The sequence below is a fragment of the Trichosurus vulpecula genome, chromosome 7 (assembly GCF_011100635.1).
Source record: "Trichosurus vulpecula isolate mTriVul1 chromosome 7, mTriVul1.pri, whole genome shotgun sequence".
Classification (NCBI taxonomy): Eukaryota; Metazoa; Chordata; class Mammalia; order Diprotodontia; family Phalangeridae; genus Trichosurus; species Trichosurus vulpecula.
Genome location: NC_050579.1, coordinates 102,264,722 through 102,408,900, shown reverse-complemented (window position 1 = coordinate 102,408,900; position 144,179 = coordinate 102,264,722). Strand labels below are relative to the sequence as shown.

Here is a 144,179-nt window from a genome sequence, read left to right as displayed (position 1 = left end):
ATCATGGGGCTTGGCTAGTCCAAAATTTTACCAACGAGAAATTTGAGGCTAAGAAAGACTAGGTGTCTTACACAATTTTACACAACCAGTACTGCTTTAAAGTTTTTGCAGGATATAGGTAGAGAAAGTAAGCTACCTGAATATTGTAATTTGAGGGGTGCTAGATCCTCCTCACAGTGACCACTCCTTCTCTTGGGGTACGATAATTTTCTTACGAATGCTGACCTAGGGCTCCATTGGTAACAAGAGCATATTTATTCCCCAAAATGGCCTCTTTCTTACAGCTAGGCTCATTTCCTAACTGCCCATTAGATAGAACATGCTTGTTTGTTATCACTGCATCTGTCTTTCTTTGCTCATTTTTGCCCTCATTCTCAAGTCTCTACTCCTTCAGAATTCAGTCCTACTTCCTCTTTGTCAGACCATATCCATAGCTCCCTTTAAAAGTCAGCATATTCTTTAATCAAAGACTGTAGCCATCAGTCTTTAAGGGCAGTCTGGATGCATTTGAATTTTAACTGAGTTATTTGCATTTTAAGTAGACTTTTTAATTCCTAGGAGGAACAACTTTCTGACTAGATAACATACTGGCAGAATTTTATCTACCTGATTTTATCCATCTCCCTCCATCCCCACCTGAGGAACCAGGTCCTGAGGGAAAGGCATACCAGAAAAGAAATAAGAGAGAAAGGAGAAAGTCAGGAGAATGTGGTCCTATGCTAGGATTCTATGATGTTAGAATTATGTGTGAAGACACTTGGGCTTAAGAGAAGAATGATTGCTGAGAGAATAGGAGGAAAGAATAAATTATAATCCTAGCCTCTTTAACTAACCTTTCTGAGGCTCATACAGTTGCATATATATTTTAGAACAAGAAGATAGCTGAAAATAATGCAAGTTATTATTATTAAACCATCTGGTATATATACATATTTCGAATCTACTTAAATGCGCATATGACCTCCAGGATGAGATAAAAACTTCTCTGTTTAGTTTTTAATGCCCTACACAAGCTGGACCCAAATTATCTTTCCAATTTTACTACCCTATATTCTGTGATACAGGGAAATTGGGCATATGTTATCCCACATGTGTAGAATGTACTCTTCACCTCCACTTAATAAAGTCCTTCTTTTCCTTTAATATGCAGCTCAAGTATCACATTCTGTATGAACCATTTCCTGATCCCTCCAACTCCTAGTGCCAGTTCCTTCCCTCCCAAACTACTCTGTTTGGATTTGTGTTTATTCACTGTATGTTTATGATATAGATACATACCTACATATTTTACATATTTAGTATTTAGTATATATAATACATATGATAGATAGTATATTTATTGAATGATATTATCTATGATACATTATATATAAAACATGAAATACCTTGTTTTTATTGGTTTATTTACTACATATTTATCATATATATGTATATGTATAGTATAAATATACGAGAGAGAGAGAGAAAGAGCTTGTTTTCTCCTTCTTTAGAATGTGAACTGTTTGCAAGTAAGGATTGTTTCATTCTATTTACTTCTATCTTCAGTACCTAATATAATGCCTGACACAGTGCTGGCACTTAAAAAAATGCTTGATTTATTGATTTCCTTGAAAACTTATACATAAATTAAAGCTAGTAAAGTAATATCTTTTAGATTATTTATTATCATTTTTCTATAGGTGTACATTTATTCATAATGTAGTTTATGTATAGTCTGTAAAAGTTCTACTTGGATGCTCCATTGAGATGTGGTGGTGACATACTGCCAAACATCATGTAAGGTCTGATAGGGCCAACAATGTTGGCTATCACCAGGGCAGTCCTGGCCATGGATTGTTGATCTATATCACTAAAGGACAAAAATAGGTATGAATTAAGAAGCTCATTGTTGGGAAGTTTACCAAAATATGACAGTTTCTTCAACTACAGAAATTCTTTTTTTTAATTTATTTTTTTTATTTAGTTTTCAGCATTGATTTTCACAAGAGTTTGAATTACAAATTTTCTCCCCATTTCTACCATCTCCCCACTCCAAGATGGCGTATATTCTGCTTGCCCTGTTCCCCAGTCAGCCTTCCCTTCTGTCACCCCACTCCCCTCCCACCCACCCTCCCTAAGAAGTCAAGGAATTCAACGTAGGCCACATGAGTATCATTATGTATAACCCTTCCACAATACTCATGTTGTGAAAGACTAACTATATTTTGCTCCTTCCTAACCAATCCCACTTTATCGAATTTTATCCCTTGGCCCTGTCCCCTTTTGAAAGTGTTTGTTTTTGATTACCTCCACCCGCATCTGCCTTGCCTTCTATCATCCCCCCCCCCCTTTTTTATCTTCCTCCTCCTTTTTTTCCTGTGGGGTAAGATACCCAAATGAGTATGTATGGTATTCCCTCTTCAGGTCAAATTTGATGAGAGCAAGATTCACTCATTCCCCCTCACCTGCCTTCTCTTCTCTTCCTAGAGAACTGCTTTTTCTTGCCACTTTTATACGAGATAATTTACCCCATTCTATCTCTCCCTATCTCCCTCTCTCAATATATTTCTCTCCCATCCCTTAATTTGATTTTATTTCTTTTAGATATCTTCCCTTCATCTATCTTCAACTCACCCTGTGCCCACTCTCTCTCTCTCTCTTTCTCTCTCTCTCTCTCTCTCTCTATATATATATATATATGTGTATATATATATATATATACACACACACATATATAAATACACATATATATACACACATGCATATATACATACATACACACTCACATATACATATATATACATAAAGATACACACACACACACACACACATATATATATATACATATATATATATATATATATATATACATATTACCTTCATCTACCCTAATACTGAGGTCTCATGAATCATACACATCATCTTTCCATGTAGGAACATAAACAAAACAGTAAAACTTTAGTAAGTCCCTTGCAATTTCTTTTTCTTGTTCTTTTTTTTGATTACCTTTTCATGCTTCTCTTGGTTCTTGTGTTTGAAAGTCAAATTTTCTATTCAGCTCTCATCTTTTCACTGAGAAAGCTTGAAAGTCCTCTATTGTATTAAAAATCCACATTTTGCCTTGGAGCATGATACTCAGTTTTGCTGGGTAGGTGATTCTTGGTTTTAATCCTTGCTCCATTGACCTCCGGAATATCGTATTCCAAGCTGTTCGATCTCTTAACGTAGAAGCTGCCGGATCTTGGGTTATTCTGATTGTGTTTTCACAATACTCGAATTGTTTCTTTCTGGCTGTTTGCAGTATTTTCTCCTTGATCTGGGAGCTCTGAAATTTGGTGACAATATTTCTAGGAGATTTCTTTTTGGGATCTATTTGAGGAGGCGATTGATGGATTCTTTCAATTTCTATTTTGCCCTGTGGCTCTAGGATATCAGGGCAGTTCTCTTTGATAATTTCTTGTAAGATGATATCTAGGCTCTTTTTTTGATCATGGCTTTCAGGAAGTCTAATAATTTTTAAATTATCTCTCCTGGATCTATTTTCCAGGTCAGTGGTTTTTCCAAGGAGATATTTCACATTGTCTTCCATTTTTTTCATTCCTTTGGTTCTGTTTTATAATATCTTGATTTCTCATAAAGTCAGTAGCTTCCACTTGCTCCAATCTAATTTTTAAAGTTGTATTTTCTTCAGTGGTATTTTGGACCTCCTTTTCCATTTGACTAATTCTGCCTTTCAAGGCATCCTTCTCCTCATTGGCTTTTTGGAGCTGTTTTACCATTTGAGTTAGTCTATTTTTTAAAGTGTTGTTTTCTTCAGTATATTTTTCAGTATTTTTTTGGGTCTCCTTTAGCAAGTCATTGACTTGTTTTTCATGGTTTTCTTGCATCCTTCTCATTTCTTATCCAAATTTTTCCTCTACTTCTCTAACTTGCTTTTCCAGATCCTTGTTGAGCTCTTCTATGGCCTGAGACCAGTTCACGTTTTTCTTGGAGGCTTTTGTTGTAGACTCTTTGACTTTGTTGACTTCTTCTGGCTGTATGTTTTGGTCTTCTTTGTCACCAAGGAAAGATTTCAGAGTCTGAGACTGAATCTGGTTGCATCTTTGCTGCCTGTCCATATTCCCAGCCAACTAACTTGACCCTTGATTTTTTCAACAGGGTATGACTGCTTGTAGAGTTAAGAGAACTATGTTCCAAGCCTGGGGGGATGTGCCAGCTCTCCCACACCAGCACTCCTCCTTCCCCAAGAGCCCCCAACCTGGACTGGACTTAGATCTTCAGCAGGCTCTTCACTCCTGCTCTGATCCGTCACTTATTTCCTCCCACCAGGTGGGCCTGAGGCCAGAAGCAACTGCAGCTGTACTTCTGTAGCTGCCCCACCTCTGCTGCCCCTGGGGTGGTAGCCAAACCACAAACTCCTTCCACTCCCGCAGCTTTTCCCACTAACCTTCTCTGTTGTCTTTGGTGTTTGTGGGTTGAGAAGTCTGGTAACTGCTGCAGCTCACTGATTCAGGGCTCCTGGTCTGGTTGCTCCACGCTGCCCATACTGGGCTCTGCTTCACTCCGCTCCCAGCTCTGTGTGGGATAGACCTCACCCAGAGATCATCCAGGCTGTGCTGGGCTGGAGCCCTGCTTCCCTCTGCTATTTTCTGGGTTCTGCAGTTCTAGAATTGGTTCAGAGCCATTTTTTATAGGTTTTTGGAGGGGCTTGGCAGGGAGCTCACGCTAGTCCCTGCTTTCCAGCTGTCATCTTCTGGGCATCTCATTGTAAGAAGGAAATGGACCAACTGGAGAATATCCAGAGAAGGTAGCCCAGGACAACGATGGGACTGGAAGCTACATCATCAAACCAGGGTTCTTCACCTGATGTCCATAGGTCCCTTGGGGGAATGTGCCAGGTGAGATTTGAACTCAGTTCTTCTTGACTTCAGGTCCAGCGCTCTTTCCCACTGCCACCTGGCTGTCTCATTTTAGACTCTCTGTGGCTGTATCCTTGGCATGCAGTTTGAAGAATCCACCTGTTCCCCCTTTTGGACTACTGGAACATTGCCTGTTGACAGATCTTTCTTCAAAGATCACAGATAACAATTCAATAATCATACTTATGAGTTCATTCAGCACCTTGAACTTGACTTCACTGTCCAGGCCAAATAACTCAAACTCATTGAGGTCAGCTGGGTGCTCTCTTATGACCTCTTATTTATCTCGTACTGTAATTTCATCTTCGTTGTTGATAAAAATACAGAGAGAGAAGCACAAACACCTGAGTTTTCAAAGCCAGGGGCAGGGGGGGCTCCTTAACAGCTACCCAGAGTCTTATCTGGCCAAATCACACAAACAGTCTTCCAATGAGTGAGCCCCCCAACTATAGAAATTCTTAATGAAATCATACACACTCCAAACTGATAAAACTGAACATTTTGTATCCTAAACCTGTAAATTGGCAAAAATGACAAAAAATTGCAATAGTCAATGTTGGAGGATATTTCATTAATGTACTGTTAATGCAATGGGGGTACTGTTAATGTAGTGTTAACACAATTTGAAAATCTTTCCCATACATTAATGGGCCCATGTGACCTGTTTAAGTCACATGGAAGTCTAAGTCACGTGAGTTTGAGTCACATGAAGCCTGTGGTGGGAGGAGCTTGCTGAATGGGTAGAACAGGAAGGGGTGGAGCAGGAAGGGTGGAACAGAACTGAGAGGAAGTTGGTCTGAGCTGGGAAGGAGAGGGCAGGTAAGAGAGGGAGTGATGTTGCTTGAGAATGTTCATTTGTGGGAAGGCCCTAACAAAGGGAAGGCTTTCAGATGGCGGTATCCCATGCATTGACAGTGTGTATAGATTTCTTTGTTGCTATGAAGGATTTGGCTTTCTGGTGTTGGCATTTGGCTTTCTGGTGTTTGAATAAATGTTTTGGTTCTGCTTTCAATGAATAGAGTCTGTTATATTTTACAATCCAGAACTACACTAGCATATTCACAGCTGCCTTAGGTGTGGTGAGTATCACATTGGCACTACAGAGGGTTAGGCACACTAATATATTTTTGGTAGAGCTGTGAAATGGTATGACCATTTTGGGAAGCTATTTGGAATTAGGCAAAAATAATGACTAAAATGTTCATATCCTTTAAACCAGAGATTACAATGCTGTTCTTACAGTCCAAGGAAGTCATTAATAAGAAGAAAGCACCCACATGCTCCAAAATATTTGTAGCAGCATTTCTTGTGAAAGTTAATAACCAAAAACAAACTAAATGCCCATCAACTGGGAAATAGCTAAGCAAATAGTGGTATTTTTTTCCCATACAAGCTAATGAACCCCTTGAAACCTCCATAGACCCCTAAGTGGTGTCCCCAGCTTGAGAAGCCAAGAAATCTGATTTAAAGGGAGGGAATGAAGTAGCTCAATAGACATACATAAAATTATATATATATATATATTTCTTTTGTATAAATACATATGTATGTATACATATGCATATAAATATATATGAAATACATTTACTTAAATTTTTATAAGAACTGCTATATTTTTTTGTAAAAAACAAATCTTGTAAAAAGAACCTTTATACACACACACACACACACACATACATATCTACTCTGTGTGTGGGTGGGTGTGTTTTCTTTTTTTTATCCCTTTGGGATACAGACATGGAGATGTGGTAGCGCTATTGCTGATTCAAATGCTATGGACAATTTTATATCCTTTGGGGCATTGTTCCAAATTGCTCACAAGAATGTTTGGATCAGTTCACAAATTGACCAACAGTGCATTAATGTCCCAGTTTTCCCATGTCCCCTCCAAAATTTGCCATTCTTCTTTTCTGTCATATTAGCCAATCTGATAATTGTGAGGTGATACCTCAGAGTTGTTATAATTTGTATTACTATGATCAATAGTGATTTAGAGCTTTTTTATATGATTCTAGATAGCTTTGATTTCTTTGTCTGAAAACTATATTTATATCCTTTAACCATTTATCAGTTGGGAAATCACGTATATACTTACAAATTTAATTTTTTCCCATTTCCTGTTTTCCTTCCACTTCTAATTCATTTGTTTTATCTCCGCAAAAACTTTTTTAGCATAATCAAAACTAATTATTTTACATTCTGTAATGATCTCTATCTCTTAGTTGATCATAACTTCTTCCCTTATCCACAGATTTGACAAGTAGACCATTCCATGCTCCCCTGATTTGCTTACGGTATCACCTTTTATGTCTAAATTGTGCACCCATTTTATTTTGGTATTATCTTGGTATATGTTGTTAGAAATTGGTCTATACCTAGTTTCTGCCAAGCCACTTTCCAGTTTCCCCAGTAGACTTTGTCTAATAGTGAGTTCTTGTCCCAAAAGCTTGGATGTTTGAGTTTATTAAACACAAGATTACTATGGTCATTTACTACACTGTATTGTATACCTAATCTATTTCACTGATCACCACTCTATTTCTTAGCCAGTGCCAGATTGTATTTATTATTACCACTTTGTAATACAGTTTGAGATCTGGTATAGTTAAACCATATTCCTTCATCTTTTTTTACCAGTTCACTTGATACTATTGACCTTTTGTTTCTCCATATGAATTCTATTTTTTCTATAAAATGTTTTTGGTAGTTTGGTTGCTATGCCACTGATTAAATAAATTAATTTTGGTGGAATCATTATTTTTTCTGTGTTGGTTTAGCCTACCCATAAGCAATTGATATTTTTTCAGTTGTTCAGATCTGACATCATTGTGTGCAAAGTGTTTCGTAATTGTGTTTATAATATTCCTGGGTTTGTCATAGAAGGTAGAATTCCAAGTGTTTTATATTGTCTACAGTTATTTCAAATGGAATTTTCTTTTCTATCTCTTGCTGCTGGACTTTGTTGGTAATATATAAATATGCTGATGACTTATGTAGGTTTATTTTATATCCTGCAACTTTGCTAGTTGTTAATTATTTCAAGTAGTTTTTTAATTGATCCTTTAAGCTTCTGGAAGTATATCATCTATCAGTTTCAAAGAGTGATGGTTTTGTTTTTTCATTGCCTAATCAAATGTCTTCAATTTCATTTTCTTGGTCATAAATTCCAGCTGGAAATTTTTGTTTTTTCTCAGGCTCTATTAGTGTAAATTCCATGCATGTATTCTTGCTTCCCATTCAAAACCTACCTAACATGTAGATGTATCATTCAACCTGGATGCAATTCTCAAAATGATAAAGTACTCAAGTTGCTACCAAAAACTTTGCTCCCATTTGCACATATCTAGCCTAGTTGAATGTTAATCCAGATTTTGTAGAGACTTTAAAAGAATCACTGGTATACTGTGAATTTCAGGTATGGTTGCAGGTAGGACCAAATTTTGGGGATAGGAAGGTCTCGTAAAAATTGAGACTCACATCACTACAATGGCTGCCTATGCTATCAGCCTTCAGGTTACTAGAATAAAATAGGTCACTTCTCTGTTTTTAGATATTATGATGGCTTGGATTTGATGAATAATTGCGTTCTCTCTATCTCTTCAAAATGCCACTTCATTTTCTTCCCCACATATGTTTGACACTTAGTTTACTGAGTACTTAAGTTCAAGGCCTGAAATGAGATAAGTGGCTTCTGTCCATTTTAGAAACTATGCGCACACACACCTTCCTGTGAGTTCCCATTTCTCATCAAGCTGTCCCTTGCCTCCTCTCTAATCCATTCATCACCACACACTCCAGGCACAAGAATGTCTTCTATCATATTAAACAATGTGGAAAATAGGATTCTGGGCACTATCCCAATTGGATACATGAAATAAAACTATGGCAACCTGTAGCTAACTGAAGCTGAAACTGAAAAGTCTGTCTTTAGGCCAGAATAGCTTTACAACTTTTGTAGACTACTTGTTTTTATTTTTTCATGTATTTATATTTATTTGTTTTTTTATAATAGCTAGCATAGATGGTAAAAATGTTAAAAATAAATGCCCATTATTCAGGTGTCTTTAATACAGACAACTTCTTTGTTTCTTTGAAGATGCTATCAAAATGAAAAAAAAAATTATAATGCTTTGCATCTTTTATATTGCCTGTCCAAGAAAACACAATTATTATAACTTTATACACATACACACACACACACACACACACACACACACAAACACACACACACATGAGATTTGAAATAGTGATATTCCCCAAGATGCCTGGTTTGCAAAACTCACAATACAAAAAGTGAAAATAAAGTTCGAAATGTTAGAAAAATTGAATCATCTGGTGAAGTACATTCACTTAGAAGAATGTCTGTCATTTAAGTAGGTTCCTTATTCTTAATCCTATGAAAAGAATAGTATTAAGCTACAGGATATAAATTATTCTTCACATTGTCATCCTGTTATTCTTTAGACATGCCATTTTAGGCATGACACTTTGATTTGTCCCTTTCATGGCACTGCCAAATAAAATCTTCCCCTTCTTTTATCCTGACCAAAAGAAAAACCTCCCTGCAGGTCCCTTACATTAGAAAACATGTGCTCTGTCATGATGAGATTTTTCCTCACTTCATATTCTCTGCCCTTCCTCCTAGAGAGTCTTATAGGAAAGATCAGGATTGAACAACTTTGATGATATTTTATCTCATCCCAAGAAGATATAGATTCTTCTGGATTCACTTATAACTTGTTTATCCGTTGGATAGAACTTTTTTTTTAGAAGAGGAGAATGGGTACGGAAGGATGGAAAATCTACATTATAACACCCCAGAGGGAGAAAACCACTTAGTAGACAGAGAGAGAGAGCCTTGGAATTATAAATTCATGGGTCCACGTTATGCCTCTGACACACACTGAGTCTGTGACCATAAACAAGTGATTTAATTTCTGTGTCTCAGACAACTCTAAGAGAAGAGGTTACAACACAGGAATTGTTGATCTCTATTAGAGAGAGTTTCATATCTAGAATTTCCCACACTTCTGAAATCATAGGTGTGGATTGAAAAACAAGCAGTTCTGTGGGAGGAGGGGAGAGGGCAGGTGAGGGGGGAATGAGTGAACCTTGCTCTCATAAGATTTGGCCTGAGGGGGAATACCATACATACTCAGTTGGGTATCTTACGCCACAGGAAAGAAGAGGGAAGAAGATAAAAAAAATAAAAGGGGGGGATGATGGAGGGGAGGGCAGATGGGGGTGGAGGTAATCAAAACAAACACTTTGGAAAGGGGACAGGGTCAAGGGAGAAAATTCAATAAAGCGGGATGGGATGGGAAGGAACAAAATGTAGTTAGTCTTTCACAACATGAGTATTGTGGAAGGGTTATACATAATGATACACGTGTGGCTTAGGTTGAATTGCTTGACTTCTTAGGGAGGGTGGGTGGGAAGGGAAGAGGGAAGAGAATTTGGAACTCAAAGTTTTAAAAACAGATGTTCAAAAACAACAAAAAAAAATTTTTGCATGCAACTAAAAAATAAGATACACAGGCAATGGGGCGTAGAAATTTATCTTGCCCTACAAGAAAGGAAGGGAAAAGGGGATGAGAGGGGAGGGGAGTGATAGAGGGGAGGGCTGACTGGGGAACAGGGCAAGCAGAATATATGCCATCTTGGAGTGGGGGGGGGGGGTAGAAATGGGGAGAAAATTTGTAATTCAAACTGTTGTGAAAATCAATGCTGAAAACCAAATATGTTAAATAAATAAATTTAAATTAAATTAAAAAAAAACCCTGAGCCCTTATGATGTGGAAGGTATTCACCAGTCAATTACTAACCCAATTGTTTTCTTATAAACTCTATCTGTTGTCTATCTATACTACTCAAACTGCTTTACCTATGAGCTGTACACACAATCTCAGCAAGGAGTGGCTTTTGACTCTGGATCTAAGAGTTATTCAGATGGTGGAAATGCAAAAAATGGAGCCTCAAGATTCAAAATTATTTTAAAAAAAAGAAAGGAACAGACCAAACCAGTGGAGAAGGATATCTTAAATGCACATGCTACTTTGCAAAGCACTTTTGTATGCATTATGTTTATTTGAAACAGCAAAAACCCTATGGGCAGCAGGGTAGAATAGTGGGTAGAGAGTGTCCTTGAATCAAAAAAACTTGTATTCAAGTCCCACAGCTGACAAACTAGCTGTCTGATTGCAGAAGGAGTCACTTAATCTCTCAGTGCTTGAGGTAACTGTTTAAGACCATGAGTTGCAAAATAGGTGGCCATCTGCAGAGGTTAGAGGAAGTTTTTCAAAAGACATTTTCTATGCTAATGAAAACAGGTCTTGGGAAGAGAATTTGGAACTCAAAGTTTTAAAATCAGATGTTCAAAAACAAAAAAGGTTTTTGTATGCAACTAAAAAATAAGATACACAGGCAATGGGGCGTAGAAATTTATCCTGCCCTACAAGAAAGGAAGGGAAAAGGGGATGAAAGGGGAGGGGGGGTGATAGAGGGGAGGGCTGACTGGGGAACAGGGCAACCAGAATATAAGCCATCTTGGAGTGGGGGGGAGGGTAGAAATGGGGAGAAAATTTGTAATTCAAAATGTTGTGAAAATCAATGCTGAAAACCAAATATGTTAAATAAATAAATTGCATTAAAAAAAAAACAAATAAAAAAAAAACAACTTTTGATCTAGGCAGGGAAAGTATTATTTTGTTAATCTGTGTCTTAAGAGAAAATCCCCATTCTGGGAATTCTTCATTTTGATGACCTCATAGATCTTGCTCCCTTTCTATAAATTCAGCTAACAAACTATTCCCTGGCTCAGAGAGGTGAAGGAATCTACATACAGATGGTCACATAGCTAGGGAGTGGCAGAGACAATGTCTGACCTAAGGTCTTCTGACTTTGAGTCTGGTATATTTTCTTGTAAGGAGAACAGCCTAATTGAAAGACATATTTGTAGATACTCACTTGATTGTTAATTAATGCACTGCCTACAGCAAAACTGATTAAGAAAGATAGAAAGATACATATCCTAGAAAGAAACTCTTATCCTTGGAGAATGATCATTTCCAATCATATTGTATTCCAAATCCCAAAGAGGGTTACTGAAATCAGAAAGTGGAACTCATCTCATCCCTAAATGTCAATTCCACTGCTTTATATGGGGGCAAAATCCAACTTAAATAAATTATGATGCTTTGTTTAAATCAAAGAGAATAAGATGATATCAATAAAATTGTGGTATGCCACTCTGTAAGACTTTCAATAAGTCTCAGAGAGTTCATAATGACCTTTTCATTAAGTCCTGTTCTTTCAATATACCAAAAATAATTAAAAGTCTTAGGATATATGGGCCATTCAATCGCCTGTTTTTGAAACATCTGATTAATGTTTTTTCTAGCTCAATGCATTGTACAGGGCTATGAAATCCATCATGTCAGGAACATGACAATCTGAACCTTATATTAGAATAGGTTATGAGTACATGGTCTAGTTATTTGTTTTACATTAATAGAGCTAGAGACACCAAAGCAAGGTCATTGAAGAACTCAGCTTCAGTGAATAAAACATTGTGTTCCACAGCTAAGAGAAATTAGTTCAAAAGAAACTGTCTAATTTATTAGAAATGATTTTCCCCATTAAAAGGAAAGATTTTGAGAAAATATCATTTGGACTTATAGGACTGCATAATATAAAGACTGTTGTGTTGTCTAATATAAAGGTTGTTTAAAAAGAATAATTATTTAAATATTTCAAAAGACATGATATTCCATTGGTTTGTGAATCTCTTTTTTCTGTTTTATTTTCTTTTTGTTCTTAATAAAAATAAAATCAGTATTTCCATATGTGTTATAGAACAGAGAAGATCATACATGAAACTTATTTTTGCTTTTAGGTATATAATAAATTCAACATACAACTTCCAAAGCTGTCTTATTTTGTGATTCCTTCTGTCCTTCTCATTTCTATTGTCTTCTCATTTTTCCTTTTAGAACCCCACCACTTACCTCCCCCCTCCCTTTTTCCCTCCCAATTTGCAAAAAGAAAACTCAGTCATTTTTAGCAAATATGTTCAATCAATCGAACCAAATTCCCATGTTGGTTATGTCCATAAATGTATGTTCCGTTTTGCCTCATGAGTCCATTGCCCCTCTGTCCTCCAGCATAGCATACTATGGGCAGCAGGCTTTTCTATTAGTCTTTCAGAATTGTGGTTGGTCATAGTATTGCTTGGAGTTCTTGATTCTTTCGAAGTTGGTTTTCTTTAAAATGTGGTTACATAAATTTCCTTCCTGATTTCCTTATTTCTCCCTATATCAGTTCATACAGATATTATCAGCATTATCTGAACCTGTCCCTTTTAGCATTTCTCACACTATAATACTATTCCATTACATCTAGACATTATAATTTGTTTATCCATTTCCTAACTGATGTGCACTTTATTAGTTTCCAGTTATTTTTTTCCAATTCAAAAAGAGCTCTTATAAATATTTTTATAGAGAAGAGTCCCTTTTCACTTTCTTTACTCCCTTTGGGATATAGGCTTAGAAGTGGTTTGGGTGCATTAAAAAGTATATGCAATTGATTGACTGGGGGTGTATTTATAAATTGCTTTCTAAAACAATGTAACCAATTCATTGATCCAACAGTAGTTCACTGTACCTCAATTTCCCCACACCCCCACCAAAATTTTCACTTTTTGTCATCTCTGTCACTATGATGGGTATGAGAAGTGGAAACTCAGTGGTTATTTAATTTGTATTTCTTTAACTTTTTAAGAATGTTAAGTAGTTTTACATGGTTATTGCTGTCTTGAATTTCTTCCCTTTAAAACTGCCTGTTCATATCCTTTGATCCTTTTTCGATTAGAGAATGGATCTTGATCTTATACACTTGAAGCAGTACTGTATGTAGAGTGTCCCAAAAGTCTTAGTGCAGTTATAAACTTTAATATTTTAAGACTTCACTAAGAACTTTGGAACATTTTATATTTTTTGAAATGTGACCTTTATCCAAGAAACCTGCTGCAAGGATGTTTTTCCCCAATTCTTTATTTTCCTTATACTTTTAACTGCATTAGTTTCATTTGTGCAAAAACTTTTTCTTTTGCTTTAAATAATATTTTATTTTTCCCACATTTACGTATCAGGAAAATTTTTAGCATTCAGTTTTACAAGATTGAGTTCCAAATTTTTCTCTCTCTCTCCCTCCCTACCCTCTGTCCTCTCCCTTCTTCTGAAAATGGTAGGCAGTTTGATATAGTTTTTATATATGCTATCATGTAAAACATATTTGTATATTCATCACAGTTGTGGAAGAAGAAACAGATCAAAAGGAAAAAAAATGCAAGAAAGAATAAAGTAAGTGAATAAAATATGCTTCAATCTGCATCCAGAGTCCATCAGTTCTTTATCTGGATATGGATAGCATTTTTCTTCATGTATCCTTCGTACTTTTCTTGGATTTTTGCTGAGAAAAGTGCTGCTGAGAAAAGCTGAGTCATTCATAGTTGATCATCGCATGATGTTACTGATACTACACAGTGTTTTCCTGGTTCTGCTCATTTCACTTTGCATCAGTTTGTACAAATCTTTCCAGGTTTTTTGAAATCTGCCTGTTCATCATTTCTTATTGCCCAATAATATTCCATTACACTCATATACCACAGCTTGCTCAGCCATTCCCCAATTGATGGGCATCCCTTCAGTTTCCAATATTTTGACACCAGGAAAAGGGCTGCTATAAATATCTTTGCACATATAGGTCCTTTTCTCATTTTTATGATCTCTTTGAGATACAGACCTGGTAGTGGTATTGCCAGATCAAAAGGTATACACAGTTTGGTTGCCCTTTGGGTATAGTTCCAAATTGCTCTCCAGAATGGTTAGATCAGTTCTCCACTCCACCAACAGTTCATTCCGTGTCCCAATTTTCCCACATCCTCTCGAACATTTTTCATTTTCCTTTTTTATCATATTAACCAATCTGATGGCTGTGAGGGGTATTTCAGAATTGTTTTAATTTGCATTTCTCTAAGCAAAAGTGATCTCAGTGTCTCAGCCAAGATGGTAGCTGGAAAGCAGGGACTAGCATGAGCTCCCCACCGAGGCCCTCCAAAAACCTATAAAAAATGGCTCTGAACCAATTCTAGAACTGCAGAATCCACAAAACAGCAGAGAGCAGGGCTCCAGCCCAAGACAGCCTGGATGGTCTCTGGGTGAGGTCTATCCCACACAGAGCTGGGAGCAGAGCAGAGCGGAGTGGAGCAGAGCCCAGCATGAGCGGCGCGGACCAACCAGAGCAGGAGCCTGGCGGAGTGTGTCCTAGCGCCCTGAATTAGTGAGCTGCAGCAGTTACCAGACTTCTTAAGCCACAAACAACAAAGACAACAGAGAAGGTTGGTGGGAAAAGCTGTGGGAGTGGAAGGAGTTCCCAATGTGGCTACCGCCCCGGGGGCAGCTACAGAAGTACAGCTGCAGTTGTTTCCGGCCCCAGGCCCACCTGGTGGGAGGAATTAAGTGGCAGATCAGAGCAGGAGTGAAGAGCCTGCTGTATATCTAAGTCCAGTCTGGGTTGGGGGTTCTAGGGGAAGGAGGAGTGCTGGTGTGGCAGAGCTGGCGCATCCCCCCAAGCTTGGAACATAGTTCTCTAAACTCTACAAGCAGTCATCCCTCACTGAAAAACTCAAGGGTCAGGTTAGTTGGCTGGGAATATGGCCAGGCAGTGAAAACACACCCAGATTCAGTCTCAGACTTTGGATTCTTTCTTTGGTCACAAAGAATACCAAAACATACAGACAGAAGAAGTTAACAAAGTCAAAGAGCCTACAACAAAAGCCTCCAAGAAAAACATGAACTGGTCCCAGGCCATGGAAGAGCTCAAAAAGGATTTTGAGAAGCAGGTTAGAGAAGTAGAGAAAAAATTGGGAAGAGAAATGAGAAGGATGCAAGAAAACCATGAAAAACAAGTCAATGACTTTTCTAAAGGGGACCCAAAAGATATTGAAAAATAGACTGAAGAAAACATCACCTTAGAAAATAGACAAACTCAAATGGTAAAAGAGCTCCAAAAAGCCAAGGAGGAGAAGAATGCCTTGAAAGGCAGAATTAGCCAAATGGAAAAGGAGGTCCAAAAGACCACTGAAGAAAATACTACCTTAAAAATTAGATTGGAGCAAGTAGAAGCTAGTAACTTTATGAGAAATCAAGATATTATAAAACAGAACCAAAGGAATGAAAAAATGGAAGACAATGTCAAAATATCTCATTGGAAAAACCACTGACCTGGGAAATAGATCCAGGAGAGATAATTTAAAAATTATTGCAATACCTGAAAGCCATGATCAAAAAAAGAGCCTAGACATCATCTTTCAAGAAATTATCAAGGAGAATTGCCCTGATATTCTAGAGCCACAGGGCAAAATAGAAATTGAAAGAATCCATCGATCGCCTCCTCAAATAGATCCCAAAAAGGGGGCACACTCAGGGAAGGAGTGTTGAGACTCTGGGCAAGCCATAACTGCTCCCCAGCTTTGTAACCCAGACAGGGGCGGAGCCAAGATGGCGGCTGGTAAGCACGGACTAGAGTGAGCTCCGTACCCGAGTCCCTCCAAAAACCTATAAAAATGGCTCTGAACCAATTCTAGAACGGCAGAACCCACAGAACAGCAGAGGGAAGCAGGGCTCCAGCCCAGGACAGCCTGGATGGTCTCTGGGTGAGGTCTATTCCACACGGAGCTGGGACCTGGGAACGGGGTGGAGCAGAGCCCAGCCTGAGCGGCGTGGACCATCCAGAACAGAAGCCGGGCGGAGGGGGCCCTAGCGCCCTGAATATGTGAGCTGCGGCAGTTACCAGACCCCTCGACCCACAAACACCAAAGACTGCGGAGAAGGTTAGTGGGAAAAGCTGCGGGAGTGGAAGGAGTTCGCGGTTCGGCTTCCAGCCCCGGGGGCAGCGGAGGGGGGGCAGCTACAGCTGTTGTTACTTCCGGCTCCAGGCCCACCTGGTGGGAGGAATTAAGAGGCGGATCAGAGCAGGAGTGCAACAGCCTGCTGAAGATCTAAGCCCAGTCTGGACTGGGGGTCCTTGGGGAAGGAGGAGTGCGGCTCTCACAGAGCTGGCACCTCCCCCCCAAACATAGAACATAGAACTCGTTAGTCTACAAGCAGTCATACCCCACTGAAAAACTCAAGGGTCAAGTCAGTTGGGTGAGAATATGGCCAGGCAGCGAAAACGCGCCCAGATTCAGTCTCAGACTTTGGATTCTTTCTTTGGTGACAAAGAAGACCAAAACATACAGCCTAAAGAAGACAACAAAGTCATAGAGCCTACAACCAAAGCCTCCAAGAAAAACATGAACTGGCCCCAGGCCACAGAAGAACTCAAAAAGGATTTGGAAAAGCAAGTTAGAGAAGTAGAGGAAAAATTGGGAAGAGAAATGAGAAGGATGCGAGAAAACCATGAAAAACAAGTCAATGACTTGCTAAAGGAGACCCAAAAAAATACTGAAAAATACACTGAAGAAAACAACACCTTAAAAAATAGACTAACTCAAATGGCAAAAGAGCTCCAAAAAGCCAATGAGGAGAAGAATGCCTTGAAAGGCAGAATTAGCCAAATGGAAAAGGAGGTCCAAAAGAGCACTGAAGAAAATACTACTTTAAAAATTAGATTGGAGCAAGTGGAAACTAGTGACTTTATGAGAAATCAGGATATTATAAAACAGAACCAGAGGAATGAAAAAATGGAAGACAATGTGAAATATCTCCTTGGAAAAACCACTGACCTGGAAAATAGATCCAGGAGAGATAATTTAAAAATTATTGGACTACCTGAAAGCCATGATCAAAAAAAGAGCCTAGATACCATCTTTCAGGAAATTATCAAGGAGAACTGCCCTGATATTCTAGAGCCACAGGGCAAAATAGAAATTGAAAGAATCCATCGATCGCCTCCGCAAATAGATCCCAAAAAGAAATCTCCTAGGAATATTGTTGCCAAATTCCAGAGCTCCCAGATCAAGGAGAAAATACTGCAAGCAGCCAGAAAGAAACAATTTGAGTATTGTGGAAACCCAATCAGAATAACCCAAGATCTGGCAGCTTCTACATTAAGAGATCGAAGGACTTGGAATGTGATATTCTGGAGGTCAATGGAGCTAGGATTAAAACCTAGAATCACCTACTCAGCAAAACTGAGTATCATGTTCCAAGGCAAAATATGGATTTTCAATAAAATAGAGGACTTTCAAGCTTTCTCAGTGAAAAGACCAGAACTGAATAGAAAATTTGACTTTCAAACACAAGAATCAAGAGAAGCATGACAAGGTAATCAAGAAACGGAAATTGCAAGGGACTTACTAAAGTTGAACTGTTTTGTTTATATTCCTACATGGAAAGATGATGAGTATGATTCATGAGACCTCAGTATTAGGGTAGTTGAAGGGAATATGCATATATATATATATAAGTGAATGTGTATGTATGTATATATCTATGTGTATATGTATGTGTATGTATGTGTATATATATATGTGTTTATGTATATGTATATATATATATATATATGTATATATGTATATATATATGTAAAAGAGAGAGAGCAGACACAGGGTGAGTTGAGGATGAAGGGAAGATAGCTAAAAGAAATAAAATGAAATTAAGGGATGAGAGAGTAACATACTGAGAGAGGGAGATAGGGAGAGATAGAATGGGGTGGATTATCTCGCATAAAGGTGACAAGAGGAAGCAGTTCTATGGGAGGAGGGGAGAGGGCAGGTGAGGGGGGAATGAGTGAACCTTGCTCTCATAAGATTTGGCCTGAGGGGGAATACCATACATACTCAGTTGGGTATCTTACCCCACAGGAAAGAAGAGGGAGGAAGATAAAAAAATAAAATAAAAGGCAGGGGGATGATGGAGTGGAGGGCAGATGGGGGTGGAGGTAATCAAAACAAACACTTTGGAAAGGGGACAGAGTCAAGGGAGAAAATTCAATAAAGCGGGATGGGTTGGGAAGGAGCAAAATGTAGTTAGCCTTTCACAACATGAGTATTGTGGAAGGGTTATACATAATAATACATGTGTGGCCTAGGGTGAATTGCTCAACTTCTTAGGGAGGGTGGGTGGGAAGGGAAGAGGGAAGGGAATTTGGAACTCAAAGTTTTAAAATCAGATGTTCAAAAACAAAAAAAGTTTTTGTATGCAACTAAAAAATAAGATACACAGGCAATGGGGCGTAGAAATTTATCTTGCCCTACAAGAAAGGAAGGGAAAAGGGGATGAGAGGGGAGGGGGGTGATAGAGGGGAGGGCTGACTGGGGAACAGGGCAACCAGAATATAAGCCATCTTGGAGTGGGGGGGGAGGGTAGAAATGGGGAGAAAATTTGTAATTCAAACTGTTGTGAAAATCAATGCTGAAAACCAAATATGTTAAATAAATAAATTGCATTTAAAAAAAATAGATCCCCAAAAGAAATCTCCTAGGAATATTATCACCAAATTCCAGAGCTCCCAGATGAAGGAGAAAATATTGCAAGCAGCCAGAAAGAAACAATTTGAGTATTGTGGAAACACAATCAGAATAATCCAAGATCTGGCAGCTTCTACATTAAGAAATCGAAGGGCTTGGAATACAATATTCTGGAGGTCAATGGAGCTAGGATTAAAACCAAGAATCACCTACCCAGCAAAACTGAGTATCATGCTCCAAGGCAAAATGTGGATTTTGAATACAATAGAGGACTTTCAAGCTTTCTCAGTGAAAAGATCAGATCTGAATAGAAAATTTGACTTTCAAACACAAGAATCAAGAGATGCATGAAAAGGTAATCAAGAAAAAGAACAAGGAAAAAAATTGCAAGGGACTTACTAAAGTTGAACTGTTTTGTTTACATTCCTATGTGGAAAGATAATGTGTATGATTCATGAGACCTCAGTATTAGGGTAGCTGAAGGGAATATGCATATATATATATATATATATATATATATATATGTATATGTGTGTGTGTGTGTGTGTGTGTGTGTGTGAATGTGTATGTATGTATATATGTATGTGTATATATAGAGAGAGAGCGGGCACAGGGTGAGTTGAAGATGAAGGGAAGATATCTAAAAGAAATAAAATCAAATTAAGGGATGAGAGAGGAATATTTTGAGAGAGGGAGATAGGGAGAGATAGAATGGGGTGGACTATCTCACAGAAAGGTGGCAAGAAGAAGCAGTTCTGTGGGAGGAGGGGAGACGACAGGTGAGGGGGGAATGAGTGAACATTGCTCTCATCAGATTTGGCCTGAGGAGGGAATACCATACATACTCAATTGGGTATCTTATCCCACAGGAAAGAAGTGGAAAGAAGATAAAAAAAACAAGGGGGGATGATGGAGGGGAGGGCAGATGGGGGTGGAGGTAATCAAAAACAAACACTTTCGAAAGGGGAGAGGGTCAAGGGAAAAAATTCAATAAAGGGGGATGGGTTAGGAAGGAGCAAAATAGAGTTAGTCTTTCACGACTATTGTGGCAGGGTTATACATAATGATACACATGTGGCCTATGTTGAATTGCTTGACTTCTTAGGGCAGGTGGGTGGGAAGGGAAGAGGGGAGAGAATATGGAACTCAAAGTTTTAAAAACAGATGTTCAAATACAAAAAAAAAAAAGTTTTTGCATGCACCTAGAAAATAAGATACACAGGCAATGGGGCATAGAAATTAACTTGCCCTACAAGAAAGAAAAGGAAAAGGGGATGGGAGGGGAGTGGGGTGACAGAAGGGAGGGCTGACTGGGGAACAGAGCAACCAGAATGTACACCATCTTGGAGTGGGGGGAGGGTAGAAATGGGGAGAAAATTTGTAATTCAAACTCTTGTGAAAATCAATGCTGAAAACTAAATATATTAAATAAACAAACAAACAAATAAGTAAATAAATAAATGGAATGAAAACCACCAAAAAGTGATATAGAACACTTCTTCATATGCCTATAGATATCTTTGATTTCTTCATATGAAAACTGACTCTTCATATCCCTTGGTCATCAAATTGGGGATCCATTGTATTCTCATAAATTTGACTCAATTCTCTATATATTTGAGAAATGAAGCTTTTTATCAGAGACCCTTGCTATAATGATTGTTTCCCAGCTTCAGGCTTTCCTTCTAATCTTGGCTGCATTGGTTTTGCTTGTACAAAACCTTTTCAACTTAATATGATCAGAATTATCTCTTCTATATTTGTTAATGCTTTCCATCTCTTGTTTGGTCATAAATTCTTCCCCTCCCCATAGATCTGACAGGTAGACTATTCCTTGCTCTTCTAATTTCATTGCTTCATTGTGTATGGTACAAGCAAAATGCAGTTTCCTTCCTTATCTCTTTTAATTAGGTCTATTTTTCTTTTTACTTTGTCGAAAATCAGGATTGCTATCCCTATTTTTTTTTACTTCAGCTGAAGTATAATAGATTCTGCTTCAGCCCCTTACCTTTACTCCACGTGCGTAAATCTCTATGCTTCAAATGTGTTTCTTATAAGCAACAAGTCTGGTTTTTGAACCACTCTGCTATCTCCTTCCATTTTATGGGAGAGTTCATGCCATTCAAATTAGCAGTTGTGATTACTACTTGTGTATTTCCCTCCAACCTATTCTTCCTCCTGTTTGTCCTCTCTCTCCTTTCATCTTTTGCTACCTCAGCAGTGTATGGCTTCTGCCTACCACCTCCCCTGATCTACCTTCTATCCATCCCCACCCTGCTCCATTTACTTAATTTCCTCCCTTCCTATTTCCCTGTTGGGTAAGATAGATATCTATATTCAACTGATTGAGTATATTATTCTCTCTTTGAGCTAATACTGATGAGAGTAATGTTCAAGCAATGCCCATTGCCTTGCCTCCCATCTTCCCCTCCACTGTAATAGGCCTTTCTTAACTCTCTATGTGAGATAATATACCCCATTCTACCTCTCCCTTCTTTTTGTATCTATTGTACTCCTCTTTCTCATCCCTTACTTTTTTGTCATCCCCTCATATTCACCTTATGCTCATACTCTCTGTCTATGTATATTTCTTCTACTTGTACTATTAGTGATACAATTTTTAAGAGTTACAAGTATCATCTTCCTGTGTAGGAATGTAAACAGTTTAGCTCTATTGAATCCCTTCTGTTACATTTTCCACTTTTTTTTTTTAAACCTCCTTATGCTTCTCTTGGGTGTTGATATTGAAGGGCCAATTTTGGTTTAGTTCTGATCTTCTCCTTATGAAGAGTTGAAATCCTTCTACTTCACTGAATGACAATTTTTTCCCTTGATGTATTATGCTTAATTTTGATAGGTGAGTGATCCTTGGTTGTAGTCCTAGCTCCTTTGCCCTTTGGAATATGTTCTGTGACTTCTGATCCTTTAATGTTGCAACTGCCAAGTCCTTTGTGATCCTGATTGCGACTCCCCAATATTTGAACTGTTTCTTTCTGGCCACTTGAACTATTTTTTTCCTTGACCTGATGGGTCTGAAATTTTGCTATAACATTCTTTGAGGTCTTCATTTTAGAATATCTTTCCTGAGATAATCGGTGAGTTCTTTCAATGCCTACTTTGCCCTCTGGTTTTAGGACATCAGGGCAATTTTTCTTGACAATTTCTAATGATTCTTATATTATCTCTCTTGGATCTATTATCCAGGTCAGTTGTTTTTCCCATAAGGTATTTTACATTTTCTCCCATTTTTTTTTCATTTTTTTGAATTTGTTGATTGATGTTTCATAGAGCAATTGGCTTCCACTTCCCAATTCTAACTTTTAAGGTGTTGTTTTCCTCAATTAGCTTTTGTACTTTCTTTTCCATTTGGCCAATTATGCTCTTTAAGGAGCTGTTATGTTCTGTGGATTTTTGTGTCTCCTTTCCCATTTGGTCAATTCTGCTTTTGAAGCAGTTTTCTAAGCTGTTGACTCTTTTTTCCCCCATAATTCTCTTGCTTCACTCTCATTTCTTTTCCCAATTTTTCTTCTACCTCTATTTCATGACTTTTAAGCTCCTTTTCGAACTCTTCCATTAGTTCTTTCTGGGCTTGAGACCACTTCTTGTTTTTCTTTGGGATTTTGTCCGTAGGTATTTTGACATTGTTATCCCCTTCTGAGTTTGTGTCTTGGTCTTCCCTGTCACCATAATAACTTTTTTATGGTCAGATTCCTTTTATTTGCTTTTTTTTTGCTCATCTTTTTTTTGGGGGGGGAGGAAAGGGGCTTTTTGTTTCTTTTAAATTTGAACTCTGCTCCCAGGGTAGAAGGGGTTCTTTCTTAGGCTTCTTGTGCCAGTAGTGCAGGCCCTGGCTGTTTACCTGGTGCTGCACTGATGTTGCCCTGAGGCCCATGGGGGATCCTCATGTCTGGTGCTGTGTTGAAGGGGTATGGTGGGGCATAGCTAGTGCTGCTGGAGGCTAGCAGCTTACCTGGTGCGGAGCTGGGGTCTTAGTGGTAGTGTCTGGCATGTGCTGAAGCCAGGTGGGGTTTTTTCTGCTTTTCCTGGGGGTTACACTGAAGTACATGGAGGTCTGGCCCCTGGAGAATGACTGTTTGCTCTGGCATGTGGAGGTCTGGTCTCTACAGGATACCTGCCCTGCTGGGGCTACACTGAAGCACATGGTGGTTCTTAGAGCCGGAGTCTGCCAGTTCCCCTGGCTATGCTAAGGCACATGGAGGGTGTTGGCATTTGCCTGCTCCACCACACTGGGGCTCAGGATCTCCCACTGGTTTGCTGAGGTGAGGCTTGCTGCAACACTTCTTGTCCTGCAATTTGTTCCTCTTTTACCCTAGTGAGACAAAAATTTATTGCCAATGCTCAAAGTCTCAGGGCTAAAACACTGCTTCATGCTGTCTTTCCACTGGCTCCGCTACTCCAGGATTTGTTCTGAGGCACCATTTTATGATTGTTTGGAGGTGAATATGGGAGAGCTACAGTGATCTACTACTTACCCCACCATCTTGGCTCCTAGAAGTACTGTGTAAAAATTTTGTATAATCAAAATTGTTCATCTTATCTTCTGTGAATCTCTATCCCTTGTTTTGTTATGGACTCATGCATTGGCAATTCTATTCACCAACACAGATTGCAACCCCTCACAACCTTAGTTGGTCATTTTGTGAATTGCTTTCATCAAGAAAATAAATCACCTTGTGGTCAACTGTTTGATGATAAATACCTTGGCGCTGACGCTGGATGAGCCTTATTGATCAGATACACATGTCACTTCAAGGTCATGTTCAAAATCTTTCTCTTTTTGAAAGACCCATCAAATCTTTTGCTCTGTGGATGCACAGTCTTCAAGTACACAGGTTCACTCTCCTGGCTCAATGAGGCACCACAGTAGCATTCTAGTGATGAAATAGGTAAATACAGAACTAAACACACCAAAACCTCTAGAATGATACAGTATGATATAAATGAATATATATATGTATATATATTCTCAAATCAATTCATTCAAGGTAGCATTTCTGCATCAAATAATAATACTTCACAATGCTTCTTGGTTTTAACAGCCAATTTCTCCCAGCATCCCTGTGAGACTGAGATAGGTAGTATAGATGTCATGGTTCTGATTTTGCAGATGACTCTGATTTTCGGTGAGGTTTGACTTCCCTGCCGTTCCAGTCAGAATACTTTGCCTAGCATTTAAGAGGCAACATAGTATGTTGGATGGGGTGTTCAATTTGGAGTTGAGAAGGCCTGGGTTCAAATCTTATACCTCACAAGTCACTTAAACTTTCTGAGCATCAATTTCCTCATTTGCCAAATTGGACTAGTGACATTTATTAGCTATCTTGCAGGGTTGTTGTGAGTGCCAAATGAGGTAACATGTGTAAAGTGCTTTTTAAACCTTAAATCACTATCAGCAATTTTATTCACGACTCTATAATTTATTACCATGTTACATTTTCAGCCTTACATCATATCGTATCAGTCAATCCATTCAAATCTTGAGCCAAACTGGATAATTTTATGTTTTCTGAACATTTCCCATGTTTGCTCACACTGATTCCTATGTAAGAATGCATACCCATTTCTCCCTCTTTATTAGTTTCCTCAGCAGCAATAACCAGACAAACCAAGTAGTGAACAGTTACACTGACAAGAAGACCAGAAAGAAGCAGAGGTAGGAGTAATAATTAGGGTAGTGGAAAAAGAGGAGGAAGAGGAAGAGGAACAATGCAGCTGCAGCTACAGCAAGGGAGCCCTAGAGCTGTCAGTCTTCACCTCCTACCACGAGGTCAGAATGCTGCCCCACTTCTTGCTTTTGGTACTGATTTCTTAGACTGCCATCGTACAGGATGGGGCAAATGAAAGGACCGCACTGAGTAAATATTTAGTGGGAAAGATGGTGCCTTTGCAGTATAGCAAAGAACTGTGTCATGAAAACTGAATCTTGGTGAAATTCATTTATCCTCCATGCTTCCCTTTCCAAACATTCTCATTGTCCTTCTGGTGTCTTCATTTTCTTCCCCTGTAGCTCCCCTCTCTCATTATTGAATTCCACCCAAAACTTTCATTTAGGAAGAAAGGTTCAGACAAACAATCCTTCATTCTCAAGACTTTGCTACCATGTCATCAGCCTTCCCTCTTTCAGTCCCCTTTAAAATATTTTCTCCTCCACCAATTAGAATGTAAGCACCTTGCAGGCAGGAATTGTCTTTCTTTTTGCTTATATCTATATCTCCAGCAGTTAGCACAGTTCCTGGCACATAATAAATGATTTAAAGATTACTGTTGACCTGGCTTGATTTGTTGAAGCCATGAGGATCTGGACTAGGATGGTAGTAGTATCAGAGAAAAGAAGGAGGAGTATGTGAAAGAGGTTACAAAAATTAAAATGGCAGAACTTGGATATGGACAAGTATTTTCTATCTTTCTAACACCTTAATCATGTGTTATTAAATATTCTGATTAAATATGCCTATGTCTCCATCCCTTGCTATGCTGTTAATTCCATTAAGATAGGGATTTTTATGTCATCTACACTTTATATCCCTCCCAGGCCCTAGCATGGTTCACTTTAGGTCTTTAATGTACTGACTTATGAATGGAAGATTGAAATAAGTGTTTTTTGCTTCCAGTCCTTGGTTCTTCCCATTCCACCATGCTGCTACTCTTGAGAGCGTGTTTTAAATTTAATAATTCATTTTAACACCAAAGGACAGAGGTTAAATTAGGAACTGTATTTTTCACCTACCAAAGCTTATAAAAAATCTTGACATTCATTTGAGTCATTATCACGAATCACATTTAGCTTTTCTCTGAATGGGCAGGTTAAAGTGTCTGAATGACTTGCATGGTATACCCTTCACTTATCATTCTACTAGTCTATGCATTTTCCCAGCTTGCTAAGCAATTTGGCCCAGATTACTGTTGAATAGTGGTGTGTCAAATTTTCTTGTTAAAAATGAAACCAATTTTTATCTCTTAGAGCATGACGGTCATTGCAAGCATACTCTGATTCTACTTCTAAGGAAGGTTTTAAATAGTTTGGCTTTCACAGATTTGTCTGAGCTTTTACATCTCTAACTTTTCCCTTTTATGATGTTTTTCATCTAGAATGGATTTTTAGGGCTTTATTTATAAGCTCATTTTGACAACAGAAGTGAAAGTATAAGAGAATAGCTTTGTACATGTGACTAGGCTAAAGCACAGTGTGGGTCTCATTTTAGAGTCCCTCATTATACCAGAGATTTGGTTAGGTTCTGTCTCAAATTAGTAGTAGTAGTAGCAGTAACAGTAGCAGCAGCTGCAGTAAAAGTATGTGGTTGAACCTATAGCTTCATCACTTCAGGGCACTCCCAGTGGGGAACTTCTTCTATTAATGCAGATCAGTACCTTCTCTGAAATTTAAAAATGTAGAGCGTTTTCTGGAACACTGAGAAGTAAAAGGATTTGCCCAGAATTGCACATGCAGTAGGTTCCAGAGGTAGGGCTTGAGTCCACCTGGTAGTATTACTACTTATGCCTAACCAAACCCCAATCCTGGATTACCACCACCTTTGCTCCTATTCACATTCTATTGAAAAGAGCTAGAGAAACCTTTAGATACATGTTGCCTAAATCCACCACAAATTTCTTATCTCATATCACTGGGTACTTCCTACGACTTGGAAATTCTTTTGTTTTTCCCTGATTGAGTCTTCATCTCACTCTCTACAGTAGCTTTTCCTATCTTTCTCTTTTTTTAATCAAGTTTTGATTTAGCTTTCTAACTCCATTTTCTAAGCCAGAGACCTCGAGTCAAACTTTGCCAGAAAAAAAATAGTTGTTTATTTACCAAGAATTTTCTTTTCTTCTCTTCACCTGACAACCTCTCCTTATCTCATAACTGACTGATATCATCTCCTACCATTTTCTCCTTTACTCTATTCTCCACCAAAAAGTGACTTTACTCTTCATGAAGGCCATCATCTCTTTGTATACCTTTTATCCTGTCTCCTCTATTGTCTAGAACATTATTCCTACTATCATCACAACCCAATTCTCCAATCTATTTTTTTCTTTTTCTATCAGTTCTCAATGATATTTCTTATACAATTTACTGTGTCATTTGAAATAGATTTAACCTATTTGTGCCCATTGTACATATCAAAGTGAAACTTTAAATGCTATAATTTTGATTGAGTGAATGTGGAGGTATTCCAAGATTTGTGACCTTGGCACAACTGGGAGAATATACATATGTATACATATAAATTATACTTGTATTTTGCTTTCCCAAGTCAAGTGATTTTTGATAATCAGCAAATAAAAACAGCAAGGTATTATATTTGCAGTTATCTTTAAGTGAATAGTGTGACAATACCAAAGCCTCAATGTTCTCTTATATTCATTGAGGCTAACCTTGACACATGGAAAGACAATTTTATAAAGACTTGTAAAAATGAGGAAGTAGGGACATGAGTCAGAAGTTATTGATGTTCTCTCAGTAGTCGTTTAGAGAGTAGACACCATATGTATATATATGTATAGATATACATATACATACATCTCTCTATATATATACATATACATATATATATGTATATATATATATATAATGTTTTCTATTCTTTCCTGGGTCAGCCAGGTGGTGCAGTGGATAGAGTGCTGGGTCTGGAGTCAGGAAGAGCTCAGTTCAATTCTGACCTCAGATGGTTGCTACCTGTGTGACCCTTGGCAAGTCACTTAACCCTTTTTGCTTAAGTTTCTTCATTGATAAAATGAGCTGGAGAAGGAAATGGCAAACCACTTTAGTATCTTTGCCAAGAAAACCCCCAGCAGGGACATAAAGAGTTACACACACCTGAACAACAACAGTGCTTCCTTGAGATAGCTTATAAGTGATGATGCACCACTTTCAAGGTTTTGTTGACTTTAGCATATATTTTTTATTTGTGTACTTAGTGAGAGGGTTGCTAGTCTTCTCTACTTTGTCTTCTAAAAGTGACATATCTACTTTTTTTCTACATCAAGAACAATGTTATTAGGGTCTAAATGTAATGATTCCCATGGCTAATGATGGTTTCATTTTTGTTTGTTGTTCTTCTGTCAGTTCAAATGTCAATGTCCTTGGGATGGTCTGGTTATCTTGAATCACCCACCCATATTTTCTTAGATTTGTTTTTGCTTCATTTGCTTCTTGCCATTTTATGATGTGTACCATTCTGCCTTGTAGCGTTTTCAAAAGGAGTTAATATTCTAAACAGGTATTTCTCTTATAGTTTAGAGACTTATCCCTTCCTGAATATACTCTCCCTCCTCCCCAATTATCAGTGTTCTCTCCTCGTTAAAAATACTTTTTCTATTTGCACTTACTTATCTGTGCTCATTACATAACCTCCGAGTAGATGATAAGCTCATTGAGGACAGCAATTATTTCATTTCCTGCTCTTGTATGCCCATTATATAGCACAGAATATTACACAAAGTAGGTTGTTAATAAATGACTGTTGAATTTTATTGGCTGTAAATTTCATTAACTTGGCAAATATTGGTTGACTAAGTTCATTCCAACACTCTTGGTCTCTTTGCTATGGCAACAGTATTATATCATTACATTTTACAGGAAACGAAATCGGTTTTTCCTCTTTTTCCCCCTTTTTCAGCATCAAATAGCTAGCGTTGTGCTAAGTGCTGGAAATAGAAATAAAAGTAAAAAGAAAGATAATTTCTGTTGTCAAGGAGCTTACATTCTAATGGAGGAAGATAGCACATAGAAGGAGGCTGAAAAGAAGGAGGAGAAGGTGGCTTTGAGGGATAATACAGGAAGTCCTGAGTGCATCCTGGAGAGGAATGAGACATGGGTAGCCTCAGTGCCCTCCTTAAAAGGAGACTCTTGGAAGGAGCCATCCAATCAGAGGGAGAGGCTACAAGGGTGGAGAGTATTTACAAAGTCGTGAATTCCAAGCGTGGTATGAGGCTTTAGGATGAAGAGCTTGGGAATGGTAGAAATCCTAAGCACAGCCTAGAGAGGAATGAAATTAGGTTACAGCTTTTGAGACTGTGCGCAGTGACTTCTTTTCATGGATTTTTAGAGTTCAGAGATCCTTGGAGGTCATCAAGTTTAATGTGTTCATTTTATAGATAAGGAAATGAACACTCAAACAAAGTGACTTTTGCAAAATCACAGTGATAGAGGTGGGAATTTTCATCATTAGTGTTTATTCTGATTTGTTGTTTATTTTGAACTGTGCTTTAACTTGATGGTCAGACGGCAGATGATTTTGATAAGACACTTACATATACAGTTGCTTCTTATCTAGGAGGTTATCAATTTCATTTTCTCCAATATATTGTTTAAAGTTTGCTTTGACCAGTACCCAAGGAAGTCATGAAATATAGATGTATATTTTCAAAATAAAATATGAGCCTTTGGCCTCTTGGTTCTCAAAAAAGACACAGGAGAAATTTTCTGATGCAGGTAAAATTTGCTCTTTTGGGCTGACCTCTGGATTTAAGAAACCAAGTAATGAAGCATCTGAGGTTTTGTTTTAGAGGATTTTATTGAATTTTGGGGGAAATCTTTCTGCCTCTTCATATACTGTAACCAATGTTGGCACAGAAGCTACAATTAACTTCCTTGTGGCTTTTTTCAGCCCTTAACTACTGCAAGGCCAGACGACTAAGTATTCTATAAAATGATGTTCCCTATTATCTTTGGGTACACAATGAAACCAAATCTGCCAACTCCTCTGTCCGTAATTCTAAGGAGAAGCTTAATAATCCCTCCTTTTAGATGCACTGTCTTTTTGTTTGTTTGTTTGTTTGTTTGTTTTTCATTTATCCTGAGACTATCAATACTGAAGGGATTTTCCCTTAAATACATTATTGATTTGTTGGTCATTGCACAAATGTCTCATATTTAGTTTCACTAAATGAACATTAACATGTCATCACACAATTCAGCTGTGTGATTCTACTTTCTATCACATTTTCCAGTGGTCTTCCACTTACCACTGCAGAGACAGGAGTAGTACCTTGTCCACCAGTAGTCATGGAAAGTTCATTCACAAATTAGTGCATAATGCTTTGAAGTGGTTAAAAGCAAAATCGTGGTCCAAGTGATGGTTTACTGTTATCCATCATCTCCTTCTAGGTATTTGTATCTCATCCGTTTTCTTTTATCCCTCTGCTTTTACCACACAGACCCAGAGTGACCTGATACTTTGAGTTCATTTCAAGTCAATTTAACCATTTCAGGCAAATGTTTATACCACTTGATATAAGGATTATAAAACAAGTAAACCAGCTCATGCTTCTTAGTCCTACTTAGCTCTGGGAATCTCCATAGAGACCTATAGAATAGTTAAACACTATACACACACAGAGAGACACATATACACAGAGACACACATTTACAGGCACACACACACACATGCACGCACACGCACACACGCACACACACACACACACACACACACATGAGCCACCTTATCCTTTCTTACAATTATGGCCTCCCCTATTTTTTTAACATAGTACTTTACCAATCGCCTATGAACATATGCCACGATCTTTAGACATAGAACTGCTCCATATAAGGAGATTATTTGACTTCTTCTCCACCCAAAATTTAATGTAGCTATGCAATGGTCCTTCTTTCTTTGATTTTGTTCCCTTTGATCCAGTTGGCATTCATCTAGATATATTTCCTCACCACATGTCTCTGAGATCAATATTTCCCGAACACATGACATCCCTAGCCAATTAGCAAAAATATCTGTTGTAATATCCATTGCATTTTTATCCTGACCACTGAGACATTTTTAGCTGGCCCCTGTACCATGCTAACAGTGAATAATGGGAAAACTAAAATCTATGGGAAAGGGTGACTGCATTCAGTAGCCTTTGGTGTCAGAAGATCTTGGTTCAGATTTCACCCATATGACCTTAGGAAAATAACTTAAATTTTCTAAGCCTCAGCTTTGTAAAACAAGGGGATGGACTAGATGGCTTCCAATAGTCATTTAGTCCAATAACCTATGACTTTCAGCTTCTCAGTCTATCATGTCCCCTTTGAACAGGTAGGCACACGTGCCATTAGCTATGCCATTCTCTCCACCATCCACAACATATATACTCCTCTGACTGAGTGGCAAGTGCTGAATTTTCCAAACTAACACATCCTATAAAGAGCAAGAATATTCTATGCACACTTACATCTTAATGATTGCTGTTACAATATAGCTTATCTTGTTACTCTGATATCTCATCTACATAATGAGGAAATTAGACTCAATGAACTTTAAGGTCCCTTCCTGCTCTGATTTTATCACCTTATGATATTAGGGTCACTTTTCTCATTAGGAAAATGAGGGTAATAATAGTATGCCCCTCACCAGTTTGTTTGTAATCCTGTCAGTGAGTTAGAGGAGTGTCTACCCCAACCATGTGAAGACTTCCCAGCAAAATGGGTAGATGAAGTAGACAATTTGTTCCACTTGTCATGGAGACAGCTGAAGCAAGCACTGTGGAGAACTTAGAGCTTGGGCAGAAATCTGAGATGCCAAGGTCATCCACTGCATCCTGGGCCATCACCAGTCTTCCCGACTTTTGTCTTGCTACTGGACTTTGATGATTCAGGAAGAGAGAGTAAGGCTGATGACTTTGTGAAGCTCTACCTCAATTAAGTCTAATTGATGCACATGTCAGTGTCTTTCCATGTTATTAGATATGCTGTCCTTTAACAAAAGCATAATAACAATTTTTTTTTGCTCAATATATCTATCATGTTTTAGTGGCAAACCTCTGGCTATTTTGTTTATCCCAACTAAAACCAAGGAAATTAAAGTTTTCAACTTCTCACTGATTACTTTTGTAATCATATTCTGAATGTCTTCAACATACACTGCTAAAATTATTTCTTTCTAAGAGGCAGTTCTTGTTTCCTCCATATTAGACACCTTCAGATTTGAGCAACATGATCTGAAGCAGTAATGCAATAAATTGATTTCTTTTTTTAAAAAATCTTATTTTATTGTTTAATATTTTTAGTTTTCAACATTGATTTCCACAAGATTTTGAGTTACGAATTTTCCCCCCATTTCTACTCTCCCCCCACTTCAAGATGGCATATATTGGGATTGCCCCATTCTCCAGTTAGCTCTCTCTTCTGTCACCTCACTCCTCACCCACATCCCGTATCCACTTACTTTCTTGTAGGGCAAGATAGATTTATATTCCCCACTGCCTGTATACCTTCTTTCCCAGTTGCATGCAAAAATGACTTTTTTTTTGAACATCCTCTTTTAGAACTTTGAGTTCCAAATTCTCTCCCCTCTTCCCTCCCCACCCACCCTCCCTAAGAAGGCAAGCAATTCAACAAAGGACACATATGTATCATTATGCAAAACACTTCCATAATAGTCATGTTGTGAAAGACTAACTATATTTTCCTCCATCCTATCCTGTCCCCCTTTATTCATTTTCTTCCTTGACCTTGTCCCTTTTCAAAAGTGTTTGCTTTTGATTATCTCTTCCCCCAATCTACCCTCCCTTCTATCATCCCCCCTTTCTTATCCCCTTCTACCTACTTTCCTATGGGGTAAGATACCCAATTGAGTGTGTATGTCATTCCCTTAGCAAGACAAATCTGATGAGAGAAAGATTCATTCATTTCCCCTCACCTGCCCCCTCTTCCCTTCCAACAGAACTGCTTTTTCTTGCCACTTTTATGTGAAATAGTTTGCCCCATTTTATCTCTCCCTTTCTCCCTCTCTCAATATATTCCTCTCTCACCCCTTAATTTTATTGTTTTTTAGATATCATCCCTTCATATTCAACTCACCCTGTGCCTTCAGCTATTCTAATACTGAGAAAGGTCTCATGAATTACAAACATCATCTTTCCATGTAGGAATGTAAACAAAACAGTTCAACTTTAGTAAGTCCCTTATGATTCCTCTTTCTTGTTTATCTTTTCATGCTTCTCTTGATTCTTGTATTTGAAAGTCAAATTTTCTATTCAGCTCTAGTCTTTTCATCGAGAATGCTTGAAAGTTCTCTATTTTATTGAAAATCCATATTTTGCCTTGGAGTATTGTACTCAGTTTTGCTGGGTAGGTGATTCTTGGTTTTAATCCTAGCCCCTTTGACCTCCAGACTATTATATTCCAAGCCCTTCAATCCCTTGATGTAGAAGCTGCTAGATCTTGTATTATCCTGATTGTATTTCCACAATACTCAAATTGTTTCTTTCTGGCTGCTTGCAGTATTTTCTCCTTGACCTGGGAGCTCTGAAATTTGGTGACAATGTTCCTAGGAGTTTTATTTTTGGGATCTTTTTGAAGAGGTGATCAGTGGATTCTTTCAATTTCTATTTTACCCTCTGGCTCTAGAATATCAGCGCAGTTTTCCTTGATGATTTCTTGAAAGATGATGTCTAGGCTTTTTTTTTTTATCATGGCTTTCAGGTAGTCCAATAATTTTTAAATTATCTCTTCTAGATCTGTTCTCCAGGTCAGTGGTTTTTCCAATGAGATATTTCACATTGTTTTCCATTATTTCATTCCTTTGGTTCTGTTTTATAATTTCGTGATTTCTCATAAAGACACTAGCTTCCACTTGCTCCAATCTAATTTATAAGGTAGTATTTTCTTCAGTGGTCTTTTGGACCTCCTTTTCCATTTGGCTAAGGCATTCCTTTCCTCATTGGCTTTTTGGAGCTCTTTTGCCATTTGAGTTAGTCTATTTTTAAGGTGTTATTTTCTTCAGTATTTTGGGGTTCTATTTTTCATGATTTTCTTGCATAATTCTCATTTCTCTTCCCAATTTTTCCTCTACTTCTCTTACTTGCCTTTTCAAATACTTTTTGAGCTCTTCTGTGGCCTGAGACCAATTCATATTTTTCTTGGAGGCTTTTGATGTAGGCTCTTTGACTTTGTTGACTTCTTCTGGCTGTATGTTTTGTTCTTATTTATCACCAAAAAAGATTCTAGAGTCTTAGTGTGAGTCTGAGTCTGCATCCTTTTTTGCTTCCTGGCCATGTTTCCAGCCAACTACTTGATCTTTGAGCTTTTTGTCAGGGTATGACTGCTTGTAGAGAGTGCTTTGTCCCAATCTTTAGGGGCTATGCTGCTGTTTTCAAAGCTACTTCTACTACATTGTCCCTGCAAGCTCTGCCCCAGCTCTGCTCCTCCTCCCCCAAGAACTGCCAGTCAGGATTGTGCCCCAGATCCAAGCAGGGCAAAGCAAGCTCTGCACTCTTGTTCTGGTCTGCTGCTTGATTCTTCCCACTGTGTGAGCCAGGGCCTCTGGAAGCAGCTGATGCTGAAGCTCTGGAAGCAGCTGCAGGAGCTTCCAGTTGTGTGCCACCATGCCACCCCCAGGGCTGGGGCCAGACTGCTCTCTAACCTGATCTAGCAGTTTACCCACTCACCTGCTCCATGGTGTTTGGCATTTGTGGGTCGAGAAGTCTGTTAACTGCCACAGCTCAATTATTCATGGCCATAAGACCTGCTCTAGGTTGACTCCCAGTCTGATCTGTTCTGGCATGGCCCACACTGGGCTGTGCTCTTCTCCCAGCACTATGTGATAGACCCTTCCCAGCAACCATCCAGGCCATCTTGGGCTGGAGACCTGCTTCCCTCTGCTATTTCATGGGTTCCACAGCTCTAGAACTTGTTCAGAGCCATTTTTTCAGGTGTTTGGAAGGATTTGGGGGAGAGCTTAACAATTCCCTGCTTTCCAGCCACCATCTTGGCTCCACCCCCTAAAATCTTTTTTTGCAAACAAAGCCAATACAGCCAAAATTGAAAGGAAAACAGGAAACTAGGGAAAATTTTGTAGTATTTTTTTTTCTGATAAAGGTCTCGTTTCTCAAAAAAATAGACAACAGAGTTGAATTTATAAAAGTAACAACCATTTCCTAATTATCAAATGGTCAAAGGATATGAACAGACAATTTTCAGAAGAAGAAATTTTAGTTATCAATAATCACATGAAGAGATGCTCTAAATCACTACTGATTAGGGAAATATATAACAACTCTGAGAAACCACCTCACACCTATCAGATTGGCTAACATCACACAAAAGGAAAATGACAGATGCTGAAGGGGTTCTGGAAAAATTAGGACACTAGTGCATTTTTGGTGGAGTTGTGAACTAGTCCAACCATTCTGGAAAACATTTGGAACCAGGCCCAGAGGGCTAAAAAACTATGCATTCCTTTTGACCCAGCAATACCACTACTAGGTCTGTATCCCAAAGAAATCAAACAAAAGGGTAAAGGACCTATTTTGTACAAAAATATAGCATCACTTTTTGTGGTGGTCAAAAATTGGAAAATGAAGGGATGTCCATCAATTGGGGAATAACTAAATAAGTTGTGGTATATGATTGTGATGGAATTCTATTTTGGTATAAGAAATGATGAGTAGAATGATTTCAGAAAAAAATTTATATGAGCTCATGCAAAATGAAGTTAGCAGAATCAGGAGAACATTGTACATAGTAACAGCAATATTATGAGGATGGTCAACTGTGAAAGACTTAGCTACTCTGATAAAAACAATACTCTAAGATCTAAGATAATTCCAAAGGACCCATAATGGAAGATGCTCTCCACCTGTAGGAGAGAACTGATGTACTCTGAATGCAGAAAGAAAAATACTCTAAAATTTTTTTCTTTACTTTTATTATTTGATTTTGCTTGTGTTTTCTTTTGCAACAATGTTAATTTGGAAATATGTTTTACATTACTTCATATGTATAATCAATATCAAATTGCTTGCCTTCTCAAGGAGAGGGGATGAATAGGAGGGCAGAAGAGAATTTGGATTTCAAAATTTTTTAAAATTATTTTTAAAAAATTATATGCAATTGGGAAATATTTAACAAAATGTCTGAAATTAATCTTTAAAAATTTAAAGGGAATGGGTTACTTAATAATTTTACAATCTGATTTAGTGCTTGGAAAAACCACTTATCTTGCTTCTGAAATAAGTCATCGAAGATACTGGAGGCAATGACAGCTAGAAGAGTGGGAGGGAATGGACCTGGGGAGATGATTTCATGTTAATAATATATTGCATAATTAAGGACAAAAGAAAAATCCTGTAGGGAAATATCTTACCATCTGCTGGAATTGCTATTTCTAAAAGTGAGAGACAACAGGAAAAAATGATCAAGGGAAGGATCTATAAGAGAGTAGCAGAAACTCTTTAGAAAAGGAACCTGAAACAGATTGTGTAGAGGTTTTAATTCTATGAGGAATATAGAGAATTAAGAATGATTAAATAAATATGAGTCATGAATCAAAAAATAACTGTCTAGAATAAAAAAAAGTGAGATAAATAATAGTGAAAAAGAGAAAAAAGAGAAAAAAGTTTAGAAAACTAAATTTCAAAAAAATTAACAAAATAATTTGAAGAGAAGCAAAGATGGATTTTGCTTGATCCCTGAAATGAGAGGGGGGAAAGGAAATGAAAATTCTTCTACTTAGAGAATTCCTTATATGCTGTGATTCTGGACCATTCAGGCATATTCATGATTTTCTTTGAAATCATGAATTCTGCCTTAATGATATATCTGGTGATGAGGATGGGATCGCTAGGTATAGGATCTCTATTTAGAAGCAGAAGAACTTCAGAGGAAGAGATGAATATCCCAGAGTGGGAGGATCCATTTTGTTCCTCCCTAGTAAAGGAATGGGCTAAAAGAGCTGGACTCTGTGAAAACTGGGAACCAAGGCTACAGAGAGGAGATCCCAGGGATTTGGAAAGAGGTTAGAATTCAGTCAGGGGCATCACTATCTAGGCAAAGCTGGATAGTGTTATCAGCCTACTGGCTAGTATATGAAAGATTGAGATTTAGTGAAAGAAAAGGGGGCACTCCTAAGCCATGGCAAGATGGGGAATCTCAAACAGCAGGAGAACAAATTGTTGCTCAAGAGTATACTGACTCAAATGAGAACTTTTCTGTTAATGTTGCTAGAAGCAACAGGAGGCCAAATAGGCCAAGAGGGCATTTCAACTCAGCCCAGGTTGAGCCTGACTGCCTGCTTTGTCCTTGCCATGGTGGCAGGGGAAGGGGGTAGAGAGAAAATGAGACAACATCAGGGGCTGAGGCACAAAATGCTAGTAGAGTTCAGGATGTCCCTAGCATAGAGAATGAGAGATGGTCACATACTCAGACAGACATTCATCCCATATGAAGGAGGAGGACAGAAACCCAAGGTGACAATTCAGTTACAGGGGAAATTCAGGAAGATTTTTCACAGCAAGAAATCACAGACATTTTGAGTAGATTCACCCAAAGAATGGGAGAATTATTAATATCTTGGATGGTAAGACTCAGTGATTAAGGGGCCAGTGGAATATCAGTAGATAGGGTGGATTGTATGAGATTCATCGGTATCAGCCACGATCCTCTAGTTCAGCAAGCATTTAGGGAACATCATCAGCAAAGAGATGGTGATAGCAAGACTAATCTGTTGGCATTATCCGCTGAGGGATGTAATAAGAGATGTGCTACTGATTCTGTGTGACCCACTGAGAATAAACCTTGGTATTCACTTAGAGATTGTATCATAAATATAAAGGAGGAGGTAATGAAGACTGCTATCATGATGGAACTGCAAACACATATTACAATGATCCCTTGAGAGTCCCTCATAGGAATTTAACAGTCAGGACAGCTCTTCCTGCTTATAAACACCTAATTTTGACTCTGGTACTTGGGGAAATAGGGAGCTGTCTTTCGGTGGTGACAGATAAGATTTCACAGTTAAGTGACTTAGGAGACTGGGGAAGGGATAGATCTCCCCAAGACAGGAGAGTGAATAGCCAGCAAATTTGGTGCCAAAATGGAGTGACAAGAAAAGAAATGTTCACTGCTCTATTGAGAACAGGGGTAGACTTTGAAATGATAGATGGCATTCTGACCAATGAATTGTACATAATGTACTGAGATAAAGGACTTGATAACAGATGAAATAGGGAAATAAAAACTGCTCCTGTAGATGCTACAGACCCTGAATCCTCACACCCAAGTGAGTCACATGTTAGGGGATACTAGGAAACAGGCCAAGCTCCAGTCCAAATTAAGGAAATACACAGGCTGGATTGCAGACCCCACATTAACTTGACCATATATTGGAAAAATGGGTCAAGTATGGTAACTAGGGCATTAGTAGATACTGGGGTAGAGGTCACCCTTATCTATGGAAATCCGGACAAGTTCAGGCATGGAACTCCTATTACCATCACAGGATTAGGAGGGGCTGAAATATCAGCCAGACAAGTTAAATTGATGATAAAAATTGGACAGTTGCCCAAGAAAGAATATACTGTGGTTATTGTGCCGATTCCTGAATACATCATTGGAATAGACATATTGAAGGGTATGACCTTGGATTTACCTGAAGGGAAATACCAATTTTCTGTGAGGAAAATAGGCATTAATGCAGTTTTAGTGGGGAAAATAAAGATGGATCCAATTACTTTGCCTGAACCTTCTGAAGTAATTAGTTTGAGGCAATATCGTGTGCCAGGTGGGCAAGATGAAATTGCCAGTAATATAAAAGAATATGTTGAATCAGGAGTGTTAGTCCCTACAACCACTCAATGGAACAACCCTGTCTGGCCAGTTCAAAAGTCAGATGGAATGTGGAGGTTGATGGTAGATTAAAGACATCTGAACAAAGTAACTCCTCCCCTGTATGCTGCAGTTGCAGACACTGTTACTTTAATAGAGAGAATACAGAAACATGAAGGGACTTGGTATGCAGTTATTGATTTGGCCAATGCCTTCTTTACTATCCAAATAGACCCCAAGAAATGGGACCAGTTTGCTTTTACTCAGCAAGGCCAACAGTATACATTTACACGCCTACGTTTACACGCCTATCTTCACAGTCCAACTATTTGCCACAGGATTGTAGCTGAGAATTTAGATGAATTAAAGTTACCTGGTGTACAGCTTACCCACTACATAGATGACATCATGATACAGGGAGAAAATATAAAAGAAGTGGAGAAGAGTTTGACACTATTAATTGACCATATGAAAAGCAAAGGATGGGAAATTAACCCTGCAAATGTTCAAGAGCCAGCTCAAACTGTAAAATTTGGGGGGATACAGTGGAACAAAGGACTGTGAGAAATTCTTCCACAAGCTCAACAAAAAATCCAGGATTTTCCCATCCCCACTAATAAGAAAGAGGCCCAAAAGTTCATAAGGCTATTTGGTTATTGGAGACACCACATCCCACATTTGGGACAGATTTTAAAACCCTTGTATAAAGTCAACAGGAAGAAATACAAATTTGATGGGGGACTTTGAAGAAAGTAGAACTTTTGAGGAAGCAAAGGCTGCTATACAATTAGCCCTGGATTTATGGTCTACGCAAAATGGGCCAGTGGAATTACAAGTGACTGTGCAAGATGACTATGCAAATTGGAGTCCGTGGCAAAAACAGCAAAGCCAAAGTGTACCTTTTGGATTTTGATCAAGGAAACTACATTCATCTGGAATGCAATATACACCTTTTGAGAAGCAGCTGTTGGCTGCATATTGGGCTTTGGTAGAAACTGAGCAACTGACTCTGGGTCATGAAGTGGTATGAAGGCCTGGAATTCCAATTATGACTTGGGTAATGAGAACCCCAGCTTCCCACAGAATTGGACATGCACAAGAGGTGAGCATAATCAAATGGAAGTGGTATATTCAGAATAGGTCAAGAGCAGGCAAAAGTGGAGTTTCTGTTCTACATGAATCTGTGACGAACATTGACACTGAGGGGAATGAAAAACCCCCTGAACCTAAGCAACAGTTGGTACCATCCTTAATGAAATGAAATAATGGATATGATGGACTAACCGAGGAACAGAAGAAACATACTTGGTTTACTGATGGGACGGCAAAATATTTGGGACACCAGAGACTTTGGAGAGCAGTAGCCTATAATTCCTGTATTAGGTGAACTCTGGAAAGTTCTGTGATAGGTGGAAGTAGCCAATATGCTGAACTGATGGCAGTGCATCAGGCCATCAGAACAGAGAAGGGAGGACAGTGTCATATACTTACTAACTCATGGGCGGTAGCTAATGGGTTAGCTACGTGGATGCCTATATGGAAGAATCGGAATTTGGAGATTCATGGCAAACAAGTTTGGGGTAAAGAGTTATGGGAAGATATATGGGATATGTCTCTGGTTACAACTTTGTCAGTTTTTCACATTGATGCTCAAGTGACTCTGACCACACCAGAACATGAATACAATGCACATGTGGATTGGCTAGGAAACATTGCTACTGAACTTATTGTCTCTACTCTGACCCCAACTAATGACCCAACCTTAGCAAAATGGGTCCACCAGACAGCCGGCCATTTAGGGGTCCAGGCCACCCATTGATGGGCACAGGATTGAGATATTAGATCTCTCATGCATTGTTAAAACAAATAACAGAAGAGTGTTGTATAAGCCAATTAGAAAAAGAATGAATTGTTCCTAGGATAGTAACTGGAGAAATAGCAAGGGGAAAAGTTCCAGCCCAGATTTGGCAGATAGATTGTATTGGACCACTACCCCAAGATAAGGGATGTAAATATATATGTACATGTGTCCACACCTATTCAGGTATACTAGTGGCTTTTCCTTATAAGGATGAAACTCAGAAAAACACCTGCAAAACCCTAGATATTGTAAATTTATACTATGGAACCCTGATGCAGATTCAAAGTGACGATGGGTCACATTTCAAGGGTAACGAAATGAAAAGATATTGGGTATTGAATAATATAAGTGGGTATATCATATTCCACATTACCCATAAGCATCTGGGATAATTGAAAGAATGAATGGATTGTTGAAAGAACAGCTAAGAAAATTAAGCTCTGATAATTTGAATTGACTATGGAAGAATAATTTGTCTATTGCCTTATGTAATTTGAATAATAGGCCCTTAGGAGGGAGTACACCTGTAGCCAGAATGATGACCCCAAATCTGCAGATTAGAAAACAGCAAACATGTGAGATCCAAAATGTTGAATTTTGGACTGTGAGGGAAGATGTCCCACCACTGTGCCCAGTAACACCTGGTTCGGCAGGATGTGATTTACATTGTATATAGGAAAGAGATAAGAAAAACCTCTACTGGAGTATGTATGAGAATTCCCAGGAATCATTTTGGATGGGTATTACCTAAACCAGAATTAGCAGCTCAAGGAGTACATGTATTGGCTGGAGTGACAGATTCTAATTATCAAAGAGAAATTGTTGTGACACTCCAGAATTTGGGTAAAAAACGTGTATGATTTTGTAGAAATGATAGGATAGTCCAAGTGATTATTATCCCCTACGAAAAAATACCCTTTGTGAAAACTGATCGTCTTTCCAAAATAACTCTCAGAGGAAAGGAAGGTTTTGGTTCTACTGATGGAATAAAGTTGGGAGCTAAAGTATGGGTAAAATGGAAGCCAGATGATGTTCCAAAGGCTGCAGAAGTCATAGCCCATGGGAAGGACAATACTGTAACAGTTGTCTATTCAGGGGAAGATAATTACCAATTCATACCCCTGAACCATATATTTTACTGTGAATAGGGCTATAATAATAGAGTCATGGACTCCATAATTATGGCTGTTGCTGATAAATGCCACAAGCCACTCAGAGGGAAGGTGATTTTGTGTGATTAACAGATGAAAGTTTGTATATCTGAGTTAAGCTATGAGATCTAATCTTTGCATAATTGGAGTCTCAATGAAAACTGAAATGATTTTGTTTGAAGAATAATAACCCATACTTACCTACCCTTTTTGTTCTTTGTTTTGGTTAACTTTGTTGCTAGTTCTGTCTCCCTTAGGCTTAAGTACCGTAAGTACCCTACACTTTCAGATGATTGACTGCCTAAGCACCTAGCACTCCTGGAATTCCTGCTAGCTTGCTAAAGAACTGACCTCTCAAATGGGATTCTTGACCTCTTGGGGCAGGGACAACTCTACATCCAATTTCAGCAAGAAGAATCTATGGAGAATGAGACCTTCGCCCCTTACCCCAAGATTTTGAGCCCCAATCATCCGGGGAGGGGGGAATGATGATATTGTTCTGTGTACTTATTTTGTATTATCCTTGCTGTATTGTTTTGTTGTTATAGTATTAATGACACCCCTTTCCCATTGAGCTATGTAATGGATACAAAGATCTAGGGGCTGACAAGTCAGCCATGTGGCTACTCTGATGACGATATATTATGTTAAGTATTTTGCAAAAGTGATGTGTTCATTTTGGGGGGCGGATTCTATTGTAAAAACAAAAGGGGAAGAAAAAGAGTTTGTACCTATTTAGACACAAGTTGCCTATGTAATGGATGTGAAAGATCTTGGGGCTGAATTTAAAGGCAATCAGTAAATGAGAAGATCTTTCCTGTCCATTTGAATAGGCTTCAGGAGGGGCTCTCAGGGTTCTAGAGGGAGTGACTAAGACCGGAGCCAATGGTAGGCATCTGGGTTCTGGTCGCTCAGATGAGTTCTAGTCGACTATATAAAAGGAGAGAACATAGCTTGGAGATTGAGATGTAGTGGAGGGAGGAGAAAGAGAAGCAGCAGTGATGGCAGCAGGCACTACTGAAAGCAGGACTGACCCTCATGCAGACTGGAGAGTGCCGAACAAGAGCTTGAGGCCAGTGGATAATCTTCTTACTGGAGGGCCCTAGCATTGGAGGGAAGCACCAGTATGGCTTGGCTTGCTGCCATAATATTTTTCTGTAACCTCCTGGTCACTATTGTGAGGTGGGCATATTGGTTTTGAAAGGTTCTTGCCAGGATATCAAACTGGGGACACTGGTCCATGGGTCTGCTATTTTGGAACTTGAATAAATGCTTTAACTCCTCTGCCTTCTTTTTTTTTTTTTTTTTAATGCAATTTATTTATTTAACATATTTAGTTTTCAGCATTGATTTTCACAACAGTTTGGATTACAAATTTTCTCCCCATTTCTGCCCTCCCCCCCCACTCCAAGATGGCGTATATTCTGGTTGCCCTGTTCCCCAGTCAGCCCTCCCCTCTATCACCCCCCTCCCCTCTCATCCCCTTTTCCCTTCCTTTCTTGTAGGGCAAGATAAATTTCTACGCCCCATTGCCTGTGTATCTTATTTTTTAGTTGCATACAAAAAGTTTTTTTGTTTTTGAACATCTGATTTTAAAACTTTGAGTTCCAAATTCCCTTCCCTCTTCCCTTCCCACCCACCCTCCCTAAGAAGTTGAGCAATTCAACCTAGGCCACACATGTATTATTATGTATAACCCTTCCACAATATTCATGTTGTGAAAGGCTAACTACATTTTGCTCCTTCCCAACCCATCCCGCTTTATTGAATTTTCTTCCTTGACCCTGTCCCCTTTCCAAAGTGTTTGTTTTGATTACCTCCACCCCCATCTGCCCTCCACTCCATCATCCCCCTGCCTTTTATTTTTTTTTTTATCTTCCTTCCTCTTCTTTCCTGTGGGGTAAGATACCCAACTGAGTATGTATGGTATTCCCCCTCAGGCCAAATCTGATGAGAGCAAGGTTCACTCATTCCCCCCTCACCTGCCCACTCCCCTCCTCTCCTAGAACTGCTTCCTCTTGCCACCTTTATGGGAGATAATCCACCCCATTCTATCTCTCCCTATCTCCCTCTCTCAGTAAGTTACTCTCTCATCCCTTAATTTCATTTTATTTCTTTTAGCTATCTTCCCTTCATCCTCAACTCACCCTGTGTCTGTTCTCTCTTTTACATATATATATATACACATACATACACATACATACATATACACATAGATACATGCATACATACACATTCACTTATATATATACATAAACATATATATAATGCATATATATATATATGCATATTCCCTTCAACTACCCTAATACTGAGGTCTCATGAATCATACTCATCATCTTTCCATGTAGGAATGTAAACAAAACAGTTCAACTTTAGTAAGTCCCTTGCAATTTCCGTTTCTTGATTACCTTTTCATGCTTCTCTTGATTCTTGTGTTTGAAAGTCAAATTTTCTATTCAGTTCTGGTCTTTTCACTGAGAAAGCTTGAAAGTCCTCCATTTTATTGAAAGTCCATATTTTGCCTTGGAACATGATACTTAGTTTTGCTGGGTAGGTGATTCTAGGTTTTAATCCTAGCTCCATTGACCTCTGGAATATTGCATTCCAAGCCCTTCGATCTCTTAATGTAGAAGCTGCCAGATCTTGGATTATTCTGATTGGGTTTCCACAATATTCAAATTGTTTCTTTCTGGCTGCTTGCAGTATTTTCTCCTTGATCTGGGAGCTCTGGAATTTGGCAACAATATTCCTAGGAGATTTCTTTTTGGGATCTATTTGCGGAGGCGATCGATGGATTCTTTCAATTTCTATTTTGCCCTGTGGCTCTAGAATATCAGGGCAGTTCTCCTTGATAATTTCCTGAAAGATGGTATCTAGGCTCTTTTTTTGATCATGGCTTTCAGGTATTCCAATAATTTTTAAATTATCTCTCCTGGATCTATTTTCCAGGTCAGTGGTTTTTCCAAGGAGATATTTCACATTGTCTTCCATTTTTTCATTCCTCTGGTTCTGTTTTATAATATCCTGATTTCTCATAAAGTCACTAGCTTCCACTTGCTCCAATCTAATTTTTAAAGTAGTATTTTCTTCAGTGGTCTTTTGGACCTCCTTTTCCATTTGGCTAATTCTGCCTTTCAAGGCATTCTTCTCCTCATTGGCTTTTTGGAGCTCTTTTGCCACTTGAGTTAGTCTATTTTGTAAGGTGTTGTTTTCTTCAGTGTATTTTTCAGTATTTTTTTGGGTCTCCTTTAGCAAGTCATTGACTTGTTTTTCATGGTTTTCTCGCATCCTTCTTATTTCTCTTCCCAATTTTTCCTCTACTTCTCTAACTTGCTTTTCCAAATCCTTTTTGAGTTCTTCTATGGTCTGGGGCCAGTTCATGTTTTTCTTGGAGGCTTTGGTTGTAGGCTCTATGACTTTGCTGTCTTCTTTAGGCTGTATGTTTTGGTCTTCTTTGTCACCAAAGAAAGAATCCAAAGTCTGAGACTGAATCTGGGCGCGTTTTCGCGTCCTGGCCATATTCCCAACCAACTAACTTGACCCTTGAGTTTTTCAGTGGGGTATGACTGCTTGTAGATTACAGAGTTCTATGTTCTACGTTTGGGGGGGAGGTGCCAGCTCTGTCAGAGCCGCACTCCTCCTTCCCCAAGGACCCCCAGTCCAGACTGGGCTCAGATCTTTGGCAGGCTGTGCACCCCTGCTGTGATCCGCCACTTAATTCCCCCCACCAGGTGGGCCTGGAGCCGGAAGTAACAACAGCTGTAGCTGCCCCACCTCCGCTGCCCCCGGGGCTGGAAGCCGAACCGCGAACTCCTTCCACTCCCGCAGCTTTTCCCACTAACCTTCTCCGCAGTCTTTGGTGTTTGTGGGTCGAGGGGTCTGGTAACTGCTCACGTATTCAGGGCGCTAGGGCCCCCTCCGCCCGGCTTCTGGACTGGATCGTCCACGCCGCTCAGGCTGGGCTCTGCTCCACTCCGTTCCCAGCTCCCAGCTCCCAGCTCCCAGCTCCGTGTGGAATAGAGCTCACCCAGAGACTATCCGGGCTGTCCTGGGCTGGAGCCCTGCTTCCCTCTGCTGTTCTGTGGGTTCTGCCGTTCTAGAATTGGTTCAGAGCCATTTTTATAGGTTTTTGGAGGGACTCGGGTACGGAGCTCACTCTAGTCCGTGCTTACCAGCCGCCATCTTGGCTCCGCCCCCCGCAACTCCTCTGCCTTCTACTTAGAGAATTCCTTATATGTTGCAATTCTGGACCATTCAGGCATATTCATGATATTCTTTGAAATCATGAATTCTGCCTTAATGATATAAATTATTAAAGTGGCCATGCTCCTTGACCTAGAGATCCATTATTAGGGTTATTCCTGAAGAAGGCCATTGATTAAAGAAATAAAGTCCCTATACAAAATAAAAACATTTGTAGCAGCATTTGTGTTTGTCATAGCACAGAAATGGAAGAAAATTAGAAGTCCATCAACTAGGGAATGGCTAAACAAATTGCAGCACATTATTGTGATAGAATATTATTATGCATTAAGAAATTATGAATATAATGAATAGAGAGAAGTGTGGAAAGAGCTATATGAACTAATGAAGTAAGCAGAACCAAGAAAACAATATACAAAATGACTACAAAAAGAAATGAAAAGAACAACCATCCCACAAAAAATGAAAAGTGAGTGTTTAAAAATGTTAACTAATGAGCATAATTTGAAAGAAGAAATAGGAGAAGACATTCCATCCCACCTATCTGCAGAGTTGGAAGTCCCTAAGTGTTGCATATTACACATATTTTTAGATTTTTATTCTTGGTGCTAATCAGTTATACTCATTTTTCCATTATTTTTCCTTAACCAAATGGTATTTATTATATGAGATGAGAGGTAAGGATACTAGGGGAAATTATGGTGGCATAAAAATATCAATAAAAAGTATTTATTTTAATTTTTTAAAGCTAAGGAAAAGTTATTTTTCATCCAGAATTAGGAGGAAAGCTTGATTAAAAGGAATCTTTGCAAAATTTGAATATTTTTCAGGGTTTTTAAAAAGTGTATTAAATTTCATTATCAATTTGGCTACAAGGTTAAAGCCTTATCTGTATAAAATAGTTTCAAATAAGCAGTTTATTTAAAAAAATTATGTTGGTATTGTACTGCATCTAACACCAGCCAGCTAACGAATCTCAGTAAATCATTCCCATGGACAGAAAAAATGTATTAGGAACAAAACTGGTGATGGATGGAGCTGGCCACTACATTACTGATTTAAGGCTTTTTTACAGATAAAATTCTAGCTCTGAAGTACATGGTCTTAAAATTCATTTTTACCACAGATGATGCAATGAATTCAGAACTATACAGACACTAACTTGAAATTATGAGGAAAAAGTTGTGCAAAAGGTACAAATAGTAAAAAGCATTTTTATCCAGTCATTTCTAAGTAGTTAAGATTTTTTTCCCTGCCATTGTGTTGTTTCAGAAGTGTTAAAGTTGCTAACTTTCTATATACCACTAATTTAGGACAAAACTATACTGGGCTGTATTCTTATGATAATTTATTTGGGGATCCAGTGTTCAATCCTCAATAGATTTTATGTATCTCTCATATGTGTCATCACTCATCAGTTCAACAAGTTCTGAAGGGTTGCTCAGAGTCATTTTGATCAGCCAACATTCTCCATAATAAGATTTGTTGATAAGTACTGGGTCTTCTGCAAGAGCTACATTAATTTCAGTTACTTCTTCTGTTAGTGGAGAATAGAGTTCACTGGCAGCTTTCACACTTTCCAAAGCTCCAAATTCATCTTATTTGTTCAATTTTGTTCCAACTTCAGGAATACTACAGTAAACTACATCTCCCAATGCTTCTTTGTGCAAAATTGCTGATTACCACTGTTCCAATACCATTTTCAGTTGATATCCATTCATGCTTCTCTATGAATTTTCGAACAGCTATTGGCAGGGCTCTGATGCAGAGGCCCCAGGAGACAGCAGCTGCTAGGGAGGGGAGCCTGGGCTGGGACAGGCTGGGAGGTGCGCAGGGGCAGTTGCAAGGGAGGCCAGAGACCCAGTGGGGTCTCAAACATGGCCATCACCCCAGGGACAAGGCTGAGACCCGCACACTCCTGGCTGCTCAAAGTGCCACCTTCTCCTGGGGCCCAAAATTTGAATTTTTAAGTAAAGTTTAGTTTTTAATTTAAAAATTTTAGTTTAAATCTAATTTCTTTAGTTTGATGAAGAAAAACAATATCCTTTACAATTGAGTATTCAATAAATTTTTACTTTTAAAAATATGCAAAATAAAATTTCCTGGATGCACATGTTAATGAAATATGATGAAGAAATCTATGCTTCAAGAAGATATTATTCATCATTCTCTTACCATTTCTTATGAAATTAAGACTATTACATTCCAAATATCAGAACATTACTTTCTGTCATACCTTCTAAGTATGAAGGATTTGAAACCCTCTCTAAATCTCAAGGGAAAAAATGTGGATATCTGTTTTATTGGATATAATATTATCATCTAATGGAGGGGGGATTGACCCAGAACACTTTTCTTTGAAAAGATGATGACAAAGAGAATGATAGAGAGTATGATTTGAGAGAGAAATCAAGGGAGAAAAGAGGTTTCTAGAGTTAAATCAACACACATTTTGAACTCTTTTAGTTATATCTCTGACAATTAAGCCACTGGATGAAAGATATCTGACAATATATTTTAAAGATTGTATTTCTGCTTAATTGCCCTACCATTATTTTCTCTCATTTGATTCTAAAATCTAGCAATGTCTAGGTGTAATGGGAAAATGAAAGAAAAGCAGGTAAATAAGACAGACATCCTGGTTATGATCTAGTGATTATATGAGCATCTCATACCTAAATTGACTAAGCACATGAAATCATGTGTTTTCCCACATGAAATCAATGAACACATGAAGATTTCAGCTCTAGCATTTTTAAATGGCATTGGGGATGGGAACAAAATACTAAAAGATTCAGGTATCAATAACAAAGCACACAAGATTCACATATATACCTGAAATTTCCAGATTACAGAATCACAAATTTAAAGTTAGAAAGGATATTAAATGCCATATAGTTTAACTCCTTCATTTTATGTTTGAGAAAAGTTAAGTCCCAGGGTGGACTTAACTGTCTAGGGCCACAGAGGTAGGGATTAGAATCCCGTTGCTCTTTCACTTCACACAATGGCAGACGATGTCCCAATTCACTTTTTCATATGTGATTAGCATATAAATCAGAAAGTAAGTAGTAATTGAGTTATTAATTTCTATAGGAAGCTTGATATAGAGTTTCAGAGATATGAGAACTGAGCTTCTGATCTTGATATTTTGGTGGGAGAAGGATGGATGTAAAAAGGTAATTGAAGAAACACATACTTGTGATACTAATTCCATAATTTTATAGAGACTGCCTTGAAGAGAAGTTTGGGGGCCATAAATTTAAAATGTGCCCCCTGTGATACATACTATTATTTCAAACCAAATTAATTTCCACTGATGACTTTCCTTAAATAGTATAATCAATAGCCAAAAAAGTTCTCATCAACATTTAAAATACAATATCTGATATACATCCATCCAGAGAATAAATCACTCAGAGTCTAATTACTTCTAAAGAAACTTTTGAGCTATTACAATCATCTGAGTAAAAGTGCAGAGACTGCCATTGGAAGCTGTAAATCATCCAGCTTAAGTGCTTTCTGAGCAGAACTTTATATACTATGCTTTACTCAAATTTCTGATTAGCAAATTGGTTTCACTGATGGTAAACCTACACCCAGAACTGTTTCTCCTAAAAATGGAGTGGATATAGCCATTGTATAAACTTTTTAAGCTTATGTAGTACTATGCAAATTCAATTACTAGAGAAAACTTGCTGACTTTATTATTCCCTATTCTTTTTTAGTAGTCTTGAGAGATAATTTGACTGTTCTTGCCAACACTAACTGTTCTATTTATGTCATTGATTACTTTTCCTCCCATCTAGTCTTGGATATTGTCTTCAATCATTCATATTTTCTCCTAACTTACAATCTTTCCCCAGCTATTGACTTTTTCTCCTGTCTAAAAATATCCCTTTATCTCCCCTATTCTTAAGAGGCCTTCATCTGACACTTCCATTAATCATGTTATCTCTTTTTGTTTTACAGGCAAATTCAGAGACAAAGCTGTCCATAGATAGATGTTACTTTCACTTATTTACTTATCAACCCCTTAAAATATGGCTTCTAGGATGTCTGGGAGCCAAGATGGTGGAATAAGAAGTAAATAGCTCTCACTTTCCCTTATTGACCCCTAAAAACCCAGAAAATCTCACCCTAGGAAAAACCCAGAACATCTGGGCCAGCAGAAGGATGGGGTGAGGCAGTCTTTTTTTGAGATTTTTTATTTTAAGTTTCCAACACTTGGTTCTGCATAATTTTGAGTTCCAGATTTTCTTACCCCCCTCCCCCCTTCCTCCCCAAGATGGCATGGAACCCAATATATATTCTACATATAACTTCACATTGAACTTATTTACACAACAGTCAAGTTGTAAAAAAGAATTATGATCAATGGAATGAATCATGAGAAAGAAGAAACAGAACCAAAAAAAAAAAACCCAAAACAAAAACAAAAAGAGAAGAAGAAAACAAAGGGAAAAAGGCAAGCATAAAGTGTGCCTCAATCTGCATTCAGACTCCATAGTTCTTTCTCTGGATAGCATTCTCCATCATGAGTCCTTTGGAGTTGTCTTTGCACCTTGTATTGCTGAGAAGAGCAAATTCCATCAGGGTTAGTCATCATGGAATCCATATATCTGTGGCTGTGTGTAATGTTCTCCTGGTTCTGCTCCCCTTGCTCAGCATTATATTGTGTAGGTTTTTTCCAGGTTTTTATGAAGTCCGTATCATCCCCATTTCTTATAGCACAACAGTATTACATTACTTTCACATATGACAACTTGTTCAGCCATTCCCCAATTGATGGGCATCCCCTTGATTTCCAATTCTTTGCTACTACAAAAAGATCTGCTATAACTATGAAACACTTTTCACGCGAATAAAATCAGATCTAAATAAATGGAGAAATATCAGTTGCTCATGGTTAGGCCGAGCTAATATAATAAAAATGACAATTCTACCTAAATTAATCTATCTATTCAGTGCCATACCAATCGAACTACCAAAAAGTTTTTTTACTGAGCTGGACAAAATAATAACAAAATTCATTTGGAAAAACAAGAGGTCTAGAGTATCTAGGATATCAATGAAAAGACATGCTAGAGATGGTGGCTTAGCCACACCAGATATTAAACTGTACTACACAGCAGCAGTCATCAAAACTGCCTGGTACTGGTTAAGAAACAGGGGTGTGGATCAGTGGAATAGGATAGGTACACAAATAGGTGAAATCAACAAGTTTAGCAATCTACTCTTTGATAAACCCAAAGAGGCCAGTTTCTGGGCTAATAATTCACTATTTCACAAAAACTGTTGGGAAAATTGGAAAATGGTAGGGTAAAAACTGGGCATAGACCAATATCTTACACCATATACCAAAATAAAGTCAAAATGGGTTCATGATTTAGGAGTAAAAGTTGATACTCTAAGTAATTTGGGAAAGCAAGGAATAGTTTACTTATCAGATTTGTGGAAAAGTAAAGAATTCATGACCCAACAAGAGATAGAGAGCATTACAAAATGCAAAATGGATAATTTTGATTATGTCAAATTGAAATGTTTTTGTACAAAAAAAGCCAATGCAACAAGAATTAGGAGGGAAGCAGAAAATTGGGAGAAAATCTTTGCAACTAGTATCTCTGATAAAGGCCTCATCTCTAAAATATACAGGGAGCTGAGCCAAATATATAGGAATACAAGCCATTCCCCAATTGAGAAATGGTCAAAGGATATGAACAGGCAGTTTTCAGAGGAAGAAATTAAAGCTATCTACAGGCATATGGAAAAATGCTCTGGATCGCTGCTGATTAGAGAAATGCAAATCAAAACAACTCTTAGATACCACATCTCTCCTGTCAGATTGGCTAAAATAACAAATCAGGAGAATGATAAATGCTGGAAAGGATGTGGGGAAATTGGAACATTGTTGCATTGCTGGTGGAGTTGTGAGCTGATCCAGCCATTTTGGAGGGCGGTGTGGAACTATGCCCAAAGGGCTATAGAAATGTTCATACCCTTTGACCCAGCAATTCCACTTCTAGGGTTGTATCCCAAAGAAATCACGCAAGCGGGAAAAGGTCCCATATGTACAAGAATATTTATAGCGGCTCTCTTTGTGGTAGCCAAGAATTGGAAATCAAAGGGATGCCCATCAATTGGGGAATGGCTGAACAAACTGTGGTACATGAAGGTAATGGAATACTATTGTGCCATAAGAAATGGGGATGATGCAGACTTCATAACAACCTGGAAAAACCTACACGACATAATGCTGAGTGAGCGGAGCAGAGCCAGGAGAACGTTGTGCACAGCCACAGATATATGGATTCCGTGAGGACCAACCCTGACAAACTGCACTTTTCTCAGCAACCTAAGGGGCAAGGACAACTCCAGGGGACTCACGATGGAGAATGCTATCTTCATCGAGACAAAGAACTGCGAAGTTTGAATACAGACCGAGGCACACTACATGCTCGCCTTTTCTGCTTCTCTTTTGTTTTTGTTTTTGGGGTTTTTTTTTTGGTTCTGTTTCTTCTTTCTCATGATTCATTCCATTGGTCAAAATTCTTCTCCACGACTTGACTAGTGCATAAATTAATTCAATGCGAAGTTAAAAAAAATATTTTTGTACAGATGGGTCCTTTTCCCACCTGTGTGATCTCTTTGGAATACAACCCTAGAAGTGGTATTGCTGGGTCAAACGGTATGAACGTTTTTATAGCCCTTTGGGCATAGTTCCAGAATGGCTGGATCAGTTCACAAGTCTACCAACAATGTAACACTATTCCAATTTTCCCACATCTTCTCCAGCATTTATCATTTTCCTGTTTTGTTATTTTCGCCAATCTTACAGGAGAGATGTAGTACCTAAGAGCTGTTTTGATTTGCATTTCTCTAATCAGTAGTGATTTCGAGCATTTTTTTTTCATTTTGACTATAGATATCTTTAATTTCTTCCTCTGAAAACTGCCTGTTCATGTCCTTTGACCATTTCTCAATTGGGGAATGACTTGTATTCCTATAAATTTGGCTCAGTTCCCTGTATATTTTTGAGATGAGGCCTTTATCAGAGACACTAGTTGCAAAGATTTTCTCCCAACTTTCTGCTTCCCTCCTGATCTTTGTTGCATTGGCTTTTTTATACAAAAACATTTTAATTTAACATAATCTAACATTTTGCATTTTGTAGTACTCTCTTTCTCTTTTTGTGTCACGAATTCTTTTCTTTTCCATAAACCTGATAGGTAAACTATTCCTTGGTCTCCCAAATTGCTCATAGTACCAGCCTTTATTGCTAAATTATGAACCCATTTTGACTTTATTTTGGTATATGGTGTAAGATATCAGTCTATGCCTAGTTTCTGCCCTACCGTTTTCTAATTTTCCCAGCAGTTTTTGTGAAACAGTGAATTCTTAGCCCAGAAGCAGGATTCTTTGGGTTTATCAAAGAGTAGATTGGTATAGTTGTTGACTTCTCCGTCTTGTGTACCTATCCTACTCCACTGATCCACGACTGTTTCTTAGACAGTACCAGGTAGTTTTGATGACTGCTGCTTTATAGTACAGTTTACTATCTGGTATGGCTAGGCCACCTTCTCTAGCATTTCTTTTCATTAATACCCTACATATTCTAGACTGCTTGTTCTTCTGTATGAATTTTGTTATTATTTTATCCAGCTCTGTAAAATAATTTTTTTGTAGTTCGATTGGTATGGCACTGAATAGATCAGTTAATTTAGGTTAAATTATCATTTTTATTATATTAGCTTAGCCTAACCACGAGCAATTGATATTTTTCCATTTATTTAGATGTGACTTTATTCACATGAAAAGTGTTTCATACTTATGTTCATATAGGCCCTGAGTTTGTCTTGGCAGATAGACTCCCAAATATTTTATAGTGTCTACAGTAACTTTGAATGGATTTCTCTTTCTATGTCTTGCTGGTGGGCTTTGTTAGTAATGTATAGGAATGCTGAGGATTTATGTGGTTTATTTTATATCCTGCGACTTTGCTAAAGTTGTTTATTATTTCAAGTACTTTTTTACTTGATTCTCTAGGATTCTCTATGTAAATCATCATATCATCTGCAAAAAGTGATAATTTAGTTTCTTCTTTGCCTATTTTAATGCCTTCAATTTCTTTTTCTTCTCTTATTGCTACAGCTAACATTTCTAGTACCAAATTGAATAGTAGGGGTAATAATGGACATCCTTGTTTCACCCCTGATCTTATTGGGAATGCACCTAGGTTATCCCCATTACAAATAATGCTTATTGATGGTTTTAGGTAGATGCTATTTATAATTTTAAGGAAGGCTCCATTTATTCTTATGCTTTCTAGCATTTTTAATAGGAATGGGTGTTGTATTTTGTCAAAGGCTTTTTCTGCGTCTATTGAGATGATCATATGGTTTCTGCTAGTTTTATTGTTGATATGATCAATTATGCTGATGGTTTTCCTAATATTGAACAAGCCTTGCATTCCTGGAATAAATCCCACCTGGTTGTAGTGTATTATTCTTGTGCTAAGTTGCGGCAATCATTTGTTAATATTTTATTGAAAATTTTTGCATGAATAATCATTAGGGAAATTGGTCTGCAATTTTCTTTCTCTGTTTTGAATCTTCCTGGTTTAGGTATTAGTACCATATTTGTGTCATAAAAAGAATTTGGTAGGACTCCTACTTCACCTATTTTCCCAAATAGTCTATGAAGTATAGGAATTAATTGTTGCTTAAATGTTTGATAAAATTCACATGTAAAACCATCTGGCCCTGGAGATGTTTTCCTATGGAGTTCATTGATGGCTTGTTCAATTTCTTTTTCTGAGATGGGGTTATTTAGAAATTTTACTTCCTCTTCTGTTAACCTGGGCAATTTATGTTTCTGTAGATATTCATCCATATCCCTAAGGTTGCCAAATTTATGGGCATACATCAGTGGATTCTTTCAATGAATATTTTACCCTCTGGTTCTAGGGCCTCTGGGCAGTTTTCTTTGATAATTTCTTTGAGGATACTGTCAAGGCTGCAAGCAGTCAAAAAGAAACAATTCAAATATTGTGGAACTATAGTCAGGATCATGCAAGATCTTTCAGCTTCTACATTAAATGACAGGAGAAATTGGAATATGATATTCTGAAGGGCAAAGCAACTGGAAATACAACCAGGGATCAACTACCGAGCAGTGAATTTCTGCTTTTGGGGCTCAGAGCTCTCTGTCCCAGGTTTCTTGTTCTGGGGATTGGGAGTCTAGTTACTGGCTTTGTGTATTATAGCCTTTGGTTTCCTGAGGTGTGGGGGAGGGGTCTGGCAGCCTGAAGTCTCCTCTTCGCCTGGGGCTGCTCTCCAGCTCTGTTGCTCTTCAGCAATGGTCTCAGCTGCTTTTTTGGCAGTCTTTTAACCTGGGAAGCTTGAGGGATTAATGGGAAAGGTCCCTTTCTCTCTCATGGAAGTGGAACAGTACAGGGTGGGAGGTGTGCTAGCAAGACAGCAGCAAGACCCACCTTGGCAAACCAGTGGGAGATCCTGACCCCCAGGGTGATAAAACAGGCAAACAGCAACACCAGAATCCCCCAAGTGCCTTGGCACAGGCAGTGGAACCAGTAGAATCCAGCAGCCAAACCTCCCCAAGCTCCAGCACATCTCCAGAAAGCACAGCTCCAAGCAGGCAGGCAGGCATCCTCTAGCAGCCAAACCTTGTGGTGCTTCAGAGCAGCCATCCTCCAGGGGCCAGACCTCCTTCCACCCTCAGAGCTTCAGTGTTGATGACCTAAGCTCAGCACCAGGTAAGCTACCAACACCTGAGACCCCAGCACACAAAGCCAGTGACCAAGTCCCTGGCCCCTAGCGAAGCTTGGGCCAGTTTTCCCTGTGCTCCAGCAGGAGAGCTCAAGTTTAAAAGCCAGGAAATAGGCAAATATCATGAGCAAAAAGCAGAAACAGACAATGACCATAGATTTTCACTATGGGGACAGGATAAAGCAAAATATCAAAACACAAATTCATAAGAGGATAACAGTGTCAATATACTTGCATCTAAATCCTCAAAGGTTGAATTGGTCTTAAGCCCAAAAAGCCTTCTTGGAAGAATTCAAGAAAGATTTTAAAAGTTAAATAAGAGAGGTAGAAGAAAAATTGGAAAAAGAAATGAGAGGTATGCAAGAGAGAGTCAATAGCTTGGAAAAGGAAGGAAAAAATTGACTGTAGAAAACAATTCTTGAAAAGTAGAATTGGCCAAATGGAAAAGCAGACACAAAAACTCACTGAAGAGAAGAACTCTTAAAAAGTAAAATGGACCAAATGGAAAAGGAAGTACAAAAGCTAATTGAAGAAAACTATTTGTTAAACAGTAGAAATAGGCAAGTGGAAGCTATTGACTCTATCAAGAATCAGTCAAACAAAATCAAAATAATGAAAAAAATAGAAGAAAATGTAAAATATGTCTTCCATCACCAAAATTTAATAAAAGTGTCCTTTACAAGGTTCTGAATGATTTCTTCATTGGTCATTGTGATAATCTCTTCTCATTCTTCATCACTGGAACATTTGATACTGTTCAGCAACCCTTATTAAATATTCTTCTCCATTTTGGTTTTTGTAACACTTTTTTTTCTCATGATTCTCTTCCTACTTGTTGAGCCTCACCCTGGGAAAAGTTATCAAATATATCTTACTCCCCGTGCTTGAATGTACCCCAGGGCTCTGTCCTGATCCCTCTCCTCTTTCTTTTTTACATTATCAGCTTCCGTATGTTCATCTACAATTTTTGTGACTAGGAGTCCAAATATATATTTCCATCCCTTGTCTCTCCCCTGAACTTTATTCCTGCATTTTCAAATGCCTCAGCAACTCTACATGGATGGTCCATAGATATCTCCAACTTACTGTGTCAAAAACAGAACTCATTATCTTACCCATCTACCCCAAACCTATCCCTCTTCTTAAGACCAACATTCTTCCATTGACCCAGGTTCAGAACTTGGGAGATGCTCTTGCGTGTTCATTTTTTTCTTATTTCTCATATCTAATCATTGCCATGTCTCATTAATTTCACTTCTTTAATACCTCTTCACAGTAGTTCTTTCTGCTCACAGCACAGCTACAAAGTCTTAGTCCTTATCATCTTTCACATGAAGTATTGCAATAGCCTATAAATTAATCTCTCTCTATCCAGTCTCTCCACTCTCCAATCAGTCAGTCAACATTTATTAAGTACATACAATGTGCCAGGCTACTGTGCTAGGCACTGGGGATGCAAATTTGAAAAGATAAAGACAGTCCTTGCCATCAAGGACTTTAAAATTTAATGGGGGAAGGCAAAACACAAAAGGAAGGTGAAAATAGAGTGGAAAAGTCCCCAGTGTAGGGGTATGATGGGGAAGCCAGTCAGAGAAGTACCAAAGTAGTTCTGAGAGATGAGGTGATGTCTGAGCTGGGTTATCTCCTTACATGAAAAATGGAGTTTTGGTGTTCTTGTCCCCATACTCCAATCAGAGAGGCAGAAGGTAATAACGAGGCAGAATACCAAAACTGGAGATTTTATAGGGTAATGAGGTTATCCCAGTAATGAGCTTCCTGAGACATGGCAGAGAAGACAATCAGAGGAGCTCAAAAGTATTTAGCCCAACACTCCAATCAGAGAGGCAGAGTTACCCTGATGAAGTACCAAAACTGGAGATTTTATAGGATGATGAGATCCCACTAATGAGCTTCCTGAGACATGGTGGAGAAGACAATAAGAGGAGCTCAAAAGTAGTACAGCCAGATGAAAGATGAAATGTCTGATCTGGGTTCTCTCCTTAAATTGAAGTTTGCAGCTCATGGCCCCACACTCCAAAGAGAGAAAATTCATCCTTCAAACATTTGCCAAATTATCATTCCTAAATTACAGGTATGACCAGGAATCCGAATCATAGGATCATCTATTCCCGCTCCCTCATTTTACATATAAGAAAACTGAGAGCCGTGAAGATTAGTAGAATTGTCCAGGGTCAAGCAGGAAATAAAGATTAAAAATGGAATTTGAACCAAGGTCTAAATCCAGTGGGTTTTGCATTGTACCACAAACACAACAGTAAGAGAGAGTCTCTGCATAAGTAAAAACTCTATGAATTAGCACTCTAGAACTTTTAATACTTATTGCTCTAATTTTGAATCCTTTCCTCCACCTGACTTCATAAGCCTGTCACAGTGAACGAAAGCCACTTGCAAGATGGTGGCTCAGCACGTGACTCTAGGTATCCCTCACCCTATTGCAGTGTCTCTGCCCAAATCTTGTCAGCCCCATGAATGGTGGCAGACACTGACTGTATTCCACCATGAGAAAGCAAGAAGGAAAGGGATAGAATGGGATGAGAGGGAAGTTGAAAAACTCAGCCATAATGCAAGATTCATTTGCTTCCCAGAGCCAAAAGCAAGAGGAGAACAGGTGCTGGCCCTGGGGCAGTGAGAATTTAAAACATGGCAGCAGCTGGGTTAACTGATCCTTGGAGGTTACTCAGGAAAAGGAGTTGAACTGACCAGCCTCTATATCTCTTAATATCTTATGGCCTTAAGGATCTGAAAATTGTAAAATTATTTATTTTTCACTCTAAAAAACTTCAGGGGACATCTAAAATTAAATGCTGCAGAAAGGCTGGAAAAGATTGTTATTTTAACCTAAAAGACCACCTGGATAGTGCTTAGATTCAAATAAGAAAATGCTAAAAGTAATTTATATAAAAGATACATGATTATGAAAAGAAGCAAAGTACAATCCTATTTCTGGTCTTTTATATATTAAAATGTTTTTTTGATGCCTGTTGATATAACAATAAAAATAATTTTTTAAAAAGTTTGAGGATCTGGTAGAAATCAGTAGCTCTGTATTCCATTTCCACTAGCACTAAATATCAGCCTCAATTTCCCACAGCCAGCCCTCAGCCTCAGGTTGCCATGTTTTGCCCACTATTGCAAAATTGCAGGACTTACTAGGCAAAGATTCACATTAACAAGTGGTTCAAATATTGATGGATTCACAGCATACTCCAAGGAAGAGGGTTTTACACCATAAAGACACCACAATGAAAGCTTCCTCTCATGACATCTCCTGGGATAGTCTTTTGCAAGGTAATTCAAAGGAATCAGGGATCAAGAAGACATTTATGACAGAGGGACATGATTTATCTCTGTATAGGCTGATTTCTGAAAGACCTGAGGATGAATGGAACATATTGGCCCCACAGGGAAGGCCTGACACTTAGACTTTCTTAGTTCATGGAGTACTGATTTCTGCAGACTAGCGCAATTTATTTCGCCTCTGTTCAACTCTCATTTAAATCTAGTTTTGGGTATTTGAACTTGCACATCAAAAAATAGACTTGCTATTGTTAATTTTTCTAGTCAAAAAACTCTTGGATCTATTTATTATTTCAGTTGTATCCATTTTAGTTCTGCTCTTGGCCATTTCTTTTCTATTTTATGTTGGTTTGTTATTTTATCTTTCTTAGGTACAGAGTCAATTCATTAGTCCATTCTTTTTCTTGTTGAAATAGGCATTCAGAGAGATTATTGCATGGGTGCTGATATATAGTTTCTGAATTGTCTTATATTTTATGTAATTGCTATAATTTTAGTACTTTCTCATACCTTGTTATTTTATAAGATGTTATTTGTTTCCTTGACTACTTATGCCTTTTATTCATTGCACCATTACTTATTACTAAGTTTATTGTACTATGGTCTATAAATATAGCACATAGGCTAGGAAGGTAGAAAGTGCAGTGTATGAAGCATAAAACTTAGAATCAGTAAGAACTGAGTTCAAATGTGGCCTCAGACATTTGGTAGCTGTGTGACACTGAGAAAGTCACTTAATCTGTTTGCCTCAGTGTTTTTATTTGTAATAGAAACAATAATAAAATCTACCTCTCAGGATTATTGGAAAGATCGAATGAGATATTTGTGTTTTGCTGATCATAAAGTGTTATGTAAATGCAAGCTATTATTATTATTATGGACTTTGGGTTTGGTTTTTTGTTTTTTTTTATAATTGCCTATGTGTTTTTGTGGCCTGAAATATGATTAGTTTTTATGTAGATACTATAAACTTTAAGGAGAAATTGTGTATTATATGTTTATCACATTGAATCTTCTCTCATATACATGTACATAAATATATATACATATATACACACATATATGATGTTTATGTATATCGATACTAGAGGGTATATGTATAATATAGATGTAAAATATATATAGTATACATATGTTAATTTCTCTTCTACATCAATTTGGATAGGAGAAGGGAGATTTATAGATGTATCATACACATTACATGTGTTACCCATATATATGTGTTGTATATATATTAATCTTCTCTCTGCTGTATTTACATTTGTATAGGAGAGAGGAGATATATATGTATGTGCATATGTATGTACACATGTATGTAGAGTTTTAAGTGCTAGATGGGGAAGGAGAGCATTATATCTGATCATGGAGGAACTAGAAAGGCACTGGAGTTTATTGAGTAGGGGTGGGAGGGATCAGGGATAGGGTCACCTGGTCGGACTTAAACTTTAGAAAATTCACTTTGAAAGATGGATTAGAATGAGTGAGGGATACTTGAGGAAGGGAGGTTAATTAAAATGTCATTTAATAGTATGATACATAGATGCATATAATCTGTCAGGATAACATAGTAGTTTTAACCACCTCTTTCAATGACTTCGGACTTCAAATCGGTTTTGCCTAACATCATTAATGCCACTCTTGTTTAGGTGGATTTGACATTAGCATGGTAAGCTTTATTTATACTTCTACTTTGAACCTGTGTTTGGTTTCTCTGGATTAAATCTTTCATGTAATGAAAATATTGTTGGATTCTGTCATTTATTCCACTATGATTTGTCTGTATTTTGAGTTTAGAATGGTGCCTTTAATAGTAAGATGGTTAGTTTTGTCTTTTCATTACTCAGTGAGAAGGGAATACATACTACTAGGTTTGGTTTGGTTTTTTGTTTTTATTTTGTTTAGTGAAGATGCATCTCAACAAACATTTTGTAATTTACAGTCAAAAAAGAGTTCCCTGGCTAATGGGAGTGGTTAGGTGAAATGTCCAGAGTCATAGAGCCAGCATATGTCAGAGGTAGCACATGAAGTCCCATCTTTCTAATTCTGAAACCAGTTCTCTGCTATACTATAGCACCTCTCCTATCCTATTTGATCTAAACTTAACAGACCTACTCTAAACAAAATTAATTTATTTTATATTAGTAATTCTGTAAGTCACTTTAACATGTACTATGCCTTTATCAAAAATATAGGATTTTTTTCTCAGGAACATGGACAGGGTGGCAAACACCAGCAGTTACATTATTCCACTATGAAGAATCCTTATCTGACTTTCTCAGTTTCTGGCCTTACAAAACAAACAACCGAAATGTTTTGGGCCAGCCAGAATGAACTCCATCTGAGAGAGCTGAACTCACTTCTTTTATATGAAATAGAAAGGTTTCCTGATGAGGACTTATTGGCAGCACCAGTTGCCTTCCTGCTTCCACAGACCACTTACTTCCATAAAATGGTAACAAAAATCTATGTTGTAAGTTTATAACAATCTTCAGGTGTTATTTGCCTATAAGCCATCTAATAAGACTGTTTGAATTTATTTCAAGGCCTATGATATTATTACAAAAATCAAAAGTAATGGCTTTCAACTATAGGTGGGGATGACAGCTTTTGTTTGCCTATTCTTAACTCTGATTTGATGGTTTACGTAGCCTAAGATAAATACCTATGAAACTGAATGTCTCTTGCCCTTTAAGTTAAAACAGCTGTAAATTATAGCATTAGTATCTTGTTTTAATAAAAGAACATGTGCAAAAATAGAAAATGGTCCTTCTCAAACTTTCCTTTTCAAGTTACCCTGTCAGCCTGGCTGTTTTGCTATTAGTTGGGTACATATCTTCAAATAATTAATGCCACACTGCTTCTCAGCTGTTTATAATGAGGTCGGTAAAGATCAGCCTTTTTCAGAAGAGTCTGATAGAACATTCTGATGGAGATACTGGTTGAAAATGATAGCTTCTTTATAAATACATTGTGAATTAGATTGAACTTTAGGGTAGAAACTCCAATTTCAATAGCAGCCTCTAGGAGGAGCTCTAAAGCAACTGACTGACCCTTAAAATCACACCATATACTTTTTAGAAGTGTTCCAATGGAACTTGACTAATTAGAGAATGGGACAGTTATTGGATTTTCTTGAATCTGACTTCACACCAAAAATATTAAAGAGAATGAAAAGGGAGAATGTCCATAGGCACTTCTTTTATTTCCTGTTCAGCTGGTCATTGCAAGCCAGTGCCTAATGGTTGTGACCTTCTCAGGAGCTAAGTCCCAGAAAGGTCTTTATTCAAAGAGTCATCAAATGAAAAGATTATACATGTTCTGCTTAGCTCCAGAGGACAGAATTAGGAGACATCAGTAATGATCTCTTAATTCCCAAATCTGATGTTCTTTTCTCAGTATCCATCCATCTTGACCTCTTTATTGCATTTGACACTCCTGTTCTCTCTCTTCCTCCAGGATATTATCTTCTCTCTGAGTTTTTATGACATTACTTCCTTCTGCCCCTCCTACCAATTTGAATACTCTCCAGCCTCTCTAAGCTGTGTTATCTATATCACCTCCACTACCTGTGGATATTCACCAAGCCTCTGCCCTGAGCCTTCTCTCTCAACAATCTTTTTATGGTAACCCCTTTAACTCCCATGGGTTTCATTCTGATGTAGTTGACTCATGGAATAATATATCCACTCACAATCTCTACCATGAACTTTAGTAAAGAATCACTAACTGCCTGTTGGACATTTCAAACTGGATATCTTATGGACATCTCAAAATCAACACTCCTTAAACAGAAATACTTATTTTCACTCCCAATTCTACCCCTCTTTTTTGGAGGGCAATTGGGGTTAAGTGACTTGCCCAAGGTCACACAGCTAGTAGTGTGTCAAGTGTGTGAAGCCATATTTGAACTCAGGTCCTCCTGACTCCAGGGCCAGTGCTCTACTCATTGTACCACCTAGCTGCCCCTCTACTCCTCTTTCAAACTTCCCCATATCTGTTGAAGACAACACCATTTCCCCAGTGTTCTAGATTTAGAACCTTGAAGTCATTCTTGAACCTTCACTCTCCCTGAACACATAGAACCAATCAGTTGACAAATCTTGCTGTTTTTTTAATCTACACATCTGTCTCATCCAACTCTTTCTCACTATAGACACAGCTAAATTCATACCTTCATCACATCTCATCTAGATAGTTGCTATTGTAATTGTTCTCCCCACCTCAATTCTTTTTCTCCTCTAGTCTATCCTCCACACAGCTGCCAACATTATTTTCCTTGAGTGCAGACTAAAGAATGACATTGGCCTACTCAATAACATCCACAGGTTTCCAATTGTGTCTAGATTAAAATATTACCTTTTTTTGGACATTGAAGCCCTCACAACTTGGCCTGAATGTCTATTAATTGCTTTTCTTCCTATATTTTATATATGGCATCTTTGCATCTCCGGGCCTCTATAGCTGATCATCCTTTATTACTAAGCTGTCTATTATCAAACACTTCTATCTCATATAATCATTATCTTCCTTCAAAATGTAATTCAAATATCAACCTCTACACAAAAACTTTCCTGATCCCAATAAAAAGTAGGCTATTTCAGAGTGGGGACTATTTCATTATTTGTGCTTTATTCTCATAACCTAGCACAGTGTCAGCCACAGAGCTAACACTTAATAAATGCTCTCTGGTTGATTGAAGTTGTAAACAGACAAACATAGATTTGCAATTGGGGGGAAAAACTTGCTAACCATGAAGACTTATTCAAAATTGTATTTGGCTGCCTAAGTAAAATCTGGATGACTACTTGTATATTTCGTAGAGAGAATTCTTCTTAAATATTAATTACATGTCTTCAGTGGTCCCTAATGTCACTTCTACCACTGAAGTGGTAGTGTGATTCTGAAAAACACTGTCATGTATATTTTTTTTCTTTGCCTTATGGAAGCAGTAGGTATAACTTACTTAATTTCTCTTCTTCCTCTCCTCTCTGAAGGAATTATTCTACATTGTTACATGAGAATGCCTGCTCAAGACTTTCATCTTGCCTTCCAGCTGCTTCATCGAGGCTTTTTTAGGCCTGGCATTTAAGAATTTGCCTTATGGGAAAAATAAATGCAATGTAATCTTTCTTGCATGTTTGCATGTGATGAGATTTTCATGGTTCCATATTTTAAAGATATATTTGCCCATCTATTGAAGCTATGTTGATAGATTTGCATGGAAGAGACAACATGCAAACAACTATGTACAAATCAGATATGCACAGGATAAACTGGAGATAACAGATGGAGGGCACTAGCATTAAGGGAAATCAGGGAAAAGCTTCTTGTAAGTATTAGATAAGATTTTAGCTGTGCCTCGAAGGAATGTAGGAAAGCCAGTGGACAGAAAGAGGAGGGAGGAATTCCAAGCATGGGAGAAAGACAGTGAAAACGTACAGAATTGGGAGGTGAAAGATCATGTGTAAAAAACAGCAAGGAGGCCAGTTTCACTGAAAGAAAGAATATGTAGAGGGGAATAATATGTAAGAACTTGAAATATAGAAAAGGGCCAATTTAGGAATGGCTTTTACAAACCAGAGAAATATATATATTTGAATATGGAAGTAGTAGGGAGCCCCTGAAGTTTATGGAATGGGGGTTACATGGTCAGAACTTTATTATAGCAAAATCAATTTGAAAGCTAAATGGACTTTGGAGAAGGAACTGGAATAAGGAAAGAATTGAGTCAGGGAGTCCAATTAAAAGGCTATCAGAAAATATATTTGCAAATATACATTTGAATCCTCATCCTGGAACTGATCGATCAAAAGACATCTATTAAAGAAGGATCATGTGCCAGGCACTACGTTAATCACTGGGGATATAGATATGAAATAAATGTACTAATGGATGAATGAGTTCAGAAAAATTCCAGAGCTCCCAGATCAAGGAGAAAATACTGCAAGCAGCCAGAAAGAAACAATTTGAATATTGTGGAAACCCAATCAGAATAACCCAAGACCTGGCAGCTTCTACATTAAGAGATCGAAGGGCTTGGAATGCGATATTCCGGAGGTCAATGGAGCTAGGATTAAAACCAAGAATCACCTACCCAGCAAAACTGAGTATCATGTTCCAAGGCAAAATATGGACTTTCAATAAAATGGAGGACTTTCAAGCTTTCTCAGTGAAAAGACCAGAACTGAATAGAAAATTTGACTTTCAAACACAAGAATCAAGAGAAGCATGAAAAGGTAATCAAGAAACGGAAATTGCAAGGGACTTACTAAAGTTGAACTGTTTTGTTTACATTCCTACATGGAAAGATGATGAGTATGATTCATGAGACCTCAGTATTAGGGTAGTTGAAGGGAATATGCATATATATATATGCATATATATATGTTTATGTATATATATAAGTGAATGTGTATGTATGCATGTATCTATGTGTATATGTATGTATGTGTATGTATGTGTATATATATATATATATGTAAAAGAAAGAGAGCAGACACAGGGTGAGTTGAGGATGAAGGGAAGATAGCTAAAGGAAATAAAATGAAATTAAGGGATGAGAGAGTAACTTACTGAGAGAGGGAGATAGGGAGAGATAGAATGGGGTGGATTATCTCCCATAAAGGTGGCAAGAGGAAGCAGTTCTAGGAGAGGAGGGGAGTGGGCAGGTGAGGGGGGAATGAGTGAACCTTGCTCTCATCAGATTTGGCCTGAGGGGGAATACCATACATACTCAGTTGGGTATCTTACCCCACAGGAAAGAAGAGGGAGGAAGATAAAAAAAAAATAAAAGGCAGGGGGATGATGGAGTGGAGGGCAGATGGGGGTGGAGGTAATCAAAACAAACACTTTGGAAAGGGGACAGGGTCAAGGAAGAAAATTCAATAAAGCGGGATGGGTTGGGAAGGAGCAAAATGTAGTTAGCCTTTCACAACATGAATATTGTGGAAGGGTTATACATAATAATACATGTGTGGCCTAGGTTGAATTGCTCAACTTCTTAGGGAGGGTGGGTGGGAAGGGAAGAGGGAAGGGAATTTGGAACTCAAAGTTTTAAAATCAGATGTTCAAAAACAAAAAAACTTTTTGTATGCAACTAAAAAATAAGATACACAGGCAATGGGGCATAGAAATTTATCTTGCCCTACAAGAAAGGAAGGGAAAAGGGGATGAGAGGGGAGGGGGGTGATAGAGGGGAGGGCTGACTGGGGAACAGGGCAACCAGAATATACGCCATCTTGGAGTGGGGGGGAGGGCAGAAATGGGGAGAAAATTTGTAATTCAAACTGTTGTGAAAATCAATGCTGAAAACCAAATATGTTAAATAAATAAATTGCATTAAAAAAAAAATTCAACTGTACTCTGAGTTAAGTTTAGAAATCTAGTTTCCTATTTAATCACTATCTTATTTTTATGTCAAGGAAGTCTGTTACCCTTGAAGGATGTCTGGTTTGATATCCAAAATCTGGTGTACTATCTCTGACCTTTTAGGTGGATTCAAACAATGAACATTTCTTAGTCATAGGGAAGGAGGAGATTGTTGCCAGCTCCTCATTCCTAATTTCTAACCAATCAAAATGTGTTCCCTGCCTACAGAGTCCTGTTCTTTGTTCTGCACTTCCTTAAAAATTGTAAAAAGCATAGACATTCCCCATCTCAGGGTCTTAGCTTTGCCAGGGAAGCTGAGATCCTTTTTATTGGCAAATTCATACTTTACTAATAAATTGATCCTGCTCAGGACTCTGGGACTCAATCTACCTTAATTTTTAAACCATAACAGAATCTTTAGGGTTATCTGTAAATCTTCCCTCTACATTAGTACAAGGGAGGGATTCTTAGAGGGGAGAAAGAGGGAATAGGTAAAGGGAGTTTAGATTAATGGTAATGGGTGAATGGGGCTGGGATCCTTAGAGGGGGGTGGGCAAGTAATAGGAGGGCAGAGTGTTTGGTGGAGGAGGGGGGTAGGGAAGTAATAGGAAGGCAATGTAGTGGGTAGAAGTAAAGTAGAGGAGGCAGGAAGGATAGGAAACAAAAGATATGTACAAACATAAAAATCAAAGATCAGGAATAGATTATGTTTGGGAAAGTATATGTCTATGTACACATGTATATATGTCTATATACACATGTATATATGTATAAGTGTATGTATATATTTGTATGTGTATGTATATATCAAGAAATATCTTAATTATATTGTAGCCTTCTGGGGAGTGGGAGGAGGGGAAAAAAACAAAGTTAAAAAGTGCACAGCAGAGAACAAAAGAAAACACAAGGAAGCAAAGAAAAGATGGACAATTCTCAATACAAGGTATATTATTTATCATACAGGCTTTCTTGAAATGAAAATTTATTGTTGCATATTTTGAATCCTCTCCTGTGTTCTGCTATGCACATGACATACTTTTTTTCTTTCTTACTTTTTATTTAAGTTTTAATGTTTAAGTATATGATGTGGTTTTGTTTCTTTTCTCTATTTTGTATTTGTGTTCTGATAAAGTAAAATAAAAACTTTAAAAAATAATGAAAAGCAAAAAAAATCTTCCCTCTAACATAAATTTAATCAGTTACCAGGTACTGTCAAATCCATCTCCATAGGAACTCTTTAGGCATTCTCCTTTCTATTCTCACTATCAAATCTCTTCTTCAGACCTACATTATATAAACTATTTCAATAGCCACTTCCACTCTTTCTCCCTTGTATCATCATATTTATTCATATGTATTTAGTATATATCTGCTTAACTCATTTGCTCAACAGTCTTCAACAAATCCTTATTTTCTCCCATGTCATTTTAAAAAATCCTTTGCCTGGTATTCAAGGCCTCCATAACAGGTGCTTCCCTACTTTTCAAGCTTTATAATATTTCCTTTCATGAATACTATGATTCAACCAAACTGAACTACTTTTTGCCCATATAGAGTAATATACTCTGATGTCTCCATGTCTTGCTGCCTATTCTCTAGGTCTAGAGTACCCTTAACCTTTATTCTTTCAGTGCCCTATCCTTCTCTACAAAGGACAATTCAATTATCATCTGTTGAAAGGATTCATTCTTGATCTCCATGTTTGATAATGACTTTCCCATGCTCAAAGAAACTTTATTGTATAGTTGGAAGAGCACTGAGCCAGGGATCAGTAGAGCTCTGAGATTAACATTTACCTCTGACACTTACTAACTATATGATGCTACCCTTCTAAGCCTCAGTTTCCTCATCTGGAAAAGGGGATTAATAATATTTCTTTCAGAAATCTATTATGAGAATCAAATGGAATAAGGCATAATGTATAGTACTTTGCAAACATTTCAGCATTATTTAACTGCCAACTATCACGATTATGAATAATAATATTATTCTTGTATAGATATCATTTATTGATCAAAAAGCATTTACTAAATGCCTATTATGTGGCAAACATTGTACTAGATACTTGGAATACAAAAGATAAAAATGAAATAGTCATGGCTCTCAAAGGATTTATATTGTAGCCTGGGGGGAAATCATCTAAAACTTTTGGGATACCATAGACAGGTAAAAGGTGATAGGTACATAGAGAAATAGATAACAGGTAAGTAAGTAGGTAGAATTCAGACAGATAAATCTTTATCTAACTATATGTTGTCAAAACCTCAAATGGCACTAAGACTTTTGGGCACCATCGATAGATGTTTTGTGTATACTATGTATACATATTTACAAAATGCATACAGGTAACTTTGCAGGAAGGCATTAGATGCCAGAATAGAAGTGAAATCAAAAGAGATTTCTTGTAAGTGTATCATGAGCTGAGGTGCATAAAACAAGGTGACTGAGGTAAGGAGGGACTGCATTCCAGGAATTCAGAACAACCAGTGAAAAGGCCTGGGTACATCATGCCTTGTATAAGAAATAGTAAGAAGGTCAGGAACATATTCTACACATATTCCCCTTTGTATTATAATGGCTGAACAACAACAACAGAGCATATTTCCATGGATCAAGGATTCATTCATTTCAAAATTATACTTACTAGAAGAGAGCAGAAGAAGATGTCCAAACCACATGATAGTACATGGGTATCAGTACAACCATCTGAAATCTATTTTTTTTCTAGTTTGAAATCAGATTTTTGGCAGCCATTCTTAAAATTTTAGATCCAGTTTAGAGGTGGAAGGTGCATAAAACAAGGTGACTGAGGTAAGGAGGGACTGCATTCCAGGAATTCAGAACAACCAGTGAAAAGGCCTGGGTACATCATGCCTTGTATAAGAAATAGTAAGAAGGTCAGGAACATATTCTACACACATTCCCCTTTGTATTATAATGGCTGAACAACAACAACAGAGCACATTTCCATGGATCAAGAATTCATTCATTTCAAAATTATACTTACTAGAAGAGAACAGAAGAAGATGTCCAAACCACATGATAGCACATGGGTATCAGTACAACCATCTGAAATCTATTTTTTTTCTATTTGAAATCAGATTTTTGGCAGCCATTCTTAAAATCTTAGATCCAGTTTAGAGCTGGAAGGAGCTAATCCATCTAACCCAACTCCCTATTTTTATAAATAAGGAAACTGAGAAGTTTCATAACAGAAAAGTTGTGACTTGCCCAAGGTCACAAGAGTAGTAGGTGGTAAAGCCAAAATATGAGCCCAGGTACTCTGACTCCAAATCCAGTGCTTATTCTCTTATACTATACAGACACTGAGTCATCATATGTGGATGTCTCCAGGATCTTGTTGCTCCAATCTATCCTTCACAATACTATGTTAATCTTCTAAAAAATACCACTTTCATCATGTCATTCACTTGATCAAAATCTTCAGGGGCTTCACTTTAATTACTTAATACAGTCTAAATCCCTAAGATGACATTCAAGACCATCTAAAATATAGTAACAAAATAGAAAAAGAGAAGATATATGAGTCAAATATGCATTAAAATTAAAAAAACAACAAATAAACATATAAAATAAGCACAAGAGAGCAGATACTAAAAATTATAGGAGGAATAGGAAAAAAAGAAAATTAATACATAGAAATTAGCAAAAATAAAAGTTGGTTCTTTGAAAAGACTAATAAAGTTGACAAACTTTTAACTAATCTGATTAATAAGAAAGCAGAAATTCAAATGACTCAAATAGCAAATAAGCAAGGTTAAGTCACAAAACCCAGAAGGAATTAAAAAGAATAATCAGAAACTATTAAGCACTAACAAAACTAAGAACAACAAAAGATGAATAATTTCAAAAATATAAAATAACAAATCAATCAGTAATATAGATAGAGATCTTAAATAATCCAATCTCAGAAAAGAAATATGTCTCCTGCAAAATATGAGCATAGAAGGACTTTTAATATCAAAAAATCTATCTAAAACCAATAGCAAGCATCATATGCAATGAGGAAATACTAGAACCTTTTCCAATAAATACAAGAGAGAAACCACTATTCTCACTATTATTTGGTATTATTCTGGAAATGCTAGCAATAGCAATAAGACTAGGGGGGAAAAGCAAAGAATAGAGATGGGTGAAAAGGAGATAAAACCCTATTTTGTTGATAATATGATGGTATACCTGAAAAATCCTAGGAAATCAGCAAAGACAATAATTGAGGCAATTAATAACTTTAACAAAGTTATAGGCTAAAAATAAAATCTCAAAATCAATAGTATTTCTATATAATAATAACAAAAAAACCAAGACGAAATAATAGAATGTGAAATCCTATTAAAAATAACTTTTGTTGTTGTTTTTCAGTGGTCCAGACTTATATGACTGTTCATGACTCCATAGACTATAGCATACTAGACCCTTCTATCCTCCACTATCTCCAGAAGTCTATCCGAGTTCATGTTCATTGCTTCCATGATATCATCTATCTATTTCATCCTTTGCCATCCACTTATTTCTTTTGCCTCCAATCATTACCAACATAAGGATCTTTTCCCAAGAGTCCGGTCTTTTCATTATGTGGTCCAAATATTTAAGCTTTAGCTTCAAAATTTGACCTCCTAGTGAGTAGTCTAAATTAATTTATTTAATTATTGACTGATTTTATCTCCTTGCTGTCTAAGTGACTCTCAAAAGTCTCCAGCACCAAAATTCGAAAGTGTCAATTCTGTAGCGCTTAGCTTTCCTTAGAGTTCAATTCTCACAGCCATACATTGCTCCTGGAAAAACCATAGCTTTGACTAGAAAATTCAGAGGTGGGGAACTTGTGGCCTTGAGTGTGACCCTTTGACTGAATCCAAACTTCACAGAACAAATTTCCTTAGTAAAAGGATTTCTTCTGTAAAACTTAGATGCATTCAAAAGGCCATACTCAAGGACCTAGAAGGCCACATGTGGCCTGGAGGCCACAAGTTCCCCACCCTTGGACTAGATGGACATTTTTTAGCAAGGTTATTTCTGCTTTTTAGTCTGCTGTCCAGATTTGCCATAGGTCTCCTTCCAAAGAACAAGTGTCTCTTAATGTCATGGCTGCAGTCTTGTTTGCATTGATCTTTGAGCCCAAGTATATAAAGTCTTATACTTCTATTTCTTCTCCTTCCATTTGCTGGGAAATGATGGGCCCATTTGCCAAAATATTAGGGTTTTTATGTTAAAGCTTCAAGCCAGCTTTAATCCTCTCCTCTTTCACTCTCATCAAGAGGTTTCTTAATTCTTCAATTTCTGCCCTCAGAATGGTATTGTTTGCATACCTGAGATTGTTAATATTTCTCTTGGTAACCTTAATTCCAGCTTTTTATTCATTCAGCCTGGCATTTCACATGATGTAATCTGCATATAAGTTGAATAAATAAGGTGACAATACACAGCCTTGTGTACTCCTTTTCCAATTTTAAACCAATTGGTTGTTCCATATTCAGTTCTAACTGTTGCTTCTTGGCTGCATACAGCTTCCTCAGGTGACAAGTAAGATAATCTTTGAGGAGTTGTCATATTTTGTTGAAATCCACACAGTCAAAGGCTTTAGTATGGTCAATGAAGCAGAAGTAGATTTTTTTTCCCCTGGAATTCCCTTGTTTCTCCATTATCCCATTAATGTTGTCAATTTGGCCTCTTCAAAAACCTGCTTGCTCTTCTGGTAATTCTTGGTTCACACATTGCTGAAGCCTAGGTAACAGAATCTTAAGCATAACCTTAACATCATGTGAAATGAACACAATTGTTCAGTAATTTGGACATTCTTTGGCAATGCCCTTCTTTAGGATTTGGACATAAAGTGATCTTTTCCAGTCCAGTGGCCACTGTTACACTTTCCAAATTTGCTTGCATATTGGGTGGATCATTTTAATAGCACCATCTTTTAGGATTTTAATTAGTTTGGCTGGAATTCTATCATCTCTCCTGGCCTTTATTGTTAGCAATGCTCCCTAAGGTCCACTTCGCTTCATTCTCCAGGATGCCTGGCTCTAGATCAGTAACCACACCATTATGGTTATCAGTTATTAGTGATGTTAAGACCTTCCTTGTATAGTATTTCTGGGTATTCCTTCCACTTCTTCTAAATTTCTTGTACTTCTGTTAAGTTCCTATCATTTTTGTCTTTTATCGTGCCATTTTTTTGGCAGGATAATTGGGGTTAAGTGACTTCCCCAAGGTCACACAGCTAGTACATGTCAAGTGTCTGAGGCTGGATTTGAACTCACGTCCTCCTGACTTCACGGCCAGTGCTCTACTCACTGCACCACCTAGGTGCCCCTATCATGCCATTTTTGCATGAAATGTTTCCTTGATATCTTTAATTTTCTTGAAGAGCTCTCTCGTCTTTCCAATTCTGTAGTTTTCTTCTATTTCTTTGCATTGTTCGTTTAAGAAGACCTTTTCTCTCCTTGCTCTTCTCTGGAATTCTGCATTCAGTTGGGTGTATCTTTGCCTTTCTCCTTTACAATTTGCTTTTCTTCTTTCCTCAGCTATTTATAAAGCCTTATCAGATAGCTATTTTACTTTCTTGCTCTTCTTTTCTTTGGAATTTCTTTTGTTGTTTCTGTTGCCTTTTGTATTTCAAATGTCCATAGTTCTTCCAAATAACTACAAAATCCATAAAATATCTCTTAGAATAAATTTGTCAATATACACAAAGGCATAAGTTTAATTATAAAGTACTCTTTAAAGAAATAAAAAGCAAAATAAATGGCTGGAGGAATAGTCAGGACTCATGGCTTGGTCATGGCAATATAACAAAAGTGGTACTACTAACAAAGTTAATTGACACTTTTAATGCTATACAAATCAAATTTCCAAGAGGATACTTTAAAAAATAAAAGAAAATTCAGTTGGAAAAACAAAAGATGTAGAATGTCAAATAAAATGATAAAAAAGAAGTTGGGAGAAAGGAGAAATAGCACTACAAGACTTCAAACTATATTATAAAGCCCCAGTCATCAACTCCATCTGGTATTGGTTAAAAAATAGGAAGACAGTAAAATGGAACAAAATAGATAAGGCAGAATCAGAAACAATAGAATTCAATGACTCAGTCTTTGATTAAGTGGAAAACTTAAATTACCTAGGAAAAAACTCATTTCATAAAAATTGCTGGGAAGACTAGAAAATAACATGGAAGAAATGACTTTACCTTTCATTGCTGCTAGAAAGTTAGAGAACAAATAATGAACAGGATTTGTGGGCTCCTCACTCAGGGCTCCCTATCATGAAATCATAAGTACTCTCTCTACCCTACTAAAAACCAAAACAAACACACAAACAAAATAAAGTACAGTTCTTTAGAAAATTTGGCTAGGGAGTCCCTGCCTGAGAGGCTTTATTAACAGATGCTGGTCAGGTCAGGATGATGAACCTACATAATTTATTTTGTCTCACCTATGCATTATCTCATTTCCTGTCTATGTATTCCTCCAGTGGAAGGATGTGGTAGGTTGGATTTTCACAAACATATGATATACTGAAAGCATCCTGGGCTTTCAATTTCACCCTTTGTGGCCCTGACAATTTCATCCACTCAGAAGCAGAAGCAGCTACATTAATATATATTGCTCACCAGTTCCAAAAATTGTTCATTTCTAAATTATCTCTGCATGACTGCACACTCTGGTTAGCAAACATGGGACTTAATAAAGCACCTACCTTTGCTCTTTTATTTTTTAACTTGTCACTGTTGTATACTGCAGAGGACTTCTTTCCTGAAAAGATAATGATAGGATCCATCAGCACCCAGATACTATAGTCTCATTGCTGCATTTACCGTGTAATAAACACAGACTGACCTAATCCCTCTGTTTCTTTTTTTTCTTTTGCTTTTGGCATGAAGGCCCCCTGTGTGTTATAAGGAAATAATGTTTAAATATTTATATGTCCATTTGGGCAAAGTTTTAAAAACTTGTATTTTCCAGTTAGTCCTAAAACAAGGCCTTTTTACAAGCCATCTTAAAATGTATCAGCATCCACTAAAATTGTCTTATTTAGTTTAGCACTTAATTTATCATCTATCTCCCAGATTTTTTCCAGTGAATTCTACTGTAGAGGACTATTGGGACAAATGCTTGGTTGCATTTTCTTAGCCTTTTCCCATCATTCCCATTATGCAATTCAGTCTTTATAGCAGTTTTCTTCTTTTTTTATTGAATAACTTAAAATAAAAAACTCCTGGAATCCATACAGTTGATGAATTTATAGCAAGTTTAGTTGTAGTTCTATGGCAATTTCAGTGACCAACTTTATCTCAGAAAGTAAACAATAAAGCATTCCCTCCTTTCAGTAGAGAAGTGGTGGACAACGGTTGCAGGGTATTGTGTATGCTGTCAGATATAGTCAATTTGTTGTCAATTTTACTTAGCCGGTTTTTTCTTTGTTAAAAGGGGAGGGCCAATGAAAAGAGACATATATGGAGAAATGACTGGTAACAAAAATATAAGGCACCAATAGTGAACTTTTAAAAAACAATTTGAAATGATAGTGTTACTACTGTATTTTCAAGCCACCAACAGATAACTTAATCCAGATGTCTCTCTTATGCCTCATCTTGCATCTAGTTGCTATGTTATTTTTGTTACATACTCTAAAATTCATTTTCTGCTTTAATTATCTTTTTATTTTATACAGGCAAAAACATACATGCCCATAACAAACACATTCAATTCTCTTGCCACACGTGCTACAGTGAGAAAGGTAAATTTACAATTTTATGAATACTGAATTAAATAGTACCTTATGTGATTTGTGATCTTCTTTGAGACACTTGAATTAAAATGCCTCTGAGTTTGGGAAGTAGTTAGAAGGGAACAATCCAGCTCTGCCTCAGGACAGACAAAATGGCTTTTATATCTTTGCCTATCAACAAAATTTTTAAATGTATTCCTTTTTTAACTTAAGTTTGCCTCTGCAGAAATTGCACTTGCAGCAATCAAGCATAAAGTCCTCATTCGGGTACTGTTTGCCCATTGGTGTTTTGTTATAGTAAGGACTTTGTGAGCTCCTCACCTGAGGTATTCCACCAGCAGATGACACAGTACAAGAAACCAATATGGAAGTGTGGTTCATCTGACTCCTTCTTTATAATTTGAACACACTAGCACAGGTATATCTATTGTCCAGTGGTTCAGAGTCATCATTAAGGGTCCCTCGCAGAGAACCATACCCTGTGCATTTGTCATGCACAGGCCCAGTTTGCCCTGCCCTAACCATGGTCTGATTAGTAGTTCCTTTGATTAAGCTATTTTGTTTGTATTGTAATAATTGGCATTTATATATTGCTTTATAGATTGCAAAGCTCTTTACATACATTATGTAATTTGGTCTTCACAGCATCACTGCAAGGTAGCCACTATGGATATCATTCCCATTTTACAGATAAGAAAACAGGCTCAAAGAGGCCATATGAATTTCAATGATCACACAGTAATTATTAAAGGTTTAATTTGAACTCTCAGCTTCTTAACTCTGAATCCAGTATTTTCTTCACTATGATACACTGCCTTCTATGAGGGGGATTTCCATAGAACTTAACTTTCCACAGGTTGTATGGTTTGGACTTCATCCTCGAAGAGGACCATGACATCAGGGAGGTGATGACATGACTTGCAGTAGACTTTGATTTGAGTGAGGGAGGGCTGTGCAAGGTCACCAGCCTCACTTTCTCCTCCAGAGCCATCTGAGTCCAGTGGCCAGACATTGATCAGGACAACTGGAGATGGCCCACAATGATTGGGGTCAAGGGAGCAATCTCCCAAGGAGCTAAATGTGAGACAGAAAAGAAACAGTGTTGCAACGGAAAATATGCCAAGGTTGGAGGACTGAACTTGGTCTCACCAAACTCAAGGTTGACTCTCAGCTCTACCACTTAGTGTTTGTGTGGCACTGGGCCAGTAACTCATCCATATGGGTTTCAGTTTTCTCATCTATAAAACTAGATTGTACTTCCAACACTATATTTATCCTGTGGTCTATTTAGTGGCGTTACCAAGTGAACCATAACAGACTTGTCAGAGCTGAGAAGAGCAGCAAGGTCTGTGGTTAGGATATGGATAAAGAAGAGAACTGTATGCAGTGAGAGTTATGGTATCTTGAATTCAGTTCTCCCAACTGGATTGTTATAATGGCTATAGAGTCAAATTGAGAGCTGCTCACCATCCTCAAGCCTTAACTGAGAGACTCCAAGAAGCCATACCATATCCCAAGCTTCTACTGTTTAGACCTGAGTTACGATGATTATGACCTCTTGATATGATGGTGAGTTAGGAAAACAGAAGGGTAAATACAAGTATAAAGTCTCCAGGGGATGTATCAGATCTGAATTCCTTTGTTTCTAGGTACAGGGAATCCATTCTTATGTTATTTCAGATTTTCATTAAATATTTTATAATTGGATTAATGTGTTATTAGAATGCCATACAATATAATAACATATCAAGTGGGGACTCATGTAATGCATTCTAAAATCACAACACTGGGAATCTTTCTTTGGTGACAAAGAAGACCAAAACATACGGCCTGAAGAAGTCAAGAAGTCCAAGAGCCTACACCAAAAACCTCCAAGAAAAACATGAACTGGTCTCAGACCATGGAAGAACTCAAAAAGGAGTTAGAAAAGCAAGTTAGAGAAGTAGAAGAAAATTGGGATGAGAAATGAGAATGATGCAAGAAAACCATGAAAAACAAGTCAATGACTTGCTAAAGGAGACTCAAAAAAATACTGAAAAAAATATTGAAGAAAACAACACTTTAAAAAATAGACTAACTCAAATGGCAAAAAAGCTCCAAAAAGCCAATGAGGAGAAGAATGCCTTGAAAGGCAGAATTAGCCAAATGGAAAAGGAGGTCCAAAAGACCACTGAAGAAAATACTACTTTAAAAATTAGATTGGAGCAAGTAGAAGCTAGTGACTTTATGAGAAATCAAGATATTATAAAACAGAACCAAAGGAATGAAAAAATGGAAGACAATGTCAAATATCTCCTTGGAAAAAACACTGACCTAGAAAATAGATCCAGGAGAGATAATTTAAAAATTATTGGACTACCTGAAATCCATGATCACAAAAAGAGCCTAGATATCATCTTTCAAGAAATTATCAAGGAGAATTGCCCTGATATTCTAGAGCCAGAGGGTAAAATAGAAATTGAAAGAATCCACCAATCACCTCCTCAAATAGATCCCAAAAAGAAAACTCCTAGGAACATTGTTGCCAAATTCCAGAGCTCCCAGGTCAAGGAGAAAATGCTGCAAGCAGCCAGAAAGAAACAATTTGAATATTGTGGAAAAGCAATCAGGATAACACAGGATCCGGCAGCTTCCACATTAAGGGACCGAAGGGCTTGGAATACAATATTCTGGAGGTCAATGGAGCTAGGATTAAAACCAAGAATCACCTACCCAGCAAAACTGAGTATCATGCTCCAAGGCAAAATATGGATTTTCAATAAAATAGAGGACTTTGAAGCTTTCTCAGTGAAAAGACCAGAGCTGAATAGAAAATTTGAGTTTCAAACACAAGAATCAAGAGAAGCATGAAAAGGTAAACAAGAAAGAGAAATCATAAGGGACTTACTAAAGTTGAACTGTTTTGTTTACATTCCTACATAGAAAGATGATGTGTATGATTCATGAGACCTCAATATCATAGTAGCTGAAAGGAATATGCATATATAAGTGTATACATATATATATATATATATATATATATATGTGTGTGTGTGTGTCTATGTAGGTATATATATTATATATGTGCGTGTGTATATGTATATATATATATATGTATATATATATATATACACATACACACACACACACACAAAGGGCACAGGGTGAGTTGAATATGAAGGGATGATATCTAAAAAAAAAATAAAATCGATTTAAGGGATAAGAGAGGAATATATTGAGAGAGGGAGAAAGGGAGAGATAGAATGGGGTAAATTATCTCACATAAAAGTGGCAAGAAAAAGTGGTTCTGTAGGAAGGGAAGAGGGGGCAGATTAGGGGGAATGAGTAAATCTTGCTCTCACTGGATTTGACCTGAGGAGGGAATACCATACACACTCAATTGGGTGTCTTACCCCACAGGAAAGAAGGAGGAAGAAAATAAAAAAGGGGGGATGATAGAAGGGAGGACAGATGGGGGGAAAAGGTAATCAAAAACACTTTTGAAAAGGGACAGGGTCAAGGGAGAAAATTCAGTAAAGGGGGATAGCTTAGGAAGAAGCAAAACATAGTTAATTTTTCACAACATGAGTATTGTGGAAGGGTTTTACATAATGATACGCATGTGGCCTATGTTGAATTGCTTGCCTTCTTAGGGAGGGTGGGTGGGGAGGGAAGAGGGGAGAGAATTTGGAACTCAAAGTTTTAAAAACAGACGTTCAAAAACAACAACAAAAAAATGTTTTTGCATGCAACTAGGAAATAAGATATACAGGCAATGGGGCATAGAAATTTATCTTGCCCTACAAGAGAAGAAGGGAAAGGGGGATTTGAGGGGAGTGGGGTGACAGATGGGAGGGCTGACTAGGGAATGGGGCAACCAGAATATACGTCATCTTGGAGTGGGGGGAGGGTAGAAATGGGGAAAATATTTGTAATTCAAACTTTTGTGAAAATCAATGCTGAAAACTAAATATATTAAATAAATTTAAAAAAATAAAATCACAATACTGGGCCTAGAAGTATCTATTCTGGCATGCTTTGTCTTGACAAAATCATGGAAATTAGAAATGGAAAAAATAATAGATAATGAAGGAAACTGACGTACTATTCAATATTTTAAAGTTTTATCATCATCATTTTCAAAGACCTTCCACCTTAAATCCAGATCTTGCAATCATTTTCTAGCTTCAGTATTATTTTTATCTATGGCAGGGGTGGGGAACTTGTGGCCCCAAGGCCACATATGGCCCTCTAGGTCCTCAAATGCAGCCCTTTGACTGAATCCAAACTTCACAGAACAAATCCCTTAATAAAAAGATATGTTCTGTGAAACTTGGACTCGGTCAAAAAGTTGCACCGAAGGACCTGGAAGACCACATGTGACTTTGAGGCTGTGGGTTCCCCACACCTGGTCTAGGGTGTTGCCTCTTAGCCCTTTTCAATGAATTGACTTGACCACCCAGTTCTAGGTACTGCTATATGTTATCCCTTACACCTACTCTCCATTGTAAAAAATATTTTAAATGTTAGTAATCAGTGTCTTGTAGACTGAGTTTCCCCTTAGCCCTTCCCCCCTGCCCCCTTACAAATTCAGTCTCTCCTTTAGAAGGACACTACTGACGATGAGATTACATTGAATCTTCTCACCCTGGTCAAACTCCAACCCAGTCCTGAATTGATTTAATCTGCTTGGGTTTAGGTAGGGACAGATCCTTCTGACTAGATAGCCCAAGACTGGGAGTCATCTGGCATGATGGGGGGACTTGTCTGATCTGAAGATAGTATGAGCCCCTGTTGAAAAGATATAAAGTGACCTAAGTCATATATTCAAGACCTCATTTTGATATGGCCCACCTCCTAATGTTCTGACCAATCAGTTGATTGGCACCCCTTGGGAACACCTCCTCTTCAAAGGGCATATAACCCCATACCCCAAATCCCAAATCAAGCTAGTTCTGAACTGGCTCCCTTAGGAGGCCCAGATTTGGACTAAACTCCCACGCAATGCATGTCAAGCCAGTTTGAGAGAAATAAAGACATGGAGCTGACCTAATCATTTCCCTTTCCTAGGATGAGCTCTGGTTTTGGGGTTTACAACTAAAATTGGGGTCCGACACCATGTGTGCTTAAATTCCATAATACCTTCCCCTCATCACCACTGGAGGAGGGGGAGGTTCAATTCAGACCATCCATCAATCAACATTTATTAAGCACTTACTATGTGCCAGCCATAGTGAATACAAAGACACAAAATAGTAATACCTGCCAGGAAAGGGAAGGGAAGAGGGGAAGAAAGAAGGAGTCATTAAACATCTGCTATGTGTCACTGAGTCAGGTGCTTTACAAAATTATTTCATTTTATCCTCCAGCCTCAAAACAACACTGAGGGGTAAGTGATGTTATTATCCCAATGTTACAGTTGAGAAAACTGAGACAGAGAGAAGCTGAGTGACTTGCTTAGGGTCATACAATGAGTAACTGTCAGAGGTCATAGCTCAATTCTTCCTGACTCCAGGCCCAGGATCCTATCTACTGTCTCACCCAGCTTACTGAAATTTATAATCTATTAAGGAAAATAATGTGCACTCACGTAAGGAAATGCAAAACTTAAGGTAAGTAAATGTAGGGATGTAGATCCAAGATGTTCTCCTCCTCCCCCGCCCCATACACATACACAAAAAGGAAAAAATAAAATGTATACAAATATATCTAGAAAATTTTGACTGATGTATTAAAACTTGATGGGGAAATATAAGGAAAAGTTATATCATTTTTTCCTTCTCAAGTCAGTATAAGGAGACAGAGTATTCTGTGAACACTGGGCATATGGAACATTTCAGCACCCAGGGAGAGGCTATACATCAGAGCAAAGGAGGTCACAGAAGCATACCAAGGGGTGAAGAGGAACAGGTGTCAACTGTCAACTTGGTCACCTGTCATACCATTCTGGGTCACAGATCCAGGGCTGACTGAGGAAAGGACTTGCAGCTGGGGGTAGCAATCCAGGGTGAGGGGCAGTTGCAGGCCCTGGGTATTGTATCCAAAGAGGATTGAGTTCAGAAGCAAGCAGTAGCAGTGTTAACTCAGATTCTAGAAACAGAACAGAGTTTAATTCCACCTTCTAGCCCAATCTGAAGCCTGCAAAGAAATAATCAGGCCAAAAAATGTAATAAAATGAATTTAAAATTTATTAAATCAATGAATAAGTATGCTAGCGGGCAAAAATGGAAAAGAAACGAGTTACAGAAAAAAGGATTGAAGGGAAATTAACAGCATGGCTCAAGAGATACAAAAACTTTCTTAAGCAACAAACTATGAAAAACTAGAATGGATTGTTAGAAGCCAATAATTGACATAGTGAGAAAAAATATTAAAAGCTTGAAAACTGAAAATAAAGAAGAAAATGTAAAGTTTCTCATAGCAAAAACACTTACCTCGGAAAAATATTAGTAATCAGTGGACTACTCAAAAGCCGCAATCAATAAAAGGACCACTGACATCACCTTTTAAGCAATCATAGAAGAAAGCTCTGTAAATCTCTCACAATCAAATGGCAAAGGGAAATGGGAAAAAATGTACTGGTTATCTTCTGAAAGACACCCCAAGATGAAAATTTCCTAGAACATCATAGGGTTGCAATGTGGTGTTCAAAGAAGAGTAATAGGAAAAATGGGCTGGGATCTGACTACAAGAAACTTTACATGTGAAATAGAGGAGAATTCCTTTCCTTCTCAAGGCAACAGAGATATTCCAGAGCTTTTTAAGCCAGAGAAATATCCTAGGCTTTAGACATATTGCTTTGGTAACTGTATGGAAGATGAGCCCTGCCTAGGTCCTTATCATGTCCAGTCCTGGACCCAGCTTAAGAAATGGAACATCATAGTCAGTACAACATGTATCTTAAAATAGTATTTTAGATTTCTTTTAAAAGAAGAAACCGAAAGAACTGGAGTCTAGGGTACTGACTACAATTGAGGATAGCCAAACAAATTGTGGTATATTAGTGTAACGAATTTTGTTGCATTGTATGAAAGGACAAAAAAGAAATCATTCAAGAGAATAATATATAATATAAACTGATGGTGAGTGAAGTGAATAAAACCAGGAGAATTATTTATGCAAGGAAAGCAACATTCTCAAGAAATACAACTTTGAAAGATTTAAGAATTGTCATGAAGTTTCCAGAGAATCTCTGATGAAATATATTATTACCCCCTGAGAAGTGTTGGAAACAATCTACAAAAGGAAACTTACATTCTTTGGATGTGGCCACTAAATGGATTCTTTTTGCTTGGCTATCCTTATTTCTTATGATGTTTTTTTCTTTCCCCTAAAACTTCCTATCTTAGAGAATGAGATTTTCTTCACCTATTTTCAGGTTGCTTTGTAGCACAGTTTTCCCAAAAAACATCAATCTTTTGCTTTGTTTTTGATGAGGTTTTTCTTTTTGCCTTTGTTTAGTATCATTTTATGTTTGATCCTCTCTGAAACATTATAAAATCATGACCCTGTCTTTATTTGTGGGTAAAATTGTCTGCCACCAATTAATATGCATGCGAAACAAAGCTATTGTGAATCTAGATTCTAAAAAGCCACTCCACTGGAGAAGGATGAGGTCATCAAAGATGGAATTATGCAGTAAAAATCAATGGCCTGTCAATTATTTATTGGAGTGAGTTACACTAGTAGTTGTTTGTACTTGTTTTCAAAGAAGACTAGTAACATGACAGGATAATGTCTTTACTTGCGCGTGAATTGGATTTAAGTGAGACAGAGTAGTAACAGATAGTGGACCTCAAAAGGATGTCAGTCTGGCAAATGCTTTCTCTTGCACTTTTATCCCCCTTCTGTCTCCCTTTAGTCTTTTTAAGGGCAAAAATGACATTTTTTTATTAATTTATTTATTTAACATATTTAGTTTTCAGCACTGATTTTCACAAGAGTTTGAATTACAAATTTTCTCCCCATTTCTACCCATCCCCCCACTCCAAGATGGTGTATATTCTGGTTGCCCTGTTCCCCAGTCAGCCCTCCCCTCTATCACCCCACTCCCCTCCCATCCCCTTTTCCCTTCCTTTCTTATAGGGCAAGATAAATTTCTACACCCCATTGCCTGTGTATCTTATTTTCTACTTGCATGCAAAAACTTTTTTTTTGTTTTTGAACATTTGTTTTTAAAACTTTGAGTTCCAAATTCTTTCCCCTCTTCCCTTCCCACCCACCCTCCCTAAGAAGTCAAGCAACTCAACATAGGCCACATGTGTATCATTATGTATAATCATTCCACAATACCATTGTGCAAGACTAACTATATTTTGCTCCTTCCCAACCCATCCCCCTTTATTGAATTTTTTCCCTTGACCCTGTCCCCTTTCGAAAGTATTTGTTTTTGACTACCTCCACCCCCATCAGCCCTCCCCTCCATCATTCCCCCCTTTTTTTTATCTTCTTCCTTCTTTCCTGTGGGGTAAGATTCCCAATTGGGTATGTATGGTATTCCCTCCTTAGGCCAAATCTGATGAGACCAAGGTTCACTCATTCCCAAAAATGACCTTTTAAAAGGAGTATTTTACTGTTCTCACAGAGCAGGGCAAGAGAGAGCGAAAAAAACGTTTGACATCTCTGGTAAATTAAGGTTGAAGCTGGAGAACCCAAAACAAGAGGAAAGCAGGGAGAACCAGCAGGTGGCGCCAGCAAGCCTAGACTTGGACTTACTGAAAAACGGTCATTTCACACAATGCAACAAGTCAGTAGCACTAAAAGTATGAGTTCAATTTGTGTCTTCAAGTAAATGACTGCGATCTGAGTTAAAAGCTAGAAGAGACTGGCAATGGAGGGGAAAAGAATGCTGGCGGGTGGGATAGAAAGAGAAAGCCTAACACTGAATCTCGTAGAAAGCCAGAAACTGAGAACTGTGATCGCCTGGGAAATACATTTCATCTAAACTTAGTCTTTGATGAGGAAAAGTGATAAAGTTACTAAATATTTTATTTCTAATGGTTACTTCAGGCAACAACTAGAATAGTGGTGCTTCTAAGCCGATAAATAATACAGGAGGCACGCACCAGAAACTTGCAGCAAGGCCCTTATTTTTGTCAGAGTATCTTCTTTCCTTACGCTTTAGAAATGTCTCTAAGAAAACAATACTTGATTATAACACTGGGAAAAGGAATGGCCTGTCCTCCTGGGATAATGAACGGAGTAGATTTAAGTGAAGGAAAGCTGTGGAAAGTCACCAGCCTCACCTTCTTCAGAGCCATCTGGGTCCAGTGGCAAGATATAGATCAGCATGACTGGAGATGGCCCTGGATGCAGTGGGAGACCTTGGCCTTTTTATACTAAGGTCTTAAACAGGTCCAATTCACTTGTATGGTATGTCATCACCTTCCTGGTATCATGGACCCCTTCAAGAATGAAGAATAAACAACAACAGTAACAATGAAAAGAATGCAGGTCTTGTAGACAAAAGATCTGGGAGTCCTAGTTGTGACTGTAATTCACTTTGTAATGATGGGCAGGTCACTCAATACTTATGATTTTCAGGTTCTTTATCTCTAAAATGGATATAGTCATACTAATGCTAACTAGCATGCAGGATTGTTGTAAGGGAAGCATTTTATAAGTTATAAAGTGTCATACAAAAGGGAGCTTAATTTACTATTATAATCTAGCACTTTCACAGTTCCTGACTCATAGAACCATACAGTTAGGGTTAGAAAGGACCAAAGATGTCACTGAGTCTGACTCCTTTGATATACAGAGAAGGTCCATAGGGGTTATTTGACTTGCCCAAGGTCAAACAAGTCATAAGTGTGGGAAGAAAGATTTGTATCTAGGTCTTTCTGACATTAGCAGACTGCCCACTCTCATGGGACCTTCTTAAATGCTTGATTGATTGATCCCTCACTTTGTGCCTTTAATGAGGACCACATATCCATTGCTTTTCTAAAGAAGGGTACATGTTTGTGAGTGATATAGGCTGTAGCAACTATGAGGACCACCTTCTACCTCATATATTTCTACTCCCTCCCTCACTAACTCCACCCTTAGAGTTCTAGCTCTCCGTCCTCTATTGGTTTTAAGGAGAGCCAACATACTTTACTATAGCAACTGAGGTAAGTAACTTATCTTTTCTGTCTCACTTTTTTCATTGAGTAACTAAGTCATTTTGACTCTTATAAATACCCAAATTAACTACAAATGACCTGTGAAGGAAGACACTATCTGTATCCAGAGAAAAAGTGATAAATAGAAATATGTATAGAATGATCTTACATATATGTATATGTATACATATATGTTTACATACACATATGTGCATATTAGTGTCTAAAGTTAGCCATTTCTAGGGTGGGAGGGGAGGAAAGAAAAAAAGAGTGAAAAGAAAGTTACATGAAAATTGTATTATATATTTAAAAAGAATGCAAGTTGTTCATAATAGCTTTGCAATTTCATGTGCAATCATCTTTTTTATATTCTACTAGGTTATAGAAATGCTTGTTTTATTTCTTAAGTTCAGAGTAAAATAAAATAGGGAAAAAATGAAGCATTGGACTGCAGGGTCTCTTTCAGCTCAAACTCTCTAATAAGCTAAGAATCTGTAAGGACAGGATCGCTGGGAAGGGAATCAGACAAACTACATAGCACCAATTTCATGTTGCTCTCCAAGGAAATACAATAGCTCTTTTTCTCCTATTACCATCCAAGTCCAAAATGGACTTTGAATTAATACCTCACATAACATTTAGGCATATTTACTTACACATGTGCAAACAAGAATATCACACACAATACCTATGTGTGTGTGTATATATATATATCATATGTATGTATATGTGTATATGTGTGTATATATCCATATACATCCATATATGTGTGTATATATGTGTATGTATATATATATATGTGTGTATATATATATATATATACTTTTTGCAAATATCTATGAAAGCATGGAATAGATATCTGCCTTAAGAGACAGGAATGTCCAGGTTCAAGGTCCACTTCTGACATGTATGTACTTTATAACCACAAGCAAGTCTCTGAACCTCTCAGGGCTGGAGGCGACTCTCTAGCACTACAAATTGAAAAAAGGTGCCAAACTGAATTGGTAGAGGGAATTCTTTCATTAGGAGTCCTCTGTGCCAATGAAATCACAGATTCAGACTTTCCCTATCTATTACTGGGATCATATAGATATATTTATCCATTCTCTGCTTTATACCAATACGTGGCTTAGGATCCTATTTAGTTATTAAAAGATCCTTTAGAAGAAATTTCAGTAAGAATGTGTATTACCTTAAGTCAATAAAAGGAATCTCTGCTAGCCATCTTTTGATTTCTGTTTTATATCTCCAAATGCAACATAAGTGGATAAAAAGAGTGAAATTCTTGCACAAATTAAGAAAACCATCTTCTACCCAATAATTTTGAAGAAAATATTTCTGGATTAAGTTTGAGGAATGCCTTATCTATGAACAGGTTAAGAGAAGCAGTGTGCTAGTCTGTACTTTGTCTATTTCTCCATATTTTGTTTTTCACCACAAATCAAAGTCTATTGATTTTTAGTTTACAGCAGTAGGTATTTTTAGGAAGGTCAGAATCCTTACAGTGGAGCATATTTAATGATTCCTGAAAGTATTATGCTGATAAAACTTATTCAAGAGCTTGGACTCTCTCATCTCCAGACCTTCAGACCACAGCTCAATTAAGCTGGTCTCTGGTGCATTTACTTGAGACATTTTTCTCAGTTTTCAAAAACAAACTCTTTCATTTGAGAAACTAGACACAGAAATCCCTTGGTTACTCAGCTACAACCCCAACAATACAGAACAGTTAGAAACAAGTGAAAATGCCTCTGATTTCTGATGAAAACAGCTAAGCTAGACTTGAAGATTACATGCAATGTGATGCAATTGTTTGGTTCACTGACCAGAAAGAAATTATTAGCAGCTTAAACTCATTGTGCCTGGTAATAGTAAAATGTCTGGAAATGCCAGGAAACAAGTGTATAGCAAGAAGTAAATATACCCATTCACACTTTTCATGGGACATGTTCAACATATGGTCACAGGCTATGGAGTCAGCTCTCAACAGAAAATGGCTGAAAGCTTTCCCCAAGCCCATCTCCTCTCCTGATGGTATGGGCTCATTCTAGATTTGCTGGGACCTGGGCTAACCCTACCCCAGTGAAATTGCACCAGTCATTAGACAGTCTGGTGCACCTTGGCATTCCCTCTCCACTTAAATTTGCCAAGAGTAATAAGTATGAATCTTATGAGACTAATGACAAAAGTTAAAGTATTATGACTAGAAGTCATCTACCTAATTCTTGCCTTTTAGGTGAGACATCGGTCTCATAGATGCCACATTGTGACCAGGAGATACAAAAATGACACTGAGAATTTATGAATCGTGGCTAAAGCTGGGCTTACTTGATTTCTGAAGATTCTACATTTTATTGATCTTGGCAGAGTTTTTGAAGATATGGCAAATGCTCTTTAAAATTGTTTACCACCAAAGATTTTTACTGAAATGATGAGACAGTTTTATGATTTAGTATTAAGAGTATTTTATCTCCAACTCAGGGCTATGTGATAGGAGTAATTTTTCAAAGTTGCCATTTATGTGACCTTCTAAAAAGGATTCAGAAAAATCTGAATATATCACTGTTTCTCATCATAGAATCAATAATCATTCAATAATCAATAAAGGCCTAATCTGTTCCAGGTACTGAGCTAGTTCTAGGGAAACAAATACAAAGAATGAAACAATGTCTGTTTTATTAACTCTATTAGAATTTGTATCCTAATGGGAATATAAGTGTACATAAAATATATACATTCATAAGTATAAAGGTAATAAGGTTGTTCAATACAATTTAGTTGGGGAGGGAAGGCCTGCTCTGCTGGGGGTATCATGAAAAGCTTCAAACAAATGATGCTTGAGTAGCATCTTAAAGGCAGCAGAAGACTCCCTGAGGCAGAAGTGAGGAAGGAGTGCATCAGACTTTGGGGCAGCCGGTGCAAAGGGAAGGACATGAGATAGGTTTCATGTTGAAGAAAAAAAGGTGGTCATTTTGGCTTGATTTCAGGGAGTTGGAAGGGGAGCAATGTGAAATGGTGCTTGCAAATCAGTTTGAGGCCAGATTATATGAGACTTTAAAAGCCAAACAGCAGAGCCAGTATTTTAATATATGGAGGCAATAAGACACCATTGGAGTTGGTTGAAAAGGAGAGTCATGTGTTCAAATTTGCACTCAGGTAAAATTGTTTTGGAAGCAGTAAACAGTAAGTATCTGTGAGGAGAGAAATTCAGTATGTAAACCAATTAGAGGACCACTTCAATAATTTAGTGAATGGTGGTAAAGGCCTAGATTAAGGTGATAGTTGTGTGAGTAGATAGAAAGGGTCAAATGTGAGAGACATTTAGGAGGTGAAAATGGATAGCTATTTTGCTATGTAAGGTGAGGAAGAAAGAAGACTCAAAGATAATTGCAAATGTATGAACCTGAGAGACAGAAAGGATGGTTATGATTTTGACAGAAATAAGGTAGTATGAGAGAGGGTTGGGGTTGGAACAAAGATAATAAATTCAATATTTGTCATGTTCAATTAGAGCTGCTTCCAGAATGTGAAGTTTCAATTATCCAAAAGACAATTGTGGGAGGCAGAGCCAAGACAGCAAAGAAAAGGCAGGGACTCAAATGAGCTCTCCCCAAAACCCTTCTAGACAACTTTAATGCTTCAGAACAAATTTGGAAGCATCTGAACCCAGCAAAGCAAAAGGTGGAATACCTTTCCACCCAAAGACAACTTAGATGTTTGGCAAGAAAGTGAGTATAGAGCACAGTTCAGCACAGGCTGCACACTAGCCAATCTGCAATAGGCCTTGGGGATTACTGAATCAGTGGTGGGAGTGAAAGTTGTTAGATTGCTTGGCCTATAAATGGTAAAGGCATTATAAAATTGGTGAGAAAGAGTTTACGGGAGTCCCTTTGCTGGCACTGGGAGGCAGGACTCTGTTGCATTTCTCATGCCTGGATCTGGGTCATAGTCCTGGGTCTCAGTCCCAGAGCAAAGAGGAACACTAGCATACCAGAGCTTGTGGCCACAGGGAGATTGTACTCTGGTTACAGTTGTAGAGTAGAAAAGAGTTTTTGTGATCACTCACAGATCAGAGCATAGAACAGGGGAGTAATAAACACACCTCTCCCAAAACCATAATACCTTAGAAGAACTGAAAACTTACAGAACTATCCCAGAATTGTCTCTGAAAACAGCTGCACAAAAATCCTGAAGCTTGAGACAGTACCCTCTGCACTCCAGAAACAGAGCCCCACTTTAGCATAGATTTAAAAGTCAAGAAATAGGCTAGAAAAAATAAGCAAACAGCAGAAAAATATCCCAACTATAGAAAGTTACTATGGTGACAAAGAAGATCAAAACACAAATAGAAGAAGACAACAAAGTCAAAACTACTGTATCCAAAGCCTCAAAGAAATACATGAATGGGTCTCAGGCTATGGAAGTACTCAAAAAGAATCTTAAAAATCAAGTAAGAGAGGTAGAGGAAAACTTGGGAAGAGAAATGAGAGTAATGTGAGGATATCATGAAAAAAGAGTCAACAGCTAGGTAAAGGAGGCACAAAAATACTGAAGAAAACAAAACCTTAAAATAAAACTGAAAAGGCCAAATGGCAAAAGAAGCACAAAAATTCAGTGAAGAGAAGAATGTCTTGAAAAGAAGAGTTGAATAAATGGAAAAAGTTACACAAAAATGCACTGAAGAAAATAACTCCTTAAAAAGCAGAATTGGTCAAATGAGGAAAAAGAGGTACAAAAATTTATGGAAAAAAATTGGCTAAGTGAAAAAGGAATTACAAAAGCTTGCTGAAGAAAATAATTCCTTAAAACATTCAAATTTGGGTAAGTGGAAGCTAATGACTTTATAAAGAATAAAACAAAATCAAAAGAACGGAAAAAATAGAATGTCAAATATCTCATTAGAAAAACAACTTAAAAAAAAAAGAAAAACAACTTACCTGGAAAATAGATCCAGGAGAGATAATTTAAAAATTTTTGGACTAGCTGAAAGCCATGACTAAAAAAGAGACTAGATGTCATCTTTCAAGAAATTATGAAGAAAAAACTGCCCCAATATTCTAGATCCACAAGGTAAAACAGAAATTGAAAGAATACACTGATAATCTCCTGAAAGAGTTCCTGAAATGAAAACTCCCAGAAATATTATAATCAAATTCCAGACCTCCCAAATCAAGGAGAAAATACTGCAAGCAGCCAAAAAGAAACAATTCAAATATCATGGAGCCACAGGGAAGATAACACAAGATTTAGCAGCTTCTACATTAAAGGATCAGAGGACTTAGAATATGATATTCTGGAGGGCAAAAGAGCTAGGATTGCCACCAAGAATCACCCTACCCAGCAAAACAGAGTATAATCCTTCCTGGGGGAAAATGAACATTCCAAGAAATAGAGGACTTTCAAGCATTCTTGATGAAAAGACCAGAGCTGAATAGAAATTTTGACTTTCAAATGCAAGACTCAAGAGAAGCATAAAAAGGTAAACAGAAAGGGGAAATCATGAGGGACTTAATAAGGTTAAACTGTTAACATTCCTACATGGGAAGATGAAACTTATAACTCATAAGAATTTTCTCATTATTATGGCAGTTAGAAAGAATATATACAGAGGACATGGGTATGAGTTGAATATGATGGAATAACCTAAAAATCATAAAATTAAGGGATGAGAGAGGTAAAAGGGGTAAATTATCTGACATAAACGAGGTGTGAAAGTTTTTACAGCAAATTTGGGAGATGTGGGGGAGGAGCACTTGAACCTTATTCTCATCAGAATTGGCTCACAGTGGGAATAATATGCACACTCACTTGGATGTATAAATCTATATTGCCAACAAGAAAGTAGGAGAGGAAGGAGATATGAGAGGGGGGTGCTGGTAGAAGGGAGAGTGGATTGGGAGAGGAAAAAGTCAGAAGCAAAATATTTTTGAGAATGGACAGAGTGAAAGGAGAGAAAGAGAGTAGGATAAATAGGGGGAAATAGGTTGGAGGGAAATACATGGTAATCATAAAAAATGTGAAAAAAATTATAGCAAAGTTCTCTGATAAAACCTAGTTTCTCAAATATATAGAAATTAGAAAACTAAGAGCCACTCCCCAATTGATAAATAGTCAAAGGATATGTGAACAGGCAATTTTCAAATGAAGTCATCATTTATAGTCATATAAAAATTCTCTAATTCACTATTGATTAGAGAAATACAAATTAAAATAACTCTGAGCTACCATCCTATACATATCAAATTGGCTAATATGACAGAAAATGAAAATGACAAATGTTAGAGGGGATGTGGGAAAATTGCACTGTTGGTGTAGTGGTACACTAATTCAACCATTCTTTGGAGCAATATGGAACTATGCTGAAAGGGCTATAAAACCATACATACCCTTTGACCCAGCAATGCCACTGCTAATTCTGTATGCCAAAGAGATAAAAAAAAACCACACACACGCACACATGCACAAAGGAAAATGATCTACGTGTACAAAAATATTTATAGCAGTTCTTTTAGTGGAAGTAAAGAATTGGAACTTGAGGGGATGTCCATCAATTGGGGAATGGCTGAACCTGTTGTATATGATAGTGATGGAATACTATTATGCTACAAGAAGTGATGAGCTGGGTATTCTCAGAAAAAACTGGAAAGGCTTATATGACTTGATGTAAAGTAAGATAAGCAGAACCAGAAGAGCATTATATACAGTAACAGAGATATTTCATGATGATCAACTGTGAATAATTAAGCTATTCTTCACAATAAAATTATCCAAGACAATTCTGAAGAACTTATGATGAAAAATGCTACCCATGTCCAGAGAAAGAACTAATGGAGTCTGAATGTAGATTGAAGCATACTTTTTCCTTATTTTCTTCATTTTTCTGGTTGTTGTTTTTTTCAGTGTTTTATTTCACACTATGACTAACGTGGCAATATATTTTGCATGACTGCACTTGCATAGCCTATATCAAATTACTGGTCTTCGCAATGTGGGGGATGGGGTGGGAGGGAGAGAATTTGGAACTCAAAAACTATTTAAAATAATATTGAAATTATTTTTACATGTAATTGAGGGGAAAATAAAAACATTAAATTAAAAAAGCTAATTTTGATGTGGGACTGAAATTCAGGAGAGAGATTAATGCACATCTAGGAGTCTTTTGCATAGAGATGATAGTTAAACCAATGGGAGTTGGTAAGTTTACCGAAAAAGAAGGTGTAAAAGGTAAAGAAAAGTGGACCTAGAACAAAATCTTATGGGAATCTTACAGTTATGTGACATGGTATAAATGATGAATAAGCAAAGGAAACTGAGAAGTAACCAGATAGGAAGAAGGAAAAAACCGGGAGAAAACAGCTCCACAAAAATCCAGAAAAGGCAGTGTTCAGGAGAAAGGGAAAATCACCAGTGTCAAATACAGAAAACAATTTGAGATGTTTGAGAACTGAGCAAAGACCAACAGATTTTTTGCAAAAAACAGATCAATGGTAACTTTGGAAAGAACAATTTTAATTTAAGGATGAGGTCAGAAGCCAGATTCTAAAGGGTTGAGAGGAGAGGAAGGTGGGGTAGCAAATATAGAAATCTTTTTCAAGGATTTGTCTAAGAAAGGAAAGTTAGATATAAGATGATAGCTTGAAGGGATACTAAAGTCTAGTGAATATTTTTTTAAGGATGGGAGAAGCTTTGGCATATTTGAAGACAAAGAAAGTACTGCTAGATAGGCAGGTCGAAGATTCAAATAAGAGGAAGGAGAAGAGGATAAACACTACATTCCAGGTACTACGCTAAAATGCTTTTTACAAATATTTTCTCATTTAATCCTCACAACAACCCTCTGAGGTAGGTGCTATTATGATCCTCATTTTACATTTGAGGAGACATACAGAGGGGCACACAGCTAGGAAGTGTCTGAGGCTAGAGTTGAACTCAGGTCTCCTTGACTACAGGGGACAAACGGGATGATTAAAGATGTGATATGGTATAGAAGAGGTGTTTTGGCCTTGGCAAAGATGAGAGCCACGTCTTTGTTATCACAGTAGTGCCACCATAAGGATTAGCTCCTGACTCAAAACTCTCAAATCATTGTGAAAACTTTATAGAAAAGGCTTCCCCACCAAAGTGCTCCCATAGATCAAGATTCATGACCAACTCTGGGGGTTTCTACATTGATAGATTCTACTAAACACTGCTCACTAGCTCAGTGTTCTAAAAGTGAGTCATTCACAGATACAAATTGTCTTCCTAACTATCCAGGCAGCCAAAGGTTAATCATATCCTTCACTAGACCAAGGATCTGGACTTGGATCACACAAGCTGTGCTCTCTAACTCATGATCATACTGACACATTTTCTTTAACATACACACTACCTCACAGCTCATGCCTGCAAACACTCACTCAGAGATTGTATAAAGACACAGGCAATTCTCTTCAAGATGCACTCCTGATTCACTGGGCTTTCTCTACCAGGTCATAGAAAACTTTTCTCCCCAGAAATTCACTTCATTTCTGGAATTCTCACACTGGACCCTCTGTCCTGTGGCCTCTCCTTCAGACTGGAGGAAACCACTTTTTAAAGGAGTGTACCCAGATTAGCCGTATCTTTATTGCCCTCCAAGCTGCTCTCCTAGCTGTCAGAAATTTCTTTACCATGCCCTGACATTGGTAACACTCCAACACTCCTCTTTTCACCTTCCTTTTATATGTTATCTTCTTCCATTAGAATGTAAGCTCTTTGAGGGCAGGAACTCCTTTTCTCCTTGCATATTTATTTCCAGTGCTCACCACAGTGCCTGGCGTATAGTCAGTTCTTGATAAATGCCTGTGATTTTACAAGCAAGTCTTGGAATCTACAGATGCAATTACAGCTATTCCCCATTAGTGTGAATAATGAATCGTATGAAGCACTTCAATAATTTACAGCAGTCTAATAAACACTGTCAAATTCATTCCCTAAAATTGTACCCAGTCACCCATGGCCTTGCTTCCACCACAAAAAAAAATAGCATCGAGAAAAGATCCTGACATTTCTTTTATAGATCTGTATAGACTGGGGATAATGTTGCAACAATTTGACTAGCAGCTACTGTGGCTACATAAAACCAACAACAACCAGCACGCAGAATGCTGCAAGCCCAAGTTCTTTTGATCTGCTTTACTAAGGAAAGCAACATTGAGGGGTTAACAATCTTACTTTAATCCAACATACAAATATCATTCACTCAGCTCAGGGGGAGAAGCCAGCACCCTGAACTTCAGAGCAAATACAAACAAATTACAAACATCATCAGACATACCTTGTCTGATTCAAATCTCAATGCATGGTTACCAGAGTTTAACAAAGTCCAAACATCCAGGTTTGCAAGCTGGAGGGCTCTTAAGTACAGCTGCCCAGAGTCTACACATCAGCACACCACCAAGAGTGAGAGCCCTAAGCAAAAAGCTCTGTCTTCTCTTTTTATGTACTCTTTAGCCGTCATCTGAGCTACCAGAACTTAAGCTCTTACTATTGGCTCTGGTCTTAGCAACTCCCCTTAGGACCCTGGGGGCTTCACTCCCACACAGGCTTAGCGCCTAGTAGCTAAGGCTTTTGGGCCTACTTGGGAGCAAAGATATAATCAGACCTCCCTTCATTGGGCCTACCTGGAGCCCCACCTTAGTTACCAATGCAACAATTGCCTCTGAAAGTAAGTTGCCTAGGTCCACAGTCACTCATGATTGAATCCTAGTCACTAGTGTTCACATGCTGCTATCACACTTGAGAGCTTTTCCGGGAAACCTCCAAACCCAGGTGGTGAAAGACAGGGTGATAAACACTATTCATTACCCTTCCTTGCTGCCTTTTTCATTTGTGAGTTATTTATACTTATTACCCTATAGCAACTTGACCCAGAGTGAAAGGATCATAAAAATTAACATGGGGATTTAATGACGCGCAGCTAGCTGACTTTGCAGTCTTCCATTTTTTCATTGCTTCACCTTTTTGTCAAATCTGTTGCCCTAATTCAGGACTATAAAAAACACAGCCCCAAGGTCTCTAGACTCAGAGAGAGTCACTCTTTGAAAAGATTTCTGGCAAACACAAAGTTAATCATTTTACAGGAGTGAAAAAGTGGCTCATTTTGGAAATGATTTTCATTTCATTAACATTTTCCATCTTTTAACCTATTCTAATGGATCTGTGATGTGGTTGACATGAGTATTCCCTCCAATGATGCAAGTCGCTGCTTATAGCTTCTCATCTCATGCACCTCTTATTTGTGTCCTCTCGTAAAGTCACCCCAGAGAGCAGTTTCTACCAATATTCTGGGAAATAATTTTTGTGTACTCTTTAAATTACTTTGATATCAGTGGAGCATGTTGGCTATCTATAAGCTATTTTTCACTCTTAATACATGAGTAGCTCATCTTGTTTTCTGGTTATAGTTTTTCTGGCAACATCAATTACCTCATTTCTGTATAATTCCTCTCTTATAATGTATTATCACTTGTCCTTGCCTAACATGTACCCCTACATAGGTTCTAGTGTTATATGCAGTTTGATTCTTCAGAAACTGCATTATTTCATAACTCCTAGATATACCACGTAATCAGAAGAAGTGTGGTGTTAAAAAGACAGGCCTTAGTTTTAGCACAAGCTATCTGCTCTATGGGTAATAAACTAGCTTTCATCTTAAAACTTTTCCTTTATCACTACCTCCATCTTCTTGTGCCCAGTGAAATCTGGCTCTCTCTTCATAACACAGCTTCCTTGGCCACCTTCTTATCCCTGGTTACACTTTCACTAATATCCCATAACTCATTAGTCAGAGAGAGATAGAAGTAGAATGTTCTTTGCCACTTCTAGGCTTTCCCTCAACCACCATCATTCAGTAACCTCTCCTAATTCTATGTTTATCTAATGTATATTTATATCCCAATCAAGATTTTTGTATCTTGGATGTTGGTAAACAACCACAAGAATCTTGATGGTGTTCTACACACATACACATGCATTGTATGTATATATAGACACATAGACAGATAAATAGGTAGATAGATGACAGATACTTCCTTAAATATCTTAACATCCGAATTCTTGAATTTACTCATTTTTCTGTGACCTACTCTTCTGTACCATTTTAACTACACAGAGATATTGTCATATCTTTCATATTGCCATTACCCAAAATTGCTTTACTTCCATGTTTATGAACTTTGAAATGGCCTTATGCAGACAAATTCTGTCATTTCACCTCTTCCTCTGCCTTGCAACCCCAAACTCTATTCTTTCTTCTCACCATGACCTCCAATCCCTTCACCCCTCAGTTCTTTCTCATGCACATCACCTCTACACTGGTTATACTCTCTTCCTTTCTCTTATTGAGCTTTTGGTAAACCAGTTCAATTTTACACAATTCTTCCCATGAATCCCTTGCCTCTTTATCTTATGGAAAGTCTTGCCCTTCCCAAACCTCATCTTTTGATCACTTACATCATCAGCTGCATTTGTTCTTTTTCACTTGCTTAACAAAGCTAGAGAAAAATCACAAAACCACTGGATCCACTAAATATTTGTTATATAATCTCAATTTTTCCTCACCGTGGCAAGGCACTTCTTTCACAATGCTTTAATTGATTCATCACATACTCACAACAGCAGCTTTTCAAAAAAACCCATTTTATCCCTCCTCAAACTTCCCATACTTCCCCCCTACAGTGCCCTCTCAGCAGAGCACCTTGCCTCATAAAATTGAAACCATTTTCTGAGAGCTCTCTTTCTAATTTCATATCACTTAGATGAATTTCACAACTATTTTCTTCACCCCTATATCACATCAAGTGGTTGCCCTTCTCCTTGCCAAATCAAACCACTCTATGTGGACAAGTGGTCTGATTTCATAACATTGTGTACAGTAGATTAACTCCTCTGTTATCTCCAATCTCTCACCGATATGCTATCTTTCCCTGTCTACTGGTTACTTAACTACCACTTAACAAATGTCCACGTCTTTTCCATCTTCAAAAAATCCTAACTTGACCCATCCCTCCCTTCTAGCTATCAGCTTCTATCTCTCCTCCCTTTCAAGGCTAAATTCTTCGAGAAGGCTATTTACAATCATCGCCTCCACTTTTTCCCCCTCACTCTCTTCTTAGCTCTCTGAAACCTTGTTCCTAGCCTTATATAGTACACCTGAAACTTCTCTCTCCAAGTTATTAGTGATCTGTTATTTGCAAAATCTAATGACCCTTTCTGAATCCTCATCCCTCAGTTCTCTGCAGCACTGTATCCAGTTAATGATCCTCTTCTTCTTGATATTCTATTCTTATTAGGTTTTATGACACTAATATCTCCTAGTACTCCTGCAATTCTAGCTACTCCTTCTCTGTATCCTTTGCTGGATCTTTATTCATTTCTTACTTACTAACTGCAAGAATTCACAACACACTTTTAAATTTAATCTGGCCAGATTGTTAACATTTTCTCAAAAACTTTTTAAAGTCTAGACAAAAAAAATGAAGCTCTGATTTGTCACATTTGCTGATTTCTGAGGTGTAAATGCTTACACGGAAAACTTAGCCATCAACTCTGGGGTGATGGAGAAAGTAGTGGCAGAAGGCACCTGAGACATGTGCGATGAGGATGAAGAGATAAAAGGGAGTTTTCAGTGAATAGCCTTATTTTTTCAGTGAAACATAAATCCAAACTGTCAGCTGAGAGGTTGAAAGGAAGAGGTCCATGGCATGTTCGATTAGCAATGAAAAAATTTGGGAAATTCACTGTGGCAAGTGAGATAGAGAAGAGATTATGTGTTTGGAAAAGGATTCCCTTGTTGAAGTGAGAGCCCATATAAGATTGTGTAATAAAAAATTTGTAGTGGACCTAGTCAGCATGATTTCATGATTTTCTCCAGCTCTAGAAGCATGAAAATTGGAGTGAAGGCATGGAATGGTCAGAACAATCTAAGTTTGGGGTTTGACAGGGAATGATTGTCAATAGGTTAAGGTGGCAAGTAGAAGATTATACCAAGTTGAACTGGTTAGCCACTAGTTGACCCCTTGACCAGATGTCAACATGGGAAGTGATGAAAATTTTACCAGTGCAAGGGTGATAGACTGAGAAAGAACTAAGAGGTGAATGGATAAGAGATCATTGTGAGGATGAAGCACAAGGTTAGTGGTGATAAGGCAGCAGCGGAAAAGACAAAATGATAAAAGATTACAATCAGATAAAAGAATTTCAGAGTTCATGAACATGGCATTGGAATACATGGTTTATCAAAGTCCCCTACTGTGATATCAAGAGTTAGGCTAGAAAGAATGTTAGCCAGACAATGATATCATTGAAGAATAAAGACGAATGATTTATAGGTTAATACATAATAGCTACCAGTATTTGGAATGGTGAAAATTTTAGATAGCATGAACCTCAAAAAGAAGATAAGTTGATGAATGATGTTGGTAAAGGGAGGGTCTAGACATGACAAGGTGAAGGAAGGTCTTTCTAGTGATTTGAGGTTTATAAGTTAATATGCAAATAATACTGCAAAAGGTGGCTAGATGTTCTATATAATCAAAAATGAGAGAAATTTCAGTTCCAAAAGAGAGAGGAAAGGAAAAGGCTTAAGATGAAAACAAGATTGCAAATTAAGAAGTAGTTATTCTTCATAACAGTGGATGAGGTGGATATATTTGGAATGGGGCATTGAAGGAAACAGGAGAGTTAAGAGGCATGGAAATAGAGAGAGAATAATTGAAGATATTGAATGAGTCTTATATATTGGAAGCCAGGCTTTCAGAATCACTGAGATTCTGCAGCAGAAGATGTCTAGATAATTCACACACTGACCACCACTACCACCCCAACCCAAGCATGATATGACCGTGGTCAATTTCCAAATATCTCATTTATTTCCTCTTTCTGCTTATGTGGTCTATAGTACACTTCAATGACAAATTATTTCTGCTTGCCATTTTAACATTTACTCAAATACTCACCATCATATTTCTATCTCTAGTTCTTTGAATTCTTCATGTGACAATATGATCTTAACCTATGATGCTGCCATGTCTCTTTTACTTAGCTTACTTCTTTCAAATAAGGTATGTACTTATTTGAAATAATCAATAATCCAGTCCTGGGTTTTATGCCACCAAATGTCAGTGTTACCTCTGATGTCAAATTTGCCCCCTTGCTTTAAGATCTCTAGTTATTCTTAAATTTTGCCTAAATTTTTGGAATTTTTGTGCAGATACTTGAGGCCAGGCTTCTTTCTTCAATCTCATCTTCTTAGTATTTTTAATGTCTTCTTTGTATTTGTTCATTTGTGCTGTCCTTCCTTCTTTGTGACTATACTATATATTGAATTTGGGAGATTGCAGGACATACATGAACTCTTCTCCTTCCCCTATAATTTTTATTGTAACATCTTCAACCCAGGAAAGCCTCATATAATGTACAACCTTGGTTTCTCTATGTATTTCCAGGTCTGACTATATTGCTGTAAATCATACCCCAAATCACATTAGCTTTTCTGGTGGCTATATAAACCTTTTGAATGCATGTTGAAGATGCATTCAACTAAAATGTCCATATTTTATTTTAATGTCACCTCTATCTTGTAGTTATCAAATTGATTTTACATCCATTTCCATTAAGTATCATTACTTGCAATTTGGTACAATACTCTTAGCTGTCAACTTCTTTTGAATCTGATTATCTCACCTGTGTGTAAGATGTACTGTCCAGCTTTGTGTCACATGAAAATTTGATAAGCATGTCACCTAATGCTTTATTGAAGCAAAGTCTCAATTAAAATGCCAAACATTGCAGGTACAGGCACAGATGTCTGGGGTAGTACATTGGAGAATTCCATTGAAATTGACATGAAGTTACCATTCATGCCTTTTCTTTGGATCCAGACATTCAATCAGTTGTGAATCTATCTACCATCTCTTTATCTGCCTTTCCTCAATACTATGGTAATTTTCCCATTCTTAATGTTCTTAAAAAGATGATGGGAAATGGCTCAGCAATCACATCTACCCTTTTTTTCCTTCAATATCCTACTTGGAGACATCTGGGCCAAGTAATTTGAACTTATTATGGCCATTAAGTGCTCTTATCTTCTCCCTACTTATTTGAGGCATGAACTCCCCATTAGCTATTTTTGTTCTCTCCTTTCTAGTCTAAATGTAATTTTCCTTGACAGAAAAAAAAGACAAAAGAAAAGTTTAACAGCTGTGCTTTCTCTCCGTCATCATGTATTATCATCTAATCTACTGAAAATAGTGATCCCATCCTTCCTCTGACCCTTTTCTTTTCCCATTATAATTTTAAAAATATATTTTTTCTTGTTCTTAGTTTTCTATACCTTTCTCAGCACTCCTGACACTAATCTTATAGCACCTTACCAAAATTTGTTTTCATTCTCTATTTTTCATACTTGACTCTACCCAATACAAGTTTTTAAAATATCCATCTTAATTTGACATCTACCTGATTATGCATATCATTTTTTGATTTACTCCCTTTTATCTTCATTTGAAATATTGCATTTGTATGTGTGTGTGTGTGTGTGTGTGTGTGTGTGTGTGATGTCATATTTGAGACCTTCTAACCCCTTCTATACTGACTTCTTCAGTAAAATGATCTCTATTTGGCAGTTTGGTCTGATATCACACAGTGGAAAATTTTGTTAGATTAGCCCTAATCTAAACCATAGTTTATATTTTAGCAATATAAACTAGTGAGCAATTAATGAACATGAATTCTATGTTACCCTCTTCATTCCATTACTATGACTATCAGTAATTTTCTGTGATGTTGGAGAAAATATCTTATATAGTACAATTTAATAGCTCCTCTACACAAGGAACTTTCACAAAATCTCTTGCACATATTCTTTCTCTATTTTTAACCCCCAGTCCTAGTTCAGGTTCTTATTACCTCTCACACTCACTATTGAAATAGTTTCCTATTTGTTCTTCCAAACCTAAGAATTTGTCGCCCCTGAATCCATAATCCACAGTCACCAAAGTGATTTTCATAAGGAACACGTCTGACCATTTCATCCCCTTATTCAATAAACTCTACTTATTCCTTATTATGAATTAGTCATGTGATTTCCTTGGTATAAGGAACTACCAGGCAAGTAAACTTACTCTGCTAATGCTGGTCAGTATCTTTAGAGTATCTCTATTTATAGTTTTTAAAAATGCCTAGAGCAAGAGTAAGCAAACTTTTTTTTTTCTTTAAAGGACCAGGTAGTAAATAATTTCAGCTTTCCAGGCCAAGAGACAAAATTGAGAATATCATGCATCTTATATAACAAGAGATTAAAAAAAACAAATTTCCACAAAATTTTAGTGATAAAATTCAAAATAGAATAATGAGTACAATTTTTTGTGTACTAATAAGAGGAATGGAATTTTATGAAGGGAGGGGGAAATAGTATTTTATTTAATTGGGATTCAAAAGTAGAACTCCCTATCATCAAAAATCAATTGCAAGTATTCATCTACTAATGTTGATATATAATGAAATTTTATGTATTTCATCTTTAGAAATCTTTTCTCAATGATAGGTACTGCTAAACACCAATATCAATCCATAAGTACATGACTTTAATTGAGCATATTCATCACTTGGAAGGCATCGAAAGAATTCCGTTAGATTCTCCTTTTCACATTTGCCTTTTAGTATGTGAATATCTTAATTTTATGTTAGGTAGAAGTTCCTCAATTGCAAAGTTAAATGATATGGGAATTCTTTTTCACTTGCATTGAGTTCCTAAAAACGCTGCCAGAATTGTATTTAAACCTCAGAAAATATATTTGCTGCAAATTTCTATGGGAATGCATATCTCATGTCTTGTTTTCAGTTTTTAACAACACAAGAAGTATATGAAGCAGTTTAAAATTACTTGTGATTCAAATGATAATTGCCATTGAATTGACTTGACTATAGTATATGTTTCGCATATAATCTCTGTCTTGTAATTTTCAACTGAATTACTAAGATGCATTATCAATCTCAGTCTTGGGTCCAAAATATGATAATATTTCCTTCTATTTTATCCCCAATTTTGACCTAATGAGTATGCACTGCCAGCATGTAAATGAATGAGCATGGCTGTCTTCTAATAAAATTTAAATTATGGAAACTGAAATTTGAACTTCATACAATTTTCACATGTCACAAAATATTATTCTCTTCTTGATTTTCTTCAACCATTTGAAAAATATAAAAAACATTCTTAGCTCAAAAACATAGAGTGGACTAAATTTTACCCGCAGGCCATAGTTTGCTGACATCGCCTAAATCAATGGATAGTTAAGTGATTTTCCAAGGGAATGATCATCATAATAATAAAACAGCTAGCATTTATATACTACCCACTATGTATCAGCTTGTATGCTAAGCACTTTATACAAATTATCTCATTTGTTTCTCACAACACCTCAAAAGGTAGGTGCTATTATCATCACCATTTTACATATGAGGAAACTGAGGCAAAAAAGGTTTAGTGATTTTTCCAGGATAACACAATTAGTGTCTGTATTTGAACTCAGGTGTCCTGACTCCAAGTCCAGCATTCTATTTGCTACATTCTCAATATTCACAGCCTTATCAATACATATCTAGCATATGTCACAAGTATAACTAAAACCCAGTTCTTTCTTGCTTTAAAACCAGCATTTATTAAGCGCTTTCTATATGCTAATATCCACAGACACAAAGACAAAAGGGAGGTATTTCCTCCGTGAATTAGTTTATATTCTAATCCAGAGAGATAACATATATAGAGGAAAAAGATATGGGGACTTTAATAAGCTGAAATGTTAATATGAATCAACATAGTTGTGTGGCAACAAGCAAGAACAATGACAAAAATGCAATTGTGTAAAATTAAGAGTGAGTTGCTAGTCTCTCTGCATTCAGACTTTATCAGACTTCATCCAGAGTCATTGCCCAGAACTAGAGATTGGGAAGAAAACTGATCACCTGGAATGTCCTGAAGAGGACAACAAGGATGGTGAAGAAAAACAAATGAGTCAATGTCATATAAGGATCACTGAATCACCCCATCATATTTAGTCTATAGAAGAGAAGATTTGGTTTAATACGAGGAGATGAAAAGTCATATACACTTCAAGCATCCTTCTTATTTTTATTTGCTATTTTGTGTCTACTTCTAAGCTTTTTCTTCATAGCCTTAAACAAATAAATAAGAACACTTGATCGGGTTTCATGAGATGCTTCCTTAGCAGCAATATTTGAAGTTGTAGCTTGTACTTGGTTAGAACATAAAAATAAAACTGAAATTCATCACAACTTGATATCAGAACTCTTCAAGTCCTAGAAGGGTGATCTGGTGGAAGGTTGATTATATATATTCTGGTTGGCCTTAGGAGACAGGACTAATAGCAATGGATGGAAACTGCAAAGAAAGAAATATTGACTAGATTTATAGGGAAACACATAAACAAAAATCTTCCTTAAAAAAGCTGTCCAAAAGTGGAATGTTGTGTCTCAATAGCAGGTAGATTCCCCAAATTGGGGACAGCATAGCTGTCAGATATATTGTTATTGTTCAGTCATTTCAGTCACATGCAACTATTTGAGACCCTATTTGGGCCTAAACACAGAAATTCCAAAGTTGGATGGGTTGTTATTCAGGGCATGATTTCTTGAAATCCATTCAGGGGCAGGAAGGATGGAAAATACAGAGAGTTAATGAGATCATTCTCTGTCGCTGATAAAAAAAAAAAAAACCTTTCTCATCCCCTCCTTCCTAGTCATTTTCATCATATTGTAGTGGATAGATGTGGAGTCGGAAATACCCGCCTTTGACATTTATGAGTTTGTGTGACTATTGGCAAGTCACTTAATATCTGCAAGCTTATTTCTTCCTCTTTAAAATGGGGATAGTTATAGCTGTAACACTGGCTATGTGGGGTTGTTATGAGACTCAAATAAGATAATAAATATTATTATTAAATATGAAGTGTTTTGCTAACTTTTAAAAACTATATATCAGTATTTTTTATCATAATCATTACAATCCGACATTTAAATAATGTTCCACAATAGGCAAAGCACTTTGAAATCCATGATCTTATTTGAGATCATGAATCTGCACAAATACAACAAACACATCAATAAAGTATATTTTGTTTATATGAATCTATTACTTTATAGTTTTTATATTAGTAGCACAGTGAAAATATGTGGAAACATTAAATGCAATATCATTTAAAATCAGATTACACTGCCTTTGAAGTATCAGAGAGAAAAATCACTATCAATTTAATGATTACCCTATTACAAAAGGAAAGCAAAATAAACCATCACTGACAAGTGAAAGTTATTCTTGAAATACATCCACTAAAATTAGTAGCCCTTTAATCAAAAGTTTTTATTATTTTCATATATGCTATTAGTTGATTATCTCTTTGGCACTCAAGTTTAAAGAAATGAATATCTCTTTCTGCATATCTCCTAGGCCTAATAAGTTTTATTTCAATGATACTTAACTGTATGGTTTCTATAATAAAGAGCAACTATCAACCAGATGTGAAATGCAGCTAAAGAAATTGCATTGAAATGAGATATGAGAACCTGTTCTGACTCTTTCCATGGTGCTGGTGGAAGGAATTATCCTAAGGGCCTCAAAATAAAACTAAAGGCTAAAAGTATACATGGAGTGGAGAGGGAAATAATGCATTTAAAGAAAGAAACCTAAGTAATAGGCTAATGAGAATACATACATATAAAAATATATACATACACATGTATATATATATATATGTGTGTGTGTGTGTGTGTGTATGTGTGTGTATACATACATATATATGTTTAAAATACTGACTTGTTAGGGTGGGAAGTCAAATAAACATCATTCTATAAATATCTTTGTAAATGTCTTAGAAAAATGCAAAGTTTATGAAGAGATAGAAATTTACTGTCATGAAGGTAGCATACCAAAAAAAATTACCAAATAAACATACTATACCACAAATAAGAAACTCAAATATGACACAGTGGCCTCACTCATTCAACAAAGGACATTTGACATTGTCATGGAGATGAAATGTAATTCGTACCCATGAGAAATAGAGGCAAATTGTGGTATTTGGTGCAATAGAACAGAATACCTCCTTTTAACACATAATAAAGGACTAAAAATACCATGGTCTATTTGATCCCTCTCTCTTATAATTTTTGAAAGAATTGGTTAGTATCTTTGTATTGATTTTAACGAAGGTCAGCAACCAAAGTTCCAGTTTTGTTCCTATTTGCAATTGGGGAGAAGGGGATATTTGGCAATTTTTCCTATTCTGCTATGGGCTGTTTCAAGGATTTCATGTCAAGGGATACTAGTTAAAATACATTTTCTATTTCTCCATCTATTTACTTCCTTAAGAAAAACTACTCAAAGATACACATAAATAATAGGTATCCTCAATATATAATCAGAATTCAATTTTGGCCCAAACTTTTAAAAAGGAGATTTTCCTATTTTTATTTCATGCTTCATTTGCCTAATGATAGTCTCTTTCATAGGGGGTTCCAACTACACAAACAGTAAGTCAACAACCAAAACACATTGTTGGGATAGGCAGTTGCTGATTGATAATCCTGACAGAAGAGATTAGAGTAGACAATTCCTGACAAAACAGTTCTGCTAAGTAAATGACAGTGTGGCATTTAGCAAAGGAAAATAAAAGAAAAACAGGAGGAGGAAAATGATTTAAAAACATGAAAATATGACAAAGTAACAAAAAAATGACACGGATGAATTAGGATAAGCTACTTGTTAAATGTACATTTCATTTTCAGAATTGGGCCAGAATGTACATTTTTGAGATTTGAGTGTTGTCTCAACCTTCCAATTACCAGTAGTAAAATATAAATGTGAAGTTACTCTTGTAGTCAGTCTACTTTCAGACTATTTCATATTTAGTTGGCCATACTCAAGAACTCTTAGAACACAACATCAGAATTTATCTTTGAATTTATCCTAAATCTAAATCCTGTCAACTACCACAGTGCCAAAATAAGCACTGGTAACACACAGTAGTAAAAACTGCAAAGTAGATTTAGAAATGTGGGAAATTTATAATAGGTGGAGGAGAAACATGTTAAATTTTGTTTAAATTACCATTGATTTGATTAGATGGTTCCCAAGTGATAGAATAAAAACCAGACCACTTTAAGAGAATAGATGGTGAAATAAAGTGAGAGGTAAGAAAAGAAACTGTTAAGTGGGGGGGAATGTTTTATTAAAATTGTAGATAAAAACCTGATATTCAAGATGAATAGGAAACTAACAAAAATAAATTATGAACAAGAATTTTCCTCGTAGGAGCTGGAACAAGTAAAGTTCTTCTATAATTATGGTTCGTCTTTTAGTTAAACAGGATTTTTATGTCTTTCAAAATTGTTCTTTATTATATGGATGTTATTGTATTGAGTGTTCTACTTCTACTCACTTAACTCTACCTCACCTCATAAAAAGTTTTCTGTCTTTTTGAAATTATCTTTTTCCTCATTTCCTTCAGCAAAATAACATCCTATTACATTCATATACCACAATTTTTCATCCATCCCCCACTAATAGGTCACATAAAAATTAGACAAAGAAATTACCATTCATATCTATGGATAAATAAAAGTTCATGATCATACAAGGGATAGAGAGGATGACAGGAAAAAATTGGACAAAAATTTTAAAAGTTTTTTGCATAAATAAATGCATACAGTTAAGATTTAAAAAGAAATAATTAATTAGGGAAAATCTTGGGAGAATGTATAAAAAGCAATTTAAAATTAGGCACAAAAAGGTACTAAAGAGTGTATGCCATTTGATCTGCTTATGCTCTTGCTAGGCCTATACCAAAAATGAGAGCAAAGAAAAAGCAAAAAGTCATGAGTGTGTATTTATAGTAGCTTCTTGTGCTAGAAATTCAAATTGAGATGACTGAGGTTTCCATCCTCCTGTAAAAAAGGCAAAAAAAGACCAAAAAATGAGAACAGTCCACGTTAGAGTGAATGTATAATAAGATAAGTATATGAATAAGATTATATGAATTGGATCCAGTCAATAATTTTAATGACATTTCAAAAGGTAATTTTTATTAAGAAATAATTAAGACTAAATACTACTATGCAAAATGATGTTAGCGTACTCAACATATTGGATAAAGCTATGCCTGCCTTTTAGAACAATTAATTAAATGGTTAATTGAATGAATATTTTTGGGAAGTTATTTTCATATAACACCCAACTCCTCCCAAATATACAACACAGGCATAACTTGTTCCTGCCATTAATTCCATGTGTAAATATGAGTGAACAAGGTACTCATACTCGGTGGATTTCAATGACCTCACTAGTAAAACTTGAGTGGTACTAAATAATTTGAGTGATGCCTTAGTTTTGAAGTTCTACCATTTTTATCATCCTCTTTATCATTCTCAATGTGCAAGGCACACAGAGATTAAAGTCTTGTATCTAATATATACTGGTTATGTGACTCTAGGCAAATCACTTAATGCTTTTTTAAAAATAAAATTATATTTTTAATTAACATGAATCTATTTTCTCTCCTTCCTACATATACCCTTTGGGGAAAAAGGAAAATTCGTCATAATAAAACTTCATAGTTAAGAAAAGCTAATTCTCTCATATGTGTGTAAACACATATATATATGTATACACACATACATACATATACATCTGTCTCTGTATATAGGTATGATTCTGGACCCTGAATCCATCACTTCTCTGTCAGGAGATAGCATGCTTACTTGTTAATCTCTTGGAATCATGGATAGTCAGCACCTTGATCAGAGTTCTGACAACTTTCAAAGTTGTCTTGAGAGTCTTGTTATTGTATTCATATTTCTGTTTCTGCAAGTTTCATTCTTCATCTGTTCCAATGTATTAAAAATATTTGTTTTTATAATATAGGTGTTATACTATAAACTATCCTTTTGGCTCTGTTCACTTCAAGATGCATCAGTTCATATGTCTTTTTGTATTTCTTTGGAATAATCCATTTCCTCATTTCCTACAGAAAAATAGTACTCCATCACATTCATATAGCACCCTCACTTTCTTAAGTAATTCCCCACTGTCTTTCTGACTGTTTGTAATTTTTTTCTTTTATCTGGAAGATCTGGATTTTGTCAATGGTAATCCTAGAAGTTTTCATTTGAGGGTTTCTTTCAGGGGATGAACAGTAGATTCTATTTTCACATTGCCCAATTGTTCTAATATATCTGGGATATTTTTAAAAATAACTTCTTAAAATTCCATATCCAGATTTTTTTTGGTCATGCATTTCAGGTAATTCACTAATTCTCAAGGGATATCTACTAAATATGTTTTACCAGTTTTTTTTAGTATATTTGCTATCTTACATTTTCTAATGTTTTCTCAATCTTTTTACCTTAATGACTCATTTTCTCCTGGAGTCATCAACTTCTATTTGATCCATTCATATTTGGGGAGAGTTTGTTACTAGGGTAAGGTATTATATTAAGGTACTAACTTTTTTCTGTCTTCATAGCTTTCTTTTCTTCTATGACATATTTTTAAAAAAATTCAAGCATTATTTGTTTGAGGAATTTTAGTTGTGGTTGGGGCAGTGAGATGGTACAATAGATAGAGTTCCAACCCTACAATCAGGAGGCTCTGAGTTCAAATCCAGCCTCAGACACCTACTAGCTTAACTACATTTGCCTCAGTTTCCTAATGTTTAAAATGATCTGGAAAAGGAAATCACCAGCCACTCCAGTATCTTTGCCAAGAAAACCCCAAATGGCGACTAAAAAATGATTAAACAACATTAACAACTGTTCTTGGGAGCAATAAGTTGTCTTTTTCTCTGAGGCTTGACTTGTAGGTGTTTTAATTTAATCTTTTCTGTGTCTGTATCTTGGTCATACTGGCATCAAAGAAGTCTTTAATTTTTTTTTATTTCACTCATTTTTATTAAACTTATGCATTAAATTTACTCAACTGTCCATGTACTTTGATCCAGCAATCTCATTTCTGGCTATATTCCCCAAGAAAGGCAGAAACAAAATTCCAGTATCTACCAAAATATACAAAGCAGTGCTCTTTTGGCAACAAAGAACTGGGTGGGGAAGGGAATAGATGTCTGTTGATTGAAGAAATGGCTAAACAAACTTCCAAATGACCAGTGTTGTTCTCCTATCTGTTTAACAACTAGTTTGCAAAAAAAAAATATGACAAACGTTTAGGTTTAATTATTATGTTACCCATTGCTTTCTTAAACCTAGTTTTAAAAATGAATAAATCAAGCTCTGAGTTGAATTATCTACTGGTTTCTGAGGTGTAAATATCCACAATGAAAATCTGACAATCAGCAATCTGGTTCAAGCTGGGTCCAGCATACTTCTGTGACTATAAAGGATACTTTCTTCAATAAGAAAGGATATATACACACATGCATACATATATACACACATAGATATACATATATGCATGTATAGGCACATATCCTTTATATATCATGTTTATACATTGTCATATATTATGCAACATATACATGTAATGTGTTTATACACACACACACATATATGTGTATATATGAAATTCAGAGAAACATGGGGTTGTTTGCATGAAGTTATGCAGAGTGAAAAAATCAGAACAAGGGAAATGTATAAAATGATTATAACAGTGTAAAGTAAAATAACACCAAAAAGAAAAAACTTTCATTGAAAAGGAAATAATGATCCTGGATATCAGGTAATGAAACATACCTCCATCCTCTCAGAGAGAATAGGGGGTACTTGGGAAGATATTCACAGGGTGATTATCACTTTTTTTCTTCACTCTTTTTTTGTTACAAGGAAAGTTTCTGTTCCAGAGGATGGTTGGTGAGGAGGATATATTTTTAAAATTACCATTATAGGCAACAAAAAGAGCACAAGCTCCAGAATTAGATGACCTGGATTCAAATCTGATGTGTATTACCTGTGTGACCTTGTGCAAGTAAGATCCTTAGTTTAATCTTAGTAAAATGTGACTAAAGTTTCCAAAATACTCAGTTCCAATACTAGGTTGGAACTAGATGATTTCTGAGGTCCCTTCCAACTCCAAATCTGTAATATTATGAAATTAATAAAATGAAATATATGGAGTAGCATGAAATAGATTATGTATTGAGTCAGAGGAGTCGGACAGGGGACTTGATGTTATAGATAACAGAAGATATGCTTTTGGCTAATAGTGAAATGGCAAAGAGATATTAAAGCATCATAAAATCTTAAAGTTGGAAGCCACCCAGAAGAACACCTCTTTCAAACTACATCAACAATAAAACAGTTAAGGAGACATCCATTCAACTTCTGCTTGAATGTTTCCCTTAATGAAGAGCTCACCATAATTCTTGAGACAGTTTATTCCTGGGCAATGTTCACTATTAGGAAATACCTTTTTTATATTGAATCAAAATCTGCTTCCATTAAACTTCTACCTATTGGGACTGGTAGATTAAGAATCTAATACATACATACATACACACATACATACATATATACATATACACACATACATATACACACACATACATATATACATATACATACATACATACACACACATACATACATATATACATATACATACATATATATATATATATATACACATAATGATAAGGCAGCAAGGTGGTACAGTGGATAGCTCACCAAGCCTAGAGTCAGGAAGACTCATCTTCCTGAGTTCAAATCTGGCCTCAGACACTTACTGGCAGTGTGAACCTGAGCAAGTCATTTAACCCTGTGTGGCTCAGTTCCTCATCTATAAAATGAATTGGAGAAGGAAATGGCAGCCACTCAAGAATCTTTGCCAAGCAAACCCCAAATGGGTTATGAAGAGTCAAGCATGACTGAAAAATTCCAACATTATATAAAATGATAAAAGACATCTATTATGTTCCTCCCTGAGTCTTTTCTCCTTCTGAATTAATAACAATTACAATACAATGACAGCATATAGCCATCAAGGGAAAAGCTAGGGCTGTATATGTTAAGAATATGAATAGCATCAAAAAGTCATAACAGGAATAAAAACATACAGAGCAAATAACAATAGAGCAATAGCATCTTAACATATATTTTTGTCTCTGAAAAGGAGATGGCAACAAATTTAGGTGTTCAAAGAAAAATTCCTAAATGTTAATGGAGCATGGCATGGGCTCATCAGAGGAAGGCAGTTATATAAAAAAATAATAGTTTTATATTTAAAAAAGAGGAAACCAAGATTGGGATTGAGCTGATATTGTTTACCACTTTTTAATTTTATTCTGCCTAAATGGAATGCCCACACCAACTAAATCACAGTGTCCTTTGAAATATTAAAGCAATAATCTTGAAGAGGAAATACATGGTGAAATTTTTAAGTTCACAAAGGGCAAAAGTTCTTCTAAGTAATGAAATGTCAAGGCATAAGTGTTAAACTTCAGAAAGACCTCACAAAGCTATTTAGTGGGTGGAAAATTAGCATTAATGTGAGCAAAGGGAAAGGAACACATTTTAGCGATAATAATTCCAGCTATCCCAATTATGATTTTATGAGTTCTAGGCTCATAACAACCCAAGAAAAGTTTCTAGAAGTCATTGTAGCAATAACAGATGTCTTCAGAGAACAGTACTATGCTTGGAGACAAAAAATCCCCTAAACTTTTAGACATTATTGTAATGCCTAATGAAGACTATCTAAAACATTAGCACACAAGTGAGGATGCATCCGTAATATTGAATATCAATTAAGTAATTGTAGCATAGGAATGGCAAAAGTTCAAAGAAAAGTCATCATAGCCATCTGAGCTTCTGATAAATGAGTTTATAAGAACAAACCAAAAAAAATGGTGACTTTTGAGACTGAAAAATCAATGGCTAAGTACAATTTGGAAGAGGTAAATTCAAAAATTATGAAAAAGGCCTAGGACAAAGCACAAATGAAAATGGACAATAGACAATGAATAAATGACCAAGTATCCAAAAAGGACTCTATACTTCATACTTTTATAGATTTTTAATTTTATCTTAGTGGTTGCTGATAGAGCAGTATAAGGTCTCCACACTTTTCTGTATGACTCACCCATGATTTTTAAACAATTTTTTATAAATTACCCACTACACCTACTAGAAGACAAACTTTTCTCTAATTTCCTTAATGTCTTGTGCGTATCACTAAGACTGACATTGTTTTCACATTCTCACTGCTTGACAAGAAACTAATGAAAGAGAAGTCTATAGTTAAGGGCCAAGTATTTAATTTTCACTTATCTTTGATATTTTTTGAACTTTGTACTAAATGAGAATATCTTATGGTATGCAAGTAGAATCATGGATAAAAGTCCCCAATTTCCATCACCAATTTACATAAACCATGTCAGAAAGAATATCCAAAATCAGATTTTTTTCTTTCCATTTAATAATTCATCTTTAGAAACAGATTATTCAACAACTGTCTGATTTAATGATAATATGATTTTCTAATATCATTGATTTAGCCTTTATTTATCTTATTTGTTCATAGTTGTTGCATGATTAGATTTTGATCTTTTCAAGAGTGGGTATAGAGATTTTGTTACCTTTCTTTTTATCCTCAATTTTTAGCAAAATCTACATTGACACTCTGGTTATAAATGTAATTGGACAGTTTAAAGAAGTTGGACCTAAGTGAAATAGATGACTCACAAATTGTCCTCCAGAGGTAAATAAATGAGTTTGTTTCATTGTCAACCCAAAGGTAATGCATAGCATTATTTCATGGGACACTGGTCATACCATTTTAAAGTCCTCAAGAAGATCAAAATGTCAGCTAGTACACCAACATCATTTACAGAGGGTGAGATAAAAAATTTATGTAAAGAATTTGACAAGATTTCACAAACCAAGTACACATCTCTCTCAATATTTTATGAACTTTAGTGTAAAGGCACACATACAGGGCAGGAAGAGAAAATAAAAATGTAGAACTAACATGGTCCCAGATCAGGAAAAGAAAGTGTTTTTAGGTATAAAGACCTATAAAGACCTGTGTGTTATTAATGCTTTCCTCAAAAAGAGAGTTAAAAAGAACAAAATGTGCAACATATCAAATAATATTACCAAAATGAATATGGTTATGTCTGAAAAGACAGAGAATAATTGGTTGTTCTTTCAGGAGTCATTTCATAATCAGCTCTCTGTAAGCAATGAGAGAGCCAGTTGGTTAGAGAAAAGGTAAAAAATAAACAGCAAATCTGATGACAGGATAAAAATACAAAAGGAGACACTATATCCAATGAATAGCAGCTTCAAATTTGCCTATTTAATTAAGGGAATGTCTCAATGAAAAGAAATAGAAAAAAATAACCATCAATATTTTAGATGAATTCTACTGATGTCAAGAATTGCCAAAATGAGGCTAGAAACCACTTCCACCAGCAAATGCTAGATCTCCTTTTTAAAGATTCATAGTGCCAAAGGGCAACATCACCTGTACTCTAATATGACATCATTTGCAAAATATTATGGAAAATGAGGATGGAAAATTTTGTGTCTTGTCATAAAACAGTAAAAGCAATTGCAGAGGAGGGGATGGAGAAGGAGTAGAGGCTGTAGAGTCAGATTTCTTGGAGAGACAGCCAGATCATACCATGAATATTTGTAAATACATTTGAAAGAATGACAGATAGATGGAAGGGGAACAGATCTGATCACTACATTTAGAGTCTCTGTCTTCTCATACTGAGTAAAAAACTGGAAATAACCATTAAGAAGATGAATTCATGAAGAGTAACTCAGCTGCACTAAATATGTAGAAAAAGTATTATTTAAAGTGCTAGAGGTGATGTGATTGTAAAAGTATTTTGGATCAATATTTAAGATATCTCAAAATAGGAAATATTCTAAAAGCCTAAAATATCAACAAAATAGTCATGACAACAAAAACACATTTATATACTGGTTTTGTGTTTACAAAATTATTTATATACATTATGTAACATTTAGAACTCATAAACAGACAAAAGTCAACAAATATCAGTTTGCAAACTTACTTTATTGTCATAAAACATTCATCCAATGGACTATGCATACAAGTGACTCAAAATGGAACTGAAAACATAAATTTGGAGGTAAATTATAGCATATTTCTTAAGATAATTTTTGTGAAAAAAAAAGTTGTATAAAATGATTTCACCGAGGAAATATATGACTAGAAAGGGAAATGAGTTGACCATGTAACAAGAGTGAGGGACGGCATATAAATATGAGTGGCTAAAATAGTCTGAATGAAATATTCAAAAACTAGAAAGCCTAGTGCACATTGGTTAGATAATCTATGAGAATTTCCACAAAATAATGGTCAAGAATTAACTTGATGAGATGACATGAGAGTATAATATCCATACATCCAAGAAAGACACTGAGTTGGGATTACAAAACGTGTCAATGTATATAAGGTACAATGACAATTGAAACAATCATCTGTCATATTCAAACCACAAAATAACCTTTTAACTGAAACATCCAAATTATTGGAGATAAATCATGGTTTTACTTAGCTTCGGATAAATGCCACTGCAGAAAATTATCTTTTCAATTTGATATTGCATGCATAGACAGTGCCATTACATGTCTCCTCCCTAGCTTATTTGAGAGACTTCCCAAAATACATATTTCTTTTTTAAATTTTTTACAACTTCATGGTTGGCTAAACTGTAGTTTGTGTTTGGCCATCTATTCCCTATTCTTTCATAAGTGAATAGTATTACTATCCATTAGTACCATTTAACTATAATTAGACTCCATTTGGTGCTAATAATTTTACTCTCTGAAGTATTGGCAACAATGTTCCATCAATTCTACATTTTCTAGAAAATACTTTTTTCTTTACTTGCTTAAATCATTTATAAAATATGCAACTTAATACTAAAACACATCCTTGGGAATTCATATATATACTTTCTTTGCCATTTTCATTTGGATTTAATTCTCAATTAATTCTTTATTTTCCTCAGCATTATTCAGTCCATCTTGATATATTTTCTGTGCTGGTATCATCTGAGAGTATTTTGAACACCTTATTAAAATTTAAGTGCTTCTATTTACCAACCTTTCCAATTTACAAGGTAAATTATGGATTTGGAGACAAAAATTAGATTTGCTTGGCATTACTTGTTTCTGACAAATCTGTTTTAACTGCTGCTTAATGTGTTTTTATTACCCAGGTGCTCCCAAGTTGATCTTCTAAAAAATAATGCATTGCTCTAGAATCATGGAAGTTGAACTAAATGGTTTCGAATTCCAATGTACTGATTTATTCATGATATTCTGAATATACACTATACTATTTTTTCTTATTTAAATTTCACTGATTTTATACAAGTGTTTGAATAAAATTGATAACAGTAAAATTGATTTCAGTCCGTTTCTTGTATATGAAAAGATAGAGTTGGTTAGATGTGATTCATTTACAAACCATGTAGTTTTACTAAAAAGTTTGCTAATACTGTTGAACCTTACTTTTGACTTCAGTTACTATGATCTTCCATGTTTTAGTTCCCAGACTGAAATAAATTGGGCATCTAGTAATTTTCCAATTGGCATGAAAAGGAGAATGGAAAACTCAGGACCCATAGCTTATCTTTCTTTCCTTTTTCTTCCTACTTTCACTACCTTTGTTCAGGTCCTCATTCTCTCTTACTGGAATAATTTTTAATTATCTCCCTACCACTAATGCCACTTTGCACCCCTAATCATCTGCAATGCTGTGCCAAAAGCTAAAGTATTATGCAATGCTTCTTTATGCCCCATTCTGTTATGTAACTCAAGTATATGCAATGTCTCATTATATCTATTGATTCAATTTCAACCCACTCATCCTGGCAACCATGCCTTTCTATAGTCTGGCTCCACTTTACCTATTCAACCGTAGTGACTTATGCTGTAAGAAGTAGGCAAAAGCATGAAGAAGGTAAATTTTGTCTTCTATGCCTCAGAATCCTTTTATCTTCTGCTCTACCCCATCCTCCAAATGTCCAATAAAGTAGCCAAAGGCTTTATGCTCTGTCATTATTTTCCTATTAAAACCTATTGTCAGAAAGAATTCAATGCAATTTCAAGAACAAAGATTTACTGAGAGCTGGAATATAGCATACTGTGATGGGTTCTGGGAATACAAAAGCAAAACTGAGAGGGTCCTTCCCTCCTTGCAAGGACGTTCCATCCTACTGAGAAGATACAACATGTACCAAGGTAGGCACATCATAATACAAAACAATTTCAGGAAGAAGAGAAGGCTAACAATTGGAGGACTAAAGGAGGAAGGAGGAATCACCTGAGCTGTGCTTGGATGGATATCATAAGGATCATATGATCTAGGTAGTAGTGCATACCAGAACTTAGAAACCATATATGCAGAAACGTGGAAGTGGGAAGTATATTTTTTATTAGAGGAGCAGCTAGCAAGCAAATTAATCTGGAATAAATGGTACATGGATAAGAGTAATATGATTGGGAAGGTAGGTGGAATCTAGATTGTAAAAATTTTAAATATGAGGCTGAGAAGGTTATATGTTATCCTAATGGAGAGGGCCAGAAAAGATATAATATCTGTGATTTTAAATTCCTAATACAAATTTAAGACATTTATTGAGGGGCTTTGTACTTTAATAGTTCTAGAAGTGGAAATGAATCTGGGGTCACTTTTCTTAATTGCTGAGTAAGATATGAAGGAATCTTGGACCATTTATCCCTATAGCTGTCACTATAAAAGAGCCTAAACCCTCAAAAAATGTCTCAGTGCCCACAGAGGCATTCCTTGCAATACTTTATTCTAAATATCTTCTTTTAAAAATAAAAATACCCCTAGGAGAGATGCCATATCGACTCACTTGTACCTTAGAGAGAAGCCTTTACTCAAGTCTGGGATGGCAAAAACCTATTGCACTATTTTGCCTGGGGCTTGACTTCTATAAGGAAAGTTTAAAGTCAGCTTTAGTAAACGATGTAGCTGCTACATTAGGCAGCTGATATCATTAGCAACAGTAGCAAAAACAACAACAAAATAGATGGCCTTATCTCTAATTCTGAGGACATCTTTAGAGTGGTAAATCTGCTCTGAAATGTTATCTGTTTCACATACTGTGAATCATCATCTTTTTAAAAAAATTGGACTCAGTATTCTGTGTATGAAGCTAAAGTATTATGCAATGCTTCTTCACCTTGGATTTTTATAGGAGTAGTTAAGATTTTAAATTGCTGATCTCTCAGAAATTACAAATGAAATATGCCACTGTCTATTAGCTGGCTTGGTCAGTGGCCAAATAAATTCACATAGTCTTTTCTTTCTGTGACACTCCCAATTCCAATGTGCCAAAACAAGAATGAATAAGTTCTGTTGCATCTAGTATTTTTTTACAAAAACTTTTTCCTATGTAATTTACTAAACAGAAAACACAAGTTTAATGACCTTTGCATTCAATCATTGCTCAACAATAAGGGTAATACTTTCTGTACATGGCCTTGCATTTATTGTGATATTGACTTTAGGTAATAGGGTTGATGCAAGATAAAGCTCTTTGGAGTTGTGTCAACGGGAGAGTGGGCTATCATTAGGGAACTCAAGATAACCCTTCACAGTTTTATGCAAAGTGGGTAGAACAATTTTCTTAGTGGCCTTATGGAGGTATTAAAATACAGTCAAAAGGGTACTGAACTAGTAGGCACAACTGAGGTTTCAATAGAAAGAAAATTCAAGCAAGCCACAATTTATTTCTGAACCTGGACCTTCATATCCTTTTCTGTAAAATGGGCATAATCTAAACTGATAGGCCTTCTTCACAGAGGAGTTGTGAGGAACAGGTGCAAGCATATATATAAAGGATTTATGAGCTAGGAAGCATCATTCAAATATATCGTGTTTAATCAAAATTGTGCCCATGTAGGTGAGAAACAGGATGTTAGAGGTGGGGCAGCATAAAGAACATAAATATAAATAAATATGAAACTGTTTTTGTATATCCTACCACAATGATTTGGGGGAAGAAGAGGACAGGGGAAGATGGAACATAGCATGGTGAACAAATTAGCAAAAAAGAAAGTTAAGCCATTTAGAACATGTATTTTCTCAGAAAGAATACTATTTCAGGTAGTAGTGAGCTTGTCTATGTAAGAGAAACCAGGAAGAGTATTAGAACAAAATATTCTCTTTATTCTCAGGATCAGCCCATTTGCTATTAGGGATGAATAATGCTGTTTGGAGTCTTGTTTCTCAACTCTTCCCAGATCCCCCATCTCAACATTCTTATCCTGGCAAAATGAGACAAAAATGAGGACCTGGGCATCTTGCCCCACGAAACCTAGAGTAGAAACATCAAATACAAACACCTGTAAACTAAGGTGTTTCAGGGAGAAGGTGTTACAATAAGCCAGCCTGGAGCAGTTATGAGAGTTGTCAGGGTTTGCATGGTGATAGTAATTGTATTTAACTAGTCTGATTCTGCTAAAAAGACCCTCAGATTAGAGGCAGAACATGGTAAAAAATTACCATACTCTTGGAATGGTTTGCTTGGAATCGTCACATATAGAACAACCTATAAGATTTGTTTTCCTTTTTCTACTTTTGAAACAAAATGAATTTTAATTAGTAAGAGCTTTACCAGTTATTGAAAACATGAGGATAACTAGTGCTGGTTAAAGAGAAGTCTGGAGTAGCTATTGCCTTCATGATCTAATCCAACTGCAAATCTATCAAGCAGAATTTTCTGTGACAGTGCCATAGTACAGCATCATCCATTGTTCTCAATCTTTTCCCATTGGAAGATAGTTGGCATCTTCCCTGACTTTGAACAAAGGACCCCCAAGGAGTCACACACAGAATTATTGCAAGGAAACTGTCAATCTATATATTCTCAAAACAGATGTATTTTCTCTATAATAGGAAAAATAGTATAAAGCACTCCTATGTAAGGGTCCATAAAAAATATTGATTTTTTAAAAGGGTCCCCTCAAAAACTCTGAGAACCACCAGTTCATGGCCCCTTCTTTGAATATGCACTCTGCACATTTTTGCCTATATTGCTGCAATGTTTTTCCCAGTGTGCTGTTTGTCTCATAAAGGACAGACAGATTGATTCAGACTTAGGCAAAAACAAGTCAACAACTCTTTATTAAAGCCTTCTATCCACCAAAATGATTTCCACAGAAATCCTAAGTAGCTCCTCTCTTTCCTCTATCTATTTTCTTGAAGATTTGGGCAAGCCGAGTCGCTGAAATTAATGATCGGTGAGTGCTTTTTCATCCCAAAGTTTGGCTTAGACAAGCACTTGTGCTCACATCTTCTGAATTTTATCTGAAATTGAATTCTGAGTCTAGTTTATTTTACCAGAAGTGTTTTCTATTCAGAATGTTCCTGCTTTCTTTTGGTAGGTGGAGAGAGGAGGTTGGGGAAATGCAGAGCTGGGCCTAAATCTGTGATTTCACTACTTTATTAAATTCCCTCTACCTGTGCAGATCAGTAACTGCAATTACTACCCTAAGGATTCGCCAGGGGAAAGGGGTGTGTAGTGACTGAAATGTTAAATGACTTGTCTACTGTCATTAGCCAAGCAGGATTTGAACTCAAATTTTCTTGATTCTGAGGTCAGTTTTTTATTTACAGCACCCTGCAGAGTGGCAATTATAAAAATGGAGTAAAACAAAAAAAGAATAATTCTTACAAATAAAATTGAAGTTAAAAGAAAGACAAAGGAAATTTCAGTTTGAATATTAGATGGATAAAGTCTTTGCCTATTTCACCCTCTACCAGTTAAAACACATTAATCTTTAAGACTCAGATAAAGTATTATTTGTTCCTGAAAGTTTTCCTCTTTCCTCCCACAACTGGAAACAAACTCCCATGACACTTTATACTGACATAAACTTATGAACCTATAGGATAATAGATATAGGGCTAGAAAGTCTTCAGAGCCCAATTAATCCATTTAAATCATTTAAAGAGAAAAGTGGGGGAAAGACAGATTAAGCAACTTGCCCAAGGTTACACAGGTAATAAGTAGAATAATTTAAGTCTGAACCTAGATTCTCTGACTCCAAATATAGAAATCTTTCCCACTAGACCCTACTGACTTCTAGGAGGCTATATAATACATCGCACAGGTTATTCACATTCTGGAGAGGTCTATCTAGGGATAATAGCAAAGTTTTGTCCTTTGATTTAAAAATCATTTTCACTCCTTCAGGATGGGGAGTGGGAAAAAGTTTATTGAAAAAGATCTTGGAGTCTTAGTGGACCATAGCCCAATATTAGTCAGCAATAATATACGACAGCTGAACAAAAGTTAATGTAACCTTGGAATGCATAATGGGAAACAGAGGTTCCACAAAAAGGGAGATGATAGTCCCTGTAACCTATGCCATGGTCAGCCCACATTTGTGAAAAACCATGTTCAGTTCTGGATACCTCAGTTTCTGAAGCTCAATGATACGTTAGACTAACTTTTAAAGAAGTACAACCAAGATAGTGAAGGGCCTTAAATTATGACAAACAAGGAAGAATGATAGGAAATAAGCATGCTTAGCTTGGAGAAGGGAAGACTCACAAGAACTTAATAACTGTCTTCAAATGTTTGAAGGTATATTATATGGGAAAAGGTTTAGATTTTTGTTATTTTTGGCCCCAGAGCCCAGGAACAGGAGCAATGGGTAGAAGTTGCAAAGAAAAAAATTAGGCTTGGGTATAAGGGGCCACCTAAAATTAGAACTGTCATGAATAGAATGGGCTGCCTGAGAGGGAGGCCATTGTTGGTCTTCAAGTACAAGCTGGATGGTCACTTGACCAACATGTTGGAGTGGGGATTCTTTTTCAGGCATTAGTAGAATAAGATGGTTGCTGAAATCACTTTAAATTTTAAATTTCTATGATTCCCTGAGTCCCTCCTATGAGTGCCATCCCTGAATAAGGAACCATATTTTATTCTTCTTGGTATTACTCACAGAATTTAGTAAAATACTTTGCCCTATGGTAGGGTATCAGTAGACATTCATTGGGTAGATGAATACTATCTGGATGGGGAGGGAGGTAGTTTAATTTCATCTCAGAAAGACTACACTTTTCTAAGTTTCTAATTTTTTTTTACCCCTCTCAATGTTTTAACCATTTTCTCTACTAGCCCAAACCCCAATTTAATGTTCTATTGAACAACTAACTGCCTGACAAGATTGTTAAGATGAAACAAATTTAAGAAGACCACTAATTTCTCCTGGAACTACATCAATCAATATGCCATTCAAGATGTATCTAGAGAGCTTCTTGCAAAACATAAATGACAAAATTTTAATTTACTTCCAGACAGTATGACTTGTTAACAATTTGTGTGCATGGTTGTCTGAACCCAAATGGAATTGATTTTAGTAGAAGTCATATACTTGAGCTATTTATGCATGTTATAAAACAAAATTTTTCCTAAGTAGGAGGCATATTCTGACATTTCAAGAAAATGGCCTGAGAAAATAAGCATAAAGAAACCAGCAGCCATGAGTGCTTTGTGCCTGCTTTCAAGAGAAAGTAAACAAATTATTGCAAGCAATGAATCTATGGATGTAATTTTGTCAAACAGTGGGACTTTGTGGCATAAATGACTGTGTTTGTTCTGCCTTAATAATGTGATTTTGTGCTCCTTTGCTTTATAATAACATGACTGGTCAAGAGATTTCTTTTTACCTTTCAAAATTTTGGATTAATCTGGACCTGGGAAGTTGACTAGCCATTAGGGATAAAAGCATTGTACAAGATGACCTAAGAGAAGAAAAACCAGAGAACATTCCTTAATGTTATAAAAATGGTTTGAAAATTTTCATTAAAAAAGAAATTGATGATCAGGAATAGATTAAATTAGCCCAAAGCTAACTTCATTCATTCATTTCATCATCTACAACTATTTACTGAGCACACACGGCACAGTGCTTACATAAGGTGTTGCAGAAGATAGAGGGATTTTTTAAAGATAAATTTCCCCTCACCCTACTTCTTTTTTTTGATAATTTACTTGCAGAGGCAGCTAGATGATTCAATGGATAGAGTGCTGATCCTGGAGTCAAGAAGACCTGATTTCAAATCTAGCCTCAGACACTTACTAGCTGTGTGACCCTGGGCAGGTCACTTAACCTCTGTTTGCCTGAATCCACTAGAAAAGGATATGGCAAACCATTCAAGTATCTTTGCCAAGAAAACCCCATGGACAACATTGGCATGTTATGATCAATCAGATCACCAAGTCAGACATGACTAAATGACTGAACAACAATGATACACTCGCATGTTCTATTACGTCAGAAGCCTTCCTTTCTCCAAAACTTCTTATTGCCTTCTTCAGAATGTGTACTGAGCCATTTGGTATGCACTTTCATCCTCCTCTTGTTACACCTTTTTGCCCCCTCCTTACATTTACCTCTCTGCAATATGTTTAACCAAGTCCTCCATCTTTTACCTTTATCAATTATCTTCTTTGTACATTTTTCCTACTTAACATTTTGTCATAACCCACTCTATCAATTCTTTAAAATGAGTTAGTAAATGGAGCTAAAGGTGATACGATATTGAGCCAAAAGCCTGGGGAACTGGTTTCAAAACCTTTTTCTAAGACCTGACTCTGTCACTGACTCTTTTACCTTTGTCAAGTCACTTAATCTTGTATCTTGATGTAAAATCTGCAAGCCTGCAAAATCACCGAATTGGGCTATATTACCTTTAACATGGCTTCCATTGCTGAGATCCTATGATTCTGGCAATATTCTATCTTCTCTGTGCCTCTGACTCACCGGACTTTACCACAATGACTCAGAAGCCTTCTCACCCTGGAACTTCACTCATCTCTCTTACCCTGAAGCATCCTTCTGCCATGCTGTTCTCTTCCCACTAGCAAGTGCCTTCCAGAGGCTTCTATTTTGGAGATAAGTCCAGGCTACCCATGATTCATTTCCCTACTGACTATGCTTCGAACCCTTTGGACTTCACCACCATGGCCCCATGCAGGTACTCCCATTTTAACTACCTTTTTATCTGTCATCATGTCCCAATATAATATAAGCTATTTGCAGGCAAGGATTGTCCTTTTCATTTCAATTTGTAACCTTATACCTTAGTCTGGTGCCTGGCATATAATAAGTGCTTAATAAATGTTCATTGTTTTGCATTCCCTTCCACATTCAAACTCCTTAAGTGTAGAACCACAAAATAGGGGATTGGGGATAAGGAGGAGAGAAAGATAGTGAAGGAAATAAATGCAAAAAAATCATATATGAATCTACTTTATTTTATTTTTAATTTATGGAATAAAATAAGCATTTTCATAGCATAGTATAATAAAAATGATGGTTGCACATGAAACTGTAAATCTACCATGCTATTCTTTTTAAATATAGAGCAAAGGTATATAAATTCCTTATTTTTTTTATCCCTCCTCCCCACTCCACCCTAGAGATGGCCACTATTAGACACAAATATGTATATATACACATATACACACATATGTAAAATTATTCTATACATACTTCTATTTATCAATTCTTTCTCTGGATGCAGCTAGCACCTTTCTTCACATGTACTCTATAGTTAATTTGGATATATATTTATATGAACCTATTTTTAAAGAAGTGAGTTTCATGCTTTTAGCTTTTCCCCAAAACTCATTTATTTAAAACCTGGTTATATCATTTCATTATATCATTGAGTTAAAGCTAAAAGGGACTCCAGAAGTCATCTAATAAAACTGCTTTATTTTATAGCCGAGGAAACTGAGACCCATGGAAGTTAAATGAATTATCTAAAGTCTCATAAGATGTAAGTGGCTGAGCTGAGATTTGAACTCAGATGCTTGACTATTAATAAATCATATGGGTGATATAATGAGAGTTGCAAGAGACCTAGCTGCAATCTAGTCCAACTTCCTCATTTTACAGCTTGAAAATTGAAGCCCACCAAAGTAAAGTAATTTTTTGTAGTCACACAGGTAAGAAGTAAGTGCCAGAATATGAACCCAGGCCTTTGGAATTCAGTTATACCAACCTTTCCACTGTCCCTGCCAAAAGGTTTCATAAGGTTCTGTGGGGCAAATCAATCTACAATATTAACTATCACTTTCATCTTGACTGGTCTCCATTATAGTCTTCCAGGAAATCCAGACAAGTTAGTCAGAACATTTACTATCAGATACATTAGGAAACAGAACCTACCCTACCAGGCACATTTTTCCCAAAATTCAAGTTATGTTATTTAATTGTCATTTTTTTCAGATGAAACATGATTATGTAATATACTATTTTGAAGATCATAGAGGAAGACTGAGGAGATATTTTTTCATTATTAGAAAAATCAGAGAGCATTACATCATGAAAAACAATTCAAAGAAGCCACAGCAATATAAAAAGGGTAATGCTAAAGCAACTGGAAAATTATTTGCTTCATGGACAAGGACATCCAAAGAGCTACCTCCCTGTAAAAGCATTTGATATGTGAAAATCAAAGTTAGAAACCCAAGTGCAAACAGCTAAGAGCTAACCAATTTCTAATATAGTAAGTACCTCACAGATGTTATAATCATTTCCCATCCTTGCCCTTCCTATCTTTATAGGAAGAGATATAATGTGTTCCTTCATATGCTTAATTCTAGATTGCACTCTCCAGAGTGTGTTTTGTGCCCACCTACAAAGAGGCTGATAAACACTGGAAGCTTTTGGTCATACCACCCCCTGTGATAGTCAGGAGGAAAACCTTCAGGGATATATATTAGTGCTCCTAGCAAGCAAGCAGCAGATGGAGAATAAACTAGTTCAGGAGCTCAGGGGAAAACAGTGGGATTGCATTCTAGCAGGGAATAGTATATACCCAAAGTTGAGTGGCTGCACACAATACTTATTTAGCTCCTGTAAGCCTTGCCATGGTTAGAGGAGTGGATGAAGGCTGGACCAACATCCATCTTCAAGGAAGAAATTCACACTTAACAGTCTAACTTTGTTCTATATCAAATATCTTTGTGCAGACTAAAGACAAACACTAGAATGTGGTTTCTTAATTTGTTTTGGGCTCTTTTGGTAGTCTAGTAAAGCCTATCAAGCCCCTCTCAGAATAATGTTTTTAAATGTGTAAAAGAAAACACATAGAATTACAAAGAAAACCAAATATATAAAAATAAGGATTTTTTCTCTATCAAGTTAATAGATTCACTAATATCTATTCTCCTGGAGGTTGCCAGGTTAAGAATCCACTATATTAAAAGAATTTGTATTTTGTCTGACTGGAAATTTCTTTTGGCCATTCATTTAATAAGACTGAATCTTAATGACATGAATTCTTTTAACTTTAATAAGAAGTTTAGTACTGGGTATGAACCTCCTGTGTATAAAACTTGATGAGGCATAGGAGGCCTACTGGAGGAAGGTAGTCATAGAGACAGATTAGCAGATTTGTGTCCAATCTATTGAATCAAACCAATAGCCAGTCTTAAGTAAAAACAATAAAGTTTTAAAACCGAGGGAAAAAGCTCGTTAAAATGAAACAAAAAGCAAACAAATAGCCAAAAAAAGAGCTTAGGGGAAAGGGAATAACTAATTTTATATGAGAAGTCTGATGACTTTGTTTTCAGAAATGAAGTCAGAAAAGCCAGATGCACAAATTTCCTTCTCCAGCTCATTTTGCAGGTGAGGAACTGAGGCAAAAAGGGTTAAGGTACTTGCTCAGGGTCACACGGCTAGTAAATGTATGAGGCCAGATTTGAATCGCTGATTCTAAGCCCAGCTCTCTATGTACCACCTAACTGCCCAGGTTTACCCTACTTCTCTAATCACAATTGATTCCTGTGGTACAGCATCTATCCCAATTCTCCCCTTACATTGCTCCAAACTCTCTCTAAATCATTTCCTACTTAAGATCTTGCAGTAAACCAGACTTAATTCTAATAATGTTCCTCTCTCAAAAGAGCAAGCTCAAGTGTTAGGTGTTTACCTGCTGCTCATTGTGGGTGTTCTTACTCCACGTTCATTCACTTATCAGACATTAGAAAGAAATTTACGTCTTAATTTTTGCCCAAGATCTTTTCTCCCCATTTTCACTACAAATTTTCCAAGTTCTAACTTGTAAAATTCCACTGCCATCATAGTTAATCTTCACTTTGCATAGCTAGCCATCACTTAGTACTTAGATCTTTTTTTTCCCTTTTTTTAAAAGACTGAATCTTCCCATCTCATTCACACTAAAAATATAGGAAATAGCTTATCCCACTACTTATTGACAGGGACTTTGACCCACCTCATTTCCAAATTGGGCCAATTCACCCCTCCTTAGGTAGCCTGGTGGCTCCCTGCACCCAAGGGATCACCATATTAATACTGAATTTGATGTGAACACCCAATTGGCCTAGCCTATTTTAGCCACCAGGCTGCCTAAGAAAGGGTAAACTGGCTAATGATGGAAATGGAGCAGGTCCAAGCTCCCAGGCCAATCAATATTAAAATTGAGTCAATCTTTCGTGAAGAAATGGACAGTGCAATGTCCAAATGCTACCGAGGAACAAAATAAAAACCATAAAGCACTGATGGGGAAAACAGAAGAAGCTGTAGACTTGCAGCTGGGATGAATAGTTTCCCAACCATATTTTCCCTTCCTCAGAACAACAGAAAACCAAAAAATCCCAGCAGCAGACAATCCTGGTTAGCCTGCTTATCTCTACTTTGGAAAGAAAGATGTGATATATTCCTTTGTAGAGATAATTGGAGGATTTAGAGAAATGCAAAACTTTCACTCAAAGTACTGAAATTCTGCCCCCAACACCTATTTGTGTGAGTTAATGGGCCTTCCTTGGAGTTTGACCATATGGATTTTTTTCCAGTATGTTGTCACATCTGTGTTGTCCTAGGAGAACAAGAACACCTTAAAAGAAGACTAGTATTTCTTTATGGGAAGAAGGAAAGACACAAGGAGTTAATACCAGCTTGTCATACTACTAGAATTCACCAATGAAGAGACCACTAATAAATTTCATCTTACTATATTCATGCCATCATTGTAGCATGTTGAAATCATTTTGCCTCATATCAGCTAACAAGGGATCTCTCACAGTTTCATACAATCTTCAAATCTGAAAAAATACATCAAATGTCACACACAGAGGGCCAAGAATAGATATGTGGAATATTCTGTTTGAGACTTCCCCCCAAAACTGATATTGATCCACTGAGGACTAATCTTTGGGTCCAGTAATTCAACCTTTTCTGAATTCGTCAAACTAGACTCGCATTTTCCTCATTTATAGCTATATTATCCAGAAGGATAGTTAGCCTGAAAGATTTTTTTAATGAAATCCTTTGTTAAAATTCAACCATATTATATCTGTGACATTACCTTGATCTATTACCTTAATTATTCTATTTAAAAAAGAAAATGGGATTCACTGAGTAAAACCTATTTTTGATAAAGCCATACTGGTTACTACTGGATAGAATACTTAGAATCAAGAAGGGCTGGGTTTTCAATCCTTTTTTAAAAATTCTGACTAGTGGTATGACCTTGGGCAAGTCACAAGCTGAACATCAGTTTCAGTATTTGCATAATGGTGATAATATCTGTAATATCTACCTCATGGGGTTGTTGTGAGGCTTAAATAAACTTTAAGTTGCTACATAGTAACCAGTTATTGTCATTTGTATTGGTATGTTACTAAATGTTTACAAACTATTTCTTAAAAAATGCATTGTAGGATGTAGACATTGGAGACTGATAGGGTGATGACGAAAATACCTCACATTTCTATACGGATTTATACTATGTCTGTATTAATATGAGAAACTGCATAGTGATGGTTATGCGTGGGGTCTGAATAAAGAAGCAGAGAACAAGGGGGTGCAGGGAAAGAGAGGAAATAGATGTCCAAACCAACATTCCCATTGAATGATTTTAGAAAATCTTCATAGGACTAAAAGAAGTCTTAGATATTGTTTCTCATTGTACAGATGAGATTATTTTTGGTGGAAATGTATAACGATACAAAGGACACTGGTTCTGAAGTCAAAAGATTGAAACACCTGATTTAATTCATTTTTCTCTGTGTGACATTGGAAAAAGACACCTAACCACTATGGGCCTCATTTAATTACAAAAATAAAACATTCAACAAGGTGATCTCTAGGGTCTCTTATGGCTCTAACTCACACAATCCTATTCACTGTGGTACAAAGAAAATGAATGACTTCTTCAAGGTAATAGACTGAGTGACTGGCAAAATCAGAACTAAAATCTCCTAATTCCCAATCCTAGACTATTTTTTCTTATGACAACATCATGCTAGCTCATGAAATGAAAACTAAGACTGATACCAGATACTATGTATCCATGTTACATTTTCCTATGCTTCATTTTCTGATTAATTTGTAGCCTTGATATGTTTTATTACTTATTCACACTTCAAAATTTTAAGAGGTCCGTGATTCCTCAATATGGCCAGATGCTCCACCAAAGCAAATCTCAACCTCTCTGTGCCTGTGTAGATTTTTTTCCTGGTTTTCCATGCCCCACCTCCATCCAAAATGATCACCTGAAGGCCAGACTTCTGGTTATGAATCTTTAGGAATTGAATTCATCTGCTCCTTGCACAGATATATCCATTCCTAGGCCAGTCATTTACTGTTACAGATTATGAAAGAAGTCCACAAAGTGATGAATGAATCTTTTTTAGAGGATGTGTTGTTGTTGTTTGTCCCATGTTCTCAAAAAGGATCAATGACATCAGCAAGGTGATGTCTTGACTTCCAAGTGAAGTGGATTTAAGTGAAACAGAGCTGTGTAGAGTCATCAGTCTTACTCCCTCCTCCAGAGTCATCGGAGTCCAGTGGTCAAGATGACTGGTGATGGCCTCAGATGAAGTGGGAGACCTTGGCCTTTTTAATCTAAGTTCGTTCTCAGGGCTCAGTCTGTCTGAGGCAATGCCCATTCAGTAGTTAAAGGCTAAAGCACATACATCATGAGGAAAGAGAGGAGGTGGAGGGGATGTGTTCTGTATTATTGTAAGCTAGTACTGTAATCAATGAGATGACAGACACATTGAGGAATTCTACTGAGGTGATTCTCCCTCTTGTAAACTTTTTTCCTCCCCAACTTTAATCATGATGCAATTTTCTTGGTGAATTAGTATTCATAGTAAACAAATGGCAATTTTCAATGACTCTAAGCTGAAGAGCAAGTTCCAATCTGCATTGGTGAGAGGGATTTTCCTCATTGGGTTATCCCTACACCCATGTAAACACAATTCTCAAGTGGAATAGCTTGGAAAATGACAGGGAATTTATTATATAATATTGAAAAGAAAAGCAAGTTCAATGTAATAGAGATATAAGGTTTCATATGTAATTTTATTTTGCTTTGTATACGGAAATGCTCATGTTTTGCAATATTTGCCAAGTTATCAATGACAAAAACATTGTTTTTATACCACCCATCTGGATTTTGGGAAAAAATTGATAACATGGTACAATGGATAGGGAACCAATTTTTGAGTTCAGAATCAAGTCCTGCCCCTGACACATACTATTTGTGTCACCACAGGAGAGCCAATGAAGTTACCAATGAAGTTATACACTCAGCCAATCAGCATGTGTTTATTATGTACCTACTATGTGCAAGAAAGCATACTAGTCACTAAGAAGACACACAAAACAGTATCTCACATCAAGAAGATGACAAACTAGCCAGGGAGACAACATGCAGGTGTGTCTAGCACATGCATGCATTTATGTGTATTTATATATAATATATATATATATACACTATACACATATGTGCATATACATACATATAAGCAAATATGAGATAAATGCAATACATTTTTTGAGGGAAGATGCAAGCATCTGGGGACAACAAAAATGCTTCTTATATAAGGTATACACACACACACACACATATATATACACACACACATATATACATATGTATGTGTATAGAGAGAATATAGATATAGATATATATAGACATAGATATAGATATAAAGTGGCACCTCAGCTGAACCTTAAAGGAAAGTATAGATACTATGAGTAAAGGTGACAAGACAATGCATGGGGATAGCCAGTGCAACATATGTACAGAAAAATAAGCAAGTCAATTTGGCTAGAAGATCCAATTGTGAATGTCAATTTTGCATGAAGAAAGGAAATATGTAATAAGACCGGAGATATAAGATGAGGTCAGATTGTGTTAAAAAGCCATATAGAGGAGTTACTGTATGATTCTATTGGTAATTGAGATTCACCTGAATTTATTGAATAGTAGTAGTAGTAATAGTAATTAATAAAAATAATAAATATATTAATAGCAATTACTAATACCTAGCATTTATATAGCACTTTAAGGTTTGTACTAAATTATAAATATGCATGCATTCATACATACATGCATACATTTTGCGTACATGTGTATATAATATATGTGTGTGTGTGTGTGTGTGTGTGCTATAGATCTTATTTAATCCTCAAAAAACCCTTAAGAGGGAGGGGCTATTATTGTCCCCACTTTACAGATGAGGTAACTAAGCTTGACAGAAATTAAATAACTTACCCAGGGTCACACATCTAGTAACTGTCTGAGGCCATATTTGAAGTCAGTTTCTAATTCAAGATCCAGTACCCTATCCACATTTCTGGCTACCTGACAAAGTTAGTAGTAACATAATCAGAGCCACGCTTTAGGAAAACTGCTTTGGCAGCTGTGTGGAGGATGGATAGATTGGTGAGAGATATTAATGGGGAGACTAATTAGGAGATATAGCAAAAATTTGTTGGAGAGGTGTTGAAGCAAGTATTATGGTGGTGGCTTTGTTAATAGGGAGAAAGGGGTAGATTCAAAGGATGCATAGGCAGAAATAGCACCATTTGGCAATTGATTCGATATATGTGCTAAGGAAGAATAAGAAGTCATGGATGACACCAAGGTTGTCAACGTAGGTTACTGGAGGGATGGTAGTATTATTTTTTAACCAAAAAACGGTTTACTTCAGTCCACCAAATAGAAAAGTTTATAATAGTTGTGTCTTCCCCCCAAAGTGTGGCTGAATCAGGCATGAAAGTGAGGTTGGAAATATGAACAGTTATTAGCCAAATTTCTGATTGAAAAGAGTGGTTAAGAAAGAAAAAAAAGGCAGGAATATGCAATTCCATGTTGCACTCGAAAAACACCTTTTGCTAAAAAATAATCTCCATCTTCCAAGTAGAAATTTCATGGAAAATACTAGATGTGATCTGTAAACTAAAATGCAGTGTTTCTATACCATCAACATAGTTATAGCTGATATGCATTACTTAATCTTGTTACATTTTTGTCTTAAACTATTGTCAAAGCTATATATTATGACCAAAGAGCAGCATGAATTTTTTTTCCTTTAGCAGAGAGGATTTTTGAAGCAACCCAGTGGCTAACATCAATCAGGCAGTCGGTCGGCATTCTCACCGCTATTTTAAAATAAAACTATTTTGTTCACCACAGTAGTCTGAACACGCTTTCAGCTAAGCACTTTCCCATCTGCACAGAAAAGGAGGAAATGGCCATTTTTGCTCCTTGTTTCTATGTTCAGGGTAAGAAGCAAGGACTGGGAGATTTGGGCTGGAAGATCATGGGAACGACTGTAGCCACTATCTTTCCAGCTCATCAGAAAAAAAGGAAAACCAAATTGTGTTATGACTAAATATTCACTTTAAACATTTACAGTGAAGTAATTCTTATCATTAGCCAGTAGTAACGTAGACTCTGAATCAGCTTGCAGTCAGTTAGCATGTGCATGCATGTATGTGTGTGTGTGTGTGCATGTGTGTGTGTTGTGTTGTGTTTCCTTCAGCAGGATAGAAGTCACAAGGTCAAAACCTCTTAAATGTCAGGTTGAGTCTATGTCCATTTTGTTGTTTGTGTATATTTCTCACCATGGAGACATTCAGGACACTCACTGCAGTAAACAAAATAGGAGTCATTGTTCTTTTAAACTTGTGGAACTACACCCACGGCAGGGGCTTGGGCTGCATTCTGTAAGCATTACTTAGCCTTTCCAACAGGATGATGATGGTAATATGGTGGTGTTTCTGAAAGAAACTGAAGGCCACAGAGGAAATAAAGGTAAAGAAATAAAAAGGGCTGATGATTTGTACTAACAAGCAGATGATCAGCACTGGTGATTTTCCATAGAAACCAGCCTCTTTTGAAGCTTGAGCATGGTCATTCAGTTGTGATTGTATAACGGTGAATTTCCTGAAAAATAAAACAATTTGACTGGAGGAAAAATATAACACACATATTAACAACAAAAGGTTCAAACATTTGTGCACACACATTGGATGACTAGACTAGGATCTCATGATTGGGTCTGGTAATTTATGTTACCTGTACGCTAGTCATTTCCCTAAGGATAAAAACCTCATAAATGATTTTCAAAGTCCACTGGGTGCTGAAGTTACAGTTTTAGAACTGAATTCACACTGTTTCAATCAGCTGACAGCAGAAACTGCCATAGGAGAAATGCTGAGTCCTAACACTTTAGGTCTTCTAATTCTGACAGGTAGAGACTTATTAGCTCCTATATCAATTGAAAAGCTACATCATGTCCTAATATATGTTGTATACAATATCCAAAATAAAGTAGGAATGCAAAAAATTGATCAATACAAAAAAGTAAACACACAAGTTTTAATTATCAAGATTATTTCAGGGCAAAAATCCTGTTCCAATGATTTCTATTCAGAAACTGTTCCTGTTAAGTGGCTCTGTCAAGATGATTATTCCAGTTTAGTCTCCAATTTGTACACAATTCTACATATGTTCCTTTATTTCCCAAAGGGAGGAAGGTATGATGGGATACTCAGCAGGAGGTCATTCTTAGGTGTTGGACAAACCAAAAGGTCCTCGGTCTGTTAGCACCCACTGATTCCATCCCTTTGAGAGTCTCAAGGTGCAGAATATAATTTAGAAAACAATTTACAGACCTGCTCATTCATTCCGGTGTTAACTTTCTCTTAAGTTAACTTTCTCTCATAAGGCCACTCTGATATAGTGATGTTTGATGCAAGGTGAAACTCCTTTGTTTAGCTAGTAGAACTCAACAAGTTTGATCAGATTTGGTGAATTTGGTATTTCTGTCATCAAGGCCAAAGAACATCTGTCTCTCATCCTCACAAGGCAATATCTGGATTTTTTTTTAATTTTCTGGTGATTGACAGAGTGTGAATACAAATGCCTTTAGATTACTCTAGCTGTCATGAAGGAGGAAGAGCTCATCTACAAGCCCTCACTGTTTAATAAATCCTATGTAATTCTTCCTGAGAGATCCTTCCATGAAACAAGTTTTATGCCCTATGGATCACTGTACTTAGTGTAGAAGGGTAGAGGGGACTTTGGCTACCTAAGACTTCCTTGTGTTTTGTTTCCTCCAAGCATGGCCCTCTTCCAAGGCTACTCTCTGAGTTTCAGCTGGATTCTCAATCACTCCCCCTGTTTGGCTAGAAAAGTCCATTGCCATGAAGGAGTTCTCAGAAACACTACATACTAGAGTTGAGAAGGGGGAAAGCCAGGCTTTCCTCTGCTGTGGAATTCTGTAATTCAGATAAAGAAGGAGCATGCCGTACTCAAGGAACCGAAATGCCATCATCCCACACATTCTACTCTATTCATCCTCAGCATGCAGTCTCATTCCTTACTTTGTTTGGCTTGTTACAAAAGCCATAGTCTATAGGGGCATTGTACTGCTTCTTGCCTGCTACCAGAGAAAAGATATTGTTGTCTTCCAGGTCAGTCAACAACTTCAAATGCCTTGGCTCCTTTGAAGTTCCTTTTGTGGAGCAATAAAGTAATAATCTTTGCAAACACACATATAATTTTTCCATGACTTCCTGCCTAGCTCTTTCACATGTAAAAAACCTTGAATTTCAGGACAACTGCTGGAATTTAAAAAAATTCTGCAAAAGCTAAGTTTGGGGAATATTGCCATTTGATTGCTGATGCCAAGCCACCATCTGTTCTGGGAAGAAATTCACAGGATTTTGAAAAACTTGTTTTTTGTATAATTCTTCCTGAATAAAACTTTACTTTCACCTCCCATCATGTTTTCTGCTTGGACAACCAGCTTGTGGTCTCCTAAGCACTTTCTAATCCTAGATAAAGGGTGATGTTCCACTAGGGTCCAGCTGTTGTCATCCACACAATGACTTTTGTAAATGAGCAGCCTGGCAGAGGGCCCTGGAGGTCACGTCTGCTAGAATTTCCACTGCTTTGCTTTTGCAATCTTCGCTAATGACTTTAATGTCCTGGCCTGTATTTCCAGTTGTTAGCCCATTGCATTTCTCCTTGATTTCTCACGTTTTCTTGGTCTTGGGAATTTTTCATTATAAGTCCTTTGGAATTGTCTTGGATCACTGTATTATTGAGAACAGTTAAGTCATTCACAGTTGATCATTGTACTGTATCATTGTCACTATGTACAATGTTCTCCCGGTGCTGTTCACTTCACTTTGAATCCGTTCATATGGGTCTTTGCAGGTTTTTCTGAAAGCATCCTGCTTGTCATTTACTATAGCACAATAGAATTCCATCACAATTATATATCACAACTTGTTCAGCTATTCCCCAATTGATGGGCATTCCCTCAATTTCCAATTTTTTCTCTCCACAAAAACGGCTACTATAAATATTTTTGTCACTTTCCTTTTTTTTTTTTTTACCTCTTTGGGAAGCAGACCTAGTAGTATATTGCTGGGTCAAGGGGATGCACTCTTTTATAGTGCTTTGAGTCTAATTTCAAAGTGTTCTCAAGAATGGTTGGCTCAGTTCACAACTCCATGAACACTGCATTAGTGTGCAGATTTTCCCATTTCCCCTCCAGCATTTATCATTTTCTTTTTCTGTCATATTAGCTAATCTGATAGGTGTGAGATGGTACCTCAGAGTTGTTTTCATTTGAATTTCTTTAACCAATAGTGATTTGGAATATTTTTATGTGACTATAGATGGCTTTCATTTCTTCATTTGAAAACTGCCTGTTCATATCACTTAAAAATTTATCAGTTGGGGAATGACTCATATTCTTATAAATTTAACTCAGTTCTCTACGTATGTGATAAAAGACCCCTTTATCAGAGAACTTACTGTAATTTTCCCCAATTTCCTGCTTTCCTTCTAATCCTGGCTAAATTGGTTTTGTTTTTCCAAATTTAAAAAAAATTAATGTAATAAAAATTATATATTTTACATCTTGTAATGTTCTCCTGACAGGTAAACTATTCCATGCTACCCTACTTTGCTTATTATATCACTGTTTATATCTAAATCATATTTGCCTTTTTACATTGTCAGTATATAGTGTGAGGTGTTAGTCTATACTTAGTTTCTGCAAAACTGCTTTCCAGTTTTCCCATCATTTTTTGGCAAATAGTGAATTCTTATCCCAAAAGTTTAGAACTTCACATTTATCAAACACTAGATTACTATGGTAATTTAGTACTGTGTGTTGTTTGCCAAAAAATGATATATATAATTTTATATATATCATATATAATATCATATCATATCATATATATGATAGGTCCTAAGTCTCATAAGCCATATTGGGCTAGGTTTTATTTCAGATGTCAAAATTACTTCCATGAAATTGCTTTGAATGTCTTTTGCAGACAGAAAAGATGCATGTTCTATGCCAACAAAAACTGCAAGTGACAGATTGAATTGGTAGACTTTAACTAGTAGGAAGAGTTAATGATGATATCTTTTTCCTCCCCCAAAGATGTTTGCTTTAGTAACAAGCAGAAACCGAAAGCTACTTAGGTTTTTTTTTTAAAAAATGCAACATGTTTCAAATATTAGGAAAAGTGACTAGGAAAACTCGATAATACGATCAAGTTGACACCTAAGGAATGTCCCAGGTAGGTGTGTTTGTACAGCCTCCTGCACATAATTCTTTCCAGATGAAATAGTGACAAATGATGCAAATACTAATTTCCAACTCTATATTCACTATAAGCCTTAAGGAGATTTTAGACTTTAACCAAAAGAATTGAGATATATATATATATATATATATATATATATATATATATATATTACATATAACATTTATATAGTGGTTTAACTATGTGGCAGATAATGGAAGCATTGTTACTCTTATTTTACAAATTAGGAAACTGAGGCTCAAGGAGGTAAAATGACTTGCCCATGGGTTATAAACCAAATTAATCACGTATCCAGGTCTGCAAACTCCTACCTGGCCCACTGTTTTTAGATTTATAGAATCATAGGGCTTAGAAACAGTTCAATCAATCAACAAGCATTTATTAAGCATCTACTACACGTAGACATCTACTACATGTCAGGAATGGTGCTACATTTTGAAACTCCAAAGACCAAAATGGAACCATCTAAAATGTATGTAGTTAGGATATGCAAAAGGGACATGAAAGAGAAATTATGTAATTTTGGAATAGAAGCGTGACCAGCTGGGGGAACCTGGATAGGCCTTTTGTAGAAGGTAGCAATTAAGGTGAGCCTTATAGGAAATTTGGAATTTTAAGAATCAGAGACAAGAAGGAAGAAAAGAAATGACAGTCCAACATAAACCCTTAGGATATGCCCACAATTAGGAGACAGACTATCAATGATCCAGCAAAAGAGACTGAGAGGGAGGTTAGAAAGTGATGAAGAGAGAGGATCCAGGAGGAGAATAAGGTCAACAGTGAGAAATGTTGTTGAGTGGCCAAGAAAGATAAGAATTGAGAAAAGTCTACCAGATGTAGCAATTAATAGATCACTGCTGCACCTAGGACAAGAAAAGAAGCAGTTCGCTGATGGCCAAGGATTTTTTTGATCTTGGAGTTCACTATTCAAGACATATGTAAGACCAGAATCCATTCTCTAATAGATAAAAATGTCAAAAGATATGAAAATACAATTCTCAACAGAAGAATTGCCAACTATTACATAAAAACATGTGAAAGAATGTTCCATATCTTTAATAATGGGAGAAACACAAATCAAAATAATCCTAGCATTTTACTTCACACTCTACAAATTGACAAAGATGATAAAAAAACAAGAAAAAGCAGAGTGGAAAGAAACACTAATACATTGTTGATGAAATTACAAATTAGCACAGCCATTCTGGAAAATAATTAGAAATTATGCAGATAAAGTGACTGAAATGTCCACACCTTTTGACCCCAAGATTTGACTGCCAGGCATGTATTCCAAGATAATCATTGACTAAAAGAAAGCTTCTGTATACACCTCAAGTAATTATAGTTTATAAAGGGTGCCTCTACTTCCTTTCCTCTCACTCTCTTAACTCTCTACAATCTGACTTCCTGCCTCATTGTTATATCAAAACTGTCAGTTAATAAAAATTTATTAAGCATCTACTATGTCTCAGGCACTATGCTAAGTGTTAGAAATCACTCTATTTAAAGTTACTGATATTCTCTAAATTGCCAAATCTAATGACCTATTCTCAAACCTCAATTTTCTTGATCTTTCTATATCCTTTGAAACTTTTCATCACCCTCTTTTCCTTCATACTTCCTTCTCTCTAGGAATTCATTACACTACTCTTCTGATTCTCTTCCTGCCAGTCTTACCACTCTTCCAAACATTTGCTGTCCCATTCTGCAAGTCACACCCTCTAACCATGGATGTTTCACAAGGCTCTATCCTGCTCTCTTTTTTACCTCTAAACCATTTCACTTGGTGATGATCCCTATGCTGATGTTCCTCAGATCTGTTTTCCAGCTCTAACCTTGCTGCTTACCTCTGTCTTGTACCTCCAACTGCCTATTGGACATGGTTAACTGAATAGGCATCTTCGACTTAATATGTCCAAAATTAAACTTATCATTTTCCTCTCAAACCCTCCCCTCTTCTCAACTTCCCTATTACTCTCAAAGGTATCACTGTCCTCCCAGTACCTCAGTCTCTCAATCTGAGTATCATCCTCAATTCTTCACTCTTTTTTCACCCCCACCCTCCCACCCATATCCAATCTGTTGCCAAAGCTTGTCAGTTTTACCTTTGTAACATCTCTTGCTCATAACGCTTTCTTTCCTCTGGCACTGCCACTACTCTGGCACAGATCATCCTCACTTTACATCTGAGCTTCTGCAATGGCCTGCCGGTTCATCTCTGTGATACAAACTTCTCTCTACTCCAGTTCATTCAGCCGGTAAAGCGATCTTCCTAAAGTATATTTCTGACCATGTTACATACACCTTCTTCTTCAACAAACTCTGGTGACTACCTATCACCACCAAGATAAACTATAATCTTCTCTTTGTCATTCAAAACTATTCATAAAATTCAACACCATCCTAGACCTCCCATATACACTTTTCTAGTCTATTTCTTACATCCCGACGCTTACTTTTCAATCCAATGACACTGGTCCCCTTCCTGTTCCTCAGACGAGACATTCTATCTCTCCTGACTCCGGGTATTTTCACTGGCTTTTCCCAAAAGCCAGAACAATCTCTCTCCTCATCTCTGCCTCTTGACTTCCTTAAAGTCTTAGCTAACATCCCACCTCCTGCAGATAGCCTTTCACAACCCTCCTTGATTCTAGTGCATCCTTTTTACTATTTTCAGTTTTTCTTGTGTCTATCATGTTTGCACATAGTTGTTTTCATTTTTTCACCTCCAATAGATTGTAAACTCCTTGAGAGCAGGGATTATCTTTTGCTTTTAAAATCCTGGCACTTAGCACAGTGACTGGCATATAGTAGGACTTTAATAAATGTTTATTGACTGAATGACTGAAACCAAGTAGATACCCATTGATTGGTGAATAGTCAAAATGAACAGTATATGAATATGGCAAAACATTACTGTAAGAAATTATGAATATCATGAATTGAGAGAAGCATGAAAATATTTAAATGGAGTGATGCATAGTGAAGTAAGCAGAACCAAGAAAACTGTATAAAATGACAACAATGTAAATGGAAATAACCATCATAAAATAATTGAAGCTTAATATTGTAGAATTAGACAGATACGCTTGGCCCCAAGGAAGTAATTTGTAAAAGAAAAACACCTTTGGAGATTTTGGAGGTCCTTAGGAATGTAATATTGCACATAATGTCATTTTTCTGATGTGTTGATCAGTGTTGATGAATTTTTCTCTTCTTTTGTTAAAAATTTGTTATCAGAGATGGCTTTCTGAAAGGGCATGGGAGAGGAATTCAGAGGGATACCTAAGCAATAAGAAATAAAAGATCATCATAACATTTTTATGAGATCGCTGATAACTTTAAGTAGTAATTTCAGTTGAGTGATGAGGTACAAAATTAGAAAGCAAATGACTGAAGAGGGAGCACTGGAAGTACTGACTCTACAGAATATTTTTTCTCTGAATTTGCCTGAGACATGGAGAAAAGATATAGTACAATAGATTGAAGGAATTTTAGGCTCTAGTGGTGTCTGGCTGTTTGTTTTTAGAGAAAGGAAGCGACTTAAGTGTGTTTATAGAGATTGATGATAATAGAGAGGGGATGATTGAGAAGACAATATTATCTGGGGAGACATGAAGGTAATAGACCAAGGTTACATATAAAATAGTTGGCCTTGGTGAGGAGAAGAAACACCTGCTTTTCAGAGACTGTAGTAAAGAAGGAAAGAATGGGGGCATGATGTCAGCTCCCTGGACTAATCTTATAATTTCTAAGAAATGTGATAGCTGTTATTGACATTAGTGGAAGAAGTTTTACACATAGACTTTCTATTATCTTACTCAATGGAAGAATTTTTTTCATGTCACACATCTCTCTTTCATATTTGATTTAATGTTCATTTAAATGTTTTAACTATATATTGTGGAGGGTTACTAGGCTAGACATTGAAGGAGATACAAATATAAATAAGAAACAATCCATCTATTACCAATTATTAGGTACTATAATCTAACAAAGATATAGATATAGGTACTGGAACTGTGATTCTACTGGTTTAGGGAATTAATGCAGGTCAGCATCTTCTCTGCAGCTTATAGTCTTAGAGAATTGCCTAGAACAGTATAAGGGGGTGTGTGTGTGTGTGTGTGTGTGTGTGTGTGTGTGTGAGAGAGAGAGAGAGAGAGAGAGAGAGAGAGAGAGAGACAGAGACAGAGACAGAGACAGAGACAGAGACAGAGACAGAGAGACAGACAGAAACAGAGACAGACAGAAACAGAGAAGCAGAGAGACAGAGACAGTGACAGGGACACAGAGAGAGCATGATTAAATTCTTACCACATTCCAGGCACTGTGCTAAGTAATGAGAATACAAAAGCAAGCAAGACAGCCCCTGCTTTCAAGAAGTTTATGGAGGAAGAAAATACATAAAGGGGAGCTAGAAAGAGGGGATGGATCACTCACTGCAGTGTGATAAAGAGATGGCAGGAAAATGGCTTAGAAGCCTGATTCTGAGCAAGATGAGGTAAAAATCCACCTATCAGAGTCAAGCCTATTGGAGTCCAAGATTCAGTCGTAGAGTGCATTAGGGGAGAAAAAGATGAGCTTGATGGCCAGAGTGTAGGTAATAATACCAGAAGAGGTGAAGCCACTTGGCCAATTATACGACCAGTAGGTATATAGGTGGGACCTGAACCCAGGCCTTCCTGTCCTTGAGGCTTGCTTTCTAACCACTATGCCATGAAAGTATGAAAACAAGTAAAATATAAAAGAGGATAAGTGCATAAAACAAGACCAAAGAAAATGCTATCAGACTTCATGTGGAGGTTAGATGATTTTCAAGGTATCCATGTTAACTAGACCTCAAGTCCAAGGAAACCATTTCCATGTGTCTTGCCCAATAGGTTACCTGCAGAGCCCTGAGATTTTACTTAACACATATCCTGATTGAATCTTGATTCAATAGACCCGAGTTAAAAGTGCAGAGCTTTAGGAAGAAGGAAGGGATCAGGAAATAGGTAACATCATAGAGGAAGTAGCATTTGAAGTGTTTAGGTATGTAACAGGGAGAAATAAGAAGTGGACATTCTAGGCATAGGGAATTATACAAGTAAAAACACAAAGGAATGAAATTTGTTCTTATTTTAAATTTTGTGTTTGTGGGAGAAAGAGAAAGGGAGATAATCCACTTTGTGTTATTTTCTCTGCTTGCTTATTTCAGGCTAAGCAATTTTGTTTCTTTTAACATGTCAATAGGTCCAACTGTGCAAATAGATGCCCTACTAACTATTTTAATGCCATGTGATGAAGCTACAGAGAGGGGTTACAGCCTAGGAAGGCTAATGACTTTGGCTAGGCAAGCAATAAAGAATGCTGGTTGCCTTTGTTGTGCTTCTCTACCTCCTGGGAAGAAGAGAGACTCATTTTTTAAAAAATAATAATGGTCGGGGGGCGGAGCCAAGATGGCCGCATGAAGGCAGCGTCTTACCGAGCTCTCTCACAAGGTCTGTCAGATTCCTATAAAAAAGTGAATTTGAACAGATTTGAGAGAGTCAGAAACCGCGAGCAGTCTGCGTGGGGCCAGTTTCCGAGCCGGGAGAGTCTGAAAGGCTGAAGACACGATCCTGTAGGCTCGGAGAGTGCTCGGCTGCAGAGCTGCTCCAGACCAAAGCGGAAACGGCCAGCGGGGAAATCCACGTGGGAGACGGGCTGGGAGAAAGCTGGGCACCCAAAATCGGCAGAGATCCCCAGGACTCCCAACACAGGACGGCAGTCTGTGGGAGCGACGAGAGGCAGCACAACGCCACCGGCCGTGAAAACACCCACTCCTGACGCTTGCAAAACCCAGGAACTCGGCTTCTTGAACTTCCGGAAGACTCAATGGCCAGGTAAAAGCCTCTAATCCCTCCCCCCCTCACCCAGAGAATTCCTCGGGAAAAAATAAAAGAGAACTGAAACAGAGGAGAAAGTAGTGCGGCCTCACAGGACAAATACTAGAAGCTCATTAGTCCCAGAGGGGCAGAGTCGGCAGGGGTCAACACCGGGAGCCCAGACATAATCTTGCTCCCCCAGGGGAAGCGCCAGTCATCAGCTCAAACAACAAACAGCTGAGACCATTGCTGAAAAGCAAGTGCTGGAGAGCACCCATAGGGAGTGAGATGCCAGGGAGCCAGACCCCTCCCCCACACCTCAGGAAACTGAAGGTTATAATTCTAGACTCACAACCCCCAGAATAAGAAAGCTGGGACAGAGAGCCCAAAGATAGAAATTCGTTGTAACGTCAGGAAAAGGGAAAACAACAAACATGAAGAAGAATACAAAAAAACCGAGGACAATAGATTCTTTTTATGGAGACAGGTAGGATCAAAATATGGATATGGAAGAGGACGGCAATGACTCTATAGGTGTGTCTGATACCTCAAAAAGTAATATGAACTGGTCTCCAGCCCAAAAAGCATGGCTGGAAGAGCTAAAGGAGGATTTTAAAAACCAAATTAGGGAGCTAAAAGAAGACGAAATCAAGTCCCTAAAGAATAAGATTGGTGAAATGGCTACGGAGATACAGAATCTAAAGAGAGAAAATGAGACCCTGAGAGGTAAAATCAACCAAATGGAAAAGGAGACTCAAAAACAAAATGAAAACACTAACTCATTAAAAATTAGAGTTGAGCAAGTGGAAGCTAATGAATCTATGAGGCACCAGGAAGTAGTAAAACAAAATGTAAAGAATGAAAAAATAGAAAATAATGTGAAATATCTGATTGGCAAAACAACTGACCTGGAAAATAGATCCAGGAGAGACAATTTAAGAGTTATTGGTCTACCGGAAATCCACGATGAAAAAAGGAGCCTTGACAGTATCTTCGAAGAAATTATCAAAGACAACTGTCCAGAGGTCCTAGAACCAGAGGGCAAAATAGTCATTGAAAGAATTCACCGATCACCCCCTGAAAGAGATCCCAAACTGAAAACACCAAGAAATATTATAGCCAAATTTCAGAACTATAAACTCAAGGAGAAAATACTGCAAGCAGCCAAAAAGAGGCAATTCAAATATTGTGGAACTACAGTCAGGATCACGCAGGATCTCTCAGCTTCCACATTAAAAGACAGGAGAAATTGGAATATGATATTCCGAAGGGCAAAGGAGCTGGGACTACAACCAAGGATCAACTACCCAGCAAAACTAAGCATAATTTTTCAGGCAAGGCGATGGACATTCAATGAAATAAGGGAATTCCAGATCTTCCTGATGAAAAGGCCAGAACTCAATGGAAAATTTGATCTCCAAATACAAAACTCAAGAGAGACATAAAAAGGTAACCTGGGGGAAAAACCCCACAAACCTTATTAACCAATAAGGCAGGTTGTTTACATCTTTATGTGGGATTATATCATCTTATGTATGTTTTATATGTATATATATATACATATATATATATGTGAGTATACATATGTGTGTATATATATATATGCACACATATATACATGTGTATATGTATATATACATATATAAGTCAGTCTTGAGAATGGTACAGCTATTTTGACAATTGAAAGGGATATACATAGGTTGTGAAATGTATCAATTAACTGATGTAAAGATATAAAATATAAGTAAGAGATATAAAGGGAGGGCTATGAGAGGAGAAGTAAGGAGGTAGTAGAAAAGGGTAAATTACACCAAATGAAGTGGCACAAAAACATATTATAGTAGAGGGAAAGAAGGGAGGGAGAAGAGCAGTATTTGAGCCTTACTGTCAT

The 144,179-nt window shown here is 36.9% G+C and overlaps 2 pseudogenes; both read right to left on the bottom strand.

Annotated features, from left to right (window-relative positions):
* Positions 1–47,506: 47,506 nt before the first annotated feature.
* On the bottom strand, positions 47,507–102,760 carry LOC118857593 (annotated as a pseudogene).
* Positions 102,761–133,530: 30,770 nt separating this feature from the next.
* LOC118857592 lies at positions 133,531–138,338 on the bottom strand (annotated as a pseudogene).
* Between the last annotated feature and the right edge of the window lie 5,841 nt (positions 138,339–144,179).